At 45.0% G+C, this 144,179-nt stretch overlaps 1 protein-coding gene and 2 long non-coding RNA genes across 4 annotated transcripts; 1 reads left to right on the top strand and 2 right to left on the bottom strand.

The window, feature by feature from the left end:
• Window positions 1-8,008: 8,008 nt before the first annotated feature.
• LOC130543193 (uncharacterized) lies at window positions 8,009-23,052 on the bottom strand. The gene is made up of 3 exons (XR_008958353.1): window positions 22,927-23,052; window positions 11,913-11,993; window positions 8,009-10,589 (listed from the first exon to the last, which is right to left on the bottom strand). It is a non-coding gene; the product is annotated as an uncharacterized LOC130543193 (long non-coding RNA).
• Window positions 23,053-43,650: 20,598 nt separating this feature from the next.
• VIT (vitrin) lies at window positions 43,651-142,544 on the top strand. 2 transcript variants are annotated; one of them, XM_026478870.4, is made up of 16 exons: window positions 43,651-43,972; window positions 65,016-65,085; window positions 73,120-73,185; window positions 86,714-86,870; window positions 92,099-92,232; window positions 96,972-97,049; window positions 102,477-102,668; window positions 107,567-107,623; window positions 114,292-114,336; window positions 115,833-115,895; window positions 119,562-119,709; window positions 131,917-132,020; window positions 134,826-135,052; window positions 137,587-138,100; window positions 141,268-141,457; window positions 142,076-142,544. In XM_026478870.4, the coding sequence occupies exons 2-15, from the start codon at window positions 65,055-65,057 to the stop codon at window positions 141,444-141,446; spliced, it is 1,995 nt and encodes a 664-aa protein (XP_026334655.2). In that variant the 5' UTR covers window positions 43,651-43,972; window positions 65,016-65,054; the 3' UTR covers window positions 141,447-141,457; window positions 142,076-142,544. The 2 variants fall into 2 exon arrangements, with proteins under 2 accessions (XP_026334655.2, XP_026334663.2); XM_026478878.4 differs by lacking the exon at window positions 96,972-97,049 and having other exon boundaries at window positions 43,673-43,972.
• Window positions 138,565-140,711, bottom strand: LOC130543192 (uncharacterized). Its single transcript, XR_008958352.1, has 2 exons — window positions 138,967-140,711; window positions 138,565-138,841 (listed from the first exon to the last, which is right to left on the bottom strand). It is a non-coding gene; the product is annotated as an uncharacterized LOC130543192 (long non-coding RNA).
• Window positions 142,545-144,179: the final 1,635 nt, after the last annotated feature.

Below are 144,179 nucleotides of genomic sequence, written 5' to 3'. Positions count from 1 at the left end.
AAAAATGCTTTTGAAGAATATCGAATGAGATGAGGAATTCTTCACCATAGAAAATTAAATGGAAAAAATAGGACATAAAACAATATCTATTACATGAGATTCATACATTTGATTATATATTAAGTGCTCTGGGCAGTATGTGCTCCAAGATGTTAGTTACTGTGTGATAAGAAACATGTAAACGTCATAGTACTGGGCTCAGTTGATGAAATCACCCCAGATCTGGACACATGTTTTACAATCTGATCAAGGTGGTCTGAAGCAGTGGCTTGTATTGTACCTGTGGCCGGGGCATCACTTGGGGGCACGACCAGCCAGGACCTCCCCTGGACTTCCCTCTTGCTCTTGGGCTTTGAGTTAATTGATGCTTCAGAACCCATTAAGCGCCCACCCCATGGAGCCTGTGAGGCTGCGTGCTCCGGGCAGCGGGGTGGGAAGTGCCAGTGACTCGCACCCATACTGTGGCTTGCCCTGAGGAAAGTGGTTTATGCTGCAGAAGCCGCGGTTTCTCTCTTGGATCTACCCTCCCCAGCAGCTGAGGGAGGGACCAGGAGGTACAACCTGGAAGCGTGGGGGTAACACCCTGCGGAGCAAACTTTGATCCATCGGAAATGGAAGCCAGAGGATAATTCTTCCCCCCGCCACCCCCAGACCCGAGATGTAATAGTTTCATACCATCTCTCTGCAGACGTCCTGCAAGAACAAGAAATCGATGGCACTTACAATCAAGCCATGGCCAGCTTCATAGCGGGCTCGTTCCTATTTACTCTGCTCCATCCTTCATGGGATTGCACTTCCCAATAAAGCGTTTTAAGGTTTAGCTTCAGGTACCATTTTCTAGAAAATTGGCCTAAGGCAGTTATTTACACATCCCTAGACATCTTGTGGTTGCAGTCTAAGAGTGAGGCTTCTAAAACAGTTGACTTGTGCCTGTCTCCATCTACCTCTTAGCACCCCACAGCAACGTCGCCCTCCAACATCACCCTCGACCTCTTCCAGGAAGAAACAGGTGAGTGTAACACACAGAACCTGCAGTGGAGGGTTTAATGCCATAGTTGCTTCAATCTTAGTGGAGCTATAAGAATTTTAGATATTCAATCATTTGAGAAACACAAAGGAAGGAACACAGCCACATTCCATTTCCCAAGAAAGGATAGCAGATGCGTGGCTTGCTAATGCAAGCATGTATAGCTTTTCTAATGCTTTGCTATGACAGGGTTCCACCACAGTGTGTTACAACTATCACAGAAAGTGTATTTCTTCTTTCTTCCTATATTTGATCTAACTTCCTGCTGCCCGATTCACCTCCTTGCCCTGGAGGACCTAGACAGGGTCTTCTGTGGTTGACTTCTGACCCACACAAGTCTGGAAGAACCCAGAAACAGCTATCAGCCAAGTCTCCTTGGCACAGAGGTATGCTTTGGTCCCCTTGGGCCCCTGGATGCCTACCTTGAACTTTAAAACTTCAGATTTTGCATTGGCCTGAGTCTGCTATGAGCTTGAGCCTTTCTGTGGTTGCAGAGCCAGGCTCCTGGCTGCTTACGACTCCCGACATTTGGGTGTCTTATTACCTGTGAATCATCTTGCTTGTTGACTCTTGGCCTGCTTTCACTTCCTGACATCTGAGCTTTTGTTGGTACCTCTCACCCTGCAGGCACTGACCCTTGGCATATGGCAGCTATCCCTGGCCCTAAGTTTTGGCCTTGACTAGTAACCCCTAACATCCTATATCTTGTAGCAAAAAACTCGATCACTGAGTTTTTAAAGATGCCACAACTTTTTCCTGTAAACACTGAATTGTACTAAGTATTTACCAATGCCTCATACTTGATGAAAGCAGAAGACTACGGGAGTTATTTAAAATGTGATCATAGGGGCGCCTGGGTGGCACAGTGGTTAAGCTTCTGCCTTCAGCTCAGGGCGTGATCCCGGTGTAATGGGATCGAGCCCCACATCAGGCTCCTCCGCTATGAGCCTGCTTCTTCCTCTCCCACTCCCCCTGCTTGTGTTCCCTCTCTCGCTGGCTGTCTCTATCTCTGTCGAATAAATAAATAAAATCTTTAAAAAAAAAAAAGTATTAAAAAAATAAAAATAAAATGTGATCATGAAAGCTAAAAGAGGGCTCTGTCATGAGAATAAATTCTCTTTATAGAAATATCAATACTCTTTTACTGAACACCTACTTTGTGCCAGTACTAGTGTAGGAGTTTTACAGCCATTAGCTCCTTAAATCATCACAATAGCCCTATAAGCTACATACCCTTATTGCCATTTTATAAAAAAAATATCCCTTCCATTGCATTACCCCTGCATGTAATACAATCATTGACCAATACCTGGAATTCTCTCATCAGTCCTCTTATCTTTTTCATAAAAATATAATAGACACTAATTTTAATGTGGCTTCAATATCTTAAATTTCTATTATTCTATTATTGGCCATCTTCCAAGCCAAGCAAAGTCCTGAGGTCTATAATAACCCAAAAGTATAATCTAGCATTATGTATGAATATTGAAAATGGCCATTCCTTTTCATCTCAAAATTTCAACTCTAAAAAATATAATAAATCCTCCTAGTAGATAAATGTATGTATAAGAATGTTCACCACAATGCAGTTTAAAGTACTGAAAAGCTGGGGACAGCTTGACTATTCATCCATCAGCAGAAGATTCATTAACTCAATTAAGGCACTTTCATATAATATACATACGTATGATAAATCTATTTGAAAGGAGAAGGTAGATTGAACTAAAATGAACTATATGAACTAAAATGAAACATGTCCAAGATATAGGGCTGAATGAGAAAAGATAAGACTACAGATTCCACTCAGGCAAAAACGTATATTTATAAATTACACAATTTATAAGTTTATAATATATAACATATATTTATATAATGTCTGAAATACTAAGTTACCAATATTAGTGATTTTTCTGTGGCATGAGATCAGTAATGGCGGCAGCCATGGAAGTAATAGAATGCTTTCACTTTCTATTTTATATGCAACTGTATTTTTGCATTTTAGAAGCATGTATAACTTTTATAAGAAAAAACACTTACATTTTGAAATTAAAATTTCCATGGAAGGCAAAGATTTGATTTAATTATTTTTTACCCTAGTGAACAGAGATTTACTGTCTTCATGGAAAGCCTTGTACTTGTGTGAAATGTGCAAAAATCCCTTATTAGTAGTCTTTGCTCGTCCATTGCCAGCATGGTGCTATATGAATTTAATCTTCTTTACACAAGTAAATAATAATTCCAGCATATTATAAAGTACCTATTCTTTTTTTACTTTCTTCTGTCTTATTACATAATTTTGTTTTTATAAAAACAGAATGATGTGTGTTTGAAACCATACTGTGATATTCATATTACATAAATAGAGAAGGACATTGAATTCCATGGATTATCTCATATTGACGCATTTAGATCAGAAGCTAGTGTCTGAGGCTTGCCTATTCCTGAGAGATTTTTTAAAAATCTTTCTTGTATTTTGAGATAATGGATTCCTCATTCCTCATATACTCCTATATGGACTTGCTAAGGAAGGATCAAATATAGAAAGATTTAATTGGGAGGGAAAAATGCATACCTCATGAATTCAGCTTTGTTACCCAACTTGTAATGACCCAGAGTTTTCCTAAGAGTCAGTAATTGGGATTTAATTGACACCTGAGTCCCAAGTTTATACAAGAAACTAAATTATCTAGACTTTGGGTTATCAACCTCATAAATTATTTTTAGTATTTCTATCCTTAAAATTCTAGTCTTGTTTAAGGGAAACTTCTACTTTCTTAGATATAAACCTCTCACTATAAAAACAGTACAGAGTGATATTATTATTATTGCATATATTTGCTTAACACCTTACATTTGCTATATGCTTTCACAGGTACCCCAAATTCAAAACGTACAGAAACACAATGTTACAAAGGAGAAATCCATACTGACCATCAGTACCAAAGAAATTCACAAGGCAGCCCTCTACATGACCCTGAAGACAAGGGTGAGGTGAAATGGCTATATGTAGATCTTCAGAAAATAGTCTAAAATAAATGGATTTCTCATCCAGTGCCTATATACTTGAAATCGATTCAGAGAAACAATAAACAATGGAAAATAACTCATATTTAAAATATGAATCAAAGCAAGAAAGTATGAACCAAAGATGTTTTATCAATCCCAACTCTCCCTTGAGTATGGCGGCTAAGAATCAGAGAATATTGTACCCATGCACCCTTCCTTAGAAATTTACTAGAGGACAAGCTTCACCCAACCACAGGATGACTGGAGAAATACTGGCAAAGGAACGGGGTGGGGGGGGTGCATAAAAATTCTTAGAAATAGGGCTAAAATAAATTTGAAAATAAGGCTAGAAAAATAATATGCAAATGTTATACATTCTTACATTATAGCATTAGCTTTTTTAACAAAATATAGAGGAAAGGGGAGAGAAAATGGATCAGAGACTAAGGTGTAAAAGGTAAAACAATAGAGCATTTAGAAGACAGCATAAGAAAATGTCTCATTTCATATTCAAACTTGGAGTAGACAAAAGTTTCCTAGACAGGTTGCTGGAGGTAGTAACTCTACAATTTTTTAAATAAAAAATTAAGTGTCATCAAACTAAAAAACATGTCCTTATCAAAAGATACTGTTATGAAAATGAATAAGCAAGCCACAGACAGAAGAAAATATTCACAAAATATATTCACAAAGAATATATTCACAAAATATATATCTGACAAATAACTGGTATCCAGTGTGTTAGAACAAATAAACCTACAATTCAATAACAAAAAGGCAAACAACCCAATTGTAAGATGGACAAAATATTTTAATACATGCTCATAGAACAAAATATACAAATGGCCTGTAAGCAAATGAAGTGCTCGATGTTATTAGTCATCAGGGAAATGAAATGAAATTAAAATTAAAACCGCGATATGATACCAGTATATATTCACCAGAATGGCTAAAATTTAAAAAGATTAACAACAGCAAATACTGGTGAAGATGTGAGGAAAACAGCATTCTTGGTGTGGATATAAACTGGTCGGGAAATAGTCCCAGGTTTCTCACAAAGTAACATACCCCTATGTCATACCATATGACCGAGTAATTCTACTTGTAGTTATCAACCAAAGAGAAATTTAAAAAGCTAACAAAAACGCTTGTACAAAAATGTTCATAGAAGCTTGGGGCACCTGGGTGTCTCCGTCAGTCAAGCAGCTGTCTTTGGCTCAGGTAATGATCCCAAGTTCCTGGAATGGAGCCCTACATTGGGCTCCCTGCTCAGTGGGGAGTCTGCTTCTCCCTCTCCTCACTCTCTCTCTGCCCCCCCTTCTTGTGCTCTCTCCCTCAAATAAATAAATAAAATCATTTAAAAAATGTTCATAGAAGCTTTCCTCATAATAGCTCCAAAATGGAAACCAAGTATGCATTAATAAGAGAATATACAAAATGCCATATGTTCTTACAAGAAAATACTACAGGATAACAAATAGGACTCGATCACCTGAGCGAATCTCAAAGGCATTATGCTGAGCAAAAGAAGCCTTACCCAAAATTGTACATATTGTCTGATTCTATTTCTGTGAAGTTCTAAAACAGGTACAACTAATTTATGATAGGAAAAAAAATCAGAAGTTTGCCTCTGATTGATGAGTGGGGATTAACTTGAAAGGAGCACTAAGGAATGTCCTGGGGGCAATGGCAATGTTCTATATCTTGTTAGGGGATCAGGTTACACAAACGTATGCAATCTTCAAAACTAGCAAAGATATACAGAAGACTTAGGTGCTTTTCAACATGTACATTTTACACCAAAAGGAAAATACCTTAAATAAATATTTAAACTCTAGTTAGTGATACATAGGCTGAGGTATTTAAGGGTCAATGTACTAATCTACTTTGAAGTACATAAAAGAATGAGATGGATTGACAGACGGACAGAAGGATGGATGGGTGGACACATACTGATAAACCAAATATAGTAAAATGTTAATGATAGCGTCTGGCCAGTGGGTATATCAGTGTTCACTGTAAAAATTCTTTCAACTTCACTGCCAATTTGGAAATTTTCATAATAAAATGCTGGAGGAGAAAAGAGGACAGAGAATGTGGTAAGTAAAAGGTTCATTGCATCATGAGCAGTTGGAGGAAGTCATAGGATATCACTTAATGCTGACAAACTGAATTGTAGAAGCCTAAGACTATAAAGGCAAACACTAAGAAAGATAATATTATTGACTCAAATTGGAAAGCGGATGAGAGATGAGAGAAGAAAGAGGATGCAAGCTAATTTTAGTTAGCTCAGAGCATGAAGCCAGTACACATGAACTAAAAAGTGATGGCATTATTAGTATTTATACTATGTACAAAAATGAAAGAAAAAAAGATCAAGCATAGAGGTTATATCAATAAATGCAAATGGGCTCAACCTAAAGAAAAAAAAACAGAATTCAACTCTGTTCTCTGTACAAGAGACTTGCCTAAGACAAAGTGATCCGGAAAGGTTAAAAATAAAATGTTAGCCAAATTGTGCCAGTCAAAAGCAAACAAAAAGAAAGCAAGGGTCGAGTCTTTGATAACAGACAAGATAGAATTCAAGAAAAAAGTATCAAGCAAGACAAAGAAGATACTAGATAACCACGCTCTCCAATTCCGTAGCAGCTAGCGACTACAGTTACTGAGCGTTTGAAGGGTGGGTAATGCGACTGAAGACCTGAATTTTTAATTTTATTTAATTAATTAATTTAAACAGTGCAAAAACCATGTCCATCATCACAAAAGTTCTATTAGATACCACAGAAAGTGGTTGGATGTCATAGAATGTGCTTTGGATATGGCTGCTTTATAATGTTAAAGACTCCGAGACGCGACCATCATAAACATCTATACACCAGATAATACAGCATCTACCTTCCTAAAGCAGAAAAGATGGAAAGATACAAACCCACTATAATAACAGACTTTAACATCAAATCTCTCCACACAAGACCAAACAAGTGAAAATACCCAGTGCTTAAACATTGAAATTGAAAAATAGAACTTGCAGGAAGACTTGGTGGGCTGATCATTCTTGAAGCCCTCCAAATATCTCACAACTCTCCTCTACAAGGTTCATATTTGCAGCCCTTGGTGATATTTGGTGATGGTACTCAATAAATGGTCACTTTTTCTAACGACTATACATCGCCATCCAACGGGTTATGGGTATATATGTAACTTCCCAGAAAACCTATTTGCATCATAAGTTTACTAACCTTCAGAGTTGAGCTGAAAATACAATTAATGGGCATTTCTGAAGTGCTCTGAATTTTTAGGAAGAAAGTCATTGTATAAGCATTTCTATTTTGGCCCTTTTATAGAGTACATGGGTCCCCAAGGAAAAACCATCTTTGTCTTGTTTAACTATTCACCCCAATTAAATCCCTCAACACCCACGTCCATTTGAAGAATAATGCTCCTGACTCAGCTGACATTTCCTCTGATGATAAGCTATTTGCGAAAACAATTCTTGAGACTTCCTGTCTTAAGTCTAAGCCTGATGACCTGTAGAAAAAATCTGAATTTTTGCCATGTTAGTCTAGGGGGCCAGGCAGAAGAAGGGAGAGTCATGTTGGTCTTCTCTTTAAAGACTCATCAATGACCCACTCACTTCAGCTTCCCAACAAGTGTAGGAACAAGTATATGGCAGAATGGTTCACCAGAGAAACAGGTATAGAATGAGATGAAACCTCACCAAAGCCACAAAAGCCACCTCTACTTCCTTTTTTTTTTTTTTTTAACTTCCTTTTTTGGAAGGACTTCCTTTTTTGGAAGGACATATTTGTGAGGGACAAATATTGTCCCAATGCTCTAAGTCCATGAAATGGTTTTCTTCAACAATAGGTATTATAGTAACTCAGTGCTCCTCACACTTATTCCATCTGTCTTTAGAGCTGTGTAGGGGTCAGGATTGCTTTAGGAGAAGACTCCTCCCAACCTTATAATTATCTTGTCTTGGGGTCAGAGATTAAGGCCAATTTTGGGGGGATTTGACAAGGTATTTCGATGGGTCTGCCAACTAGGGGTGGCCAGCGGCCATGTAGCAGGAATCTGACCATCAGAAGACCTGGTCAGGTATGTGCATTATGTTGCAGATGCTGGTTTTCATTTCAACTTACTTATCAGCATCTTCCCTTCTAAACCTCGTATCTTATTGTTGATCACAGGACAGTATACAAACAGAAGCAACCAAGGCTGAAGCAGAGGGCGTTGAAAACGTCCCCAAGGCCTAGAAGTGTTGCCAGTCTTGAAGATCCATTGGATGGCTTGTCTATCCTTTTCTCCAGAAGCAGCGTGTCGCCCACTATATCTGCATGTGACCGGCGTGGTTTGTCTCGGCCTGCGGATGGTCAATTCTTAGATCCTGATTGGCCCATTTCAGCTGTAGTTGATGCCAAGGCCCCATATAATTTGATCTTCTTGTGTATGTTGCAAGAAGGTCATACTCTGCCTACCTTTGACATGACATGAAGTCCCCAAAGCGGTCAGTCTCAGGGGCCTTGGAGGGCAAATATGCCGTCTAGTAAGGTGACCACATCAGTTAAGTTAGTGTGAACCCTCAGGCCCTGTTGGGGAAGCCTATAGACAACACCTGGCGGTCAGGAGTTAGAGCAGGTCTGCAATAAGGCAGGAAGTGTGGACGGTTTTGTTTACACTGGAGGTTGTTGATGGAGGACTGTTTCACCAGGGAGACTGAAGCTGTTTTGCTTAAAGAAACAAAGCAAAAGCCTAAAGCTGTTTTGCTGTTCAACTCTGACATCAGGGGTTAAACAGACTGCTTATGCTGGTGAGGTATGCTTCAGATGAAAATCAAGTACAACTTTAGGCTAAAGGAAAACTTGCACACCCCGTCTGAAGGCAGAGTTAATCTTGATAATGGTGGTTGGCTGATTCCACTGGAGGGAAGCCCTGTTTGGATTCCTGGGGTTTGTGTCCACGAGCGTTGGGTTTTATTCCTTCTCCCAGAGGGGCGACTTAACTGACCTCACTAAGGAAGCATCAACAAAGTTCTCACCATGCACAAGGATAGGAGGAGTCCTTTTTATAGCTCTGAAATACAGAAGTCCAGTCTTCTAGAGCATACCTCTTATCTTCTTTCCCGTCAGTCTTGAGTGGAGCATGGAATGTGCTCAGTTGCTCAGTATGTTGTATCCTGGAATCCAGGGTATGACCCAAGGGCAGGTACCTTTGACCCAAGGTTGCAGAACGTGGAGTTGGACAATACATAGTAGAGGTCTCCAAATCAGAGTCTACACATATGGCCCAAAATTCACCTGCCAATTCAAGTGGCTAGACAGAGAAACCCAGACTATCAATTTTTTTGTTCATTCGAGAAATGGCATGACTCTCATTGATAGTCAAATCCATGCTGGGCACTGTTCAAGAAGTTAGAGATCTATCTATGAACAACAGAAAATACTCCTCTGGAAGTCTTATATTTGGTAGAAAGGAGACAATGGCGAAGGACTATAAACAATAGAAAGCAAGCTGTAAGATGTCCCAGAGTCAGGGCAGGAATGTCCCACAGGTTGACGTAGCAGCTGGCATGGGCATGATGGGTCTATTTATGGTGCCTGAGGCTAGGCTGCAAAGCTAGTCAACCAAGAGCCTATCTCTGTTTCTATTTTCCATTTGGAAAATGGGTATAATGATATCTCTTTAGAATGCTTTGAATTCCATGGGTGAAAAAATGATCCCTGATGTGAAGGCAAAGTTGTTCTCATTCCAGCATGAAAGTTCTTTGGGTTTTTTGATCTTGTCACAATTTGAAATCTGTGTGCCCCAGTAGGATATCCCCCTGGGCTCCAATCAGAGGACCCATGTTCTGGTCTAGCTCTGCCATCGGGAGATGTGTAACCTTAGGCAAGGTGTTCAACCTCTTAGAACCCTAGTCTCTTGACCCGTGAAAAGATTGAGTTGGACCAGGAGATTCGTAAGCTCACAGTTTTTTCTATCTCCCATACAATTCAAAGAAATATCGTCCCCTAAACCAGTCTTACGTATGTAAATGGGGATCATGGTTAGGAAAATTCTCTTGCTTAGCTTATGGCCTAATTTTTATGCATTTAATGCAACAATCTTCTTGTTATTTCATTGACTAAAAGTATGTATTTTTCCTACTTCTCACTTGTTTCCTGTGTATCTAATTTGCAGTTTCAAGATCTCTCGCAACAGTTTTGCCATCATTTAAGCTTTTTCATTTAGCTTTGATTTTAGCTTATGAGCTTTCCCTTTTTGTTTTCTTACTGCAGATCAGTGTTCCTGATGTTGTATAAACTATGTGGTCCCAGCATGTTAATAATATACAGGAGCCACCATGTATCAAGTGCTTACTATAAGCCAGGCACAAAATGTCTATGTGATCATCATAATCCTCAGAAGACTCTAAAAGACACACTGTTCCCATCTTTATTTTATAAGAGGAGAAACAGATGGCTTAAGAGGGAAGATTTATACAACTAGGGAGAGCCCCGTTGGGATTGTCTGATTCTGGGGCTCAAATTGTATTCCAAACTGACTCAATTGGTATCTAAGTCGGGGGGGTGGTTGGGGGAAGACAGAAAGACAGAGAGAGAGAGACAGAGAGGAAGGAAAGAAAAAAAAGGAGAGAAAAAAATAAATTCAGGGAAAAAATACAAAATGCTTATGATATTTTTAAAATTCTAAATGAAAATAACTTTATTTAGTCCCACCAAAAATGTACAATATTACAATTTTACAATGTAGATTATCTGCTTTATGGAAAATTACAGTACCAATGAGAAAAATAATGCTGCTTATTTTAGCCATTATGATGTTATTATCTGGGTCTATTTAAGAAGTAGTAAAATAGAGGCAACATTCTAATCTTTAACTCTGAAATTAGATCCTGGGCCCTACGGCAAGGGTCAGGCAGGCAGCATGTGGCCCAAGGTCAAGGAGTACACCAGGATGAACCCAAAGGCTCATGCCCCAAGAGAGACAAAAGCAGATTCACAAATTCCCTAATACTAAATGGCAACTCTTTCTGAGCATCGGAATAGCCCATTCTGCTTTCAAGTAAGATCAACTCAGAAAACAGAGTCTAGGACAATTAAGGGCCAATAATAATCCTTGACTGGAAAGCCAGCCCTCATCAGCAACTGCGTGCCTACGATGCTCTCTGCCTTCCCTAAATTCATGACCTTTTGGGGAAAGCTCCGATGGCTTGCTAAAGCCTCACTTTGCTCTGCAGCTCTCGTGCCCCCCCGGAGCTGCAGGCAGAAGCTCCCCTGTGACGTGGGTCTCTTCTCAGCGGCGGGCCTTAGCGCCAGCACAGCTGTTGTCGAGAGGCCGTCACACCCCATCACATCTACCGACACCCTGCGACCTGCTAGGTCATGGGCTGAATGCTTCACTAAGGTTATCTATGAGTCACTGTAACTTCAGAGTTTTTTGTTTTGTGCAAAGATCAGAAATGCAAAAATAGATTCCTTTAATCAGAGGGAACTCAAAAATAATTATCCTGTACGTGTAAATTATTAATCTCTGTAAATCAGCCGTAACTCCCTACTATCTTCTAAAAAATTACTTTTCAGGGGCGCCTGGGTGGCTCAGTCGTTAAGCGTCTGCCTTCGGCCCAGGGCATGATCCCGCCGTTCTGGGATCGAGCCCCACATCAGGCTCCTCCGCTGGGAGCCTGCTTCTTCCTCTCCCATTCCCCCTACTTGTGTTCCCTCTCTCATTGGCTGTCTCTCTGTCAAATAAATAAATTAAATCTTTAAAAATAAATTACTTTTCAAATTTTGTTCAGTAGCAAGAGCCTTATTTCCCCCCACCCAAACGATCCATGTGGTGGTAACAAGGAAGCAGAGAAGCCTATGTGAGCAAATACCTTTGTGTTCTACAGCAGCTTATGAACCATGGGAATCTGCTAGACACCAGTCTGCATCTCATTTCTTGAAGACATGTCTGCCTGAAAGCAGAGAGGAATATTTTTCAGTCCAAGCTATAAGGTTACTGTAACATCTAACTTTTTTGTTCACCCTCTGAACCGTTTTTAAGCGTCCAGTGCAGTCATGTGAACTATATGCACATCGTTCGACAAGTCTCTAGAACTTTTTCACCTTGCAAAACTGAAACTCTACATCCACCGAATAATAGCTCCTTTCCCCCCCTCTCCCCAGTTCTGGCAACTACTGTTCTGCTCTCTATTGTCTGTGATTTTGACTATTCGCAACGACCTCACATCAGTGCAAACATACTTTATCTGTGTTTCTGTAACTGGCTTGTTTCACTTAGCATAACATCCTCAAGGTTTATCCATGTTGTAGGATTTCTTTCTTTTTAAAGGCTGAATAATATTCCATTGTACAGATATATATATATAGACCATATTTTCTTTATCCATGCATCTTCAATGGACATTTTAGTTGCTTCCACCTCTTGGCTATCGTGAATGATGCCGCAATGAACATGGTGTGTAAATATCTCTTTGAAATCCTGTTTTCAATTCTTTGGGGAATAGAACCAGAGTGGAATTGCTAGATCACATGGTAATTCTATTTTTAATTTTTTGATGAACCTCCATATCATTTTCCATAGCAGCTGCACCATTTTCTATTCCCACCAACAGGGTGCAAGGGTTCCAATTTCTCCATATCCTTGCCAACACTTGTTATTTACTGCTTTTTTAAAAAAATAATTAGAAATAAACTTTATTATGATTATTTGAGGGGGAAGGGAGAGGCAGAGGGAGAAAGAGAACCCACAGCACAGAGCCCAATGTGGGGTTCAATCTCCCAACCCTGAGATCATCACCTGAGCCGAAGTCAAGAGTCCGACACTTAACCGTCTAAACCACTCAGGCGCCCCTTATTATGATTTTAATCAGACATCCCAATTTCTGTCCTCTGTGTAGACAACACTGAGTGAAAATTTGCTTGCGGCAGTATTTACTGTTTTTTTGATAGTGACCATCCTAATGGTTGTGGGGTCATATCTCAGTGTGGTTCCTCACTTTTTATTTTTGTAAAAAGAAAAATAATAACCAAGCAAATAATTCCAAATAATCCAATTAAACATTCTATCACATTCTTTTCATACAATCGAACAGTATTGTCTCTCTGGCAATAATTTGTCCTTGGTCAGCAATGCAGAGACCCTCTGACATAGCATTCTACCCCAGGTATAGAGTCAACATACATCAGTAAGCATATTCCTTATCAGACATGTACGAGAGTATTCATAGCAGCTTTATTCCTATTAGCCCCAATCTGGAGACTAGCAAAGTCCATCAACACTGCAATGGATAATAAGTAAATTGTGGTGTATTTACATGATGGAATACAAAACAGCGGTTAAAAAAAAAGGAACTTCTGCTACATGTGACAGCTTGGACAAATTTTACATAGCATTGAGTCAAGGAAACCAGATACAAAAGAATACGTACTATATAATTTTATTTGTACGAAGTTCAAAAAAAGGCAAAACTACGGAGCCAGAGGTCAGAATATGGTTTCCATCGGTGGAGTACTGACTGTTAGGAAATGCAAGGTTATTGGGGATGCTATAAATACGTTATATCTAGATCCAGGTAGTAGTTACATGAGTGCATACATATATAAAAATTAATTAAGCTGTATAGTATATTTAAGTCTGTACACTTGCCTTTATAGGAAGCTGCAACTGTCTAAAAAATAAGAAGTCAGTCTTAACAAAAGGACCCATCTGCATTGACAAGACACTCTCTTTTTGTTTTTTAAGAGAGGCTACTACCCAAAAATCAACTAGTAAGTGAGTTTGGGGAACACTGGACAGGGGAAAAAAAATAAATTCCAAACTCGTCACTGAAGTGAACTTCAAAAAATGGCAGAGAATGGAAGTTTCCATTTACTCTGCACCTACTACTTCCTGGCAGTAAATAAGAAAAATACGCTAACTTGGAGGGTATTCAGAGTCCTCTAATTTACTATGATGTCCTCAGCCCTTGAATGTGTTAATTTTTAAATGCTAAAATTCATCACTCAGTTGTCATTCATAACAATTAATTGAAGATCCACGGTGAGCTTAGCTTTGTTTATATGCAGTTGTTGCCTTGCATTGTTAAGCATAGAGTTACATTTGTTTGTGTTCATTCCTTATTGCTGCAAAGCAACGCAGTGATGTAAATAGGGGATTGAAAATCAAGCCATTGCTGAAAGATTAGTGTTCTACATAACTCAGCTCCAAAGAGCATTCCATCAACTCTTTCAATATTAAAGGAAACACTGCCTCATGAAGTCATCCTAATTTATAGCCAGGATTCTTTATTAGTAATAATAATATGGCACTGTCTAGATTTTGAGATATAAGTAAACCATAATAAATCCTAGTTTAATTAGCCTGTTTTCCATTGAAAGAGACCTTGGTTACCAACGCCTATTCTGGGATAGACAATTAGGCGGTACTGGATTCCTCCAGGATGAGAAATATACACAATTAAAGATAAACTTACTTCATGCGTGCTGAGCCTCTTGAAAACAGTTACATTGCCTCCCACCAGCCAGTCCAAGCCCTGTCATCTCTCACCTGCACAGTTACAATAACCTCCCACCCGGTGTCCCTGCTTCTCCTCTTGCCCTTTATCTGTTCTCTACACAGTAACTGGAGTGGTCCTTTTAAAACCTAAGTCTGATCGAAACCCTTCTTTGCTCCAAACACTCCAAAGGCTTCGCATCTCACTCAAAATACAACCCATATTACAAGGCCCTGTGCTATCTGGCTTCATTAGCCCTCTGACCTTCTTTATGAAACCCTCCCTTTCACTCTGGCCCCTCTAGACAGCTGGCCCATTCCTGGTCCTGAGCACGCCTGAGTGCCTTTGCACTTGGTCCCTCGGAGCCTGGATAGCTTGCTCCCTGATTGCATTCTGGAATTAGTTCAACTCTCGCCTCATTTTAGAGATTCCTGACCACTCTAAGATAGCTCCTTCAAATAGTATCCATATCCTTACCTCCATGTTTTATTTTTCTCCATAGCACTTGGCAGCATCCTACGTGTTTAATGAATGTGCTTATGGTTACTGTCTGTCTTTTCTCTAGAATGTGAGCTCCCCCTACTGGACAATAAGGACTTTATTTGTTCACTGTTGCAGTCCCACTGTCTAGTACAGTGCCTGCTATATTGTAGCTGTTCAGTAAACACTTGTGGCTTAATCATATAATGAATGGCTTAATGTGTATTCAGAGAGAATGCAATCTGTAGTTATTTTAAATTAGGAATTAGAGAATCATTTCTAAGCTATGTATTGTCAGCTCCTAGGGTATCATCAGCAGATTTCTAACGAAGATATGTATAGATAGCTTGATGTTTATAACATTTAAAAAGGCACTGAGATATATGTGACAAACTGACTTTCATCTGGTGATATATGATAAATAGAACACAAAGGTTTATGGGGTGCCTGGGTGGCTCAGTCAATTAAGTGTCCGACTCTCGATTTTGGCCCAGGTCATGATCTCAGGGTCCTGGGATCCAGCGCCAAGGCCAGGTTCCATGCAGTGTCTGCAGTCTGCTTCGGATTTTCTCTCTCCTTCTCTCTCCCCCCCCCTCCCTGCTCATGTTCTCTCTCTATTTCTCTAAAATAAATAAACAAAAATATTTAAAAAAACATAAAGCTTTATGATACTGACTATATCATAATTTTTGGCCATCAGACTCAGTGTTTAGCAGCAAGCGTACATATATCAAGTTACAGTCTTTGCTCAGATGTAGCAAGATGTCCCTGTAGTTCTTTGGTATACATCACCTGGTGCAGGAACGCTGTAACTGCCACTCCCTCACTGGTCAGGAGATATATACAGACACACATTGCCATTCGTTGCTCTACAAGAGGGGTCAGCAAACTACAGTATGCACCAAAAGCAGTTCAGCAGTCTGTTTTCGTATAGTCTGAAAGCTAACAATAATTGTACATTTTAAACAGTTACAAAACAAAAAATTATGCCCTGGAGACCATATGTTACCCACAAAGCCTAAAACATTTGTTATCTGATCCTTTACAGGAAACGTTTGCTGACCCCTGCTCTACAAAATCAGGTTAACGGACATGATTCTGAGAGAAGGAAAAGGATCCTGAAAACAGAGAATTGAGCGTAGATGTGCTGAAACACCTGGTTTGGCTTGCTGGTTCTGTCCATAGTACAAGGGCAATGGGTTTCTTCATAGAAGATGGAGTGAAAAACTTTTGCAAAGTCCAGGGGAAATGAAACTGGCAAGAAGAGCATCACCCTCGCCGTAAACTTTAAATTTTGAGTTTCAGAAAGGGGAAAATCCAGATAAAACTAATTCAAAAAACTAATATAAGGCAAAACACGAGAAGGAAAAAATAAGCTTGGTGGTACTGTGGTCGAGTGCCTTCTTGTGGCACGAACGCCAAGATATCCATCAGTGGTCATTCTCCCTGTCTTTTGGTAATGAAACTTCTGAATTTGAGCTTGGAAAAAGGCTGCCCAACTACAAGCTACATTCCCAGTCTCCGCCGCAGCTCGGCACGGCCAGGTTCCTGTAAGTGGGATATGAACCCAAAAGATGCAGATCGTGTCCATGTGACTAACTTCCAGGTTGACCATAGAATAAAATGACCTGTATTTCCCTTTACCCTTCATTCTTCCGCCGGGAGCTGGAGGTGCAGGTTGAGACTGCAGGGTCACCCCCCCAAACTTGAGCTGCCTACGCGGAAACTTCTTTAAGAGCAAAAGAAGCTCCTATCTTGCTTAAGCCACCGCCTTTGGGGTCATCTCTATTACAACAACTTACACAACAACTTACAACACAGTGATGTTGCTGATAGGTTTATATATGTAAATGCAAAACATATATTTAAACATAAGAGAAAATAATGTTTAACTTTTAATGTGAGAAAAAAGCAAATTCTTAGATACCCCTGGGATGTCTCACGTTCATGTATTCACCAAGAATCATCATACTCATGTATGAGCTCACAAAATACATAAAAACATTCAATTATGTTTTCTTTATAAGATGTTATGCTTTTACAATTTAAATTTAGAAGTTCGGTCAATCTTAAATTTATTTTTAAGAAATTCTTTATAAGAAAATAAAGAGTTCACGCAATTTTTTGGTTCCAAAGAGCTATCCTGTGGCCCAAACTTCATTTCTTCAATAACCCCCTGATTTGAAGATCTACTTTTATTATTCCTTTATGCACGCACTCCTTTTGTCGCTCAACAAATATCAATTGTAAGCCTACCGCGCCCGGGCGGAAGCCCAGTGAGAAGCAAAGCACGGTCCCTGCCACGCAGCGCCGTACTGGGCAGCATACAGTGTGGGGAGGAGACAGAAAGCAGCAGTCAGACAAGCAAGTAGGACTTGCAAAGTGCCGAGAAGGAAACAAATACAGCACAAAGAGAGGACGATGGGGTGGAGATGCAGGGTAGCCTCCTCCAGCAGACTGCTTGAGGGAAGTTCTTTGAATGTAAGCCAGAGCTCCAAGAATGAGATCGAGTCCCCCTCGCAAAAAGCCAGGGGACAAGCACCCCACACGGAACGACCCTAAAAACATAAACTCAGTTATGTTTCTAGGCAATGACTCCAGATGTTTGGAGGAGAAAGGATAGAAGAAGTAGGAGGACCACAATAAAGGAAACTGGGAGGAGGGGCCCCTGGGTGGCTCAGTTGGCTGAGCGCCTGTCTTTGGCTCAGGTCATGATCTCAGGGTGCTAAGATCGAGTCCCACATGGGGCTCTCCGCTCATCAGGGGGGTCTGCTTCTCCCTCTCCCTCTGTGCGCTCTCCCTCTCTCAAATAAATAAATAAAATCTTTTCTAAAAATTGGGAAATTACCGCTGTCCATTTGGGGAAGCGAAACTCCCACATACCCTGGACTCTATTTTTAGATCTCCTTTCTGCTCCACTGATCTGACTTATTCTCACACCAGGAGCACGAGGAACACATTTCTACAGTTCCATACTACATTTTAGTTTGCGGTGGAGTACATTTTCCCACCCCTCCCAACTCAGAATTTCCCAAATATTCCTGCATGTTTGTTCTTCCATTTGATCTTTGGGATTGCATGAACTTTATAAATCAATTTATGGGGGAATTAACATTTTTGTAATATTAAGTCTTCCTATCAAGAATGAGACAGGTCCCTACATTTACTCCTGTCTTCTTTCCAGAGCCTCAGTAGAGTAATTTTTATAACAATTTTCTGTATGTTAGTCCTACACATTTCTTTTGAAGCTAATTTTTATAATTTCTGTTATTTTTACAGCTGGATTGAGATCTTTCTTTTGTTATACTTCCTAACATAACTTTTGTCATATTTCCTCACATTTGTAGTGGAAAGGGGAAAAAGTATTGGGGAGAGTAGAGTTGACCACATATTTTTTCCCTGATCCCTTGGTGTCACACCTGGATTATAGCTTTTGAAATTAAAAAGCTTCCCTTGAAAGGAGGCTTCCTGTCTCTTGACCCATCTGAGGAAAGATTACAGGGTAGCAGGAAGTATGGGGAGAAAAAATAAATCAATTATTATTCACATTATCATTCCATTATATTAAATATAGATTATAACAATATTTTTATGAAAATAAAATATTAAGTGGCACTTTTTATGTTGCTTCACATTCTGTGACTCCCAAAGACAAAGGTTCACACATTCAAGAAGAGATGCAAGGCACATTCTCAGGATGTACACACACGCTCACACACACACTCACACACACGCACACACAAACTCACACACACACACAGAGAGGCACATACATATATATGCATGCAAAATGGAATCCTCTGAGGGATACAAATACAAGTTGTTTCATTTTATTCTTTTTTTTTTTTTTGGAGTATGAAATTCTTTATATTTATTTTTTTTTTAATGTTTTTTTATTATATTATGTTAGTCACCATACAGTACATCCCCAGTTTCCGATGTAAAGTTCAATGATTCATTAGTTGCGTATAACACCCAGTGCACCATGCAATACGTGCCCTCCTTACTACCCATCACCGGTCTATCCCATTCCCCCACCCCCTTCCTCTCTGAGGCCCTCAGTTTGTTTTGTTTCATTTTATTCTTAATACTCCTCTGTATTTTACAAATATTTGCCAATGAACCAATTTTACTTTTAGGATAAGAAAAAAATTAAGTAGCAAAAAAATAGAAATAAATAAAATCTTAAAAAAACTAAGTAGCAAATGTAAGAAGATTTCTGCTCTCCTTCTACCCATTAAATTAGCTCTAGTTGGTACATGCATGTGATATTCTTTTTTTAAAGATTTTATTTATTTATTTATTTGAGAGAAAGAGAGCGGACGTGCACTAGTGAGGGAGGGGCAGAGGGAGAGGCAGAAGCCGACTCCCCACTGAGCAGGGAGCCTGATGTGGGACTTGATTCCAGGACTACGGAATCATGACCCAAACCAAAGGCAGATACTTAACCAACTGAGCCACCCAGGCGCCCCTATATGCATATGATACTCTTTAAGGACCAGTTCCATTATGCTCAGGTGAGAATAGTAACAGAACAGTGGTGGAGAGTCTGGAGTCATAAACCATTCCAGTCCCCAGAAATATTAATACAGCAACCAACATTTCTTCGATGGTTACAATTTTGCAGGCATTGTGATAGGGACATGACAATGACAAGGAGCTGTCCTCTCTTACAGGAGCTCACATAACAGAAGGGAGATAGATGGTAAGAGCTATTGCAACTATGAGGTCACTCAGAGGCCAGCAAATCTGAAATAACATAACGATGACGTATACTTCCAAGGCCACAGGAACAAGACCTTTACAAATTCACCATTGGAAGAGATTGCCCTGGCAGGCAAAATGTCCTTTCCCAGCGTTGTAGGCAAGCCAAAGCCAAATGTCTTTCTTTCTGGGATACTTAAGATCCTATTGGATGCAATGTGTGGATTGAGTGTCCTCTGAAATTTCTCCTGTCTCTAAATACCATCCTTCTATAAGATCAGCAAGGACTGGGAGAGTCACAAGAGGCAGCTAAGAGTAAGTGAAACGCTTACGAAATGATTACACCGTCTCTAGTATAGATTTCCATTCGTTCTCTCCTGCTACCTCAATGCACCACGTGTTTCTCCAATGAGTTCACCCCTGAGTCAGTGATTTGACAACAGGCTAAGACGGATAGAGCAAGATGCCCCCAGAGTACATTTTTCCCCTCTCTGAAGTAATACGTAGGTACAAAAACTTGTTTTCCATAACACATTCATTTTTCTCCTTTCTTTTCAAAATTGCTCTTTCACGCAAGAGCTATTTTATCCAAAAGGAAACAAAAACATTAGTAAGAAAAATATATACCTACATATATTCATTAACGATGACAAAAGAAAAAGTTTTAAGGAAAATAGAACCAATAAGTGAATCATTCGGTCTACATCTACAACGCCAGACAGACTGTTTGCTACTTCACCGAATTACTTGGATTCACAGGCTATTTCTCCCAACCTAATATTGGTACACAGCATTATTTTTGAAAAGACCTAAAGTCAATGGGCCTTTGGGGCCTTTGGGATACTTAAAAATAGCTTAATGACTGAAATAACTCTTCCTGTATTCACAAATGCAAAGCCTAGAGGAAAAATTTTAACCTAGCACATCACTTGCAAATTTAAATATTTCTATATGCTGTTCACATCTCCAAAGAATTCAGGCCCAACTGGTACCATTCAACAGGACATTGTAGCACTTTTGCAGGGAATTTATACAAATATGTACTCAGTTCTTTGGTTAGGACTTGTCATCCTCACTTAAGAAAAATACATATTACATAACTCATTGTAGGAAACCAAAGCATTACCTTTTAAGTGATCATTTCTATCAAGGTTCCCTTTCTGCCCGTTAAAAGGGCAACTTGCAAAACTCAAGAGTGCCCCATTGTGGAAGAATGGCACAACGGACTTCTACTCAGGGTTTTGCTGTTCTTCTTTCTGCTTTGTTTGGTTTTGCTTTCCTACAAGGGCTTCTCTTTATATGAGAAACTTTCTAAACTTTCTAAACTCTGGTTTAGAAACCGTAACTAGGGGCGCCTGGGTGGCTCAGTCATTAAGCGTCTGCCTTCAGCTCAGGGCCTGATCCCAGGGTCCTGGGATCGAGCCCCACATCAGGCTCCTCTGCTGGGAGCCTGCTTCTTCCTCTCCCACTCCCCCTGCCTGTGTTCCCTCTCTCGCTGGCTGTCTCTATCTCTGTCAAATAAATAAATAAAATCTTTAAAAAAAAAAAAAGAAAAAGAAAAGAAACCGTAACTAAATTTCTTTAAGAGTTGAAAAAACAAGGAGCCGATCATATCCATGGGTGCATTAATATATGTTGTTTAGGTGACTTTATGTTTCTTAGAAACAAAATACCCTTCATATTTCTTAATTTGCATACTTTAATGATTAGTCCAAAGAGTAAAGAGAAAATAAAAGCTGCTTGTCCAAAGTGCTGTCTTCTTTTTCCACACGATCCCCCCAGGGTAAGGACATTTAAATCATAAAAAGAATATTGGAGACATCACAAAATTCTCCTCCCCTAAAGTAAGGGACAAAAAAAGAGAGCGTAAAATATAATGGCACCCAATTTCCAAGCTTCCTCTCATAATTAAATCAATTAAATTTTAAGAGAACCGCGTATATAATTCACACACTTATTTTTTTCTTCCTTCCATGGAATGTGTGTTGTGCAGGTGGAAAAGGGAGCGAAGCCCCGCATCTGGACTCGAAGCTTGTGCCTGATCCTTCAAACCCCGCTGTTAGTTGGAAAGCGCTCTCCTGCAAAGTCATCTCTGTGGCTGCTGTGCAGTCCTGGTTCCCGTTTTCCTCCACATATTAAAGCTACAACTTCTGCCTTAATTATCCCTCCCCTCCCCTGTGATCCCAGTATTTGGGGACAGTCCTTACGACTTTCCTGGGTGTTCTGTTCTTCAGGTGAATCGTCTCCATGACCCTAAGGAGTCCCTTGCAAGACATCATTTCCCTGCTTCTTCCTGTCCACATTGCAATCTAAGGGGCCCCCTGTTGTCGAGGACACCACCTCCAAGCTTAAACCAAGACTTTAAAGTAAAATCATCTGCAAGAGTATTAAACAGGACTTAAAACGCCAGGTGCGTTTCTCAAGCAACAAACAAACCTTCAAAAAACTGGAGTTTCTGTTCAAATATGTTACACCACCACCGAAGAAGTCCAAGTCAGCAGAAACCTAGAGCAGAATGTTCCAGAGTAGTGGTGGTGTCATCACAACAAGAATACTAATATTTTTTACAGGTCATGAATTAAATCGCACTAACTCCTCTGAAAAAATACCGATGGCTGAAGCAGGATGTGTAACGATAGCTGAAGAATGTGTCCCTGTTGTAAACACCAAGGAGAACCTGAGAGCGGGGGTGGGGGGTAGGGGGTGGGGGAGAGGTAGGACAAAGCTGAGTCAATGTTGCAAAGCAAAGCATTGCAGGTACAGTGGTGGGGATCTGCAAAACCAAACTGCCCTGCAATGAATCAAACAGACGACAAAGGTTCAAAGAAGTGGGTATAAAATAGAAGCACCTACAACCACAAACAAATGGGTAATCTCACAACGCCAGCGACCAAGAAAGCATAAGCAAGGACATTTAAAAAACAAAACAGAAAACTGGTTCCCGAGCTGATGGATAATTCTGGCAGGCTATTTTGTAGCCAATTAAAAGAGCACATGCAGTTCCACTCAGAAATCATCCTCACTGACACAGACTTGTCATGATTTTACCGTTTAACGGCGGCAGGATTCCCAAGCCTGCCAGAAAGAAACAAGAAGGAACATTTAAAGATGAAAGTGATAAGAATGAGTTTGATTCTTCTTTTCAGACTTCTGGAAAGTGAAGAATCTTGTAAGAAAAAAAAAAATCTATGAAGTAGAAGAAACTGACCTGGAATTGTGGATCATGTGCTTTTCCTCCTTGAACTTGACCTGCTGGTGACCAGGTGCATTCTGCATTGCAGACATGTGTCCTCAGAGCACACTTCTCTTGTCTTCTGACAGGTGCCCTGGGGCCTCTGCGAAGGAGATATATATATATTTTTTAATGTCCTTCCTTGGGGTCTTGAACTTAAGCAGTATAATTTGGGCCCTAATCCTACAGGAGTTATAGGTCCATGATTACAAATTTTCAAAATATATTTATTGTTTCTACCCAGAGACTAACCAAGCCACATGGTTCCATGTCACTTCTGCTGCTGGGCAGAGTTTTCCCTATTCTCCCCCCATCCTGGGTTTGTAGTCCTTCAAGGAGTTGGCCGGACGCTCCGTGGTCAGGTACTCTAGCTCTCGTCGCCTGTCGCCACGTGAGTGTCAAAACCCAAATCCCTACAAAACAAACTAACAGCCCCTCCCCAACCCCTTCTCCTCAGGCCAACTGCAGCACCAGCTTTCCTGTTTACTGCTCTGGATTTCATTTCTTTTTTTCTGGCCACTGGAGATTACCCATAATTTCTGCATGTTATAGAATAAACATATTTGTAAATTATTTTAAATAAATGCTTAATTACTCTGTGGATACATCATAATTTATTTACTTACCTATCAAACTGCTTGATTTTGTACAATTAGAAATAACACTCGCACAAAGACCACCACACCTAAGCATTTATGGAAATAGGCAATCATTTCTCTAGGGTAATTTCTAGTAATGGATTGTTCAACCAAAGGTAAGTGTATTTTGAAGGTTTTCACTTCACTCATAGATAGCATACTTTTGTCCTTTTCTTATGACATTTACTTCATTCTTCCTTATTTTATGCTTACTGATGGATTTAACTTACAGTTTCTAGTAAATTTCAAGCCTTACAGTCAGTAAGTGTATAATATTCCAGTAGTTTGAACACAAATGCCACCAAAGCACTTAATAAAAGTCTCTTGGCTTGAATTAAACCAAATTTAGTAATTTCAGTTGTCCAGAATCAATAGTAATGAACTTGTCCTTGAGTTTCCTTGGAAGATAGCTTCATCAAAGAACATATAGGTCCTGTGCATCCATGTTTTGTGCCAGATTTCCAGAGAAAAGAGAGGATGGAGGATTGAGGAAGAATGAATGTATGTGTAGTGACAAAAGAGACAGGAAAAATGGCCAACGAGTACACTAGAAAACGCTCAATTTCATTAGTCATTATAAAAATGCCAATCAAAACCACAATAAGATACCACTTCACACCCACTCAGATAGCTAACATCAAAAGACAGACAATAACGAGTGTTGACAAGGATGTGGAGAAATTGAAACTCTCATGCATTGCTGGTGGAAATGTAAAATAGTGCACTCACTTGGGAAAATAGTTTGGCAGTTCCCCAAAATGTTAAACATAGAGTCACCAATGACCTAGAAATTTCATTTTTGGTTATCTACCCAAGAGAAATGAAAAAAAAATATGTCCACATAAAAACTTGTACATGAATGTTCATAGTAGCATTATTCATAATAGCCCCAAAGTTGAAACAGCCCAAATGCCTATCAACTGATGCCATCATAAGTTAGATGTGGCATACCCATACATACGATGGATTATTATTTGTCCACAAAAGAAATGAAGAATTTATATATGTTACTACATGAATGAACCTTGTAAATGTGATTGATTCCTAGTGAAAGAAGCCAGTCACAAAAGACCATATATTGCATGATTCCATTTATATGAAATGGGCCAGAATAGAAGATCCATGGACACAGGTGCTGGGGGAGGAGAGAACAGGAATGACTGCTAATGGTACTGGGGTTTCTTTGGGGGATGTTAAAAATGTCCTAGGGGCGCCTGGGTGGCACAGCGGTTAAGCGCCTGCCTTCGGCTCAGGGCGTGATCCCGGCGTTATGGGATCGAGCCCCACATCAGGCTCTTCCGCTATGAGCCTGCTTCTTCCTCTCCCACTCCCCCTGCTTGTGTTCTCTCTCTCGCTGGCTGTCTCTATCTCTGTTGAATAAATAAATAAAATCTTTAAAAAAAAAAAAGTCCTAAAATAGATTTCGGTGATTGTACAACTCTGTAAAAACCACTATAAATGTTAAACAAGTGAACTTTATGGTATGTAAATTATATCTCAATAAAGCTGTTCAAAATAACGGAGAAAGGAAAAGAGATCTGAACTCCAACTTACTTGCCTCATTCTTCTTGTCAGACTCCACCTTCCAGTAATTACCATTCTTAGGCATAGCCAAATTTCTCTCTGGCTCAATAATAGTTTGACACTTTCCCCCAAATTCCCAGAGCTCATTAAGACTGCAGTGCCCACTAACTGTTCCCCAACTTCTTTTTGCTCTTCCTGCTGTTGACTTCAGCATTGATTTGCCCAGCTTCAATCTTATTCATTACCCTATTTTCTGATCACGCACTGTTTGCTCTGTGGAAGAATTTACTACATGCTCCTTAGACTTGCATTGCTTAACAACCTTTTTCTTTATGCTACCTGCCTCTCTGCAAAAGTCTTTGAGAGCAGGGATAGGGAGGTTTGTATCTTTCCTTGATGTGTTCTTATGCCTTTGCATATAGCCTAAAGGTTATAACCTCACAGATTATGGCTGTAAAACACAAAATTTAAATAATAAACTGATAGGACCAGTTGTTTCAGAGACAATGAAATGCATGTTGTATGATCTTACTTAAGAAACACCCTCTCTTTCACTTCTTCACCCCAAGCCCACCTCTGCAATTGAGAGCAAGGCATAATAGAGACATTTTCCAGAAGATAGCATGAAAACAGCAACTTGCCCCCAGTATTAACTTCCACAACAATATCCTTTTTTCTCCTTCTTAAACCTACTAGCAACCCCACATTGATTCATAATTACAGCTCTTCTAAAGTTTGTCATTTCTATGTTTGGGCACTTCTGAAGGAATTTCTGGGTATTAACTAGCCATTTGGGCAGATCTGGAGGTGGGGGATGGGGGGATGGGGGAGAGAATATCTCCTTTGCTTGGGAAGGCAGAGTGGCGATTGTGAAATTTTGCTGAAGGGCTAAGTCCTCTGGGCAGGAGGACTGAATTAGGGTTTGAACCAATTGTCTGAAAAGATGGAGAGTAAATAGCAACCTGAACTCAGCAGAGACTGGGAAGCTTGATGGAGAAAGCCCATCTTTTATTCTTACCAACATATTCTTAGAGATGCTAAAAATTCAGCTGGCATGAGAAATAGATCAGTCTATTTTTTTTTAAGGTCTCACACAGCCGTCTCTTCTATTTTTATGATTTTATGCATGTGCTTTGATATTTTTCTATTTCTTTTCCCCATTTTCTCTCAAGAGCCTTCTCCCAACCACGAAACGTGATGATGGGAAACATACATTTGTTCAAGATCGCATAAGATGCGGTTTACATTTTTGCTTCACTTTGCCCAAAGTGGAGTTTATTTTTTTCCTTTTAAGGTGTTTCCAACTCCAAAATTGGGGGAAAAGGGAAGGCGGGCCACACACGGAAAATGTGTGCTCTGGGTGACTCGAGTTCACTTTTGTATTTAGAGCCAGGAAATTTGAAACTAAAACAAACTGCAATGCATTTGACTATTGTGGTAAGAAATGAGCTTTTTTATGCCGAAATTATAAAATAATTTATCGTAAGAAATCTTATTTAATAAGTAATAGTCTTTCCAAATCATAAATTTTACTTTATTTAATTTATTTTGTCTCAAGACAGATCTTAGTTTTCTGACCAGGCAGGAGAGCCATTGTTGTGGTACAGGAGAAGAGACACACTCCACGTCTACCACCTGCCCTCAGGCTGATATCAGAAGCCTAAAGCTTGGAGTCAGAGACCCTCACACGCAGAAAAGAGGTTATTGGCATATGGGAGAAGAGAAAACATGGGAATCAATGGTTCATCTAGGAGGAGAGTAAAATAGAGGAAAGGGCCTAGGACTGAGCCCTGGGGACACCAGCAAGTTGAGGGAAAGCAAATAAGGAAATGCCAGCAAAGGAGATGGCGAAGAAGCAGTCGGGTGGGACTGTAGTGAGGTGTACTAATGAGGTGTGACAAAACCAGAAAGGGTGTCCTCATGCTCTCAGGGTAGCTGCAAGAAGAGGAGTATTTCAAGAAAGAGGACATGTCAAATGCACTGAAAGGTCACGTAAGAGTGAACAAGAAAGTGGTCATTGCATTTGACCTTGTGGGGTTAACAGGTGACCTTGGCAGGAGCAGTTTCAGAGAGTAGTGAGGACCAAAATCCCCTTAGAAAAGGTGGGGGAGAGAAGAAGAAAGTAGGCACGGTAAATATGGACAGCTTTCAAGAAGTCTGCACGTGAAGTGGAGCAAGACTTTGAGGCATAGCCAGATGGGAATGCTGGGCCCTGGGAGAGGGATGTTTTTGGTTTTTCAAGATGGAAGATTTTAGAGCATGTTAGTATGCTGATGAGAATGCTCCAGAAAAGGAGAAATTGATACTGTAAGACAAAGAGTATCAACGGAATAGTTTCACTGCCCTAAAATTCTCCTGTGTTCCGCCTATTCATCCTCCTTCTCCCCTGACTCCTGACTTTTCATTGTCTCCAGACATTTGCCTCCTCCAGAAAGTCATATTGTTGGAATTATACAGTATGTAGACTTTCTCTTTTCCTTTTAGCACGGAATAATATTCCATTGTCTGTCGGTACCACAGTTTATTTATCCGTTTACCTACTATAGGACATCTTGGTTGCTTTCAAGTTTTGGCATTTGTAAATAAATCTTCCATAAGTTTCTATGTGTAGATTTTTGTGTGGAGATAACTTTTCAACTCAACTGGGTAAATACCAAAGAATGCAACTGCCGAATTGTATGGTAAGAGTGTGTCTGATTTTGTAAGAAACTATCAAATTATCTGCTAAAGTGACTGTACCATTTTTCGTTCCCACCAGCAGTGTACGAGAGTTCCTATTGCTTCACATCCTCACCAGCATTTGTTGTCGTCAGTGTTTTGGATGTTAGCCATTCTAACATGTGTGCAGTAGTATCTAATCATTGATTTAATGTACGGTGCCCTTATGACACATGATGTGGAACATCTTTTCATATGCTTATATGACATCCATATATCTTATTTGGTGAAATGTCTGCCCATTTTTAAATCAGGTTGTTCATTTTCTTGTTGCTAAGTTTTAAGTAATCTTTGTATAATTTAATGTAATAGTCCTTTATCAGGTATGTCTTCTGCAAACATATCCTCCCAGTCTGTAGCTAATATCATTTTTCAACAGTGTCTTCTGAGAGTAGGAGTTACCAACTTTAATGAAGACCAGCCTATCAAGCCTTTCTCCCATGAGTCGTGTCTTGGGTTGTATTTCAAAGTCGCTGCCATACCCAAGGTCACCCGGATTTTCTCCCATGTTATATCTTAGGAGTTTTACACTTTTGCATTTTACAATTAGATCTATGATTCCTTTTGAGTTAATTTTTGTGAAAAGTGTAAAGTCTGTGTTAAGATTTTTTTTTTTTTTTTGCATGTGGATGTCCAGTTGTAGCACCGTTTGTTGAAAAGACTTTTCTCCATGGTATTGCCCTTGCTCCTTTCTCAAAGATCAAATTGGCTATCTTTATGTGGGTCTATTTAAGGGCTCTCTATTCTGTTCCTTTGATTTATTTGTCTATTCTTTACCAGTACCACACTGTTTCAAATACCAGAGCTTTACACTAAGTCTTCTTTTTTTTAAGGGGGGAGGAGCAGCGAGGGGGAGAGAGAGAGAGAGAATCATAAGCAGGCTCCACACCCAGCGTGGAGCCCAACCCTGAGATCACGACCTGAACCACAATCAAGAGTTGGATGCTTAACTGACTAAGCCACCCAGGCGCCCCACTTTATACTAAGTCTTGAAGTTGGCTAGTTGGTCCTCCAACTTTATTTTCTCCTCCAATATTGTATTGGCTATTCTGGGTCTTTTCCTTCTCCGTATAAGCTTTGAATCATTGTATCAATACCCACAAAATAACTTGCTGGGATCTGGGTTGAGACCAAGAGTCGTTTTTGACCTTTTTCGAGTTTGTAATTTTGATCAGTACGAACATTAGTTCAAAACAGGTGCCAGCCTTGCCCAGTACTGCCTGTATCTGCCAGGCTGCCAGATCCCAGACTCTGCTCTCAGTATTCTTAAAATACAGCTGGAAAGAAAAGATTCACTCGTGAGACAACTAGAAAACAAAAAGGGCAACATATGGCCTAGTTATACTCGGGTAATAAAACCAACTAATGCTTTAACAGTTCAGAGAAGAAAAGAATTTAATCAAATACATTTTTATATATGAACATTAAGGTTGTGTGCCATCTCCAAACCCTTCCCTTGAAAATTCTGTTTAGCCTCGAGTGTGCGCAAGGTCAGGTTTTTCAGAAGCTGAGTGTCACTGCTATTACTCAGGCGCCAGAGGACTAGGATTGTGAGATGGCCATTGTCAGGCAATGGCCATCTCGATAATGCACAGGAAAGTTTGCCCTGGCTACGACCGAAAACAAAGTCCTTCATAGAAATTCATTATCCTTCTTGATGCCTCTGAGCCTTCAAATTCCGTAGATTCACCCAGAAAAGCATTTAGGAGAATTGAGAATTACCCTGGGGAAAGGGGTTGAGGGGAGTCTGTAGTGTTTTACTAATCAGAATTTGAATTCTAAGAGTACAACTAGCTAATTCAAGTAATTTTCTACCAAGAGAAGGAGAAAGGCACAGGGAAAGAAGAAAAAATATTTGGGTAGCTTACCTATCTTAATTTTCACGTATTCGATGTCTGAGAGCACTGCTTCACTTGGACTTCATACGCCCTGGCACACAAAGGCTGTAATCTGCCTTTGAATGTTACTTTCCTATGAATCTGTTTGCCAACTCGATTAACTTGTTATAATTCCATCATCAACTGAGAATTCCAAAAATACATTCTCATACCGTGGCTATGAATTAGAGAGCAAGAACTCTACAAAACTGAAATCTTTTTGAAATCCTCAAGAATATCCAACACAAACCATGGAATTAGCTTCAGTAGCAGAACACCACGCAGAATACTGATCAATTCAACGAGTCAGTCACTCACTTCCTAAAAAGAAGAAATTCTATTTTGGCTTCTTAGACTTAACGTGTAGAAACAAATACCTACATATGGTGATCATGCCTATATTTGTTTTTTTTCTTTTTTAAGATTTTATTTATTTATTCGACAGAGATAGAGACAGCCAGTGAGAGAGGGAACACAAGCAGGGGGAGTGGGAGAGGAAGAAGCAGGCTCATAGCGGAGGAGCCTGATGTGGGGCTCGATCCCAGAACGCCGGGATCACGCCCTGAGCCGAAGGCAGAAGCTTAACTGCTGTGCCATCCAGGCACCCCACCTATATTTGTTTTTTTAAAAAATATTTTATTTATTTATTAGACAGAGAGCTCGCAAGAGCACAAGCTATCCTTTATTTGAGAGAGAGAGAGCACAAGAAGGGGGAGCAACAGAGGAAGAGGGAGAAACGGGCTCCCCACTGAGGAGGGAGCCCGACTCGGGGCTTGATCCCGGGACCCTGGGATCCTGACCTGAGCCAAAGGCAGACGCTTTAACAACTGAGCCACCCAGGTGCCCCGTGTTCATACCTGTAGTTACTACAAGAATTTCACGATCAAAATTCATGCCGTATGGGTGAAAGGCCCTTTGCACATTCAAATTCAAAAACAGACTCTTTGTACAAACTAGCTATTTACGGAGATCCTTGTGCTATTAGTGTCAGAGTAAAATAGAGTGGTCAGCAAGTGTCTGGAGAATCTTTGATAAATAAGTTAAGCCATTCCCAGGCAATAAAATTTCTACTCTTCTTAATGGTAGCTTTGCTTCTTTCTTCGCAGAACAGTCTGCTATTTAGTAACTCCAGTTATTACACATGTGCCCAGACAGAAACATTCACATCGTTCATTGTTTTGTAAGCTACGAACAGGAACATTAAAAATATTGTATTTCTATCTCCAAGCATTCATTTATTTGACAAACATTTATCAATATCTGCCTATACTCCAGGCTCTGTACCAGGCCTAGAGAAGAGAGAGAGGAGCAAAAATTAGCTTCTGGATTCAAGTTCATGATATTCACAAATACTTAAAGCAAGCAACGCATACCCTAATAGAAATGCCTCCAAGGTCCTATGGAAACTCGAAGGGGGGATGATATAGAAATAGAGTAGTAGGGGCACCTGGGTGGATGAGTCGGTTAAGTGTTGGACTCTTGATTTCAGCTCAGGTCATGATCTGGGGGTCATGAGAACCGAGCCCCACATCAGGCTCCGTGCTGGTCATGGAGCCTGCTTCAGATTCTCTCTCTCCCTCTCCTCCTGCCCTTCCCTTACTGCTTGCACACACACGCTCGCTCTATTTATATAATAAAAAATTTTAAAAAGGAAATAGAGTAGGATGAGCAGGACTGTGGTAGGCAGAGTCTGGAGGAAAGACGTCCCTAGCAGAAGAGCTGCACCTACAAACATAGGAAGGGGTCATCCCAGACAGAACACACGGGGCGGGTGGTCCCGTCTGGCTGCGCCCAGGGTGCAGGAGGAGAGGGGTGGGAAAGGAGCTGGGTGGGTCAGTGGAAGCATCCTAGAACTCACGTGCCATACCCAGGAGTCTGGACCTCCTCAAGGAGTGGGGAGCCACCAAAAGATCGTAAGCAGGATGTAATCAGATTTATGCTTACAGATTCCTCCGGCAACAATACAGAGAATGGGGGGATGAATAAGACTGGAAGCAAAGGAACAAGTTAGGGGTTTATAAAATTGTCCAGATAAGAAATAATGAGCACAATGGAGTATTATTTAGTCATAAAAAGAAACAAAATACTGGCATATGCTATGACACGGATGAACATCAAAAACATTATGCTAAATGACAGGAGCCAAACACAACAGGCCACATGCTCTATAACTCCATTCAGATGCAATGTCCAGAATTGGCAAATATATAGAGGTTGAAAGTAGATTATTTGTTGCCCGGGGATGGGAGGAGGAGCGACTGGGAGGATGGCAAGGGGGTGCTGTTTGGGAAGTGGGATGATGAAACTGTTCTAGAATTGATTGTAGTAATCAATACACAACTCTGGGAATATACAAAAAGCCATTGGATTCTACACTTTAAAAGGAAGAATTTATGATATGTGAATTACACCTCAATAAAAAATTTAAAAATACATATTTTTAAGAAAAACAATGAGGCTGGAACGAGAGCAAGTAGTAAAAATTCTCTGATTCTGTCCTGTGGAGCCGGGTTGATAGGGCCACCGCAAATCAGGGCAGGGAATTCAGGAGGATGACAAGCTCCTTTCTGGACATTTTGGTTTGAGGTGTCTGTGAAGTATCAAGAACGTGATGAACCATAGCTAGGGGAACCCCTGAGAGAGAGTCCAGAGATAAGGATTTGAAAGAATTCAGTGTGTATTTTGTACTTAAATCTATAGAAATGGATACAACATGGGCCAAGAGAGAGAAGGCTGGGGCCAGACCTCTGAAGGAAAGTCGTGTTGCAGAAACGGACAGAAGAGGTGCCCTCCAAGGAGGGGGATAAGAAATTGTCAGAAAGGAAGAGGTAAACCCACACCCTAACAGCTACCAAGTCCAGCAGCGGCCCTAACTCAGTGTTTCAAAATACCTGGGAGCGTCTCTAAACACGACTTTGCTAAATCAGGGAACTCGGTGGTCAAGTGCACCCACCCTGGACTCGGGAACACCACCGTGGCCCCGTGGCTCAGTCTACGAGCTGGACATGCCCCCCAGGCTTCTGTGTGTGGCTCCCCTGTCACGTGGTTGGGAACTTCGTGATCTCTTCATCTTGTCATCTGCATTTTCCCTGTTCTGCTAATGAAGGGGTTATGTTCAGCTTTCATCATAATTAGTGTTCATTTCATTCAAGTGCTTTGTAATTAATCTTTCATGCTAATTAATCTTTTTATACATTAATGTATCACAAAACATGGGAAAGCAAAACATTTTTCTTACTAGCAAATTGAATTAAGCTTCTTCAACCTAAAAGCAGGGTGGAAATAGAGCCAGGCAAACTAGGCCACAGAAAACTGGCCTTTGCTGCAAAACAGACTCTCCAGGCTACATTAAATTGTGCATTCAGAAAATTGGAAAAATAAGCTCCTCCAAACCATACCTTCCCCCATTTTCCTCAGTTAGCAAGGTATCCCTTCTTCACTGGCTTATGGTTTAAAAAAAATAAGAAGATTTTCAATACTCATTTTTAGATCTAGTCAGGATTTCTTTATTTGAATTTTCAATGTGGAATTATCGGCACATGCTGCCAGGGAAGGTGCTCCAAATTATGTCCTTTATTATTCCCTTTCAAGCAATAAACAGGCCTTACATGTAAGTCCTGCTTTATGATTTTAAACAATTGCTTTTACCTATTTTTTTCTGTCCTGACCCTCACAGCAATGTGTATAGAAAGAGCACGGTCAGGGAACAGGCTGATTGGGTTGAAACCCTGACCCCATCTTCCGAGCTATGTGGCCCTGGGCATGTCACTCTCTCTCCACCTACGTTTTCTCATTTCTAAAATGACTACTACTCACTGGGGTGGCTTGAAGATTAACCAAATTCATATATGCAAAATGCTTAGAACTCTACCTGGTATAGAGTAAATGCTCACTAAATATTACTGATATTGTAGTTACCGTTATTATCAACGTTTCCCAAGACCAGAGGCACAGAAAGGCAAAGCTTCTCAGCTAATACATAATACATAGCCTTAGCAGTTCAAATGTTTTCCACTGGGCTACGGGGCCAATACCAAACAAGGTTTTAGAGCATAACCCAGGACCTCAGTGAAGGCCCAGGAGGATGCTGGGTGATACTGAAGCAAGGATGTGCTTTTTTTTTTTTTTTAAGGTTTTATTTATTTATTTGACAGAGAGAGAGACACAGCGAGAGAGGGAACACAAGCAGGGGGAGTGGGAGAGGGAGAAGCAGGCTCCCAGCGGAGGAGCCTGATGTGGGGCTCGATCCCAGAACGCCGGGATCACACCCTGAGCCGAAGGCAGACGCTTAACGACTGAGCCACCCAGGCGCCCCTAAGGATGTGCTCTTTGCCAAGAGAGCTGGAAAGGCCCTGCCCATGTCCCCACCCCACCCCCACCCCAGTGAGAGCCAAGTTCTTTGCTAGGTAACCTTCAGCTCAGGGAAGCAGCGTAAATTATGCTGTTTACCTGTCTTGTACCTAGATACAACCAACACACCTCTCATTCTCTTCAGGATAGATTCCTAGGAGGGGAATTATTGGTTGAAGGTTACAAACTTCTTTCATCTCATGGAACAGCTTGTCAAAATGCTTTCTGAAATTGGTACAACAAATTTGGTTGTACCAGTTTCTACTGCTTGCCATGGGCAGTATATGTTAATGCCGGTCTTGACCCATCTGAGGCCGAATATTTAACAAATCCGTGCCAAGCTGACAGGCTGAGAATGGTGTTTCAGTATCACCGTAATCTGGATTTATTGAATGTCCAGATAGGTTAAATGGGTTCTTTTGCACATGTTTATTGCCCATTTATAGTGCGTGTGTGTGTGTGTGTGTGTGTGTGTGTGTGTGTGTGTAATTGATTATGTCATTGGCCTCTTTTTCTATTTGGTGGTTCTTTTGAAGTTTTCTTATTGATTTTAAGTATTTTTATATATTTTACACATATTAACCATTTGTCATATTTCTTACAAATATCTTCTCCCATTTGGTCATTTGTTTTTTAATTCCTTCATCATGTACGTGTGGATTTTTTCTGACCGTATTTAGTCTTATTGGTAATTCTGTTAAACCAATGAATCTTTTCTTCTGCCATTTCTTCTGTGGCTTTCATGGCTGTCTTGTCCTATCTCAGACTCAGGCTCTCTCGAGCAGAAGCTCTCTTCATTATACTGCTGATGGGAACTCCTGGGGCCACCTGCCCGTAGCATACCTACCACCACTCGGGCCCCCTCTGTTCCAATGTGGATCACGTGTACATGCTTTTCTAGGTGGTAATCTGCCATCTTTTCCCACATTAAGACCCCAGCGTTAGGACAAACATATTGATCTGTGTGACCCAGGCTTTATGCAGGCATTCTTGGGGTCCTTCTAAGAAGAGACGCAGGCCCTTTTCCTGTATTGTTTTCAGGGCACATGAAGACTTTCCCTTCTGCACGTGGCAGCACTTTGGTTTCTCTGCAGGGGCAGCACCTTGCTTTTAGCCCCCCAACAAGGCCTGGCTCCCATCTGCTTCGCATCCATGTAGATTTACAAGCCGGCACAGTTGGCTGCCACTAGAAAACCTGAAAATTTGCTCTGCACTTCTTCTCCAGAGCAGCTGTAAATATTACTAAAAGGATCTGATTCCTGAATACTCACTCTGATCTTATCCAGAACAAGGCCACATCACCATTGTTATTAAAAATAACAACTTGTGCATTTTACAGGTTATAGGGTGTTTTGTTAACTTTACCACCCTTGGTGTTCAGAACGATCAAGGCAATTATCGTCCTCATTTTACAAATGCAGAATCTGACTGTCCGAGTGACCTGTTGGAGGCTCAAGTGCCAAAAGATGTGAATATAGGTCTCCTGGCACAAATCTGATGTTATTTCTACTGAAACTCATTATCTCTTTCTAACCCAACTTTCCATTCGTACATTATCTTTTTCCCTTTTAAAAAATTTATCTTTTCATATTAAAATAATCCCAGGTTTACAAAAATGGTGTAAAAAGAGTACAAAGAATTTCTGTATACTCTTTACTCAGTTTTCCCTAATACTAATATTTTACGTGCTTTACAATGATCAGAATCAGAAAATTAACATTGATACAACACCATTATCTAATCTTTGGACTTCATATAAATTTCACCAATTTTCCCATTGACATCCTTTCTCTGGTCCAAGATCAAATCTACCACCACCTGTTGCGTTGATGGTCCCATCTCCCTCTCCTCTAACAGGTAATCATGCCCCAGTCTGTCTTTCATGACCTTAACACTTTTGAAAAGTACTAGCCAGTTTGTTCATAGACCATTCCTCTATTTGGGTTTGTCTGATGCATCCTCGTGATTAACGTCAGTTATGCATTTTTGGCAAGGATCCCACAGAACTCAAGTGTTCTCAGTACCTCCCGAAAGGAGGCACATGGTGTCATTTGTCTAATTACTGATGATGTAAACTAGAATCGCCAGGTCAGGTGGCATCTTTCGGTTTCTCCATTGCCGAGATATTAACTCCCCCTACTTAATTAATACATATCTTCTGGGGAGATACTTGGAGGCTACGTAAATATCCTGTTTCTCATCATCTTTTCACCCACTACTGTGTTATTTGCTGAACGGTTTGGTTTCTATTTCCATCGTCCTTTCTTCATCTATTAGCTGGAACTCTTTTGTAAAGTCTAGAGGCTGTTCCTCTCCCCTGTTTATTTTTTATACTAGTATGAACGCCCAAATTATTATTGTATTATATGTGTTTTAATTCATTCATACCATTATTTGGTTTGTTGTTCAAATTGTCCCAGATCTGGCTGCTGAGAGGTCCCTCCAGTTGTCTCCTGCAGCCTTCTGACCTGTTTTCTGACCATTTTCATACTTACTGGCTCTAAAATGTTCCAGGCACATCTTGTACTCTTCCCTTCTCAGCCCCAGCATCAGGTATTTTCTAAGGATATTTGATTCTGTTTATTGAAGAATCCTATTTAGAAACCAAGCTTTTGTTCTATATATGCTCATTGGTAATGGGCTTTTATCCCTTCCAGGCATCCTCAGGAGGCAGAGCAAAGACATATATGTCTGTACACACACACACACACACACACACACACACACACACACACCCCTACATAAATTTCTATATTGGTAAATGGAGACAGTATTATACCTTCTTTGCTGGTTTTTCTTTCTTTTAATAGACTTCTCTGGTTGAATTGCATTAGCTAACATCTCTGGTACAGTATTAAATAGTAGTAGAGATAGTGGGTATCCTTGCTGATGCCTACTATCAGCTATCTGGGGAGACACTTTGAAGCTACATAAATATCCTCTTTTATTTAGTAGCATAGTGGGAAAGCCTCTAGAGTATCACCACTAAATAAGATAATGGATTTTCAGGCTAGGGCATATATATTTTATTATGTTCAAGCATCCTTCAATTTGTGTATTCCTGAATACTTTTATCAGCAAGAAGTAATCTGAATCCAGACAGAAGGCATGGGAAGAAAGACACAATGGCAAACATGGACACAAATCAAACATGCCAGTGTATTAACCATGAAAGACTACCCGCCTCTCTTCATTCACACCCTTGCCATAGCCTGTTTATGGGTAGTCTTGTTTCCTGTACCTAAACTTTGGGCTTGTTCATGAGATTTGTTTTGGCCAGTGGAATGGGCCAGAAGTGGGCCAGTGAACTGGTTCTGAGACAAGGCCTTAAGACACCTCACAGATTTCTTATTGCCCTCTTCTGATTTTGCCATTTTTGCGGCGAGAAGCCCTTTCCCTGTACAGCGATTGCCTTGCAGCCTGGGCACCAGAATAAATAGACATAGAAGAGAGGTTTACCAGCCAACCCGCAGACCTACAGTGAGGAGCAGAGCTGCACAGCACAGCACAACACAGCTTAGATCAGCAGAGCCCCAGCTGACCGGTGTTCAATGAACCAATCCTTTATTTTAGACTCCATTTGCTTACTTGGCATAAAAGGGAGATATAAGGCCTATGATCTTCTGCCAAACATTTTGAGCCCTTGTTTTGAGTAAGGTACTTTTGTATTTTGCTAATCTGCCAGACCAGCAGCCTTTTTTAATGCTAGGATCTACGTTACAGCCTCCAGTTCCAAATATCATCATTTAGGTCTTTGAATCTCTTTTATGCTATTGCAAACACAGTGATTTATCTGCATTTATGTGTTGTCCATTTGGCCTACAATATTGTGGGTGTTGTCCAATATTTGCTACAGTGATTTCAGCTGATTTCTTTCAGGGCGGCATTTGGGAGTAGTAATCTTTTAAACGTTCTTTTTTAAAAATAGGCCAAGAAAGATGAATTCTATTGGTCCACTATCTCCTTTACATCATTGAGTTTATCTTTTGTATCATAATCAATAGCTCCTATCTAATCTCTAATCAATTTTTGCCTCTGATATATTCTTAAGAATTCTTTCCTCTAGTTTTAGAGGCTCTTTTACATGCCATGGCAAAATTCATCAGCTACCAGTTTAGAAGTGTTCCGCGCTCTCAGTTTGGCTCCTTCCATTTTTTGAAAGTTATGTTTTTCTTGTAATCACCCCTTTGCTCCTGACAGACAGCGAGAACATAAATTTAACAAAAGTTAATTATGGTAGCAAATTTTCCATTTCACACCGACACTGCACAAAACAGGAGTACTTATAATGTTCAAAAGTGTCCAGGAAACAGAAATAGCACCTCATCATTTCAGGAAGCTTCTACCAAAGTGCAGGGAGAAAAAGTCTCAAAACTGCTATAAAGGAGTCCAAGGCGAATCATATTTCTATGAAAAATTGATGTAGCATCAAACACGATACAGCCTCAGACATTTCAGTGAACTTGTGTTATAAAAGGCGTAACTCTTGTGTTTCATACCTGCTCACAGTAAAAATATCAGGAGGGTCTGAAAAGGCTACCTCATTACTTAGACTCTTAAATTGCCATCCCGCATTTTAAAAAGTCACATAAAATAACGGATTTGTGAGATGAAGAGGGCATTGATTTCCCTGAGTTCTATCTCCGGAGTGGGGAAAAAAAAAAAAAAAAAAAGAGGAAGTATTTTAAAGAGCCATCAAGTTCCATGTTTATGACAATAATACAAACTTTTAATAGAGAATGTTCTAAGAGAGATTTGAGTTTTTGTACTGGATACAGTAAAGACCAGGACACTGTGTGTATGTAGTGACAAACGGTTATTTAGGAAAGAACTGATGCTTTCAAGCACCTGTCGCTGATTTAGAAGCAAAACAGAATCTCAAGCAGTAATTCAGGAAAAACCGAACATCACCAATTCTGTTCTCAGCTAGAAACAATCGAGAAGTTCAGTTTATGCCAAGTAGCAAGCTCAAGGCCACTTACCAGGAAGCTGTGATCGTGTTTTCATTAAAGAGGTTCAAAGATTTCCCTGAGCCTCCCAGCTTGACCTTCGCTCGGGCAGGGCTGCTGCCGGCCCTGGGTGTGGAGGGCCCAGTCACTTCTCAGCACCATCATCGCTGGTCCCCCTAGCCTCGGGGGACTTCTGCTACAATGGGTTTTTTTTCCCCCTGTTTTATCCCAATTCTCCACTCTCATTCCTTTCCCCCAGGGCAAGCATTCTAATGTATTTGTAATCATTAAACTAATATGCACTGTATATCTATCATGTGTCAGTTCAAAGAGCTGGGAGGACTAGGTTAGTGACCAAAACAGATAAAAACCTCTGTCTTCCCAGAGCCTACATTCTCATGGAGGACGCACAATGAAAAACTAAATAGTAAACACTGTTAAAATGTAATAAGCACCATGAGAAAGATAAAGCAGAGGGGAAGAAGAGGAAATGCTGAGGGGTGGGTGCCATTTTAAACAGGGTGTCCAAGCAGGGCCTCCCTCAGGACTTGACATGTGAGCAACGCTGAGAAGAAGGTGAGCACGTGATCCAGGCAGACACCCAAGAGAAGCCGTCGGCAATAGCAAGCGGAGGCTCGGAGGTACCGTGGGTCTGCGGATAAGTGTTCCTGCAAAATGTATACTGTTGTTTTATGTGCACCATTTTAATTTTTCATAATTGCATTTGTAATAGTCTGGGTCCTCCAGAGAAACAGAACCAAGAGGGGAGGGAGAGAGAGAGAGAGAGAGATTTACTATCAGGAATTGGACAACGTCAAGGCTGAGAAATCCAGGATCTGCAGTCGGCAAGTTAGACACATAAAATTGACACATAAAATTAACCATTCCAGGATTGTATTATGTTTCTCCTTCTGCTTCTTACTTTCCCTCAAAGTAATGTTTTTAAAATCAATAGCTGTGGTAGGCGGAGTTCTAAGATGGCCCATGATCTTGGCCCCAGGGCCTGACCGTATTATGTTCTGTGGCAAAGCAGCTTTGCAGACATAATTATAGTTACTAATCAGTTGACATTTAGATAAGAAGATGATCCCAGTGGGCCTGAACTCATCACGGAGTCCCGGTACAAGCAGTTTTCTCTGGTTTGTTGCAGAAGAGAAAGTCGGAGAGGAGCCCAGCGTGAACAGGATGAACACGTCATGCCGGTAGTAAAGACGGAGGCAGCCGCGTGGCGAGGCCTCTAGATCCCAGCACCCCACGCTGACAGCCAGCAAGGACCTGAGACCCTCGACCCACGACTACAGAGGGCTGGATTCTGCCAACAACCTGAACCAGCTCAAGGTAGATCCTCTCTCGGAAAGTCTAGATAAGAGCCCAGTCGGGCCGCCGTTTTGATTTCAGCCCCGTGAGACCCCGAGCGGAGAAGCCCTCATGCCGCACTGGGACTTGGACCCACAGAACCGCGAGCCGCTGCGCGGCGGTTGTCCTAAGACACTAACTTCCCCCAGCAGCACAGTGTTGACGTACGTTGTGCTTATTTAAAGAACTCTAATATTGTATTTGTCTCACTCGAGGTAGGATTCCAAGAACTTTACAACTATTAATTCCCTGAATTGTTTTAACTCTGCAATACAGGTTTTATTGTTTTTCCCATTTTATAGATGAAGAAACTAAGAAACGGAGAGGTTAGGTTACTTGTCAAATGTCAGGTGCTAAAACCAACAGTCAGACTTAGGTCATCTGTCCCCGGGAACCGAGGCTCAAGCCCCACATGTACTCCTTTGCTTCTAGCTGTTGCATTATATTTCTTTTTTTGTTGTTTGTTTTTTTGTTTATTTATTTGACAGAGAGAGAGAGTACAAGTAGGCAGAGGGAGAAGTAGGTTCCCCGATGAGCAGACACCCCATACGGGGCTCGATCTCAGAACCCTGGGATCATGACCTGAGCCGAAGGCAGACGCTTAACCAAGTGACCCCCCAGGCGCCCCTGTTGCATATTTCATACTGTACATTTCTCACACTTAACTCCTTAGTTCTCCAGGGATGGGATTCATGGCCCTGTGCAAGAAGTTCACTGAAGACTGTGTCCTGCAAAGAGCGTGGTCCCTGGTCCGTGGGCACACACGTACTGTGACCGAGTACTTTGGATGGCTCTCTAGAATGGTCACATTTGCCCAGACCGCCCGCAGCCCCTCAGGACCACCACGTCTGACCTGGGCATTTTCCAGCTTTCTCATTTTTGTCAATCTTCATTGCTTTAAAAAAAATTTTTTTTAAAGATTTTATTTATTCATTTGACAGAGAGAGAGAGAAAACACAACAAGCAGGGGGAGTGGCAGGCAAAGGGAGAAGCAGGCTCCCCACTGAGCAGGGAGCCCCATGTGGGACTCCATCCTAGGACTCTGGGATCATGACCTGAGCCGAAGGCAGATGCTTAACTGACTGAGCCACCCAGGGGCCCTTTCATTACTTTTTTAAAAAGGGAATTTCTCAGGGCACCTGGGGGTACAGTTGGTTAAGCATCTGACTCTCAGTTTTGGCTGAGGTCACGATCTCAGGGTCGTGAGAGGGAGCCCTGTGTGGGGCTGTGCGCTTAGTGCAGAGCTTGCTTGGGTTTCTCTCTCCCTCTCCCTCTCCCTCTGCCCCTACCCTCTGTGCTTGCTCGTTCTCTCTCTCAAATAAATAAATAAATCTTAAAAAAAATTTAAAAAAAAGGGAATTTCTCCTTCTTTCTTTTTATTATGAAACACATATAACAAAACTTTTGCCAGTCTAACCATTTTAGGTTCATTAACACATTAACATTAATTACATTCATCATGTACAACCATCAATATCTACAGTAGTCTCCCTTATCTGTGGTTTCTCTTACCCACAGTCAACCTGGGCTGGAAACAGATGATCCTTCTGATGAATCACCGAAGGGTCAATAGCAGCCTAACGCTATGTCACAGGGCCTCTGTCCTTCACCTCAGTCCGCACAGGCACCACACTACCCTGGACCATCACCAGAAGAGTACAAGTACCGAAAGGTATTTTGAGAGGAGTGATCACATTCATATAACTTTTGTTACAGTATATTGATATAATTATTCTGTTTTATTATCTGTTATTGTTGTTAGTCTCTTACTGAGCTTAGTTTCTAAATTGAAATTTATCATAGGTGTGTACCTATAGGGAAAAACAGTACTAGAAGATTCGGTACTACTGTCAGTTTCAGGCATCCACTAGGGGTCTTGGAATACGTCCTGCACGGATGAGGGGTGACTACTGTATTTCCAAAAGTCTTCATCACCACGCACATCGTTGCGCATCTCTTCATCTGCTTTTCAATACATTTGCGTTTGATTTCCGCCTTATTCACCACAAGAAAACACATTCGTGAAAGAGAAGGAGCTCCCAAAGAGCACAGAGGCTAACAGCAGGGCTGCCTCTGAATCATAGAGCCTTGAATTTGAACCCCAGCTGTTACCTATCTGGGTGACCCTGGAAAAGTTACTCTCTCTTTGAGCCTCAGTTCTCTTATCTGAGGAATGGGAATAACCTCTCCAGGTACTTCTAAGTATTAAATGAGGTGATACATGTAGAGGGCTATCACCATTCCTAGCAAAAGTAAGCATTCGACAAATGGCAGTTACTATTACGGTTAATTTGGTTTGGGCTGCTGTTTCATCTGAACCTTCTCTGACACCCTGATGGGGGGACAAGTCATCCTCTATGTGGGCAGCACCTTCCTTACTACCAATGGTCTTAGGCTTGGGGTGTTGTGGAGGAAGAAACAGGACTAAGAAATAATTTAAATGCAGAACCAAATGGAGGGGGAAAAGTTAGATAGCATTCCAATCTTAATCTTAAATAAGGAGCAATCGCCTCGCTGACAGACAGGGCTGCCGGGAGGGAGGACTCTGCTCGGGGCTGCGGGAGTGCACATTCCCCAGCAGGAGGAGGAATGGCTCTGCGCAGCCTCCCGCCCTGCCGGGGAAGATGCTCGGGCACTCTGATACACGTTTGCATCTCAAGGAGTGCCAGGTGTACGTTTTCGTGTGTGTGTGTGTGTTTAAAGGGTGTGATATGCTAACGCACGAGCACGTTTTGAGTCTGAATCCCTTCAATTTAATTGATGACACCAATAATAACCAAAATTGGCAGATTTCACTTATGATGTGAGCTCGCCGCCATCAGTTTTTTGAAACATGAGTCGGGTTTTGCTTCCCACTATTATTATCTTGTGTCTATTACTAGCTGCATGGACTACAGTCATTTCATTAAGCTTGCCAAGATGCAGAAAGGACCGAAGTGAGCTAAACAAAAAAAAATGGCATTACTATGTAGGAAAAATAAGTGTTTTCAACTCCTAAGAGGGAGAGCCCCGTAGAACCGGCTTGGTGGGTGTTGGCAGTGTTCTTTCCTTATGCCGTTTAATCAGCTGTTCGCTAGCATTTGAAAAAGAAAGAGAAAATTTAATTAGCCTGTGTAAGTCCTCTTTAAAGTGTTCTTTTTATTTCCGTTTTTATCGAGGCACTTCTCTTCCACTTTTCAGAATTCCTAATTATAGAATTTGCTTACTGAAAATGTGTGCTTTAGGCTAGAAAAGAATATTTAGAAATCCTTACCCCAAAGAAAAGCAAGTGGGAGTGGAAATTTGAAAGAGGACCGCCTAATTCAGCACTAAAACCAGTGTGAGAAGCAGTGTGTGCGTGCGTGTGTGTGTGTGTGTGTGAGCGTGTGCATGTGTGTGTGTGTGTGTGTGTGTGTGTGTGGCTAAAATGTGCTTTTCAACGTGCTGAGAGGTTGATGGGAATGTTTGATTAGCTCCTCTGAGAAAAGAGAAAAGTTGCTTGGACCTCTCCTTGTTTCTTCTTTAGAATAATTTGGATGGGATTTGTGATGCAGAAAAGCTTAAGGAGAAAAGGATATCCATTCTGTGTGGTGGAAAATTTTTGAAAAAAAAATTGCTCTCTTCAAACAAGGTATGTCTGATGAATTACTGAGCTATGTACATAGTTTGCTTTCCATTCCGGATTATAAAAACCTTAAAATGTATTGATCATTAAGAAACTGCAATACATACCTTGACCAAGTAATCAGTCTGTACAAATTTTAGTCTCAGGAGAATTGGGAGGGGAGATAGGGGGAGTTGACATCCTTGTAAACGACTAATATTATGGAGATCAACTATAAATGAATTGTGCTGAGATAAGATTAGAACAAGATTTTTGACTGCATTTTTATACCAATGTTATTATGGTTAAAACAAGTTGGAAAGTATGACATAAGTCTCTTTATTATGCTGCTCTTTTTTATACCTTGCTTCCTCTATGGAATATGAGAACAATGTAACAAATTGCTTCCAACGATGTATGAAAAGCAGTATGAGAAATGGACACATTGATGCTAAGTGAAGAGAAATGATTTAGTATGGATCTAAACTTCTCTCCACTCAGATCTCAATGGAATGTGGCTAGTTGTACAGTTCTGTATCTTATTTCTACTGGAAGTGTTTTCTTAGGCTGAATGCTTCTTTAACTGATAAGCCCCAGAAAGGGCTGGTATTGTTAAGTCTACTATTGTAGCTCAACTTTGCCCAGGGAAACAGGGTACGAAATCTCTTCTAATCATGATTTGTGTCAAACCAGTATAAACATGAAATAAATGCCTCCAGCAGAGGTTAAACAGAGAGGGTACGATTGAATAGTTCGACTCAATGGTTTGCTCCGAAAAACCCAGGCATTTTTGCCATCCTCAGATCGAGAGTGGAATTCCAGATTTTCTTTGGGTTTATTGTAAAAATAAAACCAGGCATTCTTGGCCGTGGTGGTTATTCAAAAATGTGAGCGCTAAGAAAATAGCATTTTGCCGTTACGTTGCGTTGCAATAAATTTGGAAGTTTTGGTGGTAAAGTTCTGAGGTTATTTTTCCCTCCGTCTCTTGAAAGATGAAAACACCCTGCAGCAAAGCAAGATCAAATGCTATTTGTTTGTGTATTTTCTCTGTTCTGTGTGTTAGCTGCAAGTGGTGGCTACGCCCCCTCCGGTAGGAAAGCTGGACGTGTCTGTCTTCTATTTATTGAATTAAAATACCCTCTTTTGTAAAAGGGCTTTAGCCAGAGAGTTGTGAGACTAAAGGGCTGCATTTTTAATTGCAACGTGCTGGTTTCCCAGACTAAGCTTGATTTAAATATATCTTACACCTCACCACGGAAAGGAAACACCTAAGAACATTGGAAATGCTTAGTATCCATCCTGAAATAGCATTTACTCTCGGAATATCATTTAGAAGATCTAGTGATCTATTTTGCCAAGTTACTGATTACAGGAAGGATGGCTGCTTTCAGAAAAAACACACTGGGTTTAAAATGGTTTATGAATAGCATCGGGGAAACAGAAATGCTTGTGGCTGTTCTCGTCTGTAATTCCTGTCAGACGTACCGGGGCGCAGGAAAGCGGTAGGGTTAGCGCTCTGTTCCAAGCCCGGAGTCCTCCAGCACACTAACGGTTCTGCCACCTCCTGGCTGTGTCACCTCGGGGAAGGTGTGCAGCATTTCCTGACTTCTGTTTCCCCATCTGAAAAGGGGAAATCTCAATGCCTGTCCGCACCCCCCCACAGTGGTCATGAGGTTCCATATTGCTTCCCAGCTCCAATAGGGTTTTGAAACGTGGAAAGTTCTACAGACATGTAATCTCCACCCCCCAACATATTCAAAAGTAGATTACACTGGAAGGAGTCATTGGTCTCAAAATAAATGTTTTGTGGCCTCCAGGAATGTTACTCGTGGCCACATGTGTAAGCTCTCTGCTTGCTTCCCTGGAAGCATCATCCAGGTGGCAAGAGCAGTGGGCGCAGGACAGAGCACACCCATCTGTCAGTAGAAGGGCGTTCCAGCTGTGTGACCTTGGGGAAGTTATTCCACATCTCTGTGTTTCCATTTCCTCACATAGGAAAGGAAGAAGTTGCACAAGATAGTCTCTAAGTTTCCCTCCTAACACTATGGTTCCATGCAGTGGGATCTCTCCAATATCAAGACATGGCCAGGCCTCCATATATTACAAAGTGAAGAAGTATGAAAATGGGGTTTGCAACCTATGGTATATTTAAAATATTTATGTTTACCTAACTAACGACTTTTTGACATATAGAAAAATGAAATGTACTGTAGTGCCTATTATATCAATGTAACACAACTGTGTATATATGTATACACGTGTATATACATTACTATATTATTATAATATAATATATATATGTTATTAAGGACAGTGTGGTCCAAGTTGTATAACAGACTTCTTTCGGGTTTCTGGTGCATTTCTATGACTGTCTGTGTACCCTCGTGTGGAGATAATGTCAAATATCTAAATTTAAGGCCTGCCATGCAAGGCCAAGGCCAAGCGGCCCTCCCGGGCTATGTGGACCTCTAGGAGTTTGTCTGGCAAAAGGATTTGCCACTTCTCAAATGTGTTCACTTCGGCAAGTTACTTAAACTTTCTTGGGCCTCAGTTTTCTCATCTGTAAAAGGGGTCTGTTTTAGTGCCCACCTCAGAGGATGGTGGCAAAAAAGCTTCCATTGGTACTTGGTACACTGTCAGCAGCCAAATGTTAGCAAATATTTTCGTTACTCTATGTGGCCAGAATGAAGAAATCTGATTAGCTATGAAACAAATCAATTGTAATACTCCTCAAACTTTTAAACATTAACTCTGTGGATGTGGGAAGCAAATAGATTTGTGAAGTTATGTGATATTAGTATAATTATGAGAAACGTGTTGCCCTTTCTTCGTCCAGAGGATGTGAGCTAATTCATCAATCAGCAAATGATAAGCAAGAGAGGCAACTTCTGTGACTCTGTAATTCGAGAAACCCCAAGGGCCCCCTCTCCTTGCTTAAGAATGCGTCCCTCTGTGGTTTGCAGGGGGTGGTGGAATTCCTGGCCCTCTGAACATACAGGGGGTGAGCTGCTACCTCGTACACGTATGACAGGTCCTTGTGCGTGTGACAACGAGCAGCTTCTGTGAGAGCAGAGAATAGGTAAAGAAAGGAGCAGTAGAGCAGGACAAATGCAGGTGTGGCGTCAGCACTGGCTGTTGGATATAGTGCCGGTTGTTAATTTTTAATTAAGCTGCAGGAGTACACGCCACCAGCCGGGGCCTCCACAGCCGCTTGTCAGCCCGATCTGGGCCTAACTCCTGTCGCTTGCCTGCATCCCTGGACTCACCTGCAGCTCGCCTCTCCAGTTGTGCACCTGTACCCGGCTGGCCCAACTCTTGTCACCAGCCTCGACTGCTGTGCACTGCCCATGGTGAGACCCTGCAGCCACGGGAGTGCACGAGGGCAATCAGGGGCCTGCACCAGCTAGAGTACCAGCAGCGGGGCCTGGCCCTCACCACAACACATGTGTCTATACCTGGCCCCTGCCACTACCCAGGCCCCTGCAGCTGCCCCTGCAGCCCCTGCGTGCACACCACTAGCTCTGCCTGTCACCGCTGCCTGCCCTGGTCTCTAGCCTCGGGATGCTGAAGCATCACTAAGGACCCAAACAGCCCTTGCAGATACCCCCAACATGTTCACCAAGGACTATACCCGGTTGTCAATGTTGGGGACCCCAGCAGCCTGAGCTGTCGAGACATCACACCTCCCTGGACCCAGAGCCACCACAAGCCCCACTAGACCCAGGGTGACAGCCCGCCCCAGCATGCCTCGATCCGCCGGTGAAATCGCCTGACCAAAGTAACCTTCCCTTACTGAAGTCAGGCCATAAAGTCTAGAAGAGGTAACTGGACACCTTCGCAAAGCTATGAGCACCGTGAAGAACCAGAGAAATGACATCACCAAAGGAACACAGGAAACCTCCGGTAACTGACCCTCAAGAAATGGAGATACGTGAATGACCTGACAGAGAATTCACAAGCCAATACAGCTAAAGAATTTACCGACATCAGGAAGACAACGTAAGACCAAAATAAGTTCAACAAAGACACAGACCACATAAAAAAGAACCAAACAACTTTTGGAACTGAAGCATAAAATTGTAATTAAAACACACACACACACACACACACACACACACACACACACACACACACACATTTAAGCCATCTGAGATCACCTAGATGAGTTCCTGTTTGCAGACCAGGAGCCGAAGGACCAGAATCCAACGAGATTCCCAGAGCCCCATGTTCACAATGGAGCAAAGACTATTTTGGTCTTGTTTATTGCATTTTTCTACGGTTACCTCATCCGTTACACAAACAGTTGTGGATACGGGACTTAGAATTTGTTTTTAATCAACTAGAAAACTTTTCCACTTCAACAGACTGCAAATCTTAAAGAAATCCTTAGAGACTGCCTGGCTGACGTGCTCCGGGCTGCCTGGGGAGTTGGCCAAGCAGGCACCCGGCGCTGCTCCGAGCCGAGACCTGCGCAAGCTGCGTGTCATGTGGCGACCTGCAGACGGCGAATCCCCCATGCAGCAGATGCTGCCCGGGCCGAAATCCACTGCCACATTCCAGGGCGAATACCCCGAGGCAGAAAGGTGCACTGAGATAATGGGATGCCAAAGTCCTCTTCTGAGTCAAATCTATAGGCCGCAGGTCTTGGAACAAAAGAAATTCTAGTTCGGTTTAGATTCAGTTTAGGGACTATTTTGGTGTTTGTGTTTTATTTTGCTGTTCACAATTGAAAAAAAAAAAAAACATGTGTGGGCTCATTGCTGCTTCCTATTCCTTCGCTAGGTGCTTTTTTCAATTCTTTTTAAAAATGCTAGATATCATCCCTCAGCCATTTCATTGGTTCAGTTGTCCTACAAGCATCTAGAAGGTTTCCATGAGAATGGGCTGAAGGGCCTTCTAAATCTCTGAGAGAAAAGGAAGGAACACAGGTGGAGAATCGCCCCCTTTCTGGGGCCCTAGAAGAATTTAGCTCCCAAACCCACGTGGTTCCTTCACCAAGCCCCCAAACCAAGCCGTAATTACCCCGGGCAGCGTCTTGCTGAGAGAGACTCAGTGGGTCGCTTTCCCTCCGTAGAATCGTCAGCCGGAGTCTCAATGCGCCACGTTTGCAAGAGGATGGAGATACAAACGCGGAGGACGATGACGGTACTCAGCGTTCACCACCACCGCAGAACGGAAGTCACGTTCGCTGACACCCGCCCAGCTGTTCTTGCGTGCCAGACACCGGTTTAAGCCCTCTTCCTGCATTCACTCATTTCGTCCTAGCAGCAACCCTGTGAGGGAGGTCGTAAGGGCTCCTATTCTACAGATGAGACATCTGAGGCCCTGAGAAGTTAAGTAAGTTCTCCAAGGTCACGCAGCTAGCAAGCGACGGAGCTCAACCTCAAACCCAAAGCAATTCTATTTCCAAAGCTCACGTTCTTAACCTACCAGGCAACAAGTACACATGGTCCTGGTTTTCCTGTCGTCGCACCCGATTAATCTTTGCCATCCCTGAACACATCGTTTTCAAGCCAAGTAAATTCCAAAGAAACTATTCCTTCCTGCAAGTAGAGACACAGGGGTAATCCTGATGGAGGGGAGTGGAGGTTTTTTTGCTTCCATCTTTCTTAGATGAGCTCCTGACTTAAAGACACTTTTCAGGTGTGTTGGGCAGACCTGACTCTTGGGGGGAAGGCCGAGGAGCAGACTGCATTATCAAGCCCTATGAGTAGCTGGTCCCCGAAAGGTGTCCTTTACGTTCACTCCGGGGCTAAATTAGCGGCAAGGCACAGAAAGAAACTTGCTTCCTACTGACTCAGACTTCTTCAGAAAAGCACTTTCCCTGATAAGGGTCTCTACATTGACAAGACTCCAGTAAAAATTTCTCAAATTCCTTCCTTCAGTGAAAGAAAGGCTAATGTTTTGTGTGGACATGTGGTAAAAATTCATAAAAACCACCCTTCAGGCTCTAGTGAGAAGGGACTCAGCATTCTTTCTTCTCAGATCCAATAAGAAAAAAAAAAAAAAAAGAGAGAGAGAGAGAGAGAGAGAGAAACTATTCCTCCAGGGGAACCCAATGTATAGTTTCCAAGACATCAGATCACTGGCATCTCAATGCTAAGTGAGTTCCGTCCTCCGGGTTCCTGTGTGACCCAGACAGAGAAAACAGGCTTTGGAAGTAAAGGTGTGAGGCAGCTTGCCCAGACTGGCTTTGCTTGTATAATAGAGTGAGTGAATCTATAGTCCAAAAGGCAAAAGGAATTTGGGGAAGCAGAGGTAACACTGAATGACAGGAACAACAAATAGTTATTGGGCTTCCATCGTGTGCCATCCATAATTCTACACGCTTGAGAAGAAGAGTGAACAAAATAGTCACCGTCCTTTTAGAGCCTTCCAGCCTGGGGAGCATACAATAAACAGATACACGTGAGAGGTCTGGTGGTATGATGGGCTGTGAAAAACCTAAGAACAGAAACTAAGGGGGCTGGACAGAGCAGGGAGATGAAGTGATGATTTGCTTTGCATGGTTAGATAAATGTCTGATAAAGGGACATTTAGACAGAGAGAGTGAATGGCGAAGGAAGCCATGGAGCAACCTGTGTGGATACTTGCGGGAAGAACTATCCAGGCAGACGACAGAGCACATGCAAAGGCCCTGAGGTAGCACCATGCTCGGAAGGGCCACGGTGCCTGGAGCAGGCAGAGTGAAGAGGAAAGGTAGTATGGAGGCACTTGGACAAGCCGACGCGGAGGGCACTACCCTAATGCTCCTCGAGTACCCCCCAATCCCCTCACGGCCCACTCACTCACTCCACCTGCGGCTCTTGCCTCCGCCCTGGATGAAATCCGAGTAGGTCCCTTAATATTTCAGGCCACACTCAGAATTTTTAAAAAGACCTTGTCCACATTATACCCCCAAACAATCAGTGTGGTCCTTAATATGGATGTAACACTTAAGTAATACTTAAAAACCGAACAATGGCATTCCCAGTTTCAAGTTTCACCTGCCCCCGGGCCTAACTGCTGCTGTGGAAAGGGAGCAGGACTGGATTCTCTCTTTCTCTGCTCTGTGCCTCTGCCCCCCTTCCCCTTGGCTGCTAACAACAGTATCTTCATGTCCAGAGTTGAAGTGGGTACAGAGAGGAAAGGTAAGGGGACAGAAAGGCCTTGTAAGTGGATACTGTCCTAAGCTGGCCCCCGGGCTCCTTGGGCTTGGCAGGCACGTACAGGGGTTTCTTGCTCACGTGGGGCACTGCCGTGGGTTTGGAGATGCTCTGTGTTTGTTGGGAACCCTGGGTGCTGTTATATATGGATCTGCTCTGGCTGGGCGTTTACGGGGTTCCTTGCTCAGCCTCTGAGCACCCGGTAATCCCTCTGCTGGGCCTCCTGCTGTGGCCGCCTCAGCTGTCCACGCACCTGGCTTGGGCAGGACCTAAAGTGACCCCAGGCTGACGCTGACACAGAGGCTGGTTTGCCACAAGCTCTTCCCTCGCCTGTAGATGTCTGAAACACAAGCCGGATACCAGACCACTGCAAGCCCAAGAGACACAACCACTCAGTCATCTCAAATGGGGCTATTGGACATTCAAGCTGGACTTCCAAAGATAGTGACCAAGAGCCGGGATGCCTGGCTGCCTGCCTCGCTCCAGACCACACCACAGCTGGAGGAGCCAAGAGCGAAGCTGGAGACTGGACAGCAGGAATTGCTTTAGGGAAAGTTATTGGCGTTTTCCCTCCTCCTCGCCCTCCCCAGATGCAGGAGGGGAGCAGGGGGACAGATAGTCGTGAGAGGACGGTCTGCGAGACCACTTGGGAACATGAAGCAGTTCTCATGTAGTCTCAGCTGAAGCTAAGACAAAGGGTCATCCCATTTTAACATCTCATTACACAGTCAATTACAATATACTCCAATGTTTATTTAGATGGGTGTGTTATGCCTGGTTAAACTTAAAAATATGCCTGGTGCATCACTTTACCCCAAATAACATTTGTGTGAGAGAAAGCTCTATGTGAGCTCAGGCCCAAATAGGACTCAAAAAAAAATCTCCCGACTTTACAGCCAAGACAATTGTATCACACGATGTCTGTATTTTCGAGGGTTCGTCTTACTATTGTCTACAGTGTATTTCAAAAAGCCTCGGATATATGTGTCAAGGCAAAAAGGACAGTGAAGCCATCCTGGAGAATGGTAGAATGGGGTAGTGAGTGGGGTTAAATGCGAGGCCTGGTAAGGAATTCTGGCGCTGCTCTGTGTTCATCCACCCTTGGACAGCTCACTAAATTCTCTAAACCTCCATTTCCTACTCTGAAAAATGGGTATGATTGTACTTAGCTGGTAGGATCACCATGGTAATGAAACAAGATGGCCCATGCGCAGTGGGGGGCATATGGTAAGCACCCAGCAAATGAAGCTGTTGTTATCGGAACAGACTCTAAGCTTCTAAAACTTCCCATGAAGAACAAAGAGACCCATCCCATCTCATGTAACAGGCCACTGGACAGTAGGGTCAAAATTGTCAGGAGCGACGTGAAGGAGGGTTAGAAGGCTCGGGCAGACCTGAGAATGGTCTGGAAAGGGCCTCTGGAGCGTGACGCTACATGGCTCCCTTTGGAGACCTGGATCTCCTGCTTCAAAACGACTCCTTCTGCTGGTCCCCGCCGACTGCCGGGACTTAATCCTCCATCACCTCAATTGCTCAGCCGCACTGACTGCCCCCCTCCACAGCCTCCCTTCCCCCCACCTCCACCAAGCTTATGGTTGCTGGGATTCGGGAATGTGCTTTGACCGACAGCCCTGCTCTTGCCTCTCTGAAGCATGGGGACAGCTGGGACCCTGTCATCTGTGACGAACCCACTCGTTACCAAGAGGCCGATGGGAAGTTGCTGTGGACCTCACAGACACACCCTCATCTTCCTTCCCACCTCAGCTGCAAGGCTGAGACCCCAAAATGTTTTTTCTGTGCCTCGGCCTTGAAGACAGACCAAAAAGCACACAGCGTTCGGGCCAGTCGAGGCTCCGGGGATCGAGGCTGGACCGATCCAAACACACGGCTCCTAGTGCACCGCGGATGGCCCCTTGGCAACCACACACCTCAAAGCCCGAGGGAGAAAACCCACTGGGAGGAGGCAGGACGGCTCCGCAGCGTCAAACACATTCGGTAAAGAAGCTTCCGATGAGAGAGGCTTCTCTTCCAAAGCTCCACGAGAATCTTCTAACGCGCACGGTTTCCAGAGTAACTGAGAGGAGCGGTCATGGTCCACTCGTCTTTTACTGAGGTCCTCAGCCCTCCCCCAGACTGACGGCCCTTCCATTACGGAGGATAAATAACTCTTGGAAGGAGTTCTTTAGAGCTCATTTGGGGGCATGCCTGCAAACTAGTATTTTTTTCCTACTGGCAATATAGGATCTAAACTACCACTTCAGAGACGTAATTACTGTTTGCAGCCTCGCTAGAAATCACTATTGGTCGAAGGCTTTGTGGATGTGGTAAGCACTACCATATGTCAGGTTCTTAACGAGGTACAAAATGACGGCCTGAAGCATGCACACCAGAAAAGGCTTTCCCTTTTTGGTGTTCTGACATGTAGCACCATGCCACATGGCTCAGTGCGCCTGATGGGACAGGCCTCTCTCAGTCACGGAACCCAGGGACGACCTCTCTAACCCACCCGCTGCCCGCGAGTAAATATCGCTGCTCTGGGATTTGACCTGATTGTACGTGGTGATCGAAAGTGGTCCTGGAGAAAGTGATCCTGAGCTGTTCATATCTTAGTCATAAAAAAACCACCTATATTGATGGAAAATTCCTAGGTTGGAACATCAGTAAGCATAACATTCTTAGAAATACATTGGGGGCAAAGAATTCTCACAAGTCAGAGTTTCTCAACCCTGACACTATTCCCACGTCACGCTGGATAATTCTTTGTTGTGGGGGCTGTCCTCTGCCCTGTAGGATGTTACACAGCCCCCCCCCCCGACTCTACCCACTAGAGGGAGAGGCCTTACCCAAATTATGACAACCAAAAACATTTTCAAACATTGCCAAGTCTTTGGAGGAGGGGGCAAGATCACGCTTGGTTGTGAACCATGGTCATCAGCATACCAGGACCTCACAGTGACATTCTGAGAGCATAGTTTCAAGGTCACCCACTCCCATGTTTGCCTCCCAGAGCATTCCAGGCGTGCAGGCTGTGTTCCTTGTTCTCGGAGGCTGTCATGGCTTGTGGGAATCTCTGTCACACTTCTTCCCAGAGCCTCGCTCCCGAGTTGGAGACAGCCTCTCAAACCCCTGCTTGTTGTTACCAACGACAGACAGACACAGGTGCCCTTTTTCATTTTAACTGTTTTCATTTTCCTACTGATCATGTCAGAGAAACAGATAACTAAAACAACAGAGATGAAAAGGGTTTGAACCAAAGCTTCAAGAAACAGAAACCAACTCCAACTGGCTGGAGTAAAAGGGCCCAGAAGCATCTATGTCATGCACAAGAGACTGAGTCCAGCTGGACCTCCTTCAGACTGGAAATGGGTCCTGGGAAGTGGCCAGAAACCAAAGCGTCTTCTCCCCCAGCTTCTCCCAGAGCCACGCGCTTTCTCTTCTCCTCTTTCTGCTTTCACCTTCTTGGTCTCATTCAGGACCCCACGTGGCCTTTAGGTTGGCTCCCACAGTTTCCAAGGCTTTCAGGATCCCAATTCCAAAATCACAAAGGAGATCTTGATTGGCCTAGATTATCTTTTTTCGCCAGACCAGCTGAGTCACGCAATTTCCACGAGTGTTATTTCTGCATCTGACTATAAGATTTAAGACATTTATTTCAGGGGTCTTTTGAGATTAAAGTCCTAGATGTCACCAGGCATTTAAACATGCAAAATACTATATGAATGAGGAGTTTTTATTTTATAATAACAGTATATAACGAATCACAGAATTATTTGGAATTTACAATAATAGTTACGTGAGAGGTTTGATATAATAAAAAGAGCACAAGACTAACATAGAGAGCTGGCCTTAGACAAGTCACTTCACTGCTCTGAGTTACAGGGAGAATAATGTCCATTCTACTTCCTCCAGTGGTTCTTAGGTGATTCAGATGTGAGACTTGTTGAGAAAGCATCTGACAGACTGTGGCGTTATTACGGTCTTCTCCAGTTAAAAAGGTACTGTGACTTAGGAAGCAGTCAGAAATACTTTTTTCCCTGCAAGCTCAACTGAAAGGGAAATACATTATCTCATACAGCAGGTGGTCCAGAGGTGGGCCCAGGCTCCAGGCACAAGACAGGCAGAGCTCCAGCTCCATTTCTCTGTGATTCTCTTGGCTGCCTTCCACCTTTTGGTGTTGACTTGTTCCTCACACTGACTTGTCTCATGGTCACAAGGTGGCTGCCAGCAGACCAACAAGGGACGCAACCACTCTCCCTGAAAAACACAGGACTAAGTCTTTCCATTCTGTGTGTCAGATAAAACTCAGGACACAGCCCACCCTTGAACTAGGCACCATCCCATGGGGAGTGATGCTGTGGCGATGGGCTCAAGCTGAGGTTCGGAGGCAATCCCCAGCAAGGTGGAGAATGTATATAAACAATCCTTGGCTTAGACATGCAATCAGGATCCACCCCAGGAGCTGGGAATGGAGCAGCTTCCTCTGAGTCATCTGTGTGGAGTTATGCCTTTTATCAAACTGGGGCTGTGTTAGGAAAGAGGAAGTGGGGAAGCGGCTGCTCTGCTTAGGTAGCCCACAGCATCTGGTCCATGCAGCCTGATGGAGAGCACATCTTCAGGTCGCCTGGTACATTCTTCAAAGCCAACATGGGGAAGAGGCAAAATCTCCCCTACCTCCCTTGCCTATTTGGCTTGCGCTTTTCACTTGGTGTTTCTTTAAGATAAAAGAAGGCTCAGTTGGTTAAGTGTCCGACTCTTGATTTTGCCTCAGGTCGTGATCTCAGGGTCCTTGAGATCAAGTCCTGCATCGTGCCCTGCACTGGGTGTGGAGCCTGCTTAAGATTCTCTCTCTTCTCTCTGCCCCTCCCACCCTCTCTAAAATAAATAAATAAATCTTTAACCAAAAAGATAAAAGAAGGAAGGAATTGGAAAGAGAAGGAAAATAAGGAAAGAAAGAAAAACTACCATGCTTTCTGGCTCGCTCCTGTGCTCCCTCCCTCCTTCTCTCTCTCCCTCTCCTTCACAAAATCCTGGGGGATTGTAATAGTGACTGCTGGTGTCATGGCAACAGGAAATGCAGTGTTTCAGGCCCAGCCCAGAGGAATATGATCTATGTGAAGGTTTATATGCAGATCAAGGCCACCTCCACGTTGTAAAGGCCCCTCCTAGGACCAGTCTTCCTTTTTCCGACCTCGCTAGACCAACACGCATCCATTGACAAGGGGCTGAGGCTTTACATCAGGCAGAGAAGGAGAAAGCAGGGCTGCAGATGTGGCCTCTCCCCATTCAGAGATGTCGGTCCTCAGGGGATTTTTGGCATTTTGGAAATACAGCACAAGCCTCTCATAACTATTAAATGTTTCCAGATGGACACTGGCTCTTTCTGCCTTGTGGACAAAGAGTATTGTTAGATGCCCCCCCTTGTAGCATCATAGATCAGACAAACACCAGCATTGCATAAATCTTACACACCCACTAGGGCAGATTTTCTGCAAGCGAGGGGCTCAAGTAAACCTCCAGGGGGCTTATTAAAAATGATGAATGCAAAAATAATTTTTAAATCTTCCATGTCTCCCTATTGCCTAAAGGATCAATTGCACATTTTTAGGCGTGACATTCAAGGCCAACACGGCCCCTTCTTTCCTCTCAACAGTCTGATTCCTCTCCTGGCCTCTCGGAGCAGCTCCCAGTTCCTGAAGCTACTCCGTCCCCTGGGTCCTGTCCTTCCCTCACCTCTCACTGTGTTCCAACCTATCAGTTCAACTACTTCAAGCCCCTTCCAATCCCCACGCCCCAGGCCTATATGACCATCCACCCCCTTCTCCATCCCTGTTCGCTCGTCAGCAGAGATTCCCAACTCCGGCTGCTCAGGGGAGTCATCTAGGGAGCTTTCAAACAACATCAATACCAACTCAGACCAATTACATCAGAACAGATGAGGGAAGTGCACTTGCGTATTATGAAACAGCCATAGCAAGTGGTGAAATGCAAAGGCAAGGCTCGGGCTCAGGATGCCCCATTTGAAGTCCAGTTCTCCTCTCCTGAGCCACGTGACCTTGGGCGAATTACCCACCCTCTGCATTCCTCCACATTTCCACGTCTGAAATTAAGGCAGGAAGTAACCCCTGCCTCATCGGGTTATTGTAAAGATTATCACTGACACTTAGTAGGTGCTCCATCTGGGTTAGTTATGATGAAGGTGCATCAGACTCCCTCTAGAAGACTCCAAGCAACTTGGCGAGCAGACCTGCATCTTGCTCCTCTCTGCCTAGCACAGAGCACACACAACTTTTTTTGAATGATTAAATGGACGCACGAATGAAGATGAGTTTTGACTTTAGGAAATTGGAGAGACTTACAAAGAAGAGGTAAATAACCCATGAGCTGACCCTCGGATAGACTTGTGAGCAGCAGATGGGGCGTGGGAAGGTATTCCAGAAAGGGCACTAGAAAGAGCACGGGACGAAACACCGAGGTGCTGTCTGTAGACAAAGACCCTCCTTGGGCCCCAGGGGTGCTGTGGTCCGAGGAGAGGATTACAGGAAAGAACTGCAGAGTGATGGTTTGACATGTAAGTTGTGTCATTTCAGGAAGAGTCTGTAATGCCTCACTGAGGAATTCAGGCTTTATTCTGTAGGGGATGAGCAGACTGTGAAGAAGGAGTCTGAGAGTGAATGGGCACTCTGACCCTTACTTTAGGAAGCCAGTCCTCCCCAGATGGAGGGAAGGGTGACCTGGAGCCAGGAGGCAGAGAGCAAGGAGTGCGTTAGGAGATTATTGCAGCCTCTCATTTGATCTCAATGTTATCTATGTTCGATCTGCAAAAAAGGTTTTTCTATTAATTTCTGACTTATTAACATATGTGCACAGAGTAAGGATTGAAATAGAACAAAACCATCAGACTCACTTCTGTCTCTGACCACAATCGTATGTCAACAAATTGGATAATCTAGTTGAAGTGGACAAATTCTAGGAACACAAAGCCTACCAAGACTATGAAGAAATAGAAACTTTGAATAGACCCATAACTAGTAAGGAGATTGAATCAGTAATCAAAAATCTCCTGACAACAAAAAGCCCTGGGTCTGATGGTTTCTCTGGTGAATTACACCAAACATTTAAAGAAGAACTAGTACCAAACCTTCTCAAACATTTCCTCCAAAATGCAGATAAGGGACTACTTCTTAAGTCATCTATAAGGGCAGCATTACCCAGATACCCAATCAGACAAAGGCACTACAAGAAAACTACAGTATCCCCATCAATACAATATCCCTTGTAAATACCGATGTAAAAATCTTCTGCAAAATACTAGCAAATTTAATTTAGCAGCATATTAAAATAATTCTACAACATGACCAAGTGGGATTTATTCCTGGAGTGCAAGAATGTTTGAACATACACAAAAATTGATTAATGTAATACACCATGTTAATAGAATAAAGGGGGGAAAACAAACACATGATCATCTCAACTGATACAGAAAAAACGTTTGGTAAAATGTAACACACTTTCATGATAAAAAACACTCAACAAACTAGGAATAGAAGGAAACTACCTGAACATAATAAAAACCATATATGAGGGGCGCCTGGGTGGCACAGCGGTTAAGTGTCTGCCTTCAGCTCAGGGCATGATCCCGGCGTTCTGGGATCGAGCCCCACATCAGGCTCCTCCGCTATGAGCCTGCTTCTTCCTCTCCCACTCCCCCTGCTTGTGTTCCCTCTCTCGCTGGCTGTCTCTATCTCTGTCAAATAAATAAATAAAAATCTTTTAAAAAAATAAAATAAAATAAAATAAAAACCATATATGAAATCTCACAGCAAACCTCATGCTCAAAGGTGAAAGACTGAACACTTCTCCTCTAAGGTCAGGAACAAGGCAATGCCCACCTGTTTTTTCCACTTCTATTCAACATAGCACTGGAAGTTCTAGCCAGAGGAATTAGGCAAGAGAGATAAATAAAAGACATCCAAAATGGAAGGAAGAAGTAAAATTATCTCTGTTTGCAGATGATATGGTCTAATACATAGAAAATCCTAAAGATTCCACAACAAAGTTGTTATAATGGAAAAAAAAATTGTTAGAATAAATAAATGAATTCAGTCAAGTAGTAGGATACAAAGTCAACATATAAAAATCAGTTGTATCTTTATATGTGAACAACAAACAATCTAAAAAGGAAATTAAGAAAACAATTCCATTTACTATAGCATCAAAAAAAATAAAATACTTAGGACTTAATTTAACCAAGGAGGTTAAAGACATGTACAATGAAAACTACAGAACATTGCTGAAAGAAACGAAGGCATAAATAAATAGAAATGTGTTCTATATTCGTGGATTGGAAAACTTAGTATTATTAAGGTCTCGATACTACCAAAAGCAATCTACAGATTCAATACAGTACCCATCAGAATCCCAATGATGTTTTTTGCAGATATTGAAAAATCCATCCAAATATTCACATGGAAACTCAAGGGACACCAATTAGCCAAAACAGTCTTGAAAAAGAAGAGGTGAGCTGGAGGATGCACAAGTCCTGATCTAGAATACTTACTACAAAGATGCAGTGATCAAAACAGGGTGGGAGTAGCATGGAGACAGACATATATACCAATGGAATAGATAGGGAGCCAGAAATTTACCCTTACATACGGGTCAAATGATTGACAAGGGTGCCAAGACCATTAAACAGGGAAAAGATTGTCTCTTCAACAAATGGTATTGGGAGAAGAGAATATCCACATGCAAAAGAACAAAGTTGGACCCTTACCTGACACCATATATTAACTCAAATGGATCAAAGATCTAAATATAAGACCTAAAACTATAAAACTCGTGGAAGAAAACAGAGGACAAAAGCTGCATGACATTGGATTTGGCAATGATTTCTTGGATATGACATCCAAAGGCATAGACAACAAAAGAAAAATAGATGAACTAGTCTTCATGAAAATTTTAAAAATTTTGTGCATCCAAGACCCTGTAAACAAAGTACAGAGCACCTGGTGGCTCAGTCAGTTAAGTGACTGCCTTGGGTTCAGATCATGACCCCTGGGTCCTGGGATTGAGCCCCACACCGGGCTCCCTACTCAGCAGGGAACCTGTTTCTCCCTCTCCCTCTGCTCTCTCCCTCATGCTCTCTCTCTCTCAAATAAATAAATAAAATCATTTTTTAAAAAAAGTACAGAAAATGGGAGAAAATATTTCCAAAACATATGTGATAAGACATTAATATTCAGAAAGTAAAGGTGACTCCTAAAATCCAGCAATAAGAAGACAACCTGATTCAAAACTAGGCAAGGGACTGGAATAGACATTTTGCCAAAGATTGACAAGTGGCCAACAAACACTCAAAAAGATGCCCTACATCACTAATTATGAGGGAAATGCAAATTAAAACTCCAATGAGATGCCACTCCACACCCGTTAGAATGACAACTATCAAAAAAGACAGAAAATAGGAGGTGTTGGTGAAACTCTGCCGACGCTGGAAGACTTAGGCGTTATTAGTGGGAATGCAAAATGGCGCAGCCATTCTGAAAATAGTATGGTGTTTCTTCAAAAAACTAAAAATAAAACTACCATATGATCCAGTGATTTCCTTTTGAGGTATAATAATCACAAAAGAATTGAAAGCAACAAAGAGAGATTTGTACATCCATGTTCTTAGTGGCATTTTTCACAATAACTAAAATGTAGACACAAACCAAGAGTTCATCAGCAGAAGAACAGATAAGTAAACTATGGTTTATACACACAATGCAATATCATTCAGCTTTAAAAAGAAAAAAATGCTGACATATGCTACATGGACAAGCCCTGGAAACATTATACTATTTGACATGGGCCAGTCACAAAAAGCCAAGTACTGTATGACTCCACTTAAATGAAATACTTTGAAGAGTCAAAATCCTAGAGGCAGAATACAGCCTGGTGGTTCCCAGGGGCTTGGAAGATGGGGGTGGGGGGGCGGTGGTGATGGGGAGTTTTTGTTTAATGTGTGTGGAATTTCAGTTTTACAAGACAAAAGGAGTTCTGGAAATGGATGATGATGGCACATTGTATTTAATCCTGCTGAACTGTACTCTTAAAAAATGGTTTAAATAGTACATTTTACATTTGTGTATTTTATCCCAATAAAAAAATGGGAGAAAAAAACCTGAACAGCCATATAAATATAAGGTGGTGTTATTATTTATTACCAACTTGCTCTTTTCTAACTCCGGACAACAAGAGATCAAATTAAATTGGCTGGCTACTCTACTTCTCTAGTCTACCAAAGTTTCATTTGCCTCATCAGAACTTCATACTCAGGACTCTATATTACAGCTCATGGCACAAGCCATAAATTCACAAATCAGTAACATATGCTTTTGGAAACTCCAATTGTTTTGTTTCTGTTCAAACCCCAGTGCTTGGTGGCTCAGGATAGTCTGCAGCAACTGCTTAACAGCGGTGGTGGCCATCCTCTTCCCCAACCTCTGCAATGGCCAAGAGAAGGTTTGCATTTTTTTACACACATTTCAAAAGGCACCTTTATGTTTGAAGTATATGAGTAACTGGGCTAAGCAAGGAGAGAAATTGAAGTGGTGAGAAAGAGGTCTGAAAACATTCTGATTCCAAGAGACCAGAGTGATTCTGGTCAGGTTCCTTTAGGAGCGAGTCAGCATTTGGGTGATAATTCCTCCAGGATTAGAGTGTTTCCTGGAATCCTGTTTGTTTTTATCCACCCATCCCAGCATGGAAAGATCAGATCCCTCATGTCTCCTAAAGTTGTAAGACAGATCTGTGAGCATTTCTCCCTGCAATCCATCTTCCCTCTGTTTGTTGACTATCGATAATGCTTATTGAGATATAAATCACATGCCATAAGTTAAAAGTATACAATTCACTAGTTTTCAGTGTGTTCATAAGATTGTCTTTGTTTTGTTTCTCCTTTTTATTTCCTAGAGCCTTTGCTACTCACTCATTGATTCGATGTGTTTTTACTGAGCACATAAAAACTCAAGTACAAATCCCTGCCCCCATGGAGCTTGCATTCTAGTGGAGAACACAAGCAATAAACAAGTAAATTAAGTAAACTATAAAGTATGTCAGTGGCGATAATAACATGAAAAAAATAGTAGAAAAAATAGGGTTGGTGGTGGATGGGAGACAGATTATAAATTTAAGCTGGGTGGTAAGGGGACGTCTCAAGAGAAGGTAACACTGAAGCAAAGACTTGAAAGAAATGAGGGAGTAAATCATGTTCTCATCTGTGGGAAGGGCATCCAGGTAGAGAAACAGTAAGTTCTGTTCTAGAAACAGCCAGGAGGCCAGTGTGCCCAGACCTTAATAAGTGAGGGAGAAATGAGGTCAGGGGGCCATATAGGGTCGTAAGCCACATGTCAAGACTTTGGCTTTGATTCTGAGTAAGGTGGAAAGCCAGTTTGGAGTTTGGATCCGAGGAACGCTGTGAACTGATGTACTTTGAACCGGGTCGTGCTAGCTGCTGTGTGGATCGTGGAGTCAGAGGGAGAAGGAGATGCCTTGTTAGGAGGCTGATTGCAATAATCCAGGTGACAGGAGGCATGGGCGGGAGCAGATGGCAATGGGAAAGATGAAAAGATAGGGCCAGATTCTGGATAGAGTATGAGTTAGAGCCAACAGGCTTGACTGAGAGAGAAGATGTGGGGAAAGAGGAGGAGAAATCAAGGTGACTTGAAATCTGCAAAGCTGAACAGTAACAGCGATTGGTGGGGATGGCTTAGGGGGTGCAGTGGGGCAGCTCCGTGTCCTGCATTTATCCCATAAGAAAGGTACTGCTTAGGCCTGAAAACAGGTAAGTTGTTCCGGAGCTTCCCAAGATAGTAAAAGACAAAGAAAATTTCACTTGTTATCACCCTGTTTCTAAAACATAACCCAGCTACTTAAGCATCAAATTGCAAATAGATTGTACGCGTGGTTTTATTTCTATTTTGAAACTAAAGACCGTTATCTGCCTATTATGTAACCAGTAGTCAACTACCTTTATTAGGAAATTTAACACATGCAGTTGTTGCTGGAAATTAACAAAATCATCAATTCTGTTTGAGGTTACTCTTGCTGCCTAATTTAATTGTTTGTAATAAAATCTTTCATATAGTAAACAGTTTTATTTAAGTTAATTGCATCAGGTACTTGTATTACTACCTTGACCATAATTTGATAATTGCTTTTTGTTAATAAAATCTGCATAGTCCTGAATCTAAATATTGGATATAAGCTTGCACTGGACCTAGCTAGTACCAGCTTGTGTTTCCAATTTTCTACTTTGGTGGCTTCAAAACAAGCCAGGGAAGATTTACACACGGAAATCAACAAATGCTATAAATTGGGGCCTTTTTCCCCCCAGAAAGCAAATTTATCAGCACATCACTGGGCATAGTGGCCTGTAGGGTGTGGATGCCAGATTTAGGCCACACAGCAGTGGCACTGGGCAGAGAGGATGCAACAGGAGCCATCCACCCCAGAGCGTAGGGGTGCTTTATCATTGACATAGCTTAGAATTGCTAGCTTATAAAGATAATAAAAAGCAGACCAACCTTAAGCTTTAAATTCTCTACAGACAAGGTTCTTACTTATTGTCTGTGCCCAGGGCAGATCCTTCCCACCACTCCCACCCCCAATCTGGTCCTACTGACTGCCTGGTCACCATGGGTGTGACGTGAAACTTTTCTAAGCCTTAGTTTCCTGAAGGGCCATAAAATCTACCATGCTGGCTTACTGTGAAGATTCGAGACCGTAGACTACATAGTATGTGCTCTTTGTAATGAGTAATGGTGGGATGAACAAACCTTTTAGGGTTTCCTCACAGCATCAAGCGGAGGAGGAAACCCCATATAGATCAACAGCGTCTTCATATCCTCTCTGCTTACCAACCTCTGAGCCTCTGTCAATGCTGTTCCTCCCACGTGGGGTCACTTCTCCCTATTTCTGCGTGTCCAAACTGTCTTTCAAAATTGCCCCAATTGCTATCACCTCTAGGAGATTTTCTCTTTTTCTCATGGCTGACATCTCTCTCCTTTCTCTAAAATTCCCTGGTTTCTTGGGGAATCTCTGGCACTGTCCCAGACCTACTGGGTTAGAATCTGCATTTTAACAAGATCCCCGGGTGATTCCTACGCATGTAAGATTTAGGAAGTCTCGCTCTAAACAACTGGTCCTCAAACTTGTCAGGACATTGGAATTACCTAGGGAGCTTTTAAAAACTTAACGCCTAGATCCCACCTTAAGGGATTCTGATTCAACCGGTCTGAGGTGCAGCCGAGCATCAGGGTCTTTTAAAACTCCCAGATGATACGAATATGCATCAAAGTTTGAGAACCCCTGGTCTATAAACTCCCCTTATACTCCCTTATGGAGCCTGCACACTTTCTAATGTTAAGGCTATTTGTGTCTACATATGTTTTCCCACTTCTAGGAAACTGTAAATCTTTAAGAGCAAGAACTATTTCTTCATTCAATTTTTATCACCTCCTTCCAATCCCTAGCCATATAACGGGAGTTTAATAAATATTTATTGCATGAATGATGAGTGCATCATTTATTTGTAATCTAAAAATACTCTCAATTCCATAAGTGTAGCTTTTGTCCTAATTTGAAGACTGGTTGAACCTATTCCCGAAATGATGGAGTCACTTCCTCTTCAGTTCTAAGGAAAGACCACATCTCTGAAGAATGGGGGCTGGTGGCTGGAATGGGATTTCCACCTGAGGGTGGACTCTGGGTACCAGCGAGACCGGCCACTGCCATCTCTGCGGGCTCCTTAGAGAAAGCAGCGGCTTGGAATCCGGACACTCCCGGGAGCCCCGCAGCCTGAAGGGGCCCCTCCGCACACTCCACGCGTCCAGCTCAGAACTCTTGGCTGAAATGTGACGGTGTTATTGTTTCTTCCTCTCCAGGGTGCCATTTTGATATTTACGGGGATTGTCGTCCTCACTATGAAGGCATCTGTTATTGAAATGTTCCTTGGTAAGTACTTTTATATGTGGATCTGGATACGCTTTTAACATTTTCCTAAGGTCCAAAGAGTCTTGCCAACAGAAGATTTAAACCAAGGCAGAGCATATAAACACTACAGTGTGTCTTTTTACGGGAAAGTTGAAGTGAGGATGTTAAGATGAAATTCAGGATGTGTGTGTGTGTATATTTTTGTCTAAAGCAACATTGTGTATCACATGCGTGTGCATATAACACACATATATACATACATGTCTTACCTTCTTCAGCAACTAGCAAATATTTCAGATAGAGCATTTTGATACATTCTGAATTTAGGAATCTTGTTTCTTATTTCTCAAAAAAAAAAAAAAAAAGTCTTATCACTGACACGGCCTTATTTGTACCATGGGTGACTCTTGCTTTTAGAGATGAAACCCTTATCCATGATCAGCAGAGAGCACAATTTCGGGTAGGCTCTCCGGGAGCAGCAGCTTGACCGGAAGAGAGAAATTGTTGATGGGTTTAGCATGAAGCCCAAGGGTAATCTCTCCGAATCTTGACCCTGCTGTGCTCTGGCCATGTCGCGTAGAGTGACCCTGTGGATCACTGCGGGACTACTGCCGGGGAAGGGTGCGAAGACCTTTCGGGTGGTCTATCTGCTTGCTAGGACTACCACAGCAAAATACCACAAACTGGGGGGCTTGACACAGCACAATTTCATCCTCTCACAGCCCTGAAAGCTAGAAGTCCAAAACCAAGCATCAGCAGGGTTGGTTTCTTCCCAGGGCAGTGACAGAGACTCTGCTCCCTGCCTCTCCCCCAGCTTCTGAAGGTTGGCCAGCCATCTTTGGCACCTCTTGGCATCTCTGTCTTTATTGTCACATGGCGTTCTTCCCCGGTGGGGTTGGGTATCTGTGTGTGTCCAAATGTCCCCATCTTAAAACACTAGTCATATTGGATTAGGGGCCCAACCTACTCAGTACGACCTCATCAGAACTTAACTAATTATGTCTGCAACCACCCTAGTTCAAAATGAGGTCACATTCGGTTTGGGGGGCTGGGACTTCAATATATGAATTTAGAAGGAACAAAATTCAACCCATATAGAGTCAGAATGTTCCAGGTCTGTGCAGAGGGGGTCCACACAGCAGAGTTGGGGAACGGAAGAGAAAGAAGTGACACTGGGAAGGCAAGAGGGCTCTCCCATGGTGGAAGGAGACAAGACTGGGAGTCGGAGAGACCATATGGATTCTGGTCCACACTGCCCCCCAACCTGGTAAAGAGCAGTCACCTTGGAAGCTCAGGCTCCTTTATTCCCACCTTGCCCTTTAAGAGGTTACCCCCTCCCACACTCCCCCACTGGTTAGCAGGGTTTCTTACATAGGGCAGGTGGGGAGTCAGGAACAGGAAGGCTTTAGCTCCTTAAAACACACAAAGCAAACAAACCCTGAGGCCATTTCACACTCTGCGTGTCCCCCGTATCACAGAAGGGAGACTTCTGTCCTTCCTTGTCCCTTCTGCAGAACTCTCTCCCCTCGGGGCTGCTCATTCAGAAGGCAAGGAATCAAAGCAGGCAAAGGAGACTCTTGCCACATAGTCCCCTCTCTGTGTCCTCACATGTCAGCCTCCCCAGCATCTCTCTTACTCATCTGCTTACCTCCTCCCCAGGGCCATTTCCCTGTCACTCTCCTTAGTACTGGGAGAGCCTCCCTGCCCCAAATCCTGACCCCTCTAACCCCTTCTCCACCACACCCCTATTAATCTCTCTAAAGACCACGTCTGATCCCCACTCTTCATTTAAACTCCTCTGTGTTTCCCCTTTGTCTTTGGGATGGGACCCACATTTCTAAAAGTGCCTTGCTCTCTGGGGAGGCCTTCCTGATATGACCCTTGCTGTCTTCTGCTCTCTTTGCTTCCCACGGAGCCTGCTCTGGCTCCCAAGGACCCGAAAAGTACTGACTTTCTTAATCCCCTAGGGCTCACATCATTTCTCCCCTCAGGCCTTCAACCGTGCTGGGTCCCTTGCCTGGAATGCTCTTCCTCTCACCCCACATCCCCACAAGCCCTACTGGTCCTCAGGAAGCTTCGCTCCGCCCCCCATTTGATCAGGCCATCTTCCCAAGGACTTCCGTGGTGCCCTGTATTGATTCTCATCGTAGCTGCATGGCATTCACCTTGCCACTAGGCTGGGTCCCCAGAGCTGTGTCCTGCCCATTGCTGCATTTTCAGTGCTGAGCACATCTCATAGGTACTCAAGAATTACTGTGAAATAAATTATTCTTAGGGATGCTAGATTTGTAAGGTATCAGAGTACAACTCTGCACCTAATTCCAATGTGTGGGTTTTTTCTCCACACCAAGCGATTCCCCAACACCAGCTGGGTGACCTACAATTCAACTCAATTCTGACCCTGTCTATCTGGAAATAGCATCAAATTCCACTGGCTAAGGGCTCAGTCCCACCAGACTGCCACCCACCGCTCCCCCCCCCCCCCCACTTCAGATGCCAACTGAAAGTCCAGGTTGTCACTGTGCTTCTGACTGACGGGCTATAAATCAGAGGTTCCCATGATCCCCTCTTTGGGTTTGATGACTTTGCTGGAGTGGCTCACAGAACTCAGGAAACCAGTTAACTTACGACTCACTAGATTGCCAGCTTATTACAAAGAATATTCAAGAATACGAACCAACAGCCAGATGAAGAGATATATAGGACAAGGTCCCAAACTAAGGAGATTCTATCCCCCTGGAGTTTGGGATCCAGCAGAGTACCACGTAGAAGCATTCTGATTCACCAACATGGAAGCTCTCTGAACCCTATCCTTTTGGGTTTTTATGGAAGCTTCAGTACATGGGCATGATTGATTAACTCACTGGCCCGTTGGTGATTGATTCAATCTCCAGCCCCTTTCCCCTGCCCAGAAATCAGACAGTGGGACCAAAGCCTCCCATTTGAGGTTGGTTCCCCTGGCAACCAGCTCCCTCCTCTTTAGGGGATACCCAAAGTTACCTCACTCAATTGTGATTGAAAGGGGCTTGTTATGAATAACAAAACATCCATTTCACCTTTAGGGCTCTGATTTCAGGAAGGGAGCACAAGAAACCAAATATTATAACAAAAGATGTCCCCATTGCTCTTACCGTTCACGAAATTTCAAGAGTTTGGGGAGCTATGACCCAGAAACTCGGCCAAAAGAACAAAATATATATTTATTATGAATCAAATATCACACAGTACTGTCCAATGATTCCCCCCCAAACCCTCTAAATTAATGTCAATTAAGCGTTTAATATATATCAGAGCTAGCATGTTTGTTTGAGACATCCTTGAGTTTATGATACAGCAGAGTTTTACGACTGTTTTTGGAGCACCACGTATAGTCAGCAACTGCGCTTACGGGGAGCAAGTGGAATAAACGGGCGAGGGCAGTAGCCAGCAAACTTGCAGTCTGGTTCCAGCTTCTGCCCCCAAAGAACTGCAGCTTTAGCCAAGGTGTGAACCCTGACCTTTGAGTCTTTTTTATAAAATAAATGGATAACCTACAAAGCTCCTCCCAGCTTTAATATTCTGTGATTTGAAGCATAATTTTATGATTTAAAGTGATTGTAGAGAATAAGTTGTCCTGTCTTTGTTATGAAGCCCTGATTTATTTGATGCTAGATGTTTAATTGAGTACATAATACCAAATTAAAGCATGGAGGAAATCTGAACTGCTTTAAAATGATCGGCTTTGTAAATCCGTTTGCAGGAAGGTATTGTAGACACTTAAAGAGAACCAGAGCTGGATAGTGTTTAAAGTGGTAAAAACTTTAAACTACTGCAATAAACAAGGAACACGGAGATTTATATCCGAGCAGCGGGTTGCAGGTGTCGGTGGATGGAAATTACTGACAGGAGACATCAAGGGTGGGGGATTCTTGCTAAACCTACCTGACATGATTCTTGCTAAAGGCAGACCAGGGTGATCAGATATCAAGGGTGAGGGATTCTCTCTAAACAGGATCCTTGCTAAAACCGGGTGATGCAGGACCACCGGGGAGGAACACCGAAGCCCAAGGTCAAAGGCCAGGTGGGAAAAGGGCTTGGAGGGACCCCATTAAAGTTTGGTCAAGGAGAAAGTCCTTGTCAGCACCACTAGAGCCCTGGAGTCTATGGGCTCCACGGAGGCATTTCTATAAAAGTTGTGGACATGTAGTAAGTTTTCAGTAGGTACTTTCTGATTCGATCATTGATTAGATGTCCTGGCACTTCATGTCTTTCTTGAAAGTAAGTGAATTCTAATTATAATTCATTACTGGCCAGAAGACTGGGATACGAATGCCCATTAACCCTACTGATGATTTCGGTATGCACTTTTCATTATCATAAGTCTATGGGATTTCAATATGACCCAATTAAAAAACAATTTATCTTGTCTTATTTAGTTGTAGGAGAAACATATTCTCTATGAAATATGGGATTTATATATGGAATATACTGTAAAATGGGAAAAATAGACAAAATATAAAATAGAAGTGACAATGCCATCATTATTAACATTTTGGTGTGTTTGTTGCACTTATTTCTCTTGCATATATTCTAATTTTGTCAGAATCATTCTTCAGGTTAGAGCTGAGCGCTTGCCAGTTCATCTAATATTCTTTAGTCCATCATTTGTAATAAACGCTCAGGATACCCCTACTGTTGGGACATTTCCAACATTTCATGATTTCCAGATTGCCATTATAAATAATGCTATAGTGAACATTTTTTTACATAAATTTTTGTCTATATCTCTAATTATATCTTGGGGTACATTCCTAGGGGTATATTTTCTAGGACAAAGAATATAACTATTTTCAAGACTACTGAAATATATTACCAAATAGCTTTCCAGAAGGACTCCCCCGGCTTAGACTTCACCAGCAGTTCACCTAAATGCCCTAATCTCAAATCCGTGCCAGGATTAAGTATAATCTCGTGTTCACTATTTACTGACATGATAGGGAAACTATCCCGTTGTGTGGCTTTAGCTTGCATTTTTTTTACCATGAATGAGATTGAACATTGTTATAAGCTCATTCATTTGCATTTCTCTATCTCTAGGCTGATGGTAATTTACTTAAATTGAATTTTAAAACAATTACGCCTCAGCCATCTTAACTATAATGATGGCTACTCTAGAGAGGAAGAGAGTGAAAAGTGTGGGGAATTACTTTTTATTTGAAAAAGTAATTTCAACATTCAGTTTGTTTTGAAATTTCAAGCACCACTGTCAAAGGGTGAGAACTTTATTCCATGTTATTCAAAACTAGAACTCTGGATTTTTAACAGTTGCGAAGTATTGCTGCACATTTCGTAAACAGTGATTGCCTTGGAACTTTGGACTCTAGACTTAATTTCCTCAAGCCTTGTAGACACTAATGGCCTAAGTAGCCTGATAGCTAGCTGCTCCCGCAGAAGGGACTGGCTTTCAGACCTGTGGTCTACTTTGTACTTTGAAGTGAGTGTCAGCCATCCCATCCCCGTGCTTTTGCCTGGCTTCCTAAGAAAAGCGACACAAGACTGATTTTTTCCGTTTCCCGAATTCAACACTCAATTCACCACTTCCAGTGTAGCAAGAGAAGCCTTACAGAGGAGAAATGAAGACTCCAGGGCACAAGCACATTTTCAGCCTTATTGACCAGCCCTCCCCATGAGGAGCGGTTTCTGGGGAGTTTTAATTAACAAGCATCTAAGCTGAGGAGAGGGCCTCTGTGTACTATTGACAATAATGACTGTATTAACCACTGCGGTAGAACTGAACCCAGCTATGCATGTTTTCAGCCTGGTGGGTCGTGGGTGAGCAAATGCGAGTGATGGGGTGGTCCTACTGAAATATTTATAGTCCTAATGATATGGAATTATAAACCACTTGCCACAGGACCAGAGGCCCAGAAGGACAGTTATTTGGTTTTCCAGAAGAATTGATACCCAAATTCATGACTATTTCAATTACTCCTTCTAATTAACTTGCTTAATGCTCTGCTACATGTTTATTTAGTATTTGTCCTTTAAAATATTCTAGGATTTGTTGTTCTTGTGTCTAAAATGAAGACGTGTCTTCGCTCAGGGTTAAATGACACAGAGACTACTATAAAAATTAGACCTCCAGGACACTTTTACCCACCCAAACCCCAGAAGTAAATAACACCTAAAAAATGTCTGCCTTCATTCCACTTGGCTAGACTTGTGGTTCCTACTCAGTTCTCTTTTATGTGTCTGTTCTCGAAGGACATGGTATGTCAACTGTCCAGCCTCGGCTAATGCTACTAGTCAAAACTGGGGATACTTCAGGGCTGCATCATTGGGACGGCCTAGCGACATGATCACCGATAAATAAAAATGTTCTTAACAAACCCTGGTGACATTTTCCTTCAAAGGTAGCTGCCAATCAAGAATTCCTAAGTCCATTTATGCCTTAATTAAACATCTGTGTTGGGTTACACACACACACACACACACACACACACACACACACACACACACAAGTAGAATGCCTATTTTGATTACCCTATTCGCGCCATGTTTACCTCTGGAGTCCCAACTCTACCCAGAAAGGGAGTTTCTCAAAAAAGTGGCTAAAATAGAGGCAAGTTAAGCAGAAGGATGCCTGGTAAGGAAGGAAGAAAAATGGAGAAGTGACTAGCCTTTTGAAAGGAAAATATTGCTTTTCCATCTACAGGGAGAATTAGCATTGGCATAGAGATGTGAGCGTTTTCAGACATTGCTTATAAAAAAATGCTATGAGAAATGTTCACAATACACATCGAAACACTAAGTAGGCATATCTTTCAGACAAGAAATCCTGTTTGGAAATTTATTTAAAGGAAATAACAAAAGATCAGGGCAAAGATGAAGCTATCTATACTAAATCAGAAGTCGACGAAATTATATAGTACACCCGTATAGTGCAACACCTTTCAGGCACTTACAAGTCACATTTTAATTTAGGAATTAGCAATTTAATCTAAGGATCATTTAATGACAAGACAAAATGTTTGTCTACGTCCTTAAGTAGAAGTTACAGAACACTGTAAACAGTGAGCGTGATCCAATGTGCTCTTGAAAGCACCTGCATGGATATGTGTGTGTAGAAAAAACAAAAATATTCCATCTTTTGTGTTCATCTATGTTTTCAGTACTGTTCCTTGTGCTTTTTATATTCGTGTGTGAGGAGCACGTACTATTCTGGTAATAAGAAAAAAACTAGTCAATGTTATTCTTTAAAAATACAAGGCTCAAACTGGTAACGTGACTTTGAACTAAAAAGGATAAAGAATTCCCCCTCCTTCCACTGTTGTTACACTTCCTGAAGAGAGCAGTACCCAAAAGCTGTTCTGCTCCTTTTCCTGAGGAGGAAGGTCAGCGACCTGCACTTGGCCTTGATGGGGCACAGAAGCAGGTGCTGCTACAGAGGACCACCTGGGGACACTCAGGTCACCTCTCAGACCCAGTCCCCCTCTTCTCCCCAGCCCCCTCTCCTCTTGTCTTCCTTTCCCAGACAGCTCTCCCCAGGGACTTTTTACACATCCCCTCCATTCTACCTTCCTTTTCTCTCCCTCTCTCTCTCTCTCTCTCTCTCTCTCACACACACACACACACACACACACACACAGAGTTCTCTGACCAGATGGAAATTAGCCATTTGGAAACTTAGTGTGGAACAAAGGAAAGAGCCCAAGAAGGGCCTGGTGCTCACCCTACCTCCATCATTTGTTTCTGGCACCAAGCAAATGAGTGGCCTTCTCCAGTCCCCCATGTCCTCCTTTGGAGACTAGAGAGGGCACACTTGGTGTGGTGAAATGCAAAGCGGCGAAACAGAGGACAGGGGCCCAAGAGGTGTTTTTGGAAGGCTCCTTCAGCAGGGGCCAAGATAAGTGCACAGACTATTCAGCTTATTTACCCAATCTTCATTTAAGGGAACATGAGTTCCACCGATGAGGATATTTCAACATGTGATGGAAGCAACGATAAGGGTCAAAAGAGAGAAAGTGTTTGGGTAAAATGACACTGATTCGGTTTTCCTTCATTTTCTCCATGTAGTTTTGCTGGTGACTAGAATACACTCCAATAAGGACGTGACCAAGAAGCTCAAAAGGCCCAGGTTCAGTAAGTAAAACTGCAATTCCTCGTTAGCATAAGGCTTGTGTCTCCCACGTAGAGGACTGTTGTACTTGTTGCAGATAATTTGGAAGATTTGGGGGTTTTTTGGTCTTACTTCAATTGCTGTGCATTCAGACTGATTCGTAATGATATTATTTATCACCTACTTCATTCCAAAAATCATTTGAGATAGGAGGGCTGATTTTAGGTGAAGAATACATGGTTCCATTATATTGGAACATTTCAAAATGCACGTACAAAGACCAAACAACACTGTGTCTCTATGGCGAAGCTGGAGTAGGTATTTTCTTGCCATTGAAATGTCAATTCCCCATACCAGAAAATTCACTCTCACTAATACAAATCTGCCCTCCTTCCAGCATGCTCTGGGATCAGAAGGTAAATCTCACAGCAAAGCCCAGAAGGTTTCACACCTAATCAGTATAGAGGAAAAATAAATTTCATTTTTGGATGGTATATCAGTTAAGATTGGATGACAGGGAATCTAGAACAACTGCTTAAATAAGACTGAAGTTTCTTTCTCCCTCCTGTAAACATAGTCTGGGCTTTTATGGAAGCTTCACAATCGTCAGGGACCCACACTCCTTCTACCTTGTCATTCTGCTTTCCTCAATGTGGCTCTCAGCTCATGTCCAAAATGGGTGCCCCAGCTCCACCCATCACGTCCATGTTCCAGTTGGTAGGAAGGGATGGAGAAGGATGAATACCCATCCCTTTAAAGATAGGTCAGGAAATCAAATACACCGCTTCTACTTAAGTACCACCAGCCAGCATTAGGGGAGAATGGGAACTGTCTTGATTTCAAGCATCCACATGACTACGCTAAAAGTAAGGGGTTGGAGTACAGGAAAGAAGGAAGAATGGGTATTGGGAAGCCACTAGCAGGATGGGACATAGATGGAAATGCTCACATTCAAATGCTGTAAGCGCGCTGAGATATCCGGACCTAAATCTGTAGACTTGATGGGGGCCTAAGTTAAAGCCTATTTATAAAGGACCATAAAAAAAATGCCATAGATACAGTTAATGTTCTGTGTTCTCCACAACTGAAGCTTCTTTATAGGCATTAAATTTAGATGCTTGAAATCAGCAACATTAAAAATCCGAAATAAAAGAAAGATATTTGCTTCACACACCATTTTTTTCCTTCTGCTCCTTTAAACCCTCCATGTGGGATTTCGTGTTGAAATGAGACCAAAAGGGCAGCCAGCCACAGCCTCCAAGCCTAAAATACTAAAAAGGAATCAGTTGCTTATTTATTCCTGTCGGTACCAAGAGCCAAGAGAATCAGCCCAGGGGCAGATGTGGGTTCAAAACAATGATTGGGTTAATATGAAGACAAATGCACACCCAAGTATGAAGTCCTTCGGGCTATTTCCAGTATCTTCATTAGCTCATATACAAAAATCATGAAAGGGTCCATGATTACCATGACAACGGTTTTCAGCAACTCTGAAAGGCTGTGCTAAACGACCCAAGGGCAAACCTCTTTGAGAGATCTCAAATGGATTGAGTTTCTGATATGCTAAATTCTAACCTTATACTCAAAATCTCCCTGGTGATGCAGCATATTTGAATCAATAAATGCAGGAGGCCTTTTCTCTAATTAGAAACCCTGGCACAATCATTAAATAAGTGGGGGGGGGGAGAGACAACGAAGGTAATAGGATATTCCCAAGCCATGGCAGTATCTGATTCTTTATCTCAGGAGTATTTCCAACTGACAGTCTATAGCTTGAGGCCAAAGCAATTTTCACTTTTTCTTTCCAGTCTTGTCAATCTGGGGTAGGTGACTGATGGCCAGGAGGCACGCCATTCAAATACTATACAAGTATTTATTGGGTGCCCACCAAATACCAGGACTATGCTAGACACTCAGATACAACAGCAATTGAGACTCAGCCTTTGCCCTCGCAGAGCTCAAAAACTAGGGAGAAAGAAAGACAAGTCACCAGGCAGCTACAGGTACTCCAAGAATATGAAGAAGAAGCTGTATATCTGGGAGGGCTTCCTGGAGGAAGCGACATACCTACACTGATACGTGAAGACCAAATAGCTGTAGACCAGGCAAAGATGAGGAGGAAAGAGTGTTACAGGCAGAGAGAAAACAGCATGCCCGAGGCCTGAAGAATGGAAAGAACTAAAAAGTAGTCCAATATGACTGAAATCTGGAGTAGGAAGTAAATGTGTTGAGATAAGAGATGGAGGGGTAAGCAGGCATCAGATCGTGGAAAGCTTTGTTACCATGTCCAGGAATCTGGACATCCTCATGAGGGCAATGGGAATATCTCCGTGCAGGCTATGTTGGTTGCAATTAGCATAAATCCAAAAGGGATTTTTGTGGGACATGGAGCGGCTCGCGGGTTGGCAGCTAGAACTCACTGGAACTGTACCCCAGGTGAAAAGGCCTCAAGAATCAGTACCTCTGCTACTCTCTACGTGTCTGCCCCACTGTCTCCCTCTCCTCTCTCTTTTCCTCCCTCTCTCCCTCTCCCCTGCCCTCCCCCCACTCTGGGCACACTGTGTCTCTCAGTACCGAGTCCACATTCCTGGGAGAGCGAACCACATGGCATCATCCCCGGCTGCGCGGTGGTTCTCAGAGAAGAGTAAACTGCTTAGGGTTGGGCCAGGGAAATAAGACCGTCCTGCCAGCCAAGAAATGCTCCCTGCCAACAGACGGAGAGAGAGGAGAGAGCACGCCACTTGTTAGCGAGAAAAAGCACAGAGGTTTATATACGTACGTACAGGTGCGGTGAAAGTGTCTATCACGTCGGAACGGCATTGCACACAAAGGGGTCCGGTGAAGTGGGAGACAGAACAATTACATCTTCCCCTGTGTCTGTGCAAGATGAATGAATGCACGCACCTCGTGCCTGTCTCCCGGACGCCTGGACGCCCCTGAGCTCCCTCTGGGGTGTGTCACCATTTTACTCTTGCAGCTGACACCTCAAAGGACATCTGGCAGGGAGCTACTAAAGGGTTTTCAGCAGAAAAGGGAAATCATAAGAGCTGGGCTTTAAACAAATCACTTTGGACTCAGTGTGAGAACCACCCGGGGCCACTGACCCTCAGTTCCTGGGCCGGCAGCCCCTGCGACCGCCTGCGCGACGCACCCCGGCTCGGACTGCCCGCCCTCCGTGTCTTAGCAAGCCCTCCAGGAACTGCCGTTCCCACTGACATCCGAGAACGCGGGGAGCCCAGAGCTATCCCAGATCGGGGTTGCTTCCAGATCCGAACGTAAAACCACGGGCACTCTTCAGTGCCCTCCGACCTCTCCTCTAGCCAGCCCTCCACTGGCACCAGTGTTCGTGCGAGACGGACGGTCCTCACCACCCAGAGGACTGAAGGTGAAGTAAGGAGAAGAACGTGCTTCGAGGGCTCTGGTCCGTGCACACTGAGCCCTACTCCGCATGCAGCCCGGCGCTTGAATCCTGAGCATCCAGTGCCCAAGATGCGGTGCCACGAGTGGGCAGAGCCAGACTGGAAATGCGCGTCTGTGTGAGGTTCCCCCCCAAAAGGCTTTTCCCAGTCTCTCCTGCCAAGCCAGCCAGGACGGAGGAATGAAGTGCCTGCTGCCTGGAGGCAGAGTGGGTGTGGGATGATCACCGGCTGACTGAATAGGAACCAGAGGAGAAGAGCTGTGGAGGTAACAGGAAAGGAGGAACTGGCGTGGGTGTCTTCCTTCGGTGCCTCTGGAAGCCACATGCCCTACGAGTGTGTCTATTCCTTGTACAAGTAGGGTCACTTTGCTTTACGTAATTGTCACATTCTCTCCTCCACACTTCTTTTATTATTTCTGTTTCTTCTCATCTCCTTTCCCTTTTTTCCATTTCTTTGGTCTGCTCATGGCCTTCCCAGAGGCCCTCGTGGACATCGCTCAGCTCCATTGGGGGCCCTTCAGACCAAGAAGGCAGCACATGTAGAAAATAGTCTGGCATGGGGAGTTTACAAAATGGAAAGCAAAGATAGAAAGAAAGAAAGAAAGAAAGAAAGAAAGAAAGAAAGAAAGAAAGAAAGAAAGAGAAAGAAAAGAAAGAGAGAGAGAGAAAGGAAGGAAGGAAGGAAGAAAGAAAAGGAAAGAAAAGAGAAAAGAAAAGAAAAAAGAAAAGGGGCAAGTTCTTACAAGTCTACTCCTCTACTTACACATGACCCTCCATTTCAAGCTAATATCTTGCTTCCCCATACACACTGGGTACAATGTTATTCCGCCATACTTGGCTTATCACATCACCTCATTTTCTAAATCAAATCAAGTCGGACTCCAAACTGCCAATTTCCAGGGCCTGAGAAATTAAAATTCCATCATTACAGGGGCTTCCTCCTTCCCCGAGCCAGGCCCTGGAAGCCTTGTGCAGTCTACAACATCCAGGGAGGTCCCCTGCACTGCTCAGGGTCCAAGCCCATGTTTACCTGTTGGGCGCTCCATTGTTTTCTGACTGGTGGCATCTTGGGAACAATGGGGAAGTTCCACGCCTAAGGCTTCGCCCTGAGGGGCACCACACCAGGTATTCCTCCAAGATGATGCTCCTTTCAGGCAGCTGTGAGGGAACAGGGACATTTCCCTTACTGGGACCTACTGGCCCCCTGCCACCTTCCCAGTGTTGGAAGACCATTTCCTCTCTATCACTCTTTGAGCCGGCCAAGCCCAGTGCCCTCAAACAAGGGGGATTTGGAGGGACTAATTCCCAGCACCTGAGGGAGAGTTTTCTTTGGGCAACTCTGCCCTCTCTCTTGCAACCTTGCATTCCAGAGGTGTTTGAAGACAAATGCCTAACTACCTTCTTAGAATAGTATGAGGAAAAAAATAGAATGAAAATAAAAGTAAGTTAGTGTCTCAATACATTAACCTGCTGTATGGGCCATGGTAAAGTTCACCATACTATATGAAATGAGAGTTTTACCAAGTTTATTTTTAGAGGTGATTTTTCAAGGTTCTCATTTCCCTGTTACGTTTCAGAGCCCTGAGCTGGCCTGACTTAGAGGCACGTCAGGTGCTAGATTTAGGCACAAACCTGTTCAAGCATTTTCTAACAAATGGCCAAAAATGGGGCTGCATTTTTCGTGATTGTGGAAGGCCACAAATAATGATTGAAGGGTTTAGGTGTGTTCATAACACTCTTTCTCCGAAGGCAGTCACGATACCTTATGAATTTTAAGGATTAACTTCATTTATGTGTCGATTACACGTTCAGAAAGGGCCTTCTCTTCAACTCATGACTAGTTCAGCCCACACCACAATAAACACATCATACGTTTCCCCTTAAATTATGTCCACCAACAACTCCAGAATAATCCCTGCCCGTCAGTGCTTGTAGAGAAAGAAGAGCTTTTAAATTACCAAATCTCCTCAATAACGTTTCTACATGTGAGGAAGCCCCAGAAGACTGGGTTCAGAGGAGGTGGCATCGCCCAGCTGAAAGCCATGACGGTCAGCTCCATGCATCGTGTCGCCAGCTTTCCATCCTGCAATCTCTCTGACTTCAGTGAGCACCCAATCTCGTATCAGATAAAATAAAATCATGCAAAGGTGAGACTTTCTGGACCCAATTCCCATTGCCAAAACACACACTAAACCAGTTTAGATGGCTCCTGTGTACACTGCACTTCCTCTGCTCTGTACTTATCACCCATTCTTTTTTAAAAAAATATTTATTTGCCAGAGAGAGAGCACACGTGCGAGCACACACAAGTAGGGGGAACAGAAGGCAGAGGGAGAAGCAGGCTCCCCACTGAAAAGGGAGCCTCATGCGGGGTTCGATCCCAGGACCCCGAGATCATGACCTGAGCCCAAGGCAGACTCTTCACTGACTGAGCCACCCCAGCATGCCTCACCCATTCTTGTAAGAGCTTTTTCATACAGTCTGTCTTGCAGCTAGACCAAAAGCAACATGAAGACCTAATTAGTGTTCACTGAGTATTTGTTGAATGGATGGACAAATGAACAGTGAAAACAACAACAACAAGAAAAACCCACTACAAAATAAAGCAAAATGTGGTAAATTATTACATGAGAATAACAAAGGCTATAGGAATAGGATTCATACTGATTTCATGAAGCACATTTGAGGTAGGACAACTATCAGTAGAATTATACAGGCAAAGGTAGGTGGGAGGGCTTTCCAAGTAGACTAAGCCCAGACATCCTGGGGGAAAGTGGAAGATGAGGTCAGGAAACAGTGAGTGAGGTGGTTGGTTTAAGCGTGGGGGGCGTCACTGGAGACGCAGCTGGGAGGTACATTAGAACTAGGCAAGGCCACTCAGAGAAGCTTTGTTCTTGGCCATTCCTTAGACAGTGGGGACCCTCAGAGTCTTTGGAGCCAACTATGTAATGAAGACAACAATCACCAAGATCAACAACAGCTGGCAGTGAAGCTACGCTCTGAAATATTTCCACTACGTTTGAGTCTGTGGAAATAGTCTTAGCTTGCGGTGAAATGTACAACCTTTAATTCACATAGTTCTCTCCAGTAAGTTAACCTTGATGCCTTGTAAGGCATGGAAAGCTCTTTGCAATCAACCTTGAAAGGTTGATGATTCCCAGTGGTACTGCCTTGGGCACGAACAGGTAATTGTTCTGGGACTTGGTTATTTAGTGCCTTGGACACTGATGAAGAGATACGCGGCTCTAGGTGGTTGTCGGCTTTGGTACAACACACACAGCGTCCTGGTAGGTTCATGTGTTGTTAGCTGCAGCAACTCGTAAGCAATCCCCTGGTGCCAACACCAGTGTGTCCTCAGCACCGACTGGTATGTGTGCCTTTTCTCAGACCGTGAAAAAGGAAGAGGATTCACTTTCTAGCCCCCCTTCTGATGTGGGGGTGAGAAGGGAGGTGCACTCTCTGTGTTGCAGATTTTTAGTTGAGGAAACTCTACCATAGCAATTCTCAGGACTAACAGGAAAACAGTGGGATAAATGCACACACACACACACACACACAAACATACACACACACACACACACACACACACACAACCTATATGCAAGAAACATTCACCTGCTGAGGGCTGTCAGTGACCTTGGAGTTCAGAAAAGTCCTGTAGGATTAGAGTAGGGAACAGCAATTTAACCCTTTCTCCTCCACTATGGAAGAAGCAACCAGGTGGAGGTGGCAAAGTCTTGGCTTTAGAGCCAGAGGGCCTGAGTTCAGGTCCTCCCTCTGCCGCTGACTTGGTGCCTGAGCTTGAGCAAGTCAACTCACTTCTCTGATATATAGAAAGAATATACCTCTCAAGGTTTCGAAGGGTCAAGTGAAAAAATGTATTAGAGTCCTTCGTGAACTAGAAATAGGTTATTTTTAGAGACACAAACTTTTGCAGCTACCCAAAAGCTGTGTTGCCACAGCTAGATTAACCCCTGCTATCCAATCCCTCCTTCGTCACTGTCCTTCCATGGCGTATTGTCTCGAACTTGGTTAGAAGGACCAGACTTCACAGACTTTTTGAAGTGCTTAAAACTTGAGCTTGGAGTTACCTGTTGAGGCATGTGCTCTTCACTGGGTCTGTCCTTATAAACAACTTCCATCATACGTCTTATGTTTCCCGCAACTGTTGCCTGATATAGTCTTCTTGAGAAATCTTTCACGACCAGAGGAAAATAGTTCTTTGGCCCCCACAGCTTCACAAATCGGCAAAAGCTTGGCTCAGGGGAGAATGTGGGACAGTATAGGACTCAGACATTAGAGTTCAAATCCAGCCCACCATGAACTAACACTATAATTTCATCATCCCAGTGTTAGCTTGGCCACCATGGATCCTCAGATGCCAGATTAAGCCTGTGTAAATACCAATTCTACAATCTTTTTAGACGTCTGGAGCATGCCCCATGATTTGTGGAGAATCTGCAATGGACTTCCTCATGATTTCTCTACCTAGTCACTCCTGTGTTCCCATGGCCTTCCTGTTTTGCCCTGCCCTGTGACTCAGCTCCTTTGCTAACTCCTACAAGAAACTTCCCTGTATCTGATGTTTTATCATATTTTGGAGCCTTTGCTACAGATTTTCAAGGAGCAACAGAAGAGGTCACCTCGTGGAGTGTAAAACCTTCTTCCACCAGCACCTCATTACACCCTCACTCTCTCTCCCTTACCATCTCATGCCCCACCTGCTCTCTCCTGAATAACCAGCTGATTTTATGGGTAGATGCTTTTCCTTGCCTCTCTGAAGAGTTCAGCCCACACACAGGCCCTTGGAAGCTCAGCCTCTATCCCAATTAGGCTTATCAAGAAATTTCTTCTGAAAAAAACTACTGTGTAGTCCAGAAAAGAGCTAGCAAGAACACTCGTTGACATCTTGGTTATAGTGGGATTATTAATTCATCCAATCCTCACATGATTTGACCCCTGCTTACCTCCCAGACTGCATCATAGACCCCTCTCTCCCTCATCCACTGTTCTCTACACACACAGGCCTCCTATACTTTCTTCAAACCACCAAGCCCATTCTCACATCAGGGTTTTTACCCTGGTTCTTCTTTCTGTCTGGAATGTCCTTCTTCTAGGCCTTTGCTGGCAGACACTTTCTCATCACCAAGAACCAGTGGTAGGAGATTAAGTAGACAAGAGTACAGGGAAAAAATCCTTTAGGGCCTCATAGACCATCTCAAAGAGCTTGGACATTATCCTAAGGGTGATAGGAAGCTGATGAGGGTTTTAAGCAGGAGATTGATGAAATGTGATTACTTTTTTTAAAAGTATTGCACTGGCTGTCCAATGGAGAAAGGATTGGGGCAAAGGGAAGGGCAACATGGAAGAAAGAAGATAAGATACGAGGCTATTACATTAATAGTCCAGACAGGAAATGTTGGGCCAAGGTGGAGGCAGAGAGGAATAGCAGGTTTGGAAACAAAACTAATAAGATTTGCTAATGGACTGGTTTCATTCATTCACTCATTCAGCACTTTTTAAAAAAGATTTTATTTATTTATTTATTTATTTGAGAGAGACAGCACACGTACAAGCCAGGGGGAGGGACAGAATCTCAAGCAGACTCCTCACTGAGCATGCAGCCTGACATGGGGCTCGATCTCATGAACCTGAGATCACGAACTAAGCCAAAACCAAGAGTCAGATGCTGAACCAACTAAGCTACCCAGGGACCCCTCAGCAGACATTCTTGATCAGCAGTAAACAAAACAGACAGAAATCCCTGCGTCTGTGGAGTATATATTCTAGTAGGTGAATGAAGATACAAGTGAAACTGGGACCTTGAAAAGTAGTAGCATTTAAACAGATAAAAGGAAAAAGGGTTCCAGGTGTGAGAAATGATCCAGACCAAGTCTGCAAGATAATATGCATTTGAAAAGTACCAAGAACCATATTGGCAAGCCCAGAAGTTCCATGGAGGGGACTATGGAAAGGCCTTAAGGATTTTAGAAGTTTTTCACAGGCAGCAAAAAAGTATTGATGGTTTTTACCCAAAGATTCAAGGTTGTTGAGGACTGTTTAAGAAAAATGGGAAAGAACGCTTTGCAAAAGAAGTCACTATAAAGGAAAGATGACGGTGATTTGGTCACTGGGTGTCAGGATCAAGGAGAAGGAAACATTCATCTTCAAATCTTATTTAATGGTCATTTTCATTTCATTAAATTAACATTTTTTAATAATTCTTTTAAAATAGGATTTTGCTCTAGTTCAATATCACAGTCTAACAAAATCAAATTTCATATCAAAGCTACTTATGCATAAGTACTTTTATGTTATAACAATTCCTCTTCATAAATAGCCAGGAGGCGAGCTTACAATGGCTTTCTGTTAATTGATTAGGAAATCTGTTTTCCAAAAGCAGCAGAGCTTGCCTGGGATCAGTGAAAAGATGAATGGAAAACAGCAAGTAGAGTATTCCCTTTGATTTGGCCTGCTATGTCATTGGCTTATTGTATGTGACATCACCCGGTCTGATAACCCATCCCCTGATCTGTTATTTGATCAGTCAGGAGAACCAACCCGGGGCAGAAGCATGCACAGTCCTGCCTCTAAGATTTCAGTGATGCATGAAATAGTGGCTCAGACAGTACCAGTTTTGCCCAGGGACCCTCTGAGAGCCACACAGCAATCACAGGACCTCAGGGAGTAGCATCCAAAGGCCATCTTTTAGTTCTAACCATCCAGGTTGCAAGTGGTTCTCTTTTGCCTGTGGCTGGTGCCAAGGGCCTGTGGGAAGAAATCCTTGGCGGATTCTACGATGCTCTAATGTCGAGCCCTGTTGTGAAATGACAGTGACCGGGAGAGGGCTATCACTTTCTCCCCAGGAGGGAGAAGAAGAGCGCATGGCCGAGGAGCAGGTCTCTGTGCAAAGGTTCTACCCAAGCAGTCCTGGGCAAGCCCAGGGCTCTGTGACTTCAGCCCAAGGCTCCCTCACTACCATGGCAGCCATCCACTCAGGAAGGAACGGGAAAGGCTCTGCCTTGCTTTCCGAAAACATTCCTGGTGGGAAACCTTCTGCTGACTTCTGAGTTGTTGAGTTGCATCCTGAGGTTAACAGTGGGGACGCAGCACCCCCCGCCCCCAAACTCTGGCCATTTGCCACATGTCTTCCTACTTCCCTTCAGACCCGAGGAAGTTACCTCTTGAGCTGCCTTCATTTTGACTTGTCCTCTTAAGGAAGTCTTATTTCTGCCTGTCTGAGATAACGCCCAGAGAAGGGTGAAGGGAGACACGAAAATGAACCTAAGCAACAAAAGAGAAAGAAAAAGGAAAACCTAAGCTGTAGGATCAAATAGTTCAAAAGTGTTCAGAGGAAATGCAAAGAGAAATGACTTCGTTTGGGCATTGAGTGGATGGAGGAAAGATTCTCCGAGGCTATAAGAAAACAGGCGACTTCACAACCAACCAGGAGAATACTGGAAAGAACTAAACCATGGTTTCCATCCTCAAAGAAGAGCGGCCAAAAAGACGCAAATGGCTGCTGCTTCCAGAGGCCGGATTCAGACGTACACTTTCCAGTGATTTTGGCAATTACTTTTAATTAGCTCACTCTCTCCAGCTTAATTTTCTGTACAACTTTAACAAATATTTGACCTTTAGCCACACTTTGCCATTGCACCCTGTTTTTCCAAAGCACATGAGCATACGTGCTTGATTTCGTTTTCCCTGCTATGGGTCGAGTAAATTCACTGATTTTACTAATCCAGGTGGGCGCAGTCAAAGCCGATCTCGTTTCAGGTACTCCCAGGCCTTTGTAAAACCTGAGACCAAACAAACAAACAAACAAACATCCCTTAAGGGAAGGGGAACTTGATTAGCAAGAAGCACAATATCGCCATGTGACCGTTTCCCCCTTGTCTTTTTAAACCAACTCTTTCACGGAAAACCGCTTCCTGTACTGTGAATACCCTGAAGTCCTTCAGGAGCTTTGATCATTGTCGATACTCATCCAGTAAGGTTCTAGAAGTACCTCCCATTTATCTTCTCCACTCCAGAAGATTCGGGTCCGCCTGCCAGGAGAGCTAAAACCTCCCAGAGCCAAAGTCATGTGCACATTATCCCAGTTCACAGAGCGGGTCACCGCCTAGTTCAAATACCTAAGAACCAGGAAGGCAGCCTCCCGTTTGGGGTCCGTGTAAAGGAGCAGATGCACTTGGGGGTGCAGCAGTGCGCAGACGGAGGGGAGCTGAGCACGTCCCATTACACCCAGGGATCAATTATCTCATTTCAGGAGAGACTACACTGGCGTCTTCAGCCCCCAAATTGCCTTTAAAAAAAAAAATTCTGAGGCTCAAAATAGTAAATGCAGCCTTGAGTATCAGGATTTAAAAGAATGAAAGATAAAAGGAGCACGGCTTTGGAGAGGAGGCCACCTGTGGTAGGGAGGAGAAAACCGCAGGCCCTTCAGAGCACCGCGCTCGGCTTCTTAACCGAGACCACAAATTGTTTTAGCCTGTGATCAGGCTCGGCCCCCCACCCCCGGGAGAAGGGCTTCCGGCGGCCCAGCCCTGTGCGGCCAGGATCGGCTGGGAGGAGTGTTTAGGAAAAGAGCGGGACTTGTAGCTTCACTCCTCCCTGTAGTCTGAGTGAGACCCAACTGTGCTCCGGTCAGGTACATAAGGGTTAAAAAAAAAAAAAAGAGTGTGCGCTTTGGAAACAGCTGGAAGCCATTAACAGCTCTGAGACCATCTCTGTAACCCAGTCAGAGGGTGGGTGGCCCGGGCAGAGATCCTGCATCCCTGTGTGTAATCACGGACTCCCAGCACTGGGCGGGGCATTATTTCTGCACACCCCCCCCCCCCCCCCCCCCCCCCGCCATGCAGAAATCCCCTCTTCAACTGTTCAGGCCCTGCTCGCACGCTTTCAGGGGCAACTTCGGGCACTAGAAAGTTCTTTGCAAAATTGGCCTCTTTGGAAAGTCTCCCCTTCAGTTCTCACTTGGCCGCCTGGTGTCATGGCACACAACTGTCCTCTTTGGGAAGACAGCGACCCCTTGCCCCTTCCAGATTCTCGCCTCCTCGCGGCCAAACAGCCCCATCTGCCAGCCAGCGGGTCGGTCGGTTTCTGGACTCCTGAGCCTGCTTACTCTGAACTGTGCTCAGCTTCAGAGCCCCTTGTGAAGAGCGGGACCCAGGACAGAAGACATTCCCAGCTCCGAGCGCAGCAGTATGGAATCATCTAGGAGACCTTTTCCTTCAGGAGTTTTGAGGGCAATTTTTTCAGGAAAGACGCAGCTACGCCCCCTCTTAGGCACTGCCCCTAGAGAATCTCTGCCCCCTCATCCCTGGGCAAGCTTTCAGCTCTAGAAGACTTGCCTGATGGACGGGGCTAGTCTGGGAATGGCTGCAACAAAGCCAAGAACGAGAGATGAAAGAATGAGTTTCCTCTAGATTGCTCCAAGGTGGGGCGGGGTGCCTCGCTTCCCAACAAGTGCAGAAGCAGATGAGTCAAGATGGTTCTCATCTTGACCCTGGATCTCGGACCCGTTCTCTAGGACCACGACCAAAGATCTCTTTCTGTCTCCCAGCCCTCCCAATCTCTGTCCTCCCGCCCGGCTCCAGCACAGGCCTCTGAGGCAGCAGGCCAACCTGGTCCTGGCCGCCTGGCCCCAGGCCCAAGCTCCCTCATTGACCCTTTCTGAAATGCCCTCCCTTCATCCCGTAAGGTTGTCTGAGAGGTCCCTCTTTTCCTGGGCTAGCCCCAGAGCATCTGAAAAATCAGTGTTTTCCAGCCATGGGCTCAAGGTGACATTTCTGACCCTTGGAGGTGGGTCTTTTCCCAGAGTTCTCCTCTTCGATTGTCTGGAGAAGCACAAGATTCCACCTCTGTTTTTGCTCTCAACAGGCTAAATGCAATGGAGGGTCATTATTGTGCTTTTGGTCTGAGGAATGTCCTAATTATATCTTTGCTTTCATTATATGGAGAGGACCCAGGGTCAGCCCAGGCTCTGGCTTTTGGAGATTAAGTAAATGAACAGTTATGACCTGACAGAGTTGGAGATTAAGTAAATGAACAGTTATGACCTGACAGAGTCACCCCGTATATAAGCTGATAGCACTAGGTGTAATTTTGACCTCATTTTGCTTTCCCAGCTGTGCCCCAGATCAACTGCGATGTCAAAGCTGGAAAGATAATCAATCCTGAGTTCGTTGTAAAGTGTCCAGCAGGATGCCAAGACCCCAAATACCACGTTTATGGCACGGACGTCTACGCATCCTACTCCAGCGTGTGCGGAGCCGCGATTCACAGGTGGGTAGCCCCGAGCTACTTTACAACGAGCAGTGAGGCTGTGGGCAGGGAGCTCCCCGGGCAGGGGTGCCCGACTTAGCCAGCAGCACTGCACACGTGTAACCGAGCATCCTGTACTGCTCGCGGCGACCCTGTCCCATGGGATTACGCCCATGCTAGGTGTGGTCCCGGCTCTCCTTTCACCGCGCTCCGTGGAAAGGACCCACTTCTCTTCACCCTAAGGGGATGGGGAGGAGGATTCTACTCTCTCGTGTTCATGACAAGGAAACCAAAGTCCTCGGTGACAGAAAGCATGTTTTTTCTACCTGTATGTACTGCACGAGGAGATATTAGGGATGTGACTCGGAAGGCCTGGAAGTTTGGAGAAGAAATGTCACAGCTGTGGTGATGGCTTGGAGACGAGTAGAACAGGCAAAGCGAGGAGGAGGGTGACAGGTGGTTCTGCTCAGTCAGCTGTTGGTTTGGGATCCAGGAAGGGTGGCAGGAAGTAGGACATGCTTTGAACTAAGTCACTGCCTAAATGAAGAGAGGCAGAAGTGACCTTCGCAGAATCCTCAGACCTCTTTTGCTTAGGCTGGGCGTCCAGACTCAGGGGGAGGCATGTTTACTTCCTAGCTTTGACAATAAGGCTAACGGGTCTGTGTCGAGCACCTCACTTATGTCACCTTATCTAACCCTCACGGTTCCCTATGCGGTAACTGCTACCGTAATCCGCCTCCCAAAGATGGAGAGAGGCTGACTAGCTTTTCTAATGCCGCGCTATTAGGAAGTGTCCAAGTGGGGACTCGAACGTAAGTCCAGTGCCCATGCTCCTAACCACTGCTTTGAGACAGCTTTGAGACGTGACTCCTGAAACATTGCTCAGCCACCAGATACTGGGCAAAGTTTCTGAAGTATTCAGGCTTCAGTCTCTTTTTCCTTCTCTTTACTTGCACACCAGTCAGCTGATGGATCCATTGTACCCCCGCCAGGGACGGGGGAAAGATGTAAATTCCCTCCCTCTCCAGGTGTCTCTTCAGTAGCTCCTCAGAAATTTGGGGAAGCAGCTAGAATGAAGTCGATGTGTAAAAGGAGATTTGAGAATCACTAGCAGATTCTGTTCGCCGTCCTCCTCTCCGCTCCCGTGGAGGCTGACGAGCTGACTGATTTTCCAACGGGAGCGGGACTCTGAAGGCTCTATTACGGAGAAGTAGTGAAGCAGTCAAGAAAAACTACACCAAACCCTGTTTCTTAACCCCACACTATGGAAAAAATATTTTGCTTTCACTCTGAAAGAAATTTCATGCTAAAAGGAAAGAGGCACACGAATCTACCCATACACGCGTGTGCATGAATACACACGTGCCTGCTCCCGCACATATGCTTGCACACGTGTGCAAGCTCACATACATCCTCACACACATGTGTGCACACCCGGAGCATCTCCCACACCATGCGCACTCTGCAGTCCCTGTCTGCGGGGACACCGATGTCTGCCGCAGGGGCCAAGCCTATCTTGAGGTCGCCTGTATTTTTCCAGCTGGGATCCAAAACGGTTGGCCCTTGCTTCCTCTGGCCCTTGCTGGCGCTACCTTGCCCTTCCGTGTTTCCCAGGCAGGACAGAGTCGCATGAGTTAATTCAACCTCACAAAGATGTCGTCATAATCACAGTAATCCCTTGCACTGTGATTCTCTCCTTCTAGCATCGTCTCAACCCCACAAGGCTGCTGTTAACATCCCTGTTCGTTAGAAGAGGAGCTGAGTAATAGGAAGTTAATTCAATGGCTAGTTCATTGCACGTTCAGGAGTAGAGCTCACGTCCCCTGACTTCCAGTCCAGAGCCCAAGTGACACATTTACGTAAGAACTGCTTAATATACAGAGTGACGACATGAGGTGGATGTGGACTTCGGACCAGTAAGAGTCGGGAATGGCTTGGTGATGGTTGGCCACACCACTGGGGACAAAGTAAGAAGGGCGTTGACGAGGACTAGGACTCGGCGATCCCAGCGTTTGGGTTGGAGTGTAGGAACTTGTGGCGAGAATATAGAGGAGGGTAGAGGGGAAGAAGAGAAGAACTTGAATGTTCCAAAAAACAAGATTTGCTACTTGAGCAATCAAGTGCCCTAGAAGCTTCCTGGACCAGGGTCTGATCTAGGGGGAAACGCTATTCGGAAAGAAGTAGCACCGTCCACGGGGAGGACGCACAGAGGTCTTAAGGGAGAACAGACAGGAATTTTGGATACTCTCAGTTTTGTTTTTCAGTCTGTTTTCAGAAGGCAGGATTTAAGACAGAGAACTTGAGTAGAAAGTACAGACGGGGCCTCCTTTACTGGCCTGTCAGAGCCCCCCACAGTCAGAACTGGGAGGCTGGAGAGAGCACGCTTCGGTTTAGGATTTAATACTCATACAATATATCATAATCAGATGTCTTATTATGAGTGACTCCCTTGACTCTTTCAGACCAAAGGGATGATGAACGTATTTGAAGCATCATATTTTGGCTCAGTCTTGTCCGGAATTCACCTCTGTGTTTAGAGAGGGACCAAGTGCTGGGAGAGGGAGGGTGTCTTCTCAATGGGGCGAAGAGGCCGTCCCCATGCAGAGCACTCTTCAGTCTGCTTTCTGACCAGATGCTGCCCTGAGAACGGCAGCTGTTCAAAACCCGGCCCTTTTCTGTGACCCAGGCTGCTGACCGTCAGCTGAGGCCTGTCCCCCGGTACCAGGGTCCTGGAGGACAGGAGCTGAAGGCTATGTCCAGCATCACGCAGGGCATCTGAGGATGCCAAGAAGTGGAACCGGTTTTTGCTCTTTCAGAGAATATATCCGAGGTGCCTATCTCTGAGTGAGGATAGAAACGAGGTCACACGTACATCAACTCTCCAAAGCGCCCTGGCTCCTATCTGCTTCATAAGTGAAACCACAGCCTCTTGCAGGCTCTCTCCCTCCTCCAGCGTCTCCTCCAGTGGTCGAGTCTCTGGTGCCTTCCACCTTCACGGACTGCCGTTGGCACCTGTAGTTTATAGACCACTGACCTCCCCAGCATCTACCCTTCTCTAGAATATCTGAGAAGGTCCTCAAGTCCATCCTCAAGATGAGGCATCCCTCTTGTCTGCAACAGGGCAGTCTCATGAGCACACCATCGTTCTGTCCTGCACCTTCCCCAAAGTCTGGGTTTTCAGCCTCACATCGCCCTCAGATGGGGCGTCAGCAGCCCTGCCCAGCTGGGGAAGGCACCGGGCGCTTCCCAGGTCCTCGAACGGCCTGAGGGAAGCTCAACACTGGAAGTGCAGCTACCGCGCTTCCGACTTCACTTCAACAGGACCAAGTGCACAACACACATTTCCTCAATACGATGGACTATGAAACCAAGGGCAGAATAATTTCTTGGGAGGGAAAGAAGAAAGGTGTTATTTCTATCTTCACCCATTAATTATAAGTAAAGGGAGCATGGGAAAATTTTTTTCAAATAATTAGAATTTTCAGCCCACACAAGTGCTGTGCTCATAAATGTTGAACGACCAGCTCCCCCAAAGCAGGGGTAGTGCTGATTGACCAATTTCAGGGGCATCAATCCTCCCACCGTGGCTGATTTCAAGCTACCGTGTGAAATGAACCAACTCTCACGACCCTGGAAAGTTAACAGTTGGCTTTCAGGAGCCCGTGTGGGCGGCATCCAGGCGCCACCGACAGGCCTTCCGACGCAAAAGGATAAAATACTGTCTTTTCCCTAAGAAAATGTCTAATCTAGTTGGGAGGCAAAAATCAACTCAAGAAATTTTTAGGAAATTGCACAAGACTGAATAAAATCAGAGTCTTGGTTGTGAGACAAGAGTCTGAGGCATCGTTAGGAAGGGATGTAGCCAAGTCTTTTCAGAATCTCTGTGGGGAAGACAGTGTTGGGCACGAGCAGCACGGGCCTCCTCAGGCAGAAGAGGGAGCTGGTTTTCCAGAGCAAGAGAGCAGCACGAACACACACGTGAGCGGGAACCATGTGCTCCGTCGGGGGAGCTGAGACCAGCCTGGCTGCGGCTGGGAGACGTGAGGTAACTGATTCTGAGCTCCCGAGAGACAAGAGAGGGCAGGGTCACAGAGATTTGGAAAGATGACCCTCAAAAAAAAACCAACAACAACAACAACAACAACTCTTTGGGTCAGAAAAAAAAAAAGGTTTGGAAAGATGAAGAGTTGGCATCAGAGGGTGCCTGTGCTTTTGGACTCTGAGGGGCAATTGTGACCAAGTGGGACAAACCCAGGAGTCCAGGTCAGCTAGACCTGGGTTCAAATCCCTGCCTTATAATTCACTAGTTACAAAATCTGGACTGAGTCACTCCACGGGTCCAAGGCCGATTCTGCGCAATGGGAACAATAGCACTGCCTTCTCTCTGCAACTCACAGGTTTGCCGGAGGAGCTGGTGGGAAACCTGCACGGGGATGATTTTAAAGCAATTAAGTGCTCTATATGTCAAGTACTATTATCACTTTGCTTCCTTCTGGGTCACTGAGCAGTTGAGTGTTGAAAGTTCTTGACTCGTGAAGGTGGGAGGGCAGGAAACGGCCACTCTCATTCCTGGAGGGCAGGGAGGGTGCTGATGAGAACAAATCTGAGTGCGTTTTAGCTCCCTGTGTGCCACGAATCGGATACCCACAGGAGCCACAGGAGGCTCTGGGACAAAGACACGACAATGGGAAGGGAGCCGAGGAGCCAGAACGGAGCCCCTGCTTCACATACAAGCAAAGAGGTAGATCTGTCAGTCTCTGTCACGTCAGGACCGAAAACCTTCAAAATCGTAGAAATTAAAGAAACAATTCCTAGTCCTTAGGGGAATCTTTTTAATGAGCTCAGTTTAGCGGCACACCTCCCTTCCCTGGCCCAAAATAAAAGGAAAACTTAGCTTTGTAAAAAGTCACGGCCACCGTTCAAAACAACGGGAGTCATTCTGCTACGTCACGAAACCAAATTAGAAATGGTCAGGAAAGACGTTTTACTAAAAACCACGAACTCGTGGGGACGAGGAAGAAATCTGAGAAATCGCTGCCTGCCCAGAACCCCGGGTCCTGTAATGAGAGCGGGGACGTGTGACCCGGCGGTCAGATGCCGGGCTGCGCGACGGAGGCACCTTCTGGGGGGGCCGCCAGCGGGGTAAACCTTGGCTCACTCCCCTGCCCTCCTCGCTCTCCGTAAAGACGGAGGCTGGTTTGATAGTCGGTTGATTTCTCTGTGCGTCACACTCTGCCTTCTCTTCGTAGTGGCGTGCTGGATAATTCGGGAGGGAAAATACTTGTTCGGAAAGTTGCTGGACAGTCCGGCTACAAGGGCAGTTACGCCAACGGGGTCCAGTCGCTGTCCCTGCCGCGCTGGAGGGAGTCCTTCGTCGTGTCAGGTAGGCCTGCGCTCGGGACAGGCGCTGCGACGGCCGGCGCGTGGCTTAAGCGACCAGGGGGTGAAATGTGCTCTTTTCAGTGTTCTGCTGGCTTGACTTGATGGCCCAACTCATTTCATCAAAATCGGAAGCATTAGCTCTTCCGATAATTAGGATCATGAAACAATAAATTATAATTACAGTGATGAATCACTATGAAGTCTGGAAATATTAAAAGGCTCCAACTGCTCATTTTAAACTCACTGCAGCTCTCCATAACCCCCAACTTTTAATGAAGTGAATTACATTTAATAACTTGGGTTTTTTTTTAACTACTCCTTTAGTCAGACCAAATATGTCTCATATCTGGATCCTCATTCCTTGATGCTGCCGGTAAATGGAAAGGGATATTGGCTCTTAGAGAACCGAGTTACTATTTTGAGGTTTCTTTTTGTTTCATTAATTGTTTTGCTAGTCAGTTCTTGCCCTATCTAGCTCCTTAGGATTTTTGCAGATAATCATTTTCATTCTTTTCTTCCCTCTTCCAATGAGGTGATGTCAGTGAGCTAAAGACTAGTGCGATTTCACAGGGAAAAGGTAACCAAGTATCTCTGTATTATCATGACCTGCCCTTGCCTATTTTTGTGAAATTCCCCAACCTAACCTTTTATTTTGAATTTTAATTGAAGGAAAAGTTGAAAGAGTACTACGACGAGTACCCGTATTCCTTTCATCTAACAACATTTGCTTTATCTATCCACCTATGATTTATTTTATTTTCTTCTAATCCATGTGAAAATAAGCTGCAGGCATCACACTTCATCCCTCAACACTTCAGCACACACCTGGTAAACACGAGAACATTTTCCTAAATAACCACAATACCAATACCGCACCTAAAAAATCAACATTGATACAATAGTATCTAACAAATAATTCTTTTTCGATTGTATCCAGTTATCCTAAAATAGTCTTCATAGTAAGTTCTTCTTCCTCCTCCTCCTCTCTCCTTCCCACCCCTCTCTCCCTTCCTTCCTTCCTCCCTGCCTCCTTCTTCCTTCCTTCCTTCCTTCCTTCCTTCCTTCCTTCCTTCCTTCCTTCCTTCCTTCCTTCCAGATCCACAATCTAATAAAAATCATCCACTGCATTTAGTTGTCACATCTATTTACTCTCTTCTAACCTAGAACTAGCTACCACCACACTACCTTTTTTGGTCGTGAATGGCAACGACATTTTCGAAGTCCCAGCCAGTTGTCTAGTGTTGTGTCTCACAATCTGGATGGACCACAGACCTGTCCGACTATTTCCTCATGAGTGGATTCAGGTTAAATATTTTGCCAAGGTCACTACCTAGGTGGTATCATAGCACATCCGTTGTGCCGTGTCACGGTGACCGTCTCCGAAGGCGCGATAACGTCAGTTCGGCCAGTTGTGGTGATGCTGCGCTTGACTGCTTGGATACTTTACGGTATCTCTCCACGGTAAAGATAGCAGCATGAGTAGCTCACTCCCCAGCAAATTCACCTAAGGGTTTGTTTTTTTTTTAAAGATTTTATTTATTTATTTGACAGAGAGAGAGACAGCCAGCGAGAGAGAGAACACAGGCAGGGGGAGTGGGAGAGGAAGAAGCAGGCTCATAGCAGAGGAGCCTGATGTGGGGCTCGATCCCAGAACGCCGGGATCACGCCCTGAGCCGAAGGCAGACGCTTAACCACTGTGCCACCCAGGCGCCCCTCACCTAAGGGTTTTAACATCCATTGGTGATCCTCGCCGTAGCAAGAATTACACTAGAAATTGAAAAATTATGATTGTTCTAATTCTGTCATTCCTTCCACATTCATTAGCAAGTAGTCTTACATAAAGAAGAGGGGTGTTTCCCCCCTCCACACCTATTTTTTCAAGTACCACTATGGACTCATGGATTGTTTTTGAAAAGATGTTATAATCCATTATCATCATTATTGTTTTGGCACTCAAATTTTCCAAGTTTGACCAGGGGGAGCCCTTCAGGCTTCTTGTGGACATGTCCTCCTTGGTGTCTGAGCACAACACAGTGTTCCCTCATCGTCTTCCACTAGCCTTACTCTGGGCCTTGAATCTCCCATTTTCTTCAAAAAGGCTTCACATGATTTTAAATAGAGTCTAACAAAGCTTCCTGGCATCCCGACAAGACTAGGAGCCATATGACTCTCCAGAGAACCCATCTAGAAGGACTAACTGGAGCAAGGAAGGGAGAAATGTTCTATACTATAGTAGGTCTTCCAGTCTAGGTAGTTTTCTGGTACCTTTATGTGTCCCAAGCTCCAGCTCCTACTCTCCTCCATGGATCAGAGTTTTAATAGAACTACAAATAGACCTTTTAGGGTTCTTCACAACTTGAGCGATCCCTGTTTCCTCTAGCCTGTGGAATTCTGCACACCAAGGGTTCAAATTAAACGGGTTTCTATGTCAGATCGTGGAAAGTCATCACAGTACCGTGAGAATTCAGAATAGGGGCCATATGAAAATGCTAATATCTAGGATACAAATGTGTCAAGTGTAGAGAGAAATATAATTTCTACATAGGTGTTTACCAAGTCGCTCCTGGCTAAATAAGAGTGTTTCAATCTTACGTGTGTAGCCTGCAATTCAAGAATCCCAACAGAGGTTTAAAAAGAAAAATTAACTACAAGAGAGTAGAGATGTTTGGGGTTTTGTAAATGAAAATCAATCTGCTGAGATTATTCCCTATAAATCTCAACTTCCGTGTCCCCTCATTTCACCTAGTGACATTTAACCAGAGCTCTTCTTGCCAATTATAACAAACGCATGTGCTTCTGCAATGGCTAGGGGCCTCTTTTGAATGCGTGAACTGGGAGAGCACGTTGCAGCATAAGGGCGTTGACTGGCCAGAAACCAAGGCTTGCTCCCCACTATCTGGAGGCTCAAGTTTAGCTGCACTGGGTCTGAATCCTCCTCTGAGGGCTCAGGTGCCTCCATGACCTCTCTCTAGGCTTTTATCTCTAATTGTCACACATCACTGTGCTCCTTTCGTTAATTCACTTTGGCCGGCGGGGACGGGAGCCGGGGCTGGGATGTGCATGTTTGGTCAGCACAATCCTTTGACAGCCCAGGGATAGACGAGGTCAGAGAGGGACCTCCTAATACAGCCCATTTGTTCTTTGATCCGCATTTCAGAAAACTGAGCTCATGTTCCTTTTCCTTCTGAATAGAAGCAGAAAGAACCAGAGGATTTCAGATGCGAGAAGAATAGTAAACAGGGAGACGATGTCTCTGCAGCGCATTGTGGATAAAGTGAGGCCCACAGCCCTGGGGCCCTCCTTGGGTCTAACGTCAATCACTGTTATTTGGAGGAGGCCCCGGCAAGGGTGGGGGACCTGGAAATGCCAAGCTCTGTTCCCGGGGGACTTTAATGAGGTGAACTAGCTCCGTGAGCCCCACATTTTCCCTCATCACCACTTTGAGTGATAGTTATAGGTGATGCCAGCATAGAATCTTCCCATCTCTCTGGTAACATTTAGTTCCAAAAGAGTTTAACTTTTTTTTCATTAGATCCCTACAACTTAATGTAGTAAATTGGTCCACATCGTTGTCCATATTTCCTGAATAAGAAAAATGAGAGTCTCAGGGATTGAGGCAGTTAGTTAATGGCAAATAGAAGCAGAAACCTAGAGCTTCTTAGTCCTGATTCCAGGCCCTTTCTGAACCCCTGTCATTCCATCTGCTTCATGACTCTGCAACCCCTTGTGTCAAGAGGGCTTTTGGCAAAACCGTGCTCAAACCCCCTCAGGCTCTCCACACGACACCCCTCCCCAACTCCTCCCCAAGCCGATCCTATAAAACTACTTCCTTAGGCTGTGAGTTAAAATTCTTTCATTATCAGATGTAAATATTAGATAACAGGTGAGACCCCTCTGAGTTGTGACAGGGATCTAAGCATTGAGGTATTCCTGCTCTGAAGAAATACTTCGTGAGGATCTTCTACACTGCAGACACGGCTCTGATGCCCTGCCTTCGTGGGGGGAGGCTACTGGATTCCAAGTGACACTATCCATCTCATTGTGGAGCAAAACTGGTGGAATGTCAGGTGAGGGAGGCTCTGTAGGCAGCAGGCTTCTCAGGCAATTTTCAGTCCTATCGGCCCCCCCATCACCTGATGGGTTTTTCTTTTTCATGCCTCCTTTGTTTCCCTGATAACATATTAACATTCCTTCCTGTCACCTGGCCTCTAAACACTCTTTCCCTAGGTGGGCGACAAATGCTTATTTTGAAACCTACTTTTAGGTTTCTCTAATGCCATGGAATTCAAATGGATCCCACAGGGTCCGTGAAAGGGGGAGAGAGCCATTCTGCACAGCCAGCCTGTGACCAGAGCGCCAGAGCGTCCAGAAGGAGAGCGTGGGGAGTGTTTTTACATTCATCTACTGACCTAATTAAACATTCAACACCACATGTATGAAAACCTTAGCTTACATGTCACATCTTCGTGAGCAGAACAAGGGTTGCTAATGGGAACTCTGAGTCATGGAGATTTTATTGCTTCCTTCTAATATTAATAAAACACAGACTCTACAGGAAAACAAAACATCACTTGACTTTCTTATTGTAATCAACAATTCACCTGGGGGGAGACTGACGGATTTATTGAACTCCAGAGAGATAAATAGGAAGGAGGGAATCAACTTACCAGAACAGAACCATCTAAAAACTTCTAGCTCTCGAAATAAATAATTTTTTTCTTTCTTTTTCCTTTTTTGCAGAAGGTAAGCCCCAAAAGGGTGTAACCTACCCATCGGCTCTTACATATTCATCAACGAAAAGCCCCGCTGCCAAGGCAGGCAAGTGTTCATGTGTGATTTCATCTAAATCTTCCGAGTTTGGAAACACGTGTTTTAGGACGTAGTGTAGAAATTAACATCTTAAATGGTCAAGCTCCACTGACCCCAGCAATATTTTAGCAGATGCCAAGAACATGGGCACAGAAATCAAGGGGATCAGATGGCTAGGCTGAAGGGTGACGCTTTAGTCTTGGGGCTTTATTTTTACACATTCCAAGATTATCTCTGTTTGTGTCATTTGCCTTCAGAATGACTGTTGCCTTCGATTGTACGGTATTGTTGCTTTCGAAGATGGCAGGACACTCTGTCTAGAAATGTCCCCTGGCAGCTGAAAGGGGAAATGCTGTCTCTGCTTAGGTATGAAATGAAGGGAAGCAAAGGGGATGCTGTGGTGCCTGTGTTCACAGAAAGCAGCTCATGGAAATAACCCAAGCCAAAGGCACACTCTTGACGAGGTTGTGCCGACCCAGCTTCATGTGAACCACAGACAGCAGAGGTGGACCTCCAGCCAGGAAATACCTTTTCCTAGGTGTCTGTGTTGAACCAGGAACTATGCTATGCATTATTATGTCTTTGGGGGCACTTTGATTTCCCACACGAAGAGAAGGGATAAACATCCCTTTCCAACATACACATAAAAGGGCTACTTAGGGTCTCGCCCAGCCTCTGGAGGAAGCACTCCTTAAAATTACAGTCTCATTAAAGGGTAAGTTTTCACCAATTCAAATAAAAAAAATCCCTATGAGAACCATAAAAGGGTGGCCCCCTCTGTGGCTACCGAAATGATAAAATTCCTACAGAAAGCGGGGGAAGCAGATGCGATGAAGATGTGAGGGCCAGCAGCTGGTTCCTCCAGGCATGCCCCTATGAAATGCTTCCTAATCCCTCCGAGACTATGAGTGAACAGGTAAATCAGGTTAGGATGACCCTCTCAAAGCATAATCACCTTCTTCTACGGGAAAATATGTCACTCAAAAAAATAGAAAGCACCTTAAAAAAATAAAAATCGAAAGCATCTTGATTTGCCTGGTGCAGCCCCCTCCCCCCGCCCCCCAGGATGGCCATTCCTAAGATTGAAACGCTGTGTCGCCAGGCAGTTCGCGACCTTCAGGCAGGGAGCTGTACTTGGCTAGAGTCTCAGAGCTAAATAAAAACAGGGAAGTGTTGGTTTGTAGAATTCTGCTCACCAAACCCGCGAGGGCACATTGCTGGCACTACAGTAAAAGACAAAGGGAAGTCAACCTTCATTAGAGGCTTCTGAGCAAGAGAGCGGTGGGAGAACCTCCTCCTGGTCGCCCTTTGTCATCGGCCCAGCCCCTCCCCCCGGAGGAAAATCAAGCTGAAGTTTATGATAATACGCTTGACTTCCTACGAGCCTCCTGCCCTCGCTGCCTGTCCCCACCAAGGCCACCCCTTGCCCCTGTCTTGAGAATAAGACAGTTTCCACCAGAACTCTAGAGTGATCTTGGCACATCCTCTGATGGCAACCACATCCAGGAACCTGGAGGCTATTCGTGACTTGCCTTTCACTTTGTTCCCCTTTTGAGGAAAAACATACGGAATTTGGAATCAAACAAATGTGGGTCCAAATCCTGGCTCTGCTATTATCTGTGAGACCTTATGTACATTTCTTGACCTCTTGGAGAACACATTCCTTCCCCTAAAACTGGGAGTTCTCGGATTGATTTCCAGGATGGTGATTACTGTCGAATGTGAATGCTTATACAAAGAGGCCATCACAGTGCGTGGCATATGGTAGACGCTCAATGGGTATTAGGTTTCCTGCCCTCACGTATAATCCTGCGGCCTGGAGTGAGTGGTGGGAAGAGCCAAAGCCTCCCCATAACTCTGACCTCCAGGCGTTGCTGTTAAAGTGGCTTCAATGTCTTTTTCATGGTGCCTCACATTTGACACCTACTGAAAGTACTATTTTCCACTGGGGCAAGGGGACGTGTGACATAACATGATGATAAATGTCAGCTACTGCCATCGCTCGAATACCTTACCATGTGCCAAGCTGACATGATCACTAATTATGACAATGGCCCTGCCAGGTAGGTCTGACCATCCCCATTTTTCAGCAAAGGAAGCCAGGCTCAAAGAACTTTAGTGGCCAAGCCAGTGAAGACTGAAGTCAGGAGTCCAGTCTAACATTGCCTGGTGGTTCTCAAATCAGATTTCCAAGGCCCATCCCAGATCCAGTGAGTCAAAATCTAAGTGATTAGGGCCCTGGGATCTGCATTTTAACACCTTTTCTATGATCTAATAATGAACCAAGTGTAGGGAGCTCTGAGGACCTCCTATCGCTGCTGAGAAGGTAGTTGTCTAGAACTGTTCATGACTTCAGGGCGCCTGGGTGGCTCAGCTGGTGAAGTGTCTGCCTTTGGCTTAGGTCGTGATCCCAGAGTCCTGGGATTGACTCCCACATTGGGCTCCCTGCTCTGTGGGGAGTCTGCTTCTCCCTGTCCCTCTGCCCCTGCTTATGCTCTCTCTTTCACTCTGTTTCTCTCATATAAATAAATAGAATCTTAAAAAAAAAACCAAAAAACTGTTCATGACCTCATCCAAAGGGTAATATGTTAAGAGCCTAAAGGAAGTTTTGATATGTTTTCCCATGAAAATCTTTGAAAAGATTTCCATGAAACTTCCATATATCTGAGATTATATGGAGAAACTATTTTACTGGTTTCATTTCAAATAATCAAAAGGAACCAGGTGCTATGAAGAATTCACTTTGGGTCCCATCTGGCATTACGTTCAGTAATTGGGAGCAATTGGGGTAGAGCTCTTTCTCTATCTTCCTCTTAAAGACAGTTCTGTTCCGAGTGGCGGAGCAAGCAGAAACAACAGCCCATGGGAGACCATGGAAAACCAGAGATGGACCTATTTGTTGAATTGATGACATGCTTGAAAGTATCTGTGTTTTAAGCAAGTAACACAAATGGCTGCCATCAGGATATTTAATCTGTTCTCCAGCAATCAGTATTAGAAAAGGAAGACCAGGGTATTTAGAAACCTCAGAATTATCCAATAGTGTGAGAAAAAGATAATTCATAGCTTCAATATCTATTAAGTGTAAGCTGGCAAAAATGTTCATTATTGCTAGAAGTTTTATTTTTAATTTAATTGTGGTTTAATTAATAATTTGCAAGTAAAATGTACTATAGGTTTTATATATTTCTTTCCAAATTAGTAATTTTATCCTATTTCATAAAATATAGAAGTCGTTCTATTAAATGGCTTTTCCCTGTATGAAGTAGATCCAATCTGGGCCGGCATCCCCCTGCCGAGGCACAAATGCTATGGAGCGTTTATCGGAGGGGGAGACAGAAGACTACTTTGGAGAAATTAGAAACTTCCCTAGGACTTGTTGTGAATGCTCAATTCCTTTGAAGCCACGGAAATGTCATAAATCACACAGGTTCGGTTTTGCCCAAGGATGGCGTGAAGACTGGCTGAAGCCCCAAGGCCACTGCCAGCTCTTTAGCAATTTGCCTGGCCCAGTCTACAGGCAGATTTAAAGGTGACCCACTGTTAGCAACAACAGGGTGAATGAGAGATCTGTCTCCTGCCCCGATGGCCCAGTGCCTACAAGCGCAGACTGAAGGGCCAGACTCCCGGGACACTGCTGGCCGACCTGCTCTCCCGAGTCACTGCTGTGATTCCCGCGGAAGGCGACGGCGGCAGGGTGACAAACGCACAGACGCGAGTGCTGGGTGTTGGGTCTACATGCCCCGTCACACATTTGTCTGCATGGCTGGTCCAAGGCCATGGGGCTGACACCGTTTTCCCAGCACCGTACGTTGCTGTTTGGTGTCAAACGGGAAGTTGGATGGTTCACAGGAAACGTTCGGTGCCTTCTCATCTCAGATGCGAGCCTCTCGGCTGCTGTTCTGTGCACCAGAGAGGCCTCAGCCCGAGGCAGAGTTAAAAGCCAGGGCTAGGATGCTGTGGGTAAGCTGAGAAATGTCCCCCCACCAAAGATACCCCTGTCCTAGTCTCTGGAATCTATAGATTCTTCCATATCCGGCAAAACAAAAACAGGAGGAGGGAGGGGGGCTTTGCGGATGGGATTAAGGACCTCTAGATGGGGAGGTTATCCTGAATCATTTGGGGTGGTGGGGGGCAGAGGGAGGTCTGGTACTCATGGAGGAGAAGGTCAGTGAATATGGAGCAGAGAGAAACCAGAGGCTGTCGGCCCTGAACCCTGGAGGGGGGTGGCCACAAGCCAGGGAACGCCAGCAGCCGCGGGACACTGCCGGGTGGACAAAGCCGATTCTGCCCTCGAGCCTCCCAGGGAGTTCAGCCCAGTGACACTGATTTCCAACTTTTGGCCTCCAGAGCTGGGAGAGAATACATCTTTGTTGTTTTCAGCCACGGGGGGTGTGGCAATTTGTTACCGAAGCCCCAGGAAGCTGTTACGGATGTACGCGTATAGAAGCCAGCGCACCTGCCGAGGGGCTCAGGAGACCCGCGTAACTGGCGGCTGCTGCTCCCTCCCAGCTGGGGTGCTGTGCAGTTTGGGGGCTGTCTGTGTCTCCTTCTGGCACAGACCCACGGTTGTCAATCCAATAGCCAGTGCCCACTGGGCAGCCACTTGTCCCCTTGCCCTGAACCTTAGAGAAACTGACAGGGCACCCAGAGTACTAATAAATTGAGACCTGTTTAAAGTCGTGGAAACAATGTAAGTCATTACACATGAATGAAGAGCCCAATTTAGAAGTAGAATCTAGATGATCCTCACCATCTAATTATTTCTGTTACCCCATTTTACAGATGAGAAAACGGGGGCCCAGGAGAGTTAGTTGACTAGCCATGAACCAATCTGAGCTAGAACATCAGAATGCATTTTCTAAGAGTCAGTCCCAGTGAAAGCCCCCAAAGCTCCTTCCATCCCTAGGTGAACGCTGACACGGAAGGAAGGAAGGAAGGAAGGAAGGAAGGAAGGAAGGAAGGAAGGAAGGAAAAGGAAAAGGAAAGGAAGGTTAAGAAGGGAAGGAAGGGAAGGAAGGAAGGTTAGGAAGGAAAGAGGGAAGGAGGGAAGGGAAGGAAGGAAGAGGGAGGAAGGAGGGATAGAAGGAAGGAGGAGAGGAAGAAAGAAAGAAAAAGAAAGTTCGTGAATCATTGCTTCTGGTGTCTGGCAAATTAATTTCGCAGTCAATTGAGTTCTACCTTCTCTATGTTGCTGTAGTATTTAACCAGTTGCTTAAATATTTTATTATTATTTAGTGTTGGGTTTGTTTATTGGCTCATTGCTCCATCCAGGTTGTGCATTCCTTCCAGACCCACAGGGGGATTTTATCCTCCACAGCAGCTAGCACAGATCTTTGCTCAAAGCTAGCATTCAATAAACAGTTATTTTGTTTCTGTCCTCAAGAGCCTACCAGTGATTTTGTAGGCCCCAGTATCATTTCGTCTCTTTTACAGGCGAGCCCACAAAAGCCTATCAGAAGCCACCAGTCCCAGGAACAACTGCACAGCCGGTCACCCCGCTGCAGCTAACAGGAGCCACGGCCACGGAAGTCACCCTCACCAGCCTGCCAAAGCCGTCCCCGTCCACAGGTTCCACCACCAGCAGCCTCAGACCACAGCCCGTGGGCCACAGGAGCTGGGAGCTCGGTCAGTAGGCAGACTCTGTGTTGTCACGTGCTAGCAAAGGAGGAGCCTGGGCTTTCGGAGTGATGGCTGTGTCCAAATGCGCGTGTGGGGTGCCCATCTCCTGCCTTTTGAGCTGGGTGAGGGGTCGTGCTGAGACCTGGGCCAGGAGTACATGGTTGTGTCCTTAGACTCAAAGGGTAGACTTGAGCCTAATGATACTTCAGGACCAAGCTATGAGCTAAGCAAACCATGTAGAAAGGGCTGAAGATTCGAGAGTGGGACTGCTGTTGTCATACTGGGGAAGGTAGGATGTTCCGCAAAAGTTTCCTATCGCAAAATCCTCATTTCTCCAAAAGCCCCGCTGAAGGAATAGCAGGTGTCAGTGTAAACACTGGTGGGTTTTAAGTGGCACACTGTGTACTCCCACAAGTCTTCAAATATTAGAAGCAAACAAAACAAAACAAAACTCCTATAGGGAAAAGCAGATAGCAACCTTTCTATTCCTTTTCTGATCGCTTTTTAGGCATCCATCTCTTAAATCATGTTTTAGGTTTTACCAAAGTCCATTTTATGAACTTGATCTCGGTATCACATCAAACAGGACCTTAAGAGCTCATCTGAGAACAGCATCTCTGGTTTCTACACAGGCTTATATGCCAGCGCCTTAAACTGAGAAGCACCCCTCTCACTTCTAAACGTCTCCTGGCAAGAGTCTGGAAAATTCCGCAGCAGGAGTGACACTACTCTCTCAGCAGGCCTTTCTAAATATTTCCCACCTGGGGCCATTTTTTCCTTCCAGGAGGAAGTGCCCGGGTCTTGTTCTCTTCAGCGTCACCTCCAGCTTCCAGACATTTCCGCCACACAGCATGGCCCTTCCCCCTCCCATATTAGAGCCCAGCCATCTAGTCATCCTTTTCTCTAACAAATAATACCAGCACTTGCAAGGCACTAGACACCCTTCGAAGCACCTTCCAAACACTCGCCTAGGGAATCCTCGTACCAGCCCTCTGTGGGAGATGGAAGACTTCCACTTTGGCTAATCCCTTGTCCTGCTGAGGATCCCGGGGCGTAGGGCCGGGAGCAAGCTGGCTCAGCTCCCACAGCTGAAAAGCAGAAGCCCCAGCAGCCGGGTTCTCCCGTGACTGCCCTGCAGGAGGCACCCCTGCCATCCAGGAGCACCCCAGGCACGAATGAGGCCGTCACAGAAGCAGGGGTGTTAGGCACCTCCAGCTCCCGCTGTGATGAGTAACAACAACGGAGGGCCCAGGCTTCCCCGTGCCAGGCTCCCCGCGCCCCATTTTATTCAATGTTCCTAATGACTACAAATCGAGGAGTGTTATCAGCCCGTTCAATGACCCATGGAAGAAACTACGATATAAAGTCCCCAAATAAAAATACCATAAAAATACTGTCTGGACTGCAAAGGACTACCCCGCATCCCGTTCCCGTGGAACCGCGGCCGACCGGAGCACAGGCGCTCGAGGCCTGCCAGCGAGAGAAACAGCTAAGCAGGAAGGAAGGATGCTGGGTGGGGGAGTCCCACGGCCAAGAGTCTTCCTCTTTCTTGACTTGTAGAGCCCTTGATTCTCTCAAAGACGTCGGAGTACTTGAGCAAGTTGTTTGCTCCTGGGCCTCCTGGGAGGAGGTTGATCTTTATATAACACAAAAAATTAAACCTGTGGCACGTTTATTTGGCTGCACTGGGAGCCTGGAAATCCTGGGACACGTTGGGCCTGTGCTTGTAGAAACCTCGACCACCTCAGGTTGTGGCTCCGAGCCTGGCAGGGCCTCATTATTCCTGGCCGGGGCACAGGGCCGTTGGCCGGCAGCCTCCCCGCCCCTCGGCCTCCCTCTTCAACCCCGGCCAGCGCCCGCGCCCAGGCCGCCCCACAGACTGCCAGGCAAACACTCGGAGCGAGCGCTCCGGCTCGTATCCACCGTAGCTGCCAGGAAAGGGGCCAAACTGGGGAGGCAGGGGGGACAGAGGGCGTGAAAAAATTATATTGCCTACTCAAAGGATTTTCTGTAGGAACGAAGAGAAGTGAAAATGGGTGTTTGAAAGCCCATGTCTTTTTGTTAATAACAGGTAATTGAGACACTTTCCACATAGCATACAATTCACCCATTTAAAGTGTGCGATTCCGTGGTTCTTAGCATAGTCACAAAGTTGTGCAACCATCCCCATGACAGACTCTAGAACACTTTCGTCACCCCAAAAAGAAACCCTGTGCCCATGAACTAATCCCTCCCTCCCCAGCCCCAGGTAATCGCCCGTCTACTTTCGTGAATGCCTATATTAATGTATGGCTATAGATATTTGCTGTGATATTTTAGCCCAACTATATTAAATAATGTTTAGTACACATGTAATCCCTTTTCTTCTTCAAATGAATTGAGAATGTTCTGCCAACTGTAACAGAGCAGCTCTTCTGCTGATAGACAAGTGAGTTGTTGTTACTGCATTTATTAAAGGCTTTTTCTTCTCTTTTATATGTGAAGAGTCAAAAGATTCTAGAAGTTGGTTGTGGATGGAGTGGCCAAGGAAAATCTAATGTATTTATTTAATCAACTAATGTTTATTGAGTACTGATGATGTGTCAGGCCCTGTTCTGGGATCTTGGGCAACACCTGGGAACACATCCTATCAAGATCCTTACAATGGGTCACTTCAGCTCTAGACACCTAGAAGTCTGTAGCCAGAACAGGAACAGTCTGCCTTTGGGGTCTATGAGCCCTCGTTGCTCTACAGTGAGACAGAGTGCCGCTCACACAGAACATGGGAACTTGGAGTCTAGTGGAAAGTGGAAACGTCGTAGCAGGAAAAGACAGGGGCTCTTCCAGCCCATGACGAGTTGCTGATAGAGGTGGAAGAACAAAGAAGATGGGGCTGGACACCCCTTAACTGACCCATGAATGGGCAAACCTAACAAGATAGCAAGGAACAAGTCAAGGCCGGGGAGTCAAGAGCCAGAGCAATAGAGACCTCTCAGAGGGACAGAAGCGAGGCTGTGCTGCTCGCCACGGGAGACACCAAGGACTACACAGGCACTCACGGGAGCCAGGCACCTGCGGAGCCACATCCCAGGGCTAGAGGGGATTGCCTGTAGAACCAGATCCACAGATACGCTGAAGAAAGAGTTCTGGAAAAGGCCTGCTGCAAGGTCAGCTAAATCTACCACAGGCTTCCAAGGGTGGGGTGGCTTTGCTGGGCATTATTTTCCTAGTCAGGTTCCTTTAAAGAAGTGCCACGGTTGCCTCAGGAGACCTAACTGGTCACATCTGTCCACAAAGAAGGGGCAGACCAAGGCGGGGAGCAGAGCGCCGCCTAGTGGCGAGGCATGCTGATGGCTGCGGGCATTCACCTTTCCAGGCAGGAGGAAGGAGACCTGCTCCCCTAACTGCCCATCCCCTCCACACGCAATTTCCCTTCTCACCAACACTTATCTCCTCTCTGAAAGTTTATCTTTTTTAAGGTATCTGGAGAACTTTTTTCTTAAAATCCAATCTTACAAATAGTAAGAAAAAGAGGAACCTTCCCATAGAAAAATGGAGGAAGGTCACGACCAGGCAAGCCACAGTGGAAGAACTATAAGCGACCAATACATGTAACAAAAGTTGTTCAACCTCACCAGGAATCATATCGATGCAAATTAAGCAACACCATGTCATTTTTCACCCATTCACATGAGAGACGGACGGTACATGGTTTGGTCAAGCGTGTGGAGAAACGACCCAGAATTTGCACTTACAGGAGGATATCCCAAGGTAATTATCATCTGAGGGTGAGAAGGAGCCTGGACACAGACGTTGTTCCTAATAGAAAAATAATGATAAGCAGGTTGATTGTCCACCATCAGAATGGTTAAAGCAACTACCACACAGCTATTAACATTTTGGTGAATATGTCCATTTACTGACATGAGATTGGCCCGTGACACATTGTTAAGCCAAAGAAGGAGCCTACAAAACAGCACGGGTCCTGATCTCATTCTGGTACTTGTCTGTTGTACGTGAGAACGTGTGCCTAGAGAAAGGGACACAACACTTCACGCCATGGTTGCGTACCAGTAACTGCAGGATACAGGGATTGCGGGCGAGCTCTTACCATACACGGTATGAATTTTTACAGTGAGCACAGGTTCTCTTCACAATTAGAGAGAAAACAAAGCTATTTTGAGTTTGTCTTCAAATAATTGGAGCAAAGTCAAAGGGAGAACTGTGAATAGATTCAATTTTCTGAGGAACAGATTTTGTTCCATGACCTTCCATCTCTTCCCCTCCGTGAAATTTGGTTCTTTCTCTCGGTTCATTTTCACATGGTTCCCTGTCCCACAAAACGGACTTTGCATCTCTCTTTATAAAATCCCCCCTCCCTCTCCTCTCTTATAAAGCCTTGCTTCAGAGAAATTGCCCGATAAATAATGAATGCTGAAGTGTATTTGATTTCCTCACAACGTAATTAAGGATAACCCACTGTGTACCTTTAAAATGACTGAAAGCTAATGCTATTTGCATCATCAATACCATGTTAACGCCGTTTGGGCAAATTGTGAAATGCTAATGACATTGGTACTGAAGGATTACTTTAGCCTCCTCACAAAGTGGCACAGTTGAGGAGAATTATTGTAAGAATAATGACGTGTTAAAAAATATGGCCCCTTAGCAAAAGATACTTTGACCATTGTGAAATACAAGGGTTATTATTACCTGGAATTTGCAGTCAGTATTTTGAGTTAAATCCCCACCACCACCCCCTTTCTTTTTCCATTTCAGGGCCTCCTTGGGGCAGGTTCAGACGGCCCAAGGACAAAGCTTTACCTTAGTTCTGACCTTGGTTGGTAATGTCTTGCTAGGTTGGATCATGGAAAGAATGAGACCAGATTAAAATGCATGCTCTGACCAGTGCAATGTTGTTACAGATCTCTGGTCCACCGGCTCCTACGCAAGCGGCCACAACGGCCCCCGCGCCAACCCAGGTAAGGACCTGAACTCACCTTTCCAGCTCCTCATGGAAGTCGTGCGTGTTTCTATGGGGTTCGTCTGCCCAGACTCTTGCCACTTGATTTAGATTTGCACAGAGAGCCTGAAACCCCTGATACCAACAGAAGATACTGCTCAAGGGCCCCACTTGTAATGAAACTTGAAAGGAAGGCAAGGCCGCTATTAAATAAGCAAGGCTTTCACCAGCTGCCATTCCCTCGGGGCAAGGTTGTGGGGTTGTGATCGAAATTCCTAAGGATTCTATAACTGGGCTCTTATAAAGTTGAAAAGGGATACTCTCTGGGGTTTGTGCTTGAGGAACTAGGGTAAAAGAAAGAGAACATTCTTTAGCATTGTCTAGGAAAGGGCAGGGCCGACTTTGCTTGGGTACTTCTCTGATATGGGGAATAGAAACGCATCCTCTCGCCTCCAGGAATTCCATGAATTATGACACTTCCGACTCCCCTTTCTTCACTTCTGTGTACATCCCTTAAAGGTTTGGCCTGAACACTGGGATTGCAGAGGGATGAGGCAAGTTCTCTTCTCTGCAATGCCCGTGAGGCCCGCAGAGATTAGAAAGGAAAAAATCGAGCAAGGCTGCATGCTTTCTACAAAGTCTGCTCAGGGCTTGGGCCACAAGCTAGTACACTTGATAGGACACAGAACATTTTGCAGCCACAGGGCACTGCCAGGGGCGCGGGGCGGGGGGTACCTGGACCTCCCAAGGAAAAGAGTTCAGGCCTTACTCTTGCTGGCAGATACCAGTCTGTCCTTCACATGTGAAAAGATTCCTGGAGATTGTAGGTTCTGTTTGGCTTTGCTACTGGATCAGAGCAGGGGCTCCACGGGGGGCCCCAGACAGGACTGGCATCTAGGAGCTGCACATTTGTCCCGTTGCCAAAGGACACGCTGTTGTCCTGGACAAAGGGTTTTAAGAATCAGATCGCCGGGCAAAGCAAGGACTCCAAGGCCATCTTAGCTGTCAGCAGGCCCATGGGACTCTTCAGGCAGCCAAGCATGGGGCGCTCCCTCCTCCTGTCCCCATGGCTAGCATCTCTGCCTCCTCCACAAGCCCCAAAAGGAGAGCCCACCACAGACAGCTCGACCGACTTCCAAGGAAAAGCGGACCCAGGCGCAGCCTCATCGAGGGGCCAATGAAGGGAAGAGAGCAGATGGCGGTTGCTGTGAATCAGCAGACGCTGTGTCGCCCTCTCAGGTTTCCAAAGTCAGGATTCTCCCCGAGCCGCTTTCCCGAAACCTGCCAGAGCACAGGTCAGCCTGGGGAAGCTGCCCGCTGCTCACCACCCCTGCTCCCCTGCACTGGCAAACACCTCACTCCGCGCACGTGCGGCAGCTCGTCTCCCCAGCACCAGAGTTTGCGGGCGGGCCAACGTGTTTTCACCTCTAGAAAATGCCTCTTTGCTTGGTCTGTTCTTAGCGTGTCAGAGGGAACATCTCTGGCAGTCCGGACACGCCTAGCCTCCCTGGGCGGGGTCTGTTTGAGAGGCCTCCAGCTGGGCGGCCTGTGCCCCCAGCTTGCACAGCCGGGGCCTGCCCCTGGGATTGAGCTCAAACACCCAGACACGCCAGCGCAAACCACACATGGGTCCGCGGTGGGGGCAGCAAGGCACGTGACCCGATCTCCAGCCCCTGCTTGTTACTGCCGACCCAGGTTACTTTCGCTGTTTGATGCCATGCCCTTTCTCTAGCCTTACTGCCCTGCTTCTCCAGCTCCGAGCCCGCTTCATGCTCCCAGCAATTATGCTCTATCTCCTCGAGCCTCACAGATGCTCCCAGCTCCCTTTGTACCCTCACATCCTACCCGTTGCTGCTGCCCCTCTCCCTCCATCATCATCCCTGACACTTTGCTCTGAGCCTCCCACCTACTCCCAGAGAGCCCTGGCCTCGGAGCACCTCCTAGCCCACGGACACTCAGACCTCTAGTCCCGCAGCCTCGTTGAGGCTCCTGCAGGTGGATAGAGGCCATTCGCACACTGTGAGTAAAGGCAGGTCAGGACGCTTAGGGTTCTTAGATGCCCTTCTGCTTGGCTCTCACCTCAAGACAATCACGCCTATCAGGCACGTCACCCAATTCTTTGGCTAGAAAATCACGGAAACATGGGATTGGGAAGAGTTGCGTAAAGTGCCTCTGGCCTCATTGTCCACCAAACAAACGAATCCCCTGGGGCATGCCAGATAGAGGCTTTTGCCCCATGTCACAGAACTTTGAGTGAGTGGTCAGGGGTTTCCCAGGCCCCTCACTGTTAGACAGAACTTTCTAGAACTTAGGCCCACAGATCCTAATTTGTCTGAACTGGAGCTTCTCGAAGTGTGGTCCAAGGACCCTGCTGCCAGGGATGTTGTACGGTTCTCCCTTCTCCTACCGCACAACCGTGTGAGGCCAGATTTTCTTTGTGTACTTGAACCAAAACAACATATCACACAGACTGAGGAACAGATATCAGACTCGGACGGACTGAAGAAAGTTGTCACTCTTCTCACCAAATTGTTTTAAAAAACAACTATTTCCCATAAAAAGTATGTCAAAACAGAATAGCTCTATCATTAAATGGGGAATAGTTAATATTCTGTTTCAGATGAGAGAATGCATCATTTCAATTTTTAATCTGATAAAAACAATAGATATGACCCCACTAACAACAGCCCTTTGGGGTCTTTGATCATTTTTAAGAGCATGAATTTGAGAGCCTTCCAAGTATACGAAAGGAGTCTTCATGTCCACCTTTAGGTCCCATCTTCTCTAGGATAAATTTCTCCAGTTCCTCCCACAGGTCCTTCTGTGACCGGTGCTACCCCCATTAGCTACACTACAGGCCGTGAGTGGCTCAGAACAGGGCACCCAGAGCAGAACTCGATGCCGCGAGGGTTGTGTGCCAGGGAACTGCCTCTCAGCCTAAATATTCCGCCTCCATGAAAACATCCCAAGTTGCGTTTGGGAGAAGTCCTCTCAGCCCATCGGTTCATCTCCTCCTGAACTGGCAATAACTCAAGTCACCAGGACTTTCTTCTCTTGCACTTCTAGAAAAGCGGGTCACATCAATCCTGTCTTTGTGCCACTGAGTTTTTGAATCTGACTTAGAATATCACACTTATCGCTACGAAATTCTCCTTTCGTTTCATCTCTTGCAATCTTCCTGAATCTGAATTCTGTCATTTAGTGTATTAACTATCCTTCCAACTTTTCCCTTACCCACGAAATTGATGAACATACCACCTGCCTCTGTTCTTGTCACTGATAAAAATACACCACATGGGACCAGATCTCATGAGCCCCACTAAATACCTCATCTGTGTTTAGGGCAACCCATTAACAGACACAGCAGCAATCTATAGACCTCGTGAGGTTGTCATTGACCTCAATACTTCATCCCCTGCTCCATGGGACACCAGACTTAAAACCCATGAGTGATTCCTGCTGCCCCTCCCGCTATGCCTTCTGCGCACTGATGGAACATCACACATCCCCAGTTTAAGCCACCCCCCCACACACACACACTGCAGAGGAACTGTCCGTCAATTTAAAAAATACATATTTACCGAGCATGCTGTATGTCAGACACTGTGCTTTGGGTTAGAAATGCAAAGATGAATCGGATATTTTCAGATTCTAGAATTGTGCGTTGGGAACTTGCCTGTAAGGTAGACAGCCCCACCCTCTGGTCCTCCACAGTCATCAGCAAGACCACTGCCCCCTCTATTCCTCACCGCCAGACCCTACCCCTCCTTCCGGGCCCTCTGAGTGGGAACGGGCCCCCTTGCTGGCATGGCTGCTCCTGCTGTATTCCCAGGGGAGGGAGGGGTGCGCCTGATGATTTCAGTGAGAATTCGGTGACCTTTCCTCAGAGCCACGCCGCTTCACGATACAGTGTTTCAAATAAGCTTCACCGGCCTGGAAACCCAACCACGGAGTTAATGTCGTTTGCATGAGAAAAGGCTGCCAGGCCCCAAACCAATAGCGCACACCGAGCTTGGAGGGTAACCTGTGCGTAAACCCAGGGCCACGGATGCTTCGCGGGGACAACGGCTGGAGCCCAGAACCTCGGAGTGTCCTCAGCCTCCTCCGCGAGCCCTGGGCCCCACGCCCTGTGCCCCGTGCTGCCGCGCGGGGGCGCCCCGCAGCCCGCTGCTCTCGGAGCGCCCGGCGTCTCCTGTCCACCGGGCCAGGCCGCGCGGAGGGAGGTGCGAGGTGCCCGGGGCCCGAGGCCTGTGCCTCTGAGACGGCCGCCTCCTGTCACCCACACCGCAGAGGAATCGCTGGCGGAGAAGCCAGGGGGCCGGAGGGTCCCCTGCGCTTCCGCCCCCCGAGGGCCCTGTGTCTTCACTCCCGCTTGCGTCCTGTGCTCGTGGCTCCCAGATGGGCAGGGAACAGAAGTGTGACCAGAGCGAGGATCATCACCAGGGTCTCGGGGCAGGGATTTCGGGCCGTCCCCGCTGGTGTGAGTTCCGGGGAGCGTGGCCGGTGGGGTCTCTTCTGGGCCTCGCCCGGTACCCCGAGATGCCCAAGGGGCCATGATAAACAGACGGTGGCTAAGCGCCGGCTCGGGAGCCCGGCCTTCCTGCTCAGCTCCCCCCTCCCTCTGCAGCAGTCTCCTCCCCTCTAAAACAGGGTCGTGGAGGTCCCCTAACTCCTGGGGTTGTTGTGACTTAACGTGGCGACGCGCTTGGTCAGCGCCTGACACCGAGCGCGCTCTCGGTGAGTGTTAATGGTTCTAGATTCTACCACGGGAATCCTGCAGAACCAGTGTCTCTCTTAGACACGGACGGTGTGGAGGAGGTGACTGAGCAAGTATGGCCACAGAAATAAGACCTCGTGTTCGAAGACGGCCGTGCCCTTTTCGGGGTGATTTTGTACACATTTCCCTCCGTGGCAGGCCGGTCAGGACACGTGTGTATGACCTCAGCTTTTTACAGGAGAAAACTTAAGGTCGGAGAAGGTCGGCGAGTCCCCCAAGGCCCCGGCTAGGGTTTGGTGGACACAGGATGGGCCTTCTCCTGCCTTTCATCCGCCTGTCACCTGGTCCCTCCTGGCCGCCAGGATGTAAATGTTCCCACAGACTGACGTGCCATTACTACCAAGTCCAAAAACACCAAGTCTCAGCTGTCCAAATATTTGTCAGCCCTCGGCATTTGGAGAAAAGCGTTTTGGTTCCTACTTGTCCCAAACAAATATAAATGGCGCCAACAGAAGGATCTGCGCCCAGGACAGGAGTAAGGGCTAGGGGATCCTTGCTTCAGGGAACTGTCTCCCACCGGTGTCTGCCCAGCATTCTAATTCTCTGTAGGATTCGGGCGGACTGAGAGCCTCGCCTGGGGGAAAAAACCCAGATGCCACCAGCACTGCTTTTTGGTTTGGGGTTTTTTTTTTTAGGGAAAGGGCGTGTTTTTACCAGCAGGTGGCGATAGAGAAACAAGGCTAAAGAAGCAGAAGGTTTAAACCTATAAATCAGAAATTTGAACTGGGAAATCATCTTACCCAACCTGCGAATGTTATTCACAAAGAAATTAAGGTTTACAGAAGGTCTGTGACTTGTTGAAGGTCATACACTTGGTTAATGGCTGAGCCAAATTAAAGTCCGCTCTCACCATTAAATCAGAATGTGCACACACACAGACTGCCTTTCAAAATAGCCTGACATCTTCATCATTCCACGGAAAATACCACTTCTTTTGAGTGCGTTCATCATCGCAGCATGCAGCACAGCTGATGGGCTCACGAGGCCCTCAGCTTTCAGCTTTCCGAGCTGGGGAGGTGGGCAGAGAAGGAAGGGACAGAGGAAGAGAAGCAGCTATTTTTGGTGTCCTTCTGACGCTTCCTAACACATTTGTGCTGCCTCTGAGCCCCTCCTGGCCATGATTCCCCCACAGCCATCAGGGACTACAGGGTAGGAAACCCCCCCTTCCTGACCACCCCTTCCATTTTATCAGCACCAGTTTATAGTGGGGGCGTTAAAGATTTTACTGCAGATAGAAAGGCCAGGCGCCGATGTCCTGTCTCCCCTGGAGGCGCACAGTGAGAAGCGGAGACTGAGGAAATGAGGGGACTGCCTGACCTCTGAAGGGGCCATATTTGTTCTGTGTAGTTCTAAGGAAGAGAACATAAGCAGATGGGTAAGTCAGATGTACCTAAAATTACTTTGGGCACATAGTGGGTGCTTCATAAGCGTGGATGGAGGGATGGATTAAGATTTCAGATTGATACAATGAAACATCTTCTAACAGTCTCAATGGTCGAAGAAGGAATGTACTGTCTTGGTTGGTATGTAATGAATTCCCTGTCTCTGGAGGTATTCAAGCACCAGCTATCCAATCACTTGGTAGGGATGTTCTAGAAGCATGCTGGGGCGGGGGGGTTGGTTTGGATTGGATGAGCTTTTGGGTCCCCTCGAATCCCTATTTTCCGTGATTCTTGGCGCACAGTGAAAGAAAGGAAAAAGCAAAGATGTTTCTGTCTTTGGTTTTCAGAGCTTTCCTAGAGAAAACTCCTAAAGGTTTCAGGAGGCCTCATCCTAAACCCTGGTCCCACGTTCCCTTACTGAACTTGCTGCCATGACTGAAAAATGTTATCATCCTGGAAGTTCATTTGAGAGCCTCTGCTGGTTTCATCTAAATAACAAGTTTGCTTCTTTTTAATTTTGAAAATCAGGGGAAATGGACCTGTGGCAACCTGGATCGGTCCTTCTAGATGCAGGTAATTATCAGCCCGACCTCCTGGCGGTGCCTAGAGGGAGACACACAGGACAGAATTAGGAGAGTCTGACTCCCAGCGGTGGTGCGGAGACCACGCTGCCCGCAGGGTAACAAAAGGCAAATGAGAACCGTGAAGACTAGAACTACAACGGGAGTGAGTGAGTTCCTTGCCCCCACATGAGGCTTCGGTGCTCACCTCGGTGCTCACTCCATCTCGAAGCTCACCCTGACCTCCTGCTGTTTCCTCTTCCTCCTTTCAAAGGGGAATTCAGCTTTCCCTTCACGTGAACGAGTGCCGGTCACGGTTTACCGAATTAAGTGTTTGAAACTCCAGCAGCAAACCCAGCTCTCGGACTGAGGGCAGATTTTACTGGTAGGGAGAGACGAGGTGGAGGAGAGGATGCTGGCCTCTCGTTTCTTCCCCCCTCCCTCCAACATGGAGCCTTGGACAGTTTCCCTGAGAGGCTCCTGGCTGAGAAATGCCGTTAGACACCCAAAGCGAATTTTTAAAATGATGCGAGGAAGTGGGATGAGCAGACTGACCTTTCATGGAAAGATGAAATCATGTGCTTGACAAATTGGAAAAACTAACAAGCCTAGAGAAAGCTCACCACAGCCAAGAGCGAGCAGAGCCCCCAGCACCTTCCTCCCCTGCCAGAGCCTCTGGGAGGGCGCTCCCGGGCATCCCGAAAACAGGGAGACCAACCGACCAACTTCCAGTGCTGCCTGACAGACTCATTGGCCTTCCCGAGCCTGAAAAGATTCTTATTGATTGTCTTTAATCCCTTAAATGATACATGTGTCAACTTGGCTTCCATGTAAATGACTCCAGAGAAAACTCCCAAGACTGAAATTCCACACACACACACTCTCTCTCTCTCTCTCTCTCAAAGCACAAAACCCTTTTGCAGCTTTACCTCTAATCTCAGGCTGTGGAGGGAGGGGTTGCTTTCTGGACCCTCCTATTTGCATTCCTGGGATCTTAGATCCTCTCCCCAGTCTCTATCTGCCCCCCATTAGATTGTCCACTTGTCTCACCCATCTTTGTTCATTGACTCAATCACCAAATGTTGATCAAGGACCTACATGTGATCGGCTCGGTGAAGGTTGACATGACGAGCAAGACACATGCCTTGACCTTGAGATTTTCAGAATTTTACAGAGGGATAATTTATACTGGCCAAGTGCTTCCTGCTTGCAGATAAGGAAACTAAGGCTCAGATAGACTCAGTTAACAGGCAGTAGGGAACAGACCCAAGTCTTTTGACTTCAAACCCCCTGCGCACCCAGGAGAGTCCCATGTCTTTAGTAGGTGATCAGTAATTCATTCTTATCTCTGAAGGCAGGGGTGGTGTGGAGAAGAGCACAGTGAGCCTTAAGCCAAGCCTCCCCCCCAACCCAAGCTGGGTGTGAATATCCATTATGTCCCCATCCCTGGGGTAAGGCCAGATGCTTCCTGTTCTTGTAAGTCACCAAAAGTTTTACTGCTCTTTCCAGGATTTGTTCCAAAAGAAGAATTAAGTACACAGTCTTTGGAGCCAGTATCCCAGGGCGATCCAAGTAAGTGAACTGACAACTAGAAACCCATAGTGGCGGTGACATCCGATCTGCTTCCCCTCTTTCCCCACTTACTCCTACCCAAACCCACTCCTCTCCCACCCTGGATCTGTTTATCTCCTCTCTTCTGTCACTTTGTTCTAAGGGGAAAGGGAAGCTCATGGAGGATTTAGACTGTCTGTGTGCACTAGGGGGAAAGGATCAGATTTTTTAAACATTACCATGGCAACAGGGTGGGATCTAAAGGGGAGACAAAGGGGTGGGTGGTTAAGGAGGAGACCGGCTTGCCAGCAGGGTCAGTGGCCCCGTAGACAGGATGGCAGACAGAGCTCTGAGCTGGAGGTGGAAATGGGGAGAAATAGGCAGATTCAGAAGACAGAGAAGGAAGAATCTAGGGGGTGGAGGTGGAGGTGTGAGAGAGGAAACCGATGAAGATGATTTGAGCAACTGCGATAATGGGCACTGCCATGACGACCACTGTGGTGGGGAGGTGGGGGCCGGGAGATCGTTTCTGTCTGCCATCTTCCATTAAGACATTTCTACCCAGATCTGACTTGAGAAGGAGCAGCCCACCTAGGGATGCAGACTTGGAAGATGATGAGCTAGGATTCAAAATCAAAGTTATGAAAACAGGAAAGGTGACCTAAGGAAACCAGAGGGCTTACCCCTGAAGCACTCCAGCACTAACTAGGTGGAGGAGAAGCCACCTGAAGATACCAGGAAGGAAGGGTCAGGGGAAAAGAGGAAAATCAAGAGACAGTTGAGTGTTGTTGCAGGCCAAGGAGACCACCGGCAGATACCCTCAGACAGTCCTTGCAAGTCCGCCACCCGTGGGCTGGGAGTCCCCACCCAGCTGTGTATGAGAATCACCTGAAGAAATTTTTAAAAACTCAGGATGCCCAATTCCTGCTCATCCCTACTGAATCACCCTCACCCTCGATCTTGCTACTCAGGGTACGGGCTGACTACATCAGCATCCCCTGGGGGCTTGTTAGAAATGCAAAATCTCATGCTCTACCTCAGACCTACTGAATCAACTGATTTCTTTGCACCTCAAACCTTGAGAAGCACAGCCCAGAGTGATTCCTGGGCATCTTTCTTTGTTGAAGCTGCATAAGTGACTCTGATATATATCCAGGGTTAAGAAACACTGTCTTAATGCATTGGACAACACAAAGCATGAATCTATAAAATCATATCATGTCGGAGAAAACCAAAGCAATTAAGAAAATTGGTAGATTGATTCCGGTAGACACACTATCTTACCTTTTCTTCCTTGTCCTCCAACCTCTGTCCTCTGTGACAGTAATAAATCGCTCACGCTGAACATTTAGTGACTCAATTCCATCCTGTAGTATTGATGTCCTCTTCCTATCGGCATGTTTTCCTCTCAATACGAGGAGGCCACTAGGTCTCTGTGAGCACATGCGCAGAGCTGAAACCGTGATCATTAAAGCATCCTGGGAAATGGAGAGCCCAGGTGATTCCAATGTCAGCCATCAGGGTAGTGAGTAAAGAGAGCCCAGCAAATAGAGAGCATCTATCCCAACTTCTTAAAACCTAGCTATGAAATGAACGCTTGAATCCTGAGCACGGTTCAAGATGTAAGAAATAAGAAAAAATTGTCTATGAAGAAGCAAAACAGAGACTCAAAATCCATGGATTTATTTATTTAAAAAGAAAATCACCTTTGGGCCTTATTCTAATTAACATTTTTTTTTAAGTTTTCATTTTAAAAGGCATATTAATCTGCTGACAGCTGGAAGAAAAACCCCTGTCCAGGAGTGTTTCCCAAACTTTCATGTGCACACAGATTACCTGGAGATCTTGTTAGAATGGGAATCTGATTCTGTAGGTCTGGGTGGAGCCTGGGTGTGTCCTCGTTTCTAGCAAACCACAGGTGCAGTGAGAGGGGAGCCCTGAAGAACACCACTGCCACCTGCTGGCAACAATTCTCATTGCCAGCTCGGACAGGCAAGAAAGGGTTTGCCCTGTGTGGGGTACAACATCACAAGCCTCAGAACAGTTCTGCTTCTCTTCTGCTTTTTCCCAGCCTTCTGCGGTATCTTTAAGCCTCACTTCTTGCTTTTATTTGATTCTTCCAATCTTCATCTCAAGGATCATGCTTTGGCATAGACAGTTTTGGGGCCACAAAGGACAGGGGAAGCCAAGGGAACAGGAAGAGTTGGCAGGCACTGAATGTCCAGGCAGACAGGAAATAAAAGTTTGCAAGATCCGCTAAAGAGCCAAGGCACTAATTCCAGATGGAGCAGAGTCAGCCAGGCCCAGAGAGGTCCCTGTCATTGCCTACTTCTCTGGCTTTCATTGCCATGCGTCAGTGCAAGATGAAGAAGCACATTCTCAGATATAACTTTTTCCCTTAATCTGTCAATTCTGTAATAATCACTGTTTAATAAATATCTCTCATCGATTCTGCTTAACACTAGGTCAACTCATGTCCATTTCTTGCTCTCATTTAATATATACATATATCCCTCCCTGCCTCCCGATCTCCTCCTGGGGAATGGGAAGACCCGGTTGCATGGAAGAAATGCAAGATACATTGGAGAGAAGAAAAGCCTGAGTGTGGCCTCATGGGCGATCGTGCAGCAGCCCAGAGAGATCCAGGCTTGTCTAGGCAGCTGCACGCCCAAACGCCAAGGACAGCACTGGCCTGCGTGTCCTCGTGGATACTCCAGCCCAGAAATTTCTAACTTTACTGTCCCTCTCTCTTTTTTCCCCCCATGGAAATCTGTTTTGAAATATTTTCGTCTCCCAAATCACAGTTGTTCAATGATTCATTCCCCACTTTTTTTTTTTACTAATCAAAGGGATATATACCTCCCAATAAGAATTTCTGATCAGTATTGAATAATCAGTTTTATCATACTAAGATGATATAATTTCAGTTGAGAGCAAAGAGGACACTATCAGCTTATGTGGCTTTCCACCAACTTCTACAGCGTTGGAAGGTTGAGAAGAGCTTTTAGCCCCCCCCCCATACCCTTCGTGTGTGCACAGAGGTCCAGAGATTCTAAGCAGAGTAACTGTCCTTGTCTTTATCACAACTAAAAGAAAGGAAAAAGTTCAGAGACTGCCCAAGTACTGAGATGTGTAGATAAATGTGGGTAATTCTGTGGCTGCTTCACCTGGGGAAGTGAAGAAGACTGGTATCCATTTCTCATTCTACCATCCCTGCCCTCTCCTCAGCAGGGGCCTTGCAGATTTTTTCATACCTTTATAAAAACCCAACACATAATTCTACAAAATTAAGATGAGGGTAGGAGACCGCAGGCTCCTGACACTCAGTCTCAGTGATTCTACATCTGGGGGCCTGCACTGATGTGGTCTGAGCGGAGGAAACCATCCTTGGGGCTTTCCCACACTTGACCGGGAGGCCATTGCTTCTGCAGGCTCTAAGTGTGGCTGGTACAGAGAATCCTAAAGCAGTTATAGAAATAAGTACTAGCCTAGGTGTCCAGGACCTGGGTGCCCAGTGAGAATCTGTTACAAATTTAAATAAGTGAATATACCCTGCATCTTGCCACTACTTTTTCCTTTCTTTGCATTGGATTCACAGGGGGCCGTGGTGGAGAAAGAGAGGAGAGACTGCCCGGGTTAATGCAATGAGAGATCATCAGAATAACAGAGACCTCTTTCATTCCTCAGATTGCAAAGTTGACTTGTCGTTTTTAATTGATGGGAGCTCGAGCATTGGCAAACGCCGATTCCGAATCCAAAAGCAGTTCCTGGCTGATGTTGCCCAAACTCTTGACATTGGCCCTGGCGGTCCACTGATGGGCGTTGTTCAGTATGGGTAAGTGCCGTTCTTAATCCAGAAACCAAGTGATGTTGCATGCTGAATTTTGTGCCACAAATAATACCAACGCATCCTACAGCACAAATTCATCCTCTGCCGTAATACGAATGTAAATGAAAGAAGTGGAAGCAATTCAGTGCCATTTAAGAAATCTGACTCTTCCAGAAGGGAAGGACAGTTTAATGAACACTTGGAAGTAAATGGCATTTGCACTCATGATTGGTAGAGAGCATATTTATTTGAGAGTGAGGGGAGCTGGATTCAAGTTTTAGCTCAGCCAGTAACAAGCTATGTGGCCTTGGGCCAGGGCTTCACCTCTCTGTCCTCAATTTCCTTTTCTGTAGACCAAGGTGGACTGCACCCTGTGCTCTGTCCACCTATAGGTAAGAGGCCTAGAAAAGACGGTGCTGTAGGTTGATCTTCCTCTTCTCTCCATATGGCCTTAGGCCTCTGTGCTGGTCCTGGAAAAGGTCACCAGGTAATGGGGAAGACTGGGAAGGGAGGGGAGCGGCCTCTATCAGTCAGCTGAGCACCAGGTGACTGTCCCCCATCCATTCTATTATTCTAGTTGGGGTAGAAACTGAGCGTTCATACTGACATCCAAGCTCAACCTTTTCTCTTATTTGGGGTAGTAAGTCAATCTTATTTCATAATACTAGGTTTCTCCCTAAAGCAGATATACAGATGTTGACAGATAATAAGCAAACAGTCGAAAGAGCAAACAAGCACAGATCTCAAACAATAGATGGCACTTTGGCCAGGAACCATAAAGGGCAGGATAATGGTCTCACTTTCCACAAAGACCCTTGGACACAATACAGACCCCTCCTTCCCCACAGCTTAACCTTAGCAATGGAAACTAACATAGACCTTGATGCCTCTAGCTGAGAAGCTGCAGCCCCAGCTTATTGCCTCCCGTCCTCCCAAAAAGTAAAAACATTTATACCTGACAACAATCAGAGGGTGTCCAGATCCTTCGAAATTTCCCAAGGATCTCCAGGAGCAGTCTTTTAACCAAGGTTGTTCTATCAAAGGCCCTGCCTAGAATATTTATTTTTGAACTGTCAAAAGAAATAATCAAAACCCCTTTATTTTCGTAAGAATGTATAACATGTGTATTTTTAGCATTAAATCCCAATAACACGCATAGTACTATCTCCTGTTCCCATGAAGAGAAATTAGTAGATGAGTTACCTGCTTCTTGTATATAGTCAGGGTCAAATAGATGAAAATAACCAATTACTACAAATATCAACTCTCGATGTCAAAGGATCTATCTTGAGGACTTCAACTTGAAGTAGAAAAAGATTTTTTTTGGTCATTGTTTTCTTGTTTTCAAAATGTCAACCTGCTTTCATTCCTGCATTACTTTTTAAAGATAGCGAACAGAGAGCAGGCTTCTCTGGGGAGGAAATGCAAGCATTTTAGTACCAGATGTCCCTGGTCAATTTTATTGGGGGGTTCAAAGCTCGGTGTGTCATCTTGCATTAAAAATAGCTGCTTTAAAAGCTATGTATACCAAGGTTTATAGTAGAATATGAAAATAAAGTAATAAATATGTCAAGGAAAAGAAAAATGGCAGGAGAATTGTGTGTGCCAGTGAGAAAGCAGACGAACGAGCCAATGTAGCAAGGAAGGAAAATCAATTCACTAAAGGCTCCTTCCCCTCCCCCCCCGAAGACCATTTCCCCCCACATTCTCCTAATGTGATCACCGTTTGCAGGAGAGAGTTACTTCCATGCTTACCAATTTCACTTTCTAAAAATGCTTGCTATTCATCTTTTTTGCGTCCTGGGTCCTTCTTAATCTGGAGCACTTCAGAGGAATGGGGTCTGTTTTCCTTCACTTTATGCTCATAGAAGCTAATCAACCCTCGGCACCCTCCTTAAGCCACAGGGTGCGGCGCAAAGCACAATGAACCGGTGACAGTCTATCTGGCCTGAGCTCTGCTGTGTGACCTGAAGCGGGTCCTTTAACCTCTCTGTGGGAGCGCTGCCCTCTGTCAAGTACTGGGGGCGGACGGGATGATTTATGAGGGCTCTGCCAGCCCTGACGTTCTGTGATTCAGTGACTGGCTCTGAACTCGGAAGACACCCGATAAATGAACGCTGGACTCACAGACTAGATGAGCCGCCTCTCCCTTCCTTCCAGCCTCCATTCCCGTTAGGTGGGGTGATTGGTAAGGACTTGATGTTTTGCGTGGAGGTGACGCATCCTTCAGTGGAATGTGGGGAATACAGTAAATTGGAGGGCGGTATAAGAAGGGTGTGATGAGACGCAAGGGGAAATCCGCGTGTCCAGCTGAAATTGCTTTTGATTTCAGCCTCCTGGCCTCCTCCCTGAGGGTCTCCCTCCAGTCCTCTCTTTACCAAATGGTCTTAGTGCATAGAGAGGGGCGGGAAAGGGGAGCAGGCAGGAGTCGATGCAGATGTGGGGCCTGTGTTTCTGGAAAAGGAAAAGCAGGAAGACTCAATGCTTGGCCGATTGGGAGTCTGATTCTTCTCCTGGTGTTTGGGTTCTCACTGGATTCCAATGCCCACCTTGCCATCACTGGGATCAGCCCTGCTCTCTCAGAATCACAGAGCCTTGGGGCCATAGAAAGCTCCTGCTTCCACCTCCTCATGTTATAGAGAGGAAATGAGGCTCTAAAAGAAATGACCAGCCCATCAAGAATGAGCCCTCCAAGACGAGGCCAGTGCTGCCCTCAGAGAGGTTGAGTGACTTTCCCAAGAGCACACAGTGAAGTGCATGAATGCTGGAAAGAGGGCAAACATTAAATCTTGGGTTAATTCCTAAAATGTCAAACAGAATTGACTTCGAAGTGAAGATTTTGCTCATCTGCCCCAAAAGCTTCTGATAATTGAGGCTTTCCATCACGCTGAAGACCGAGACGCTGTCTTTAGACAAAAAACCAACGAAGGACCAAGCCCTCGTCTGGCGCGTGAGTTCTAATAGAAAAGTACACAGCCAACAGGCTCGTGATCGCACTTAATACCGGTGGGGACACGGAAAGGCTAAGTGAGAGGACAGCCAGTGCAGGCAGCTGTGAGGTGAACTCCAGCCCGCAGAATGAATGAAGCCAAGCTGCTTGCGTTCTCACTGCAGCCTGGATCCGCAGGTGCTAAGTGCCCCCTGACCTTCAAGATGATTTTGTTTTAGTCTCCAGTTTCAGTATAAGTGGAATTGAATTACACAAGTTCTTTTGAACTCTGTAATCAACCTTAGTATATCAACAGTTGGAAAACAGCTATAGAACAAAGAAAATGCTGTGTTTTCTTCATTTCAAAATGACATAGACTTTTCTTTTCTCATGGGTCTGTCACAGCTGCCCAGTGTTTTGGAAGGTGGCTCTGGGGTGGGCTGCACATCCTTCCTCATCTTACCCATCGGACCCGGACTGCAGAGCTTCAGTCCTGCAGGCGGCTCCCCCCCTCCTTGCTGCCACCCCCTCCCAGAAGGAAGGATGCCCAGAGGCTCCCGTGGATCAGCGGAGCCACCGTGTGGGACAGAGTGGAGGATCAAGTCTCAGGACAGGCGTGGTAGGCAGAGAGTGGCCTCCAAACTTGTCCGCCTCCGAATCCCTAGAACCTGTGATTACATTGCCTTACATGGCAAAAGGGACTCTGTAGATGTGATGAAAGTTAAGGACCCTGAGATGGAGAGATTACCCTGGATTACCCAGTGTCCCAATCTAATCACATGAGACCTTAAAAGCAGAGAACCTTTCCCCGCTGTTATCAGTCAGAGGAACATCTGACTATGGAAGAATGTTCAGAGATAGACAACTGCTGGCTTTGAAGATGGAGGAAGGGAGCCATAAGCAAGGAATGCAAGCAGCCTCTAGAAGATGGAAAAGACAAGAAAGGGACCCCCTCACCTCCCCACCCCACCCCAGAGCCTCCAGAAGGGAACATTGCCCTTCCAGGGAGACCCTGTCAGACTTCTGACCTCCAGAATTATGACGTAATAAGTGTTTAAGCCACTAGGTTTATGATCATTTGTTACAGCAGAAATAGGAAACTAATACATTCTGGCACATTCTCTTGAGTCTGCAGCAAAGAAGGCGTGGGCAGGGCTGGAGCATGAGACACAGCTCCATGGGACTCAGAGCAAGAAGGTCCTAACTTCACACTGGCATTACCTAGGGAACTTTAAAAAGGTTGATGCCCAGGTCCCATTCCAGACTTATTAAACCAGAATCTGGTTTAGTACCCAGGAGCTGATATTTTAGTCTATAATTCCAATCTGTTGCCAAGAGGGTAGGAGACAGCTCAGCTTCCCAGGAGTCGAGTGGCCACAATGTCCAGAGCCCAGACCCTTCCAGTGCCCGACCCGGTCTTCTTTTCGTGCCCTCCATTGCCTTTACAGAACTAACCGGATCCCAGCGCAGCTGCCTGGCATCGGCTCTCCAGGGCCTAATGGCACTTGTAACACTTGTAAAGACTGTACCTCCACCCTCCACTCTAAGAGACAGGCAGCTGAGCCCTTGAGCCACACTCCTCAGGGACACAGTCTCAAGGCCGAGCGAGCTATGAATAACATTTACCCAAAAATCCTATGCTTTTTCTATTCCTCACCACTGAGTTCTCCCGGAGGTACCAATAAAACAAGGACTGCACTTGACTTCCACCACTTCCCCTCACCAGCTCCCCTTCCACCCTCATCGCACATTGACTGGGCTTATCGCAGGGCTCCCCTGAGATCATTCTCCCTACATCCCCCGATCCCTAGATCATTGTGCTAGAGAAGCAGATGGCCACCTCGGTGCACATTAGAACTATTTGGGGAGCTTTTGAAAATCCCAATTCCCAGCCCAAACCTCAGCTCGATTAAATCAGAATTTCTGAGTGTGGGACCCAGGCATCATTAAGTTTTAGAGCTCCCAGGGGATTCTATTGTGCAAGCAGAGAGTGCAGGCACAGATATTCCCACAGGCCTGTGTGTCATCCGGTGAACCCTCTCCCGGCTCGGTGCCTCCTCCTCCTCCTTTTCTCAGCCTTTCTCATGCTTTCTCCAAACGTCTTCTTACTTGTTCTCCTCCCTCCTCTTATCACTGGCAGCCCACTGCTGGTTTTCTCAATTCTTACAGCACCCCCAGGACATTACTTCTCAACGTGTGATCCATAGTGTGGCCTGGGAGGTGGTTAGAAGGGCAGAACCTCAGACCTCACTCTGGACCTAGAAAATTCGAATCGACATTTTAGCATGATCCCCAGGTGGTCGGGCCTGTGCCCGAGTTCAGGAAGTGCCGAACGCTGTGTCTGCTGCAGACAGCCCGTGTCTCGGTGCTTCCGAGCCCTGTGACGCAGGTGCAGAGCAGCGAGCCTAAGTGACAGTGTGTGCCAGAGTGACCCTCCGACCAGCACGTTGCATGTCTACATTGCCCCCCGCAGGAAGAGGTATACAGATTCTCTACTTTTTGGCGGGTGCATTGAATTCTTGTTATTAATTACAAAAACCATTCATCTAAAAACAAAATTTGATTATAAGACCCTGTTTCCCATCTCTGGTCCTAGGAAATGCAGGACGAGTGTCCTTTCAAAAGGGGCTAGTTGTACCAAGTCCCACTGGGGTGGCCGGAGCTGTTCAGTCCCCTGAGAGGATGGGGGCAAACTCATTTTTGTTCTGAGCCAGGCGATGCACTCGAGGAATAAGTCTGCCACCCAGCCTGCCGCTCCCGGCATGAGCTTGGGCAAGCAGGGCCACCCCAGCACATCCTCCCGATTCCACAGGCATGGTTCATCTCAGTGACTACGCCCATGAATCATCACATTTTAGCATTAAGAAACTGAGAAGATTCAATATGGTCGGGTGATTTTATTGTAACCTCAAGGCGGTGCCCTGTGGGAGGAGAGAGTTTTGAGAAGTTGGTGCTGTAGGAGATCTGATCAGTTAACACGCCTCTGCAGGCATAAGAGCTCGTGTGAGAGGCTCACGCAGTGTGACTGCAGCTACTGTGGGCTAACGCAGGAGCCTGTGGGGCTTTAGCTGAAGGGGCCTCAGAAGTCTTCCAGACTCCAGAGCTTCCCAAACTTTCCTGAGGATAGGAGTCACCTGGATCCCTTGTTTAAAGCAAACAACAAACAAAAATTCCCACCTCCAGTGTAGACCTACTGAACAGAGCTGCTGCCAGGACAAGATCTGGTTCCTCGGGCTTGAACAGGTGCCTCAGGCGAGTTTACCATCAGGGAAGCCTGGACACACTGACATCCGTCCCGGTGTTCAGCCCCCAGGTGTCAAGCCTTCCTTAGGATCACCGGGGCCCCTTTCTGACAGGCATTCTTCTTACTTCTTAAACACTCACAGGGTAATCATTTCCTGTTGCATAAATTATTCCTTTCCATGCACAAATTCTCGCTCCCTATCATCTCTCATCATTAGCTTCTCTTCCAAGCAGTACAATTTGTTATTTTCTCCTTGAGCTATACGCCTTCGTTTATTTTCTTCTCTTATTTGCAAAGGAAATCTTTGATACCGCTGAGAAAAAAAGTTTTCCTCTAATGAGATCTTGTAATAAAACTACAAATTAAAAGTTTGCTTAGATAGAAATAGAGCTGAACTTTTTAACTGGTCTCTGTCTCTGAGAAGTAACCTGGCCAGGGTGGCAGGCCACCAGCCCCTATGTCCTGAAAAAGGTACATACGTCCATGTGTTCTGGTACAAGGAGCTGCTACAGTTGGCAGATTAAAGACGTGGCATTCATTCCTATGATTTAACTACATTTCAGTTTAACAAAGACTGATTGAGTGCTTACCATGCACTAAGCTCTATGTCATTTGCAGGGGATACTAATGTAAAATTCTTCTAAGTGGTTTGATTACATTTGTCTGTAAGTCCCTTGATGGATGATGGCTCAGTAGCTTTGCCCCTAATAATAATTTTAGCAACTGGAGAGTTTCAGAGGTCCTCTGATCCAAACTTTCAGTCCATTAAAAATAAATCAACAAATGTGATAGAGATTGTGTTCTTCAGGACTTCACCATCTAGTAAGGGAGGCAATATTTTTAAAAGAAATAACAGTAAATAAAATTAAAAGCATCTATTCATTGGGTATGTGAATAGCTCAGCTGTCTGCCTCTGGAGATGGATTCGTCCACCTCTATGATGTAATAAAGGAAGAGAAGGATCAGTGTGAAGCTGAGAAGCAGAGTTCAACTCCAGTAAGGCTGATCCAAGAAAAGAGAGGACACTTGAGCTTTCTTCATTTATTTGTTCCACAAATTAACGATTTAATCCCCTGTATGCTAAGCATGAGGGACAGGAAACACTAGGACACAGAGCCTGTTCTCAAATAGGGAACGGTAGACCTTCATGCCTTGTGGCTTCCATATTTGCAAGCAAATTCTCATGGTACTTCTACAACCGTCTCTAAACTAGCATGGCATACGGGTGGGATCTGAGCTGCTTGACACACGGTCCTGGCCAACGTCAAGCAAGGCAGTGCTCTGCCTTCCTGTTTCAGCTGCCATACTGTTAACAAGCCTCTTTGTCGCAATCTATTTAGTGCCGCATTTTTCATATTTTTGTGCTTTTCTTCGGTGATTTCACTATTTTAAATGGCCTGCAAGTACAGTGCTGAAATATTCTCTAGTGTTCTAAGCACAAGAAGGCTACAAGGTACTTATGGAGAAACAACAACTGCTCCATAAGTTTCCTTCAGGCATGAGTTCAATGTCAATGAACCAATGATTTGGTACTTTCAGAAAAGGAGAGAGGAAAATCACTGATTTGTATGTGATTCTGCTCTGGGAAGTGCTAAATTAATAACTAGAATGCCTGATGAGGCTACGGAAAAGTAGTTGAACTTATGAATTCATGAAGTGACAACTGATGTGGAAAAACAAACCAAAACACCAGAAAACGGGCGCCTGGGTGGCACAGCGGTTAAGCGTCTGCCTTCGGCTCAGGGCGTGATCCCGGCGTTCTGGGATCGAGCCCCACGTCAGGCTCCTCCGCTATGAGCCTGCTTCTTCCTCTCCCACTCCCCCTGCTTGTGTTCCCTCTCTCGCTGGCTGTCTCTATCTCTGTCAAATAAATAAATAAATAAATAATCTTTAAAAAAAAACACCAGAAAACATAGTGGACAGCATTGTGAGGATAAGAGCCGAAGAAATTTATAGTAACATTACCCAGGGTCAGAAAGCTGTTAAACCCTTCTCAGCTGGTATTCTATTAAACAGAAATATTGCATGTGATTAATTAGTTTTAAGAAATATACATTAAATGAGGTGTCTTCAACAGAAATGTACATAAAACAAGTTTATGTATCGATCTACTGATGAAAATGTTGTGACTGGAGGCCCACAGGAACCTAAGCCAGTATTTCCCCTAGGAGCAATGGCTCGGTGTTTGCTAATTTGATGTTTGCAGCAACTTTATAGAATGAAACTACTGCAAATAAGGAGACTTGGCTGTATACGTAGTATGGGAAAGAGACAGGTAATCGATTGCTCTGCAAAGTGATCGATATTAAGACAGCCTCCTGAGGAGCATTCTGGGGAATGCCACGGATGTGGCTAAGTGACTAAGTTCTACATTTAAATATATTTTTTCTGGAAAAACTTTTGAAAGAAAATGTTATATTTTTGCTTTTTAAGTTATTTGTGTATGAGCAACACTTTCTAATTAGCTATGATTTCTTCACAATCATCAGACATACTCAGGAAATCTTGCAAGGGAGAACACCTAGCCCGCAAATCATTTTCAAATGTATTCAAGCTTTATGAGTTTAAAATTTTACAATTAATGAAGTGGATATTGTGTTATGTTTGGTAGACAAGTACATACTTACTATTGATAATATCAATCTTGCAATTTTTCATTTTGTAGCCAATAATATTTTGTTTGTTTTGGCTCGACTCATATTTTATTTTTTAGGCCCTGAGAAAGTTCATATTCCTTGGTCACCAAGGGAAGATCAAGGCTTTGGGAACTCTGAAGCTTATGTAGTTCGAGGGTCCTTTTAAGAAAAAGAGCACAAAATTACAAATACAAAATTAGGCCCCTTGGAGGAGGAATTATTAGCTCCCAGGTTAATTGGCCTCTGATCAGCATGATGGCCTTTTGAATAAAAGGTCCCCTGTAGAGGCCGTTCCGGGAAGACCAGGTAGGAAGTTACTGCCAGAGTTCAAGAAAGTAAAGATCAAAGTCCAAATGCGAGGCTGGAAAGGATGCAAGAGAGGAGAGATATTTAAGAGGTTGGTCTGACAGGACACGGCATTTGATGAAGAAGGTGTCAGAAGGTATCCAGAATATATTCTGTTGGGATGACAGTGAGTCAGAAGAGGGACTAGAGAAGGGAATATGGGTGGTTGGATGGAGCGGATCTGGAAGATCTATGACGTCAGTATTGGAAATACCAAACCTGAGGTGGTTGTGGGCCACTTCCAGGCACCACCCAGTTCATTCCAGATGGAGATGGATGGGAGTCATTTTATGTCTATCTGGGGTTCAAGAGAGAGGACCGGCCAGTGTGCACGGGACAGCTGTTGGCACGTGAATGGTCTCTGAAGCTCAGGAGACTGAAGTTGATGAGCCATCCCAAGGAAGTACATATATTGAAGAGGGAGCCGTGAGGGAGCTACCCGCAGGGCGACGCCAGCATTTAGAGGTAGAGATGCACAGAAGAAGAAGAAATGAGTGGTTCTTCAATACTGTTCACTGAGAGCCTGCGCGTGCTATGGAGTGTGTAAGGTGCTGTGGGTTAGAGAAGCAGAGTCACGTGTGGAGACTGTCAGCTGGGCAGGGGGAGGTGACAGGGAGCTGGAGCTGGAGGGTGGGCACATTTAGGTTTTCCAGGTGAAGGGACTGATGAGCAAGGACACAAAGCTAGAAAGCCAGGAAACAGTGAGCAGCTCATTCTGCCTAGAATATAGGCTATCCCGGGGTGGGGGGTGGGTAGAGATAGAGATGGAGACAGACAACACCATATGAACGTGATGGGTTGGAATTAAATTATGGATGGGCTTTTGAAAGCCAAAATATGAAGTTTAACAGTTAAAAAAAATCTGATGATTTTTGAGCAGAGGAAGAGGCTTTTTAGCAGATACGCATACGGTGGGCTTTGCAGAGACCAAATAGAGACTCTTACAATAGAAACAGCGAGAAGTAGGGTGCCTGAACTCAGAGGGTTGCTGCAGACGTACTGAGGAGGGATAAAAGAAAGTGACCGTGGACAGAGGGACTTACAGGACTTGACTGACAGGACTCACAGGCCCGATGATGAGCTAATAAAGATGGAGCCCAGGTTTTGAGCCTTGATGGCTAAGGGACAAGTTCAGCTTTCGCAGATACTGATCTGTAAAGAATACACACCCAAAAGCCCTTGAGCGATAGAGCTCCTTTCTGTGTGATTCCTCTTCCCTGTGACCTGCACGGGGTTGTTCCTGTGGCCACACTTCCCGAGGCTTCCAGCCGCACACAGGTGGAGAGTAAGATCGGGCTCGGCTAACACGCCCACGTTTCCCCGTTCTGCAGTTGGCTTTGTCATCGTTGTTGTTTTTGTTTAATCCTTGGTTTTCATCTGGTGGCATTTCACCTGGTTAGGTTTGGCCCCAACACCCATCTCCCTGAGCTTCTTTTAAACTTCCCTTGCCTTCCCGAAGGGAGCCAGTCCTCCCAGTTTCCCATCCCCTCTCACAGAGATAAGCATGCCTGCTGGGCATTTCACTTTGGTTTTGTCTAAGAACCAGCCCATGTCCCTCATCTTTACTAATAAAGTGGAGGACAGAGGGTCACACTTGTAGCCTCCAGGAGTTCTCCTCTGACAGAGATCACCAGGAGATAGCTAGAAAAGTTGGAAAATAGGGATGGAGCCGGGGAGGCAAGTGAGGGCAGAGGCAGAGGATGTCTCCTCTCAGTTCTAGGGAACTGGCTTCCTGGTGACCACACTGCCAGGTCCCCCAAAGGACTTGCTAAGAATCCACTGTAAGTCCCCTTGGAATTAATTCCCACCTAAACTGCCAAAAGCTGCTTCTCCCAAGACCTATTCCTGGTGTTTGTGGAAAGGCTGCTTTTGAAAGTCTTTCCTCTCAAAAAAAAAAAAAAAAAAAGTTCGGGGGCACCTGGGTGGCTCAGTCAGTGAAGCAGCCAACTCTCAATCTCAGCTCAGATCTTGGTCTCAGGGTCTTGAGTTCAAGCCCCACATTGGGCTTCACACTAGGTGTGGAGTCTACTTTTTTTTTAAAAAAAGGCTTTTCCCTCCCCTTGAAGGCTCAGTCACCTGCAGGTATGACCTGCTACATAATTTGCAGAGCCCTATTTTCAAAAATTAAGGATTTCAAGATGGCAGCATGGAGCAGGGAACCAAGTGCCAGCTCTTCTGGAGTGCGGGGTCCCGTTGGACCTTGGGGGTCACACTCACTTGAAGCCTTGCCCATGGCTGAGTGTCAGTGCTTTGTGAGATGTGCTTTTACTATGCATCCCCACTTCATCAAGGGCCTGACGGAGCCCCCTGCCTCCTGGCCCTCTTCCCACCTGGTCATGAAACACGTCCACACCCTTGCTCAGCTGCTTCCATGCCTATCTGCCCAGCTTACCTGCAGGGACTCCTCTCTAGAGAAGGATTCTCATTCTGTTTCTCTACTTAATTTACTCCACTTCTCCCCAGCTGACCTTTTGGTTAACAGATGTCAACCTTCTGGGTAAGATTTGAATATTCTCACCCAGTCACAGGAACCATAAAATGAAAAAATGAAGGGATGTCTTCTCCTAGATACCACAGTTAAGATGTAATTCCAGTGTAGGGGTAACCTGGGGAGTGGCTATCGGCTGGGATTTTCTCCCTGGAGAGGAGGGTCTGGGGCAGCCTGGGGACACGGTGACATTTGCAAAATCCCACTTGACAATTGTCCTGTTTTTTTTTAGCAATATGAATGTTGTGATCTTTCCTTTTACCTAGATGAGGAAACTGAAGCCCAGAGAAGTTAAGTGACCTCCCAAGGTCACACAGCAAGGAAGCAGCACAATCAAAACTAGAACCCTGAGTCCTGGAACAGACCATTTTCTCTACACACACTGAGGAGGACCCCAGCCCTCCCAGCTTACCATTCCTTCTGTCCATAATGGGGATTTTATAAAACACAGCTTCAGGCTTTGAAGTTGCTTCCTTTCTATTTGTATATAAAAGAATCGACTCTGATTTCTGCTTTCCTCCAAAGATAGTAACTTTCCAGCTAATTTTTATTTCTCATTCTCACTCTTCAGAGACAACCCTGCTGCCCAATTTAGCCTCAGGACTCACATGAATTCCCGGGATCTGAAGACTGCCATAGACAAAATCACCCAGAGAGGAGGGCTTTCAAACGCAGGTATGCAATCCGAATTCAGATCATTCTATTTTGCTTCCATGGTTCTCCCTTTGTGTAATTGTCTCCTAACATCCTATATAGGCGGAGGGAAAAAAAGAATAATCTATCAAGAAATGACTCATAATATCTGTATTTTTTCTAAAGTATCATCATGAATTTAGGGGCAAGAATCATTACCACACATATTCTGGAGAGTTCCAGCATGCCTGGTTCTTCAGGTTGGCAACTTTCTTTGGGACAAGCAGGACTGCTATTATAACTGTTTCCTGATTGGCTGACAAATCATCAACTATTTAACATTAAATGTTATAACCAATTCCATTCAGAAAGCTCCACAGTGCTCCCTGGGGATCTTCTTCCAGTGAGCTCCTGTTATAGTGATGACTGTACAGAGAGGGACAGGAGATTTGTTTCAAGCTGAGTCTCCTCATATGTCTGAGCCTTGGTCAAGGCTAGGAGGTGGAGTGGCAGGTTTACCAGAAGTCCAAGTCTAGCCCTCAGTGGGGCAGGTCCAGAAACCATTTTATCAGTTCATCGGGAGCTCACTGGGCATTGGGAAACAGTTTCACACTAACCAAGTTCAAAAGCTGCCAGTGAGTCTATGCCAATATACCAGTTTATAAATGGCGGTCTGGCTTTGGGGACGCTGGGAGGGCTGTCTACTTCTCAGGGAACCTCTTTGTATCATCAACATCCAAAGAAATGGAGAAGTGAGCCACGGTGGCTTGCCATGGAGCGCACACAGAACCGTCTCTGAAGGAACATCTTTGAAGTCACTGAAAATCTGATTATTTCCCTCCCCACCACAGTGTACATCTCTGTAGACCAGTATAGTAGTACCTGGCAAATGAAGAGCCTTTGAAAAATGCTAATCAAACATTGGCCAAGTCACTGTTATCCGGGACCCCAAATCAATACCACCTCATTACAAACATGATAGAGTTGATTTCTGATTTGTTTCCTATTGAATACTTAGATCAATGACATTCCAGTAATGTGTCATGGAATAAAACTGAAACTTCGGAAGACACCCTATATTCTTGATGGGATTAGAGTGGTGACTTAATAAAATCATATACCTTTTTCAGGGGATAACATATTCTGTCTCTGCCCTGTACTGATCAGGGTTTGGGTTCAGAGAACAGGATTCATTTCAGCTAGTTTAAGCAGAAAGGGATTTATTCCTAGGTACTAAATGGTTTTGAGAATAATCAAAAGGCAGAAGGAAGGAGCTCGAGGCTGAACTTTGAGAGATGACTTCTCATAGCTTCCTGCAGAACCCAGACCTCCAAGGAGCTGCTGTCTCTTCCAAGATTAGGAAATCACATTCTCAATTCTGCCAGCATAGCCTCTTCGGGAATCTGACTCAGCCAGGAAGCCACCACAATCAAGAAGCTTCTGCTACAGCAGTCAGCCCCTGAACCAGGCCTTGCCTGCTCCATTCACACTCATTGGATGAGGCCAAGGATATTCTCTGTTTACAGGCATCTAATATTCAGCCAGAGGGGACTGCTGGGTGTCTTGGGCCTTCAAGGACATTATCCGTTGACTGTGAAGGCAGTTCTCAGCAGCTGTCTCCCCTTAGCAGCTGTGCTCTCTACAGCCAGATCATATGGGGTCTTCAAGACATTTCTCCAGCTCCAACACATGTAAATATTTGATCCTTTCATTTAACAGGTAAGATTACACTAGCCAGTGGAGCCAGGATCCTGGCCAAAACCAGAAAGCATTGAGTGTAATGACATTAATCCTAAAGTCTTAAGACTTTAGATTGATTTTATTTAGATTGAGGACCCCTTTGAGAATCTCCCGAAAGCTACCCTTCTACCTAAATACTTACATACACAAAATATTGTGTATAATTTCAGGGGATCTGTGGATACACCGCCCCCCCACCCCAATGTCCCACAAGAGCCCGGTTTAAGAGCTCTGCCTTATTATAGGCAATTATGCTAACTCTACAGTGACCTGGTCATCCCAGTTTACCCAGGAGCATATGGGGTTTCAGTACTTCAACTGGTGTAGAGGCCCAGGAAACTGGGACAGTTGGTTACCTTCCTCGACTGAAAAATTCCTTAGGTCCTAGACAATGTGAAACAAGTGCTTTGGAAAGTCACGTTGAGTGGCTCTGTTACACCTCCCAACTGTGGCTTTCAGCTGAAATGGAAATCTGGAGTGACCTGCCTGGGTCCACACAGCCAGGGCTGGAACACAGTCCCTCCGTTCTCAGTGAGTACTGCGCTTCACTGGCCAGCCGGACCCGTGCCCCTCACGTGGGACTGGACAGAAGACACCACTGCCCCTGGAATACAGCCTTCCACACCCCGCAGCTCCTGGAGCACCCAGCTGGCCAACTCCCAGCTGCAGGAGGCCAAGAAACTCCTGTCCCTCCAGGCCAACCCTTCCTACCCCACGCTCCCAGAAAGAACTTTGTGCACTTCCAGCATCCAGGCAAAGAAGGGACCCTCTTATTCTCATGGAAGTCTTTCTCATCTGTGTGCTGGTCCCTAAGACCTTTTTATTTAATAATAGAGAATTAGAAGTGAAAGGCTTGAAGTGAAAATAGGGTAGGGAAACTGATAGTGGTGTTGGTTATACAACATTTTAAATGTGCGTAAGACTATTGAACTATACACCTCAAAATAGTTAATGTGGTTATAAAAAAAAGGAAAAAAGAGAAACAAACACACAAAGGGAGGGCACAAGAGGGTTTTTCTGGCCCTCTGGAAGCCACTGGGATCTTGCCTGTATTTCCTACCCATGTGATCACAGTCACTCCAAGTACAGGTTCTCTGTTTCTTCCAGGTCGGGCCATCTCCTACGTGACCAAGAACTTCTTTTCCAAAGCTAATGGGAACAGAGGCGGTGCTCCCAACGTGGCCGTGGTGATTGTGGATGGCTGGCCCACGGACAAGGTGGAGGAGGCTTCGAGGTTGGCAAGAGAGTCAGGAATCAACATTTTCTTCATCACCGTCGAAGGTGCCACTGAAAATGAGAAGCAGTACGTGACAGAGCCCAACTTCTCGAATAAGGTAGGGAACTGCCCCAGGGACCCGCCCAACGTCAGCATCCCCGGCACTCTGCACAGCTGTGACGGCCATTGAGACTGTTCTCATGACTTCAAACTGGCATAGAGCTTACTTCTAGGCAGGGAAGCCTCCAGTGAGGGGCTAGTAAGTCTGGAACCTGGAATTACCATCTCAGAGCAAGACCCCACACTGACCTGATGAACTGAGGCCAGCAACAGCACCTCGGGAAAGCGGTGTCCCTGAGGTCCCAGATAGAGGCTCCCCAGGCTCCCCCCACAGCTCCAGGGGACCTCCACCAGGCAGCCCAGCAGGGCTTCACATGAGCATGCACACAGGCACACATATACTTGCTTTCCCACGTGTGCACGCACACACACACACGAACACACACACTCACACGCTGCAAATTAAACAACCTGATGGACAAGAAAAGGCTTTGGATCAGGTCAGGGAGATGGCTTTCACGCCCTGCTCCTGGGTTCTGTGGAGAGAGCTAGCAGCAGATAGGGGCAGGACAGATGGGGACCCAGGCCCCTATACCCACCCTAGCAGAGCTGCTTGCCTTTTGTATGTGTTACACAGTGGGACTCCATATAAACCTGCCTCCCAAGAAAAGGCCCAAGCTTGGAGAAGAAAGGAAGGGAGGGAGGAAGAGAAGAAAGGGAATGCTTGTCCTGACTTGTCCTTGAGGCCCTTCCAGCTTTAACGGTCTGTGTTTCCAGATCTGATAGGGCTCAACCTCCAGCACCATACCAAGCTGCAGACCACTTGATCATCCTTGAAATTCTCATCTCCCTTGACTTCCAGGACACAGTGTGGCTCTTATCTCATTTGCTCTCTCCTCTTTCCCATCTTGTACCCTAAAGGTAGACTTCCCCGGACTCAGTTCTTGGCCCTCTCCTCCTCTCTCACTGGGCTTTTTTCCCCCTGGAGTCCCTCCCAGGCCACAGCTCCCAACCTCACTCATCACCAGCAGACACCCTCATCCTGTCCCCATCCCTGGTCCCTCCTGAGCTCTGTAGCCATCTGTTGCAGCCTATTGGCTTTTCTCCACACGATGTCCCAAAGAACTAAATCTGACACGTAAAAAGCTAAGTGCATCATCTTTCCCACCAAATTCGTTCCTCCACTAGACCTCACACGAGGGGCCACACAGCTGTCCCAGAGGTCCAGAGTCATCCCAGGATGCCTCGTCAACTCCCAATGCCACCTCCCTAGGTCAGGCTAGCATTCTACCTCTGGTCTGTCTCCCTCTCAGGGCTCCCCAGTTCGGTGTAGGTGTCATAGTGAAGCCCACTCATGTTTATGATGAGCTCTTCCAGTCCTATGGGGGTCCCTGCTCCAAACCCTTTATTGTCCCCCATTACTCTTGAGGTCTTCTGAGGCGTGTCCTGACCCACCTCAGCAGTCCACCTGCTGTCTCCTGCCCAGCCCAGCACCACCGCCCTCTCCCCCCGTGACCTCAGCCAATGCCTGGTGGGACTCCATCCACTGTGTCCATTGGCTACAACTCAGCTCAGCCGGGTCACTCATCTCAAACACCACCTAGGACATGGAAAGATTTTTAAACCCTAAAGGTTTTTGCAAACCAATTAAAAATATTTCCTAGGACATTTTAAAGTCACTTCTTGTTTTAAAATAAATTGTCAATTCTACAACTTCATGGGTAGTCACGAGGTCTGTTACTCTCCCTGTGACCCCTGGAGAGACAGAGGCAAGGAGAAAATACTTCACTTTAGGAACATTAGCCTGGTCCCTTCCAGGAGCACACAGGCCAGGTTGCTCCATGTTTATTTGCAGCTGCCTTAAGTTTTTTCTGGAACAAACTTGGGCACAACTCAATAAATATTCATTTGTCTGGAGGCAGGGTTGTCTGGAGGACAGAGCTTGGATTTTGAAGGCAGAGAGATTTGTGTTCCAGTCTTGGGGACTCAGGGATGTCCCTTCACAGCTGGCCCTCAGTTTGTCCCTTCATGAAGGGGCGTTATATCCACCTTGTAGGGTTAGGGTGGGGGTTTATGAGAGGATCTCTCCAAGAACATCTAGTGTGACTCCTGACGTATGGTGGGACCCCTCGTTGCTGGGCGCAGGACTGCTCTGGAAACATTCCTGTAGCTATTTCTCACGCATCTTGTTTCCCCAATCAGAACAAAAGCTTTCTTTAATCCTCTCATATGTTGGTGCCCACCAGTGCCAATCTTATGGCCGGCTGCCAGTACAAATGAACCGAGGGGCCCATAGAGGCATACATACGAAGCTGAAATCAGTGATTCACCTCGCTCTCTAAGGATTTGCTTCACCGATGGCTCTTCCCTAAAGCAGAGACCCCAGATGAGGGAGCAGGAGTGAGTCCAGGGGTGACCCCAGTGAGCACCTGACCGGGTGGACTGAGGTAGAAAAAGAGCTGTAGGAAGATGAGTGCAGAACACAAAAGTCTGTCTGCTTCTTTCTTCACTTGCCCTGGGGTCGGGGTGATGGTGACCGCCTGAAGAATTCGGCCTCCGAGCTGGCGAGTACCCCTCCCCTCTGTCTTCCAGGCTGTGTGCAGAACGAACGGCTTCTACTCGCTCAACGTGCAGAGCTGGTTCAGCCTCCGCAAGACCGTGCAGCCGCTGCTGAAGCGCGTCTGTGACACTGACCGCCTGGCCTGCAGCAAGACCTGCTGGAACTCAGCCGACATCGGCTTCGTCATCGACGGCTCCAGCAGCGTGGGCACCGGCAACTTCCGCACGGTTCTCCAGTTCGTGGCCAACATCAGCAAGGAGTTTGAGATTTCGGAAACAGACACACGAGTCGGGGCGGTGCAGTACACCTACGAGCAGCGGCTGGAGTTTGGATTTGACGATTACCACACCAAGTCCGACATCCTCAATGCCATCAAGAGGGTGGGCTACTGGAGTGGTGGGACCAGCACAGGGGCTGCCATCAACTATGCCCTGGAACAGCTCTTCAAGAAGTCCAAGCCCAACAAGAGGAAGTTAATGATCCTCATCACGGATGGGAGGTCCTATGATGACGTCCGAATACCAGCCATGGTTGCCCATCACAAGGGTAAGCCGGTCTTGCCGAACATCTCTGGGGCGTGGTGGGCCAGCGGGACAGGGAAGGGGCTGTCTTTTTAGGCGCTGGTTTTGTCTACCACTTAATAAAATGCTCAAAACCATGGGGGAACGTATTAGGGGTGTTGTTAAACACGACCAGCCTCTCTGAGTAGCGAAGAAGGATAAAGGCAGGAAGCCCCAAGGTGGTTTCCAGTGTCATGGCAAACCCAGAGCTATAGATGCCTGGGAACATCAACCCTCTCCTTGACGTCTGACACTCTGAGGCCTTACACACGCAGGGGCAACTGCTAGCCAGATGTCGAGGGTTTAGAGGAAGCCTCAAAGAAATTTTCATCTAAAAAATTTAAAGAGATATTTCCAAATAAAAATTTGTAAGAGAGCAACAGAAAGTTTAAAACCATGAAAAATGAGCAAAATATTTTTGTAAATGTTTAGAAAATCACTCACATTGAATGCCTTTTTCCACGGAATCAATGTTTAATCACCGTTTTCAAAAGTACCATAAAATATCATGAAAATACAAACAACCTGAAGAAAACCCCCAAGGGATAGCAATAATAGTAATGATAATAAAAGTAAACCAAGTTGTCCATGAACACCAAAGACCCATAAATAAGTGCTAGTGTACAAGACTCACTTGGGTCCGGGGTGGTTCTCTTCTGCACCTGCATTTAATTTCTGTTAGTTTGCAGGATTTTCAGTATTCTTTAAAGCTGCTTTGAATCCTTCCCTAAACAAGGAGGGATAAAAACAAACAAGCCTTAATGGACCAGCAGCTCTGCCTTCTGGAAACCAAAGCAAGCAGACAGGTTCAAGCAGTGATTTACCCTTGTAGAGCCTGTGGGGTGTACTCACAATGGCAAGATGGTGGATGGCCTGTGCGCCAGCAGTCTCAGCATCCCTTGGGCTCATGTCAGCAGAGTGAAGATGGTTGAAGGCTCAGCAGCAACCTACTCAAAGTTCCAAAGTGAGTGGGCAGAGCCAGGTGGGCCAGCTTTGGACTACAAGCCCAGGGCTCTCCTGCTGTGTCCAAACATCTGTCTCCAGCTCATGTTCAGCTCCACTCTGACTTGTTTTCCTAAGTGGACTTCCATTGGCCTCACCCAAAGGGTATCCATGGCCTCCTCATCAGGAGAAGTAAAGACTGAGGGAGATGTTCTGGGAAGCTTTAAAGAACTAGGACAAATAGATGCAAATTACATGGAGACAATGAGCATTGTGTCCCTAGGAGTGTCTACGGCAGGGCTGGCTGACCATCCTTCAGAATTGCCAGTAGAAGGTTCTCTCTGAGGGTGGACTTGAGGATCTGAAAAGCCAAATTTTGAATACTGTTTGTGTTGTCTTTATTGGGGGGCAGCCTTTCAATCTTGGTGCAAAAACGAGGGCTTAGTCAATCTAAGCCACGTTCTGCAGCAAATCTGTTCCCACTGCGGCTTGGTGGTGTGTTTAAGCCCAATGCTGGTGTTCATGGGCAACAATGTAGACAATATGCAGAGAAAAGACACTGGAGAGGTAAGAGAAGGGACTGGCAGCTTAAATGCAGCTTAATGAGCCACAGTTGAAAAACAGTTTAGGGCCAGAACCATGTGGATGGCTCTCCAAGCAGAACAGGGCACTGGGAAGATGCTGGAGATGGTGACATGGGCTGCCATGGGTGGCTGGGCAGGAAGGCCACACCCCAGCTCTTCCCTCTGTTTCATGGCCATATAGCTGACCCCACTCTGCCAGCCTCAAGGTGTCATGGGAACAGGCTTTTGTAGAGTAAGGTCAAGCCCCCACTGACCAGGTGCCCCCAACCCCAATCAAGAACCATCTACCAGACAGTCTCCCGGTTTCCACACTGAGAACAGATGCCGAGTCTCTGAGTCTGTTCTCCCCTCCCTGGGGCCTCTTGTTCCCCCCCTGCAGTCCTACACCTTTGACCCCCAGCACTCTTTCCCATTTGCATCTAGACATGCTCGGATCCCTCCCTAAAAAACAAACACAAACTCTCTGACACCACGTTCTGCTTCACTTCCCACCTACCTCCTTGTCTTTACAGTCAAACTTCCAGAAAGGGTTAGCTCTCTGTGCTGTGCCCACATCTTCATTTCTTTTTCAATCTCAACTCACAGCAATTCATTTGGTTTCTTTGAAACTGTTCTCACCAAGCTACCAGTGTCTTGGTTTTTTTCTAAATCCAAGGAGCACTTTTTTGCTTTAATCTCACGTGACCTCGCTGCAGCGTTCAATACTGTTGGTCAGTCCCTTACCTTGAAAACCTTTCTTCACGTCAGTGACGGAGCAGATGCTGGGTCACCATCTCTCCGGGTCCTTCTTTAAGGCTTTCTACGCTGGAAAGGAGATTGCATTTTATGGCTTGTAAATTCACCTTCAAGCCTAAAGTAATTCGAGTCTACTGTTTTAGTTAGGAAGATCTTAAGCTGACTTTTGATGCATTTAAAACTGAGGGGAGGGGTGCCTGGGTGGTGCCGTCGGTTAAGCGTCTGACTCTTGGTCTCAGCTCAGGTGATGATCTCCGGGTCATGAGATGGAGCCCCACGCTAGGCTCCGTGCTCAGCGCGGAGTCTGCTTAGAGTTTCTCTCTCCCTCTCCTTCTGCCCCCCCCCCAAATAAAAAAGTAAGTCTTTTAAAAAGTAATAATAAAATAAAACTGAGGGGCACCTGGTGGGCTGTCAGTGGAGCATGAGACTCTTGATCTCAGGGTTGGGAGTTTGAGCCCCACACTGGGTGTGGAGAGTCCTTTAAAAAAATAAAATCTTTTAAAAATAAAAATATAAAACTCTCTGAGATTTTGTTTGGCTCTACACACAGGCAGAGCAGGCATGTGCCATGTGATGTCATCTGCATGGCATCAAGTCTCTCTTGTCCCCAAATATCATCCCTTCTACTGCCCCTGAACATGAAAATCTTAATTTATTTACTCCATTTTGTCTGGGGTTTTTCCTCCCAAAGATTATAAACGCCTATGAGATAGCAACCATATCAATTGTGTTACTGTTAGTGTAGAGCGGCTGTTTATGCTTTGGGGAACATTCTCATTTTGAATTTGTGTGCATTCCAACACAAGCACCAACAGAGCAACAGAAAGGCAAGGGTTCATTCGCATCACCTCTTGGTGGGCATGCTGGCTTCATCTGAACTTTGTCCCCGCAGGAGTGACCACCTACGCGATAGGTGTCGCATGGGCTGCACAGGACGAGCTGGAAGTCATCGCCACTCACCCGGCCAGCGACCACTCCTTCTTTGTAGATGAGTTTGACAACCTGTACAAATTTGTCCCCAAGGTCATCCAGAATATTTGCACAGAGTTCAACTCACAGCCCCGGAACTGAGGTCCAAGCAGGTAAAGCACTAGCCAATACTGCTTTCCCCACTGGCTCTGGGACAGCCTCCAGCGCTTTATGGGGCAGCAGGGCACATGGGGCTTGGCGCCCGGACGTGCTGTTACTATTCTTCGCCAGTGCAGTTTTGCATACTTCAAAACTTGGAGGGAGAAAGATGATCATAGGTTTATAGAACGAGGCAAAACGATACATCATTTTGAGGGTGCTGGGGATTTACATTTTGATGATTATTTTTAAAATAAATGTTCAGAATAGAGTGCAGAACTTATGACAGGCTTAACTAGAGTTTTTCTGAGGTTTTTTTTCCCCATTTTTTTCCTAATCAGGATTCTGTAACTCTCAACAAATTTCATTTTTATGATGACAATGTAGGAGTTGCTTAATTAAATGTTTCGAGGACGACATTCTGACTGTGTCGTGGAGAGAGTTCACAGGGTTTGTGGCAGAACCACCCTCTGCTCTTCCCGCTCCCCAGAGCACCTGCTATGCACTCAGTCCTGGCCCATAGTAACAACGCAACCATGGGGGTGCAGAGAAAACGTGCCAGCAGCAGAGCCACTCCTGATTTACCTCCTTCCTCTCGATTATCTGAATCACTGTGTACCTACATCCTGTAGCTTTAGGAGCAGTTGAGGAGCGGCCCTGGAGGACCACGGTGATCTGGTCTAGAATCTCTTGGGAGACGATGATGCTGGTTCGCAGGCCCTATTCCAGTAGCTATGGAACCTGAGTGTGCGAGGCTGGAGCCTGAGCAGTGGCATGTTTGAAGAGCCCTCTGGCAATACTGCTGTGCTGCGTGACTGGAGAACCACGGGGCTCCTTCTGAGTGGTCAGTGTGATAGGAGAGCCCCTGTTTATGCCTGCTGTCCTGGGTCCCACCCAGTTTGAGCATTTGCACTGCATTTGTCATTTGTTAACCAGATGTTATCATTAATAGCTGCATTAAAATAAGCCGGGAGGGGGTTTAGTTGAGCTCCACTTTTTACTTCCAGCTTCTGCCAAGGATTCATCTATTAGGATATGAAATCTGTGTGTGATGGGGGAGTGTTCAAAAGAATCATTAATAAAGGTGACTTACTGGACAAATCATGTTTTCTAAAAGTGTGTGTTAAAGGATGCTGCTGTGAATGGAGGCAAAAAGATAACACCTGTGCCAATACTTGGGACAAAATACCTACATAAACAATTGGAAGGTATCATCCATTTAGCAGAATTTGCCTCACGCTTACCAAATTTCTCAGTACCTGGAGAGTGTATTATCAGCTAAAAATATTGAATCAATTAAAAGCGTCAACAATCTCAAATTCATTAACCATAAATTTTACTTTAAAAGCAACTGCAGGGGCACCTGGGTGGCGCAGTCGTTAAGCGTCTGCCTTCGGCTCAGGGCGTGATCCCGGCGTTCTGGGATCGAGCCCCACATCAGGCTCCTCCGCTAGGAGCCTGCTTCTTCCTCTCCCACTCCCCCTGCTTGTGTTCCCTCTCTCTCTGGCTGTCTCTCTCTCTGTCAAATAAATAAATAAAATCTTAAAAAAAAAAAAAAGCAACTGCAAACAGATTTGTGCAAAAACCTCAAAATACAAAAACTATTTTCAAAAAAGAAATTCTTTATAAAGATACCAGTGACACACACTACTAGTGAGAGATTCAGCTAAGAAACTAAAGAACTTAAATGAGTACAAGGGAAAATTATTCTGCCTATGTTTTCGAATATACAGATAATCAGTACAAAAGAGTTTTTTTTCAATGTCTCTTCAATGTATACATATAAGTTTTTAATTCTTTGAAGGAAAATTTATTTTGGAAAATAGCCTTTGAATGTAATTATTTTATATTCAAAAAGTAAGGGGCCTTAAAACAAAAGCCAATTTGTCATCAATGAGTAATATAACCTTAATTACTTTGGTGTCCTCTTTCATTCACAAAATTGTCCCCGTTTGGAAAATAAATTATATGGTCACTCTAGTTATAGGTATCATAGTTTTAAAAATAAATGAAACCTCTCTAAATTGGCCCATTGTCTACCTGTTGTCAGCAAATATTTGAATGTATGTGTGTGGAGGAAAGGAGGATTAGAGGTGGTAGTCGAGGCACCCGGAGGCTTTGATGTCGTCGCAGTTGTCTGTGTGGACATTCAAGTCACCAAAGATGACAATGGGAATAGGGATGGAGAGAGCAGAAGTGAGCCTAGCTTCACCACCTTCAGTGAATGAGAAGTGACCCAGCTGGGAGAAGATAGCAGTGATAAGGATGAAGGGCTGAGGTCAGATCTTTGAGGGAGCTGGGGACTATGCAGAAGGAAGGAGGGAGATTAGAAAGGCAAAGGGGGCAAGGTGCAGGCCTTTCCCATCCTAGGCCTGAAAATTAAGGGCTGAAAATCAACAGCCTCCCCTTGGAGGTTGCAGGTGAGTGGGGGGCAAGAAAGGGCTGAAGCTTCTGGGAGCTTGCTGGCTCTGGAGAGGAGTGCCCCACCGTGCAGTGGGAAGGCTGGTGTGGGAGTGGGGCTCAGGTCAGGGTTGCACAGAGCAGTTTGGAGATAAGGGTCCTGGTGGTGATGGGCGACGTGGGAAGCTTAGATATAAACGCCACCTTGCTCAACCCAAACTGTGCCCAACACTGCTGGGGTGGAGCCAGAATCTGAACACTAGAAACAGAACTTTAGAGACAATCCATGTCAAACCATCCAATGGCAAAAAAGGAAAACCAGGCCAGTGGAAGGTC

Source organism: Ursus arctos, unplaced genomic scaffold, assembly GCF_023065955.2.
Source record: "Ursus arctos isolate Adak ecotype North America unplaced genomic scaffold, UrsArc2.0 scaffold_8, whole genome shotgun sequence".
Taxonomy (NCBI): Eukaryota; Metazoa; Chordata; class Mammalia; order Carnivora; family Ursidae; genus Ursus; species Ursus arctos.
The sequence above is the reverse complement of the archived record's forward strand: the minus strand, read 5'-3'. Positions and strand labels throughout refer to the sequence as shown.

What these genes read in the sequence shown, in the direction of transcription:
- VIT (XM_026478870.4), top strand. Translation starts at nt 65,055, where the DNA reads ATGAAGGCATCTGTTATTGAAATGTTCCTTG. An exon ending in AGTATCCCAGGGCGATCCAA is followed by an intron (nt 115,896 to 119,561) that starts GTAAGTGAACTG and finishes TTCATTCCTCAG; the next exon opens with ATTGCAAAGTTGACTTGTCG. An exon ending in ATGGGCGTTGTTCAGTATGG is followed by an intron (nt 119,710 to 131,916) that starts GTAAGTGCCGTT and finishes CTCACTCTTCAG; the next exon opens with AGACAACCCTGCTGCCCAAT.